The sequence below is a fragment of the Lacerta agilis genome, chromosome 2 (genome assembly GCF_009819535.1).
Source record: "Lacerta agilis isolate rLacAgi1 chromosome 2, rLacAgi1.pri, whole genome shotgun sequence".
NCBI classification, from domain to species: domain Eukaryota; kingdom Metazoa; phylum Chordata; class Lepidosauria; order Squamata; family Lacertidae; genus Lacerta; species Lacerta agilis.
The window spans coordinates 11,723,545-11,866,122 of record NC_046313.1 but is presented as its reverse complement, the minus strand read 5'-3'; the positions used below and the strand labels follow the sequence as shown (position 1 = coordinate 11,866,122).

The 142,578-nt window shown below is 44.0% G+C and overlaps 6 protein-coding genes across 10 annotated transcripts; 3 read left to right on the top strand and 3 right to left on the bottom strand.

Moving 5' to 3' along the window:
- Positions 1-24,406: 24,406 nt before the first annotated feature.
- Positions 24,407-53,367, bottom strand: SENP1 (SUMO specific peptidase 1). Its single transcript, XM_033138606.1, has 19 exons — positions 53,269-53,367; positions 52,480-52,529; positions 50,375-50,426; positions 49,059-49,189; positions 47,061-47,145; positions 44,763-44,922; positions 44,229-44,400; positions 43,286-43,389; positions 42,933-43,183; positions 42,522-42,576; positions 39,654-39,692; positions 38,204-38,288; positions 37,546-37,689; positions 37,037-37,168; positions 35,842-36,045; positions 33,681-33,760; positions 28,558-28,642; positions 26,813-26,908; positions 24,407-25,694 (listed from the first exon to the last, which is right to left on the bottom strand). Exons 3-19 carry the CDS (start codon positions 50,376-50,378, stop codon positions 25,632-25,634), a joined length of 1,890 nt encoding a protein of 629 aa, XP_032994497.1. The 5' UTR covers positions 50,379-50,426; positions 52,480-52,529; positions 53,269-53,367; the 3' UTR covers positions 24,407-25,631.
- A 245-nt stretch (positions 53,368-53,612) lies between these two features.
- On the top strand, positions 53,613-107,631 carry PFKM (phosphofructokinase, muscle). 2 transcript variants are annotated; one of them, XM_033138602.1, is made up of 23 exons: positions 53,613-53,631; positions 66,166-66,264; positions 77,288-77,361; positions 78,355-78,432; positions 81,590-81,779; positions 82,643-82,808; positions 84,244-84,288; positions 84,793-84,901; positions 86,329-86,424; positions 86,678-86,770; positions 87,690-87,815; positions 88,197-88,261; positions 88,513-88,576; positions 89,776-89,922; positions 90,044-90,114; positions 92,039-92,126; positions 92,514-92,666; positions 93,646-93,810; positions 94,717-94,778; positions 95,964-96,075; positions 96,995-97,094; positions 106,486-106,591; positions 106,924-107,631. In XM_033138602.1, the coding sequence occupies exons 2-23, from the start codon at positions 66,174-66,176 to the stop codon at positions 107,069-107,071; spliced, it is 2,349 nt and encodes a 782-aa protein (XP_032994493.1). In that variant the 5' UTR covers positions 53,613-53,631; positions 66,166-66,173; the 3' UTR covers positions 107,072-107,631. The 2 variants fall into 2 exon arrangements, with proteins under 2 accessions (XP_032994493.1, XP_032994492.1); XM_033138601.1 differs by lacking the exon at positions 53,613-53,631 and adding an exon at positions 55,636-55,775.
- Positions 107,632-111,196: 3,565 nt separating this feature from the next.
- ASB8 (ankyrin repeat and SOCS box containing 8) lies at positions 111,197-121,496 on the bottom strand. Of its 3 annotated transcripts, none has more exons than XM_033138605.1 (4): positions 121,400-121,496; positions 116,597-116,759; positions 114,143-114,247; positions 111,197-112,592 (listed from the first exon to the last, which is right to left on the bottom strand). In XM_033138605.1, exons 2-4 carry the CDS (start codon positions 116,711-116,713, stop codon positions 111,963-111,965), a joined length of 852 nt encoding a protein of 283 aa, XP_032994496.1. In that variant the 5' UTR covers positions 116,714-116,759; positions 121,400-121,496; the 3' UTR covers positions 111,197-111,962. The 3 variants fall into 3 exon arrangements, with proteins under 3 accessions (XP_032994496.1, XP_032994495.1, XP_032994494.1); XM_033138604.1 differs by lacking the exon at positions 121,400-121,496 and adding an exon at positions 121,268-121,290 and having other exon boundaries at positions 111,963-112,592; XM_033138603.1 differs by lacking the exon at positions 121,400-121,496 and adding an exon at positions 118,819-118,867 and having other exon boundaries at positions 111,963-112,592.
- A 2,149-nt stretch (positions 121,497-123,645) lies between these two features.
- On the top strand, positions 123,646-125,600 carry LOC117043026 (zinc finger protein 853-like). Its single transcript, XM_033142650.1, has 2 exons — positions 123,646-123,688; positions 124,708-125,600. Exons 1-2 carry the CDS (start codon positions 123,646-123,648, stop codon positions 125,391-125,393), a joined length of 729 nt encoding a protein of 242 aa, XP_032998541.1. The 3' UTR covers positions 125,394-125,600.
- A 2,723-nt stretch (positions 125,601-128,323) lies between these two features.
- LOC117040675 (zinc finger protein 436-like) lies at positions 128,324-134,698 on the top strand. Of its 2 annotated transcripts, XM_033138599.1 has the most exons (3): positions 128,324-128,564; positions 130,909-131,025; positions 133,496-134,698. In XM_033138599.1, exons 2-3 carry the CDS (start codon positions 130,950-130,952, stop codon positions 134,305-134,307), a joined length of 888 nt encoding a protein of 295 aa, XP_032994490.1. In that variant the 5' UTR covers positions 128,324-128,564; positions 130,909-130,949; the 3' UTR covers positions 134,308-134,698. The 2 variants fall into 2 exon arrangements, with proteins under 2 accessions (XP_032994490.1, XP_032994489.1); XM_033138598.1 differs by lacking the exon at positions 128,324-128,564 and having other exon boundaries at positions 130,571-131,025.
- Positions 134,699-136,943: 2,245 nt separating this feature from the next.
- Positions 136,944-142,551, bottom strand: PFDN5 (prefoldin subunit 5). Its single transcript, XM_033138600.1, has 6 exons — positions 142,400-142,551; positions 140,577-140,679; positions 140,153-140,184; positions 138,782-138,856; positions 137,144-137,249; positions 136,944-137,034 (listed from the first exon to the last, which is right to left on the bottom strand). The coding sequence occupies exons 1-6, from the start codon at positions 142,469-142,471 to the stop codon at positions 136,955-136,957; spliced, it is 468 nt and encodes a 155-aa protein (XP_032994491.1). The 5' UTR covers positions 142,472-142,551; the 3' UTR covers positions 136,944-136,954.
- Between the last annotated feature and the right edge of the window lie 27 nt (positions 142,552-142,578).

Sequence of the window (142,578 nt, the reverse complement as noted above, 5' to 3'; positions counted from 1 at the left end):
CCTATTGCATTATTAAACAGCGTTTCTGTGCACTGCTCTAGCTTCACCAGAAGTGGCTTAGTCATGCTCGCCACATGACCCGGAAAAACTGTCTGCGGAAGCAGACAAACACCGGCTCCCTTGGCCTGTAAAGCGAGATGAGCACCGCAACCTCAGAGTCATTCATGACTGGACTTAAATGTCAGGGGTCCCTTTACCTTTACCTTTTATTGCAACATTATTATTATTATTATTATTATTATTATTATTATTATTATTATACTTTTTTATATCCCACCCATCTGACTGGGTAGTTCCAGCCACTCTGGCTGGCTTCCAACACATATAAAAACATAATAAAACATTTTTAAAAAATTCTTTAAAACCTTCCCTATACAGGGCTCCCTTCAGATGCCTCTGGGGTCAGATAACTCCATACCCTCCAACATTTCTCTTATGAAAATAGGGACATCCTAAGGGAAAGTGGGACATTCTGAGATCAAATCAGAAACTGGGATGGTTTCTGTAAATCCCTGGAAAATAGGGACACTTGGAGGGTCTGCCTTCCAAAGCAATCCCCAAAACATTGTGTGAGTGGAGAGCTCTGTCTGGAGCCAAATGTCCAGTGCTGCTTGTTAAAATGTTCGCTTTAGACTATGAAGACAAGGGCTAAATATGTTTTGAAGGCATTTCAGGATGATTAGCCACAACCTAAGCTGTCTGCGATGCTGTGCTCTTTTTGTTCTGAAGGTGAGTGAACATTTGTAGCAGTATGTTTGTGCCAGAAGGAGCGGAGCCTGGGTCAATGAGCCAAATCTGAAAAAGAGCTCGGCTTTTCAATGCAGTTAGTGCAAAGTGTGAGAAAAGTGTGCTCCCCCATTATTCTGGACTACAACTTCTTTCAACCCTGACTGTCAGCCAGCTGGGGATGATGGGAAATGTAGTCCAAAGCTTCACTATTGAGGAAGGCTGGCCTCCACCTATTAAATGAGTACCAACAGAGCACATGGTCTTCAGCAGGTGAGTAATACCAGTGGAAATTCCTCATTTTACCTTCTTAAAGATCTTTGTTGTGGGAAAAGAAGGGCATGAAGAAATAAATTTATGTACAGTGTGTTCTCGAGAGGGGAAGAGAACCTAATATGGCTGCAACTGGGCCTTTGCTTATCGGTAGAGAAAGTACCAGCCATGTTGCATGGAGAACGTAAGCAGCAGAATGATGGAGAAGAGGGGGAGAAAAGAACAAAAATAAGAGTGGGTCCCACATTGAAAGTTAGGGTTAAGAGTGAGATCTGATCTGTATCTTTAAATTCTTAGATGTGCTGAGAATATTCTGTCCAGTTCTACTCATAAGGGAAGCGGTAGTACTTAGGTAAGATTACAGCAGGTAAAGTGTACTCATTAAGGCCACAGCTAAAATCACGGGTAAGCAAGAGGTTACAACGAAGAAGAGGAAGAGGAAGAGGAAGAAGACACAGCCTCATCAGGCAAGCTTCATCAGGACCATGGAAAGCTCCAAGTGAGTTCTACTGGCTCCACATCTTGGGCAATGGGAAAGATGTTGTCTCAGTGAGGAGTTGCAGCTCCAAGTTCTGTTCAGCAGTTAGCCCTGCCTTCCTAAAGGAGATGGTGGTGCATTTACCAGGTCCTTGTCCAGTTCTACAATATAATCTCTGGTTTTTGTGACACAGAGGCAGTAAAACAGGTCAGGTTCAGGAGTCATGACAGGGAGACAACTTAGTTGCAGTACCTTCCACCAATTTCTCCCCATGGACCTGTCTTGGGCAGCATATTTGCTTTCCTGCTCATTTTCAAGGGTGGAAGAAGGGAAGGGACACCACAGCCATGGAAATAATTTGAGAGACAAGCCACGTCTCTCTCGTTTCCCTCTTGCTGCATGGAAGGACACACAGGCACATAAGGCCAGGGCTTTGGGCTGTGATGTGACAGCCCTAAAAATTGTGATGAGGTCCTGGAAATGTTTAAGCCCACTGAGCTGGAGGATATGCTTTATGACAAACCCAAGCTGCAAGGAAAGAGAGATGCAGACATGCTAAATTTATTTAGTAAATCAACCCTCTCCCAAAACCCAACCTAATGGAAAGAAAGATGGAAGACCTCAAAAGTCTGATCTTCATAGCTCCCGAGTTTCTTTGAGTTGGCCATGCTATGTATTCTGGATTGAGCCTTCGTTCTGCGCCTCAAAGTACCTTTCTGTCCAGTTCCTATTGGTACTGGAAAGGACTTTGTTTAATAGATCAGCTTGTGTTTGTGGAGTCATTTGCAGATGGAAATATAGGAAAATCCTCATCTTTATTATTTTATTTAACCGTAGAAGCAAAACAAACATTTAAAAGTCTTGCATTCTGATAAATAAATTATGATGAAGCAAAGAAGCACATTTTGCCCCAGAAACAACGTGGTGGCTTGCTGCTGTTGCTTTTAATTCTCAAATTTATTAAACATTAATGTGGCATACAAAGTTTTCTTACATTTGCAAAAATGACAACAGTATGCTGTACAGATGAAGAGGTAATTAACAATAAGCAAAGGTAAGTAACACACACACACACACTAGAGTTTCACTAAGCATGTTCATATCCATGTATTCTTGTATAAAAAGATTGTGTGAATAGTCATTTCCTTTATGTTCTGTTTCAGGAGGAGATCAGTTCTCTACAAGTGGAGAAATGTATTTGACACATCTAGTTTTTGTCCATGCATTTTAATACATTCATAAATGGATTCCAAATGGCAAAGAAAAAGTACATTGGCTTCGCTTTCCCCTTGGCTAAATTTGCAGTAAATATCCATTTTTTTCTGCAATAATGTTGTTCCAAAATCTGTGGAGCCACACATCCAAAGTAACTGTACCTGACAGTGTCAAACTTTTTTTCTGTCTCCGGCCTTGCTACTAGTTACACGAATGATTTGTTTTTGAAATCTTCATTCTTCCACCTCCTATATATTTAGAAGTGCCAACTGAGTGATATGGTTTGCTTTGAAATCGCAGTGATCTCCTTAAAAATCATGGTCCAATGTGATGCAATGGCCTGACATTCCCAACACCTATGTATATATGAGCTCCATAGCCCATATTGTTGTTGTTCAGTCGTTCAGTCGTGTCCGACTCTTCGTGACCCCATGGACCAGAGCACGCCAGGCACGCCTATCCCTTACTGCTTCCCGCAGTTTGGCCAAACTCATGTTAGTAGCTTCGAGAACACTGTCCAACCATCTCATCCTCTGTCGTCCCCTTCTCCTTGTGCCCTCCATCTTTCCCAACATCAGGGTCTTTTCTAGGGAGTCTTCTCTTCTCATGAGGTGGCCAAAGTACTGGAGCCTCAACTTCAGGATCTGTCCTTCCAGTGAGCACTCAGGGCTGACTTCCTTCAGAATGGATAGGTTTGATCTTCTTGCAGTCCATGGGACTCTCAAGAGTCTCCTCCAGCACCATAATTCAAAAGCATCAATTCTTCGACGATCAGCCTTCTTTATGTTCCAGCTCTCACTTCCGTACATTACTACTGGGAAAACCATAGCTTTAACTATACGGACCTTTGTCGGCAAGGTGATGTCTTTGCTTTTTAAGATGCTGTCTAGGTTTGTCATTGCTTTTCTCCCAAGAAGCAGGCGTCTTCTAATTTTGTGACTGCTATCACCATCTGCAGTGCTATCACCATCTGCAGTCATCATGGAACCCAAGAAAGTGAAATCTCTCACTGCCTCCATTTCTCCCCCTTCTATTTGCCAGGAGGTGATGGGACCAGTGGCCATGATCTTAGTTTTTTTGATGTTGAGCTTCAGACCTAATTTTGCACTCTCCTCTTTCACCCTCATTAAAAGGTTCTTCAATTCCTCCTCACTTTCTGCCATTAAGGTTGTATAGCCCATATAGAACAGTTATAACACTCAGAACTGAACTAGGTGGCATGCATGGAGTTAGATACCAGCAATGGATCCTTCTTAAGGAACATTCTCTGGCCATTTTCTCTGGCCATTTTACAGGTTTTATTCCACAAGTTAGTCCAGGCATCATCTTGTACAACTTGTCCAATATCATGTTCCCAGAGTCCTTTTAACGAATAAAAGAATTTGCTGTTTTGTCAGTTGGAAAGGAATATATCCTGGAAGCCAAACCTTAAGTAGTATTCTCAAATTCTACTGTAAGATATTCAGATCTGGTAAGGGATATTGCATTCTTTCTCTTAGCTTGTATAATTGTAAAATGACGAACCTGGTAAAAACTAAAGCTCAAATATAAATCAATGGCAACCAAAAGGCCCCCAGACCTACTATGAAAAGAGGCAAGGTAAAATGTTAAAATATATTTTGAGTGAAGGTTTCAGAATGGAGTTTGCACATACCTGAGCAATGACTACCACTGCTGAAGTGCTTGATTCCATGGGCTTTGAGAGCTAAAAGTAAGCTAAGAATTGGGGATATTGTGACCCTCTCAATGTTGTTCAACTCCCATCTTCCCATATCATTGACTATGCTAGCCCAGCATCCTTGACTTAAGAGGATCCCAACTCCAGTAGATTAATGCCACTGGTGGTTACACAAGGACACACCAGCCTGTGCCACGTCCCAAACGTAAGAAGAAAAACGGGGCATCTTTGGCTGCAAGGAACCCTGGTGCCCCACACAGACCCATTCAAAGAACAGCAATTATTGCTTATTTCCTCTCCTGATTGGTTTGGAAGATCATACCATGGAAAGCATAAACATGAAGTTTGTTTTTCAAGCCAGAGTATATTTTCTTTCGAATGCCCTGGTTATTTTGACTGAAAATAACAGAAGGTGTGAAATGTCTTCTTTTGGCACCAAGGAAGTCTCACCTGGCTCCCTTCAATGTCGCAGTCTGAAGTGTGGAGACAATGTCCAAGGTTCCATTGCTTGTGGGTGGGGTGATTTGCCTCCTCCATCCTCTGTCCCAGCGAGTGTTAACAATTTACCGCCCACTTGGCTTCCTAAGCTATAATTCACAAGCTCGCCGAGTCCTGCCCCTGCAGAGAATACTGCTTTTGTGACCTTTGAGGACAGGTGGGTTTGTGGGTTGTTAACTTAGCTATATATTCCAAAATAGACTATTGAGAAAAGCAACCTCCTCTGGGCATGAGGGTGTGGGTGGCATAAATATATTTCACTGCAGAAAATAAGTTTCTGATAGTTCTGAATGTTATTTATTTACTGCTTTATTCTTGTTGGTGATAATGGATTCTTTCTGGCAGTAGCATTTGGTGCCTTAAACATCTAGTACAGGGGTCAGCAAACTTTTTCAGCAGGGAGCCGGTCCACTGTACCTCAGACCTAGTGGGGGGCCGGACTATATTTTTTGGGGGGGAAATGAACAGATTCTTATGCCCCACAAATAACCCAGAGATGCATTTAAAATAAAAGGACACATTCTACTCATGTAAAAACATACTGATTCCCAGATCGTCCGCAGGCCAGATTTAGAAGGTGATTGGGCCGGATCCGGCCCCCAGGCCTTAGTATGCCTACCCATGATCTAGTAATGCCAGCAAAGACATTCCTCTATCTTCTCCATTCATGAGCCCCGCAGTAAATGACATTTTGATTGTCGTGTATGAAGGCCACTCAAAAAAAGCAGCCCTGCAGGATCTGACCAAAGGCCTATTTAGTCCAATATTCCAAACCCTCCAACATTTCTCCAGTGAAAATAGGGGTGTCCTGTTCAATAACAATTTTATTATTTATACTCCACCTATCTGACTGGGTTGCTCCAGCCACTCTGGGTGGCTTCCAAAATATATAAAAACATAATAAAACATTTTTTAAAAAACCTTCCCCATATAGGACTGCCTTTAGATGTCTTCTAAAGGTTGTATAGTTACTTATCTCCATATGCTCCAATATTTCTCTGATGAAAATAGGGGTGTCCTTAGGAAAAGCGGGACGTTCCAGGATCAAATCAGAAACTGGGACAGCTTCTGTAAATCTGGGACTGTCCAGGAAAATAGGGACACTTGGAGGGTCTGGTATTCTGTTTCCACAGTGGACAATAGGGCTGCCATATGTCCAAACATTACCGGGCTTTCAACGGCGGAATTGACATCCGGGGCGAAAGGCGATGCTTTGTCCTGGATCTCAGGCAAGTCAATTAAAAATTTGGGGGGGTTTTTTGGCGTAAAAAAGCTCAACAACTTTTGGGGTATCCTGGTTGTTACTTTTTGAAATATGGCAACCCTAACCTCTTCTGCTCATGTTCCTCAGCAGCTGGCATTCATTCAGAGGCATGCTGTCTCCAATACTGGAGGTACTGTATAGCCATTACAACTTGGAGCCATTAGAAGCCTCATCTGCCATGATTTGCTCTAATTCCCTTTCAAAGCCATCCAAGTTGGTGGCCATCACTACTACGTCTTGTGATGGTGAAACCCATCGTTCAACTTATGTGATGTTTGATGAAGTGCCTACAGATTATTGACACAATTGCCATAAATATTGATGCGGCAGTTAATGCAGATCACATGTGAAAATGTAAAAGTCCTTACATTTTCATATGGCAGATTTGTACATAACTGCGGTAACGCAGACAATAAATATTAACAGAAAAAAATATATTGATGCTGCAAGTCCAAAGTCCGGCTTTCTAAGAAACCATTCCTATACCAAAACCTTTCCTCATATGTGGGAATATACCTTGCAGGTGCGCTCGCACCTGTGGTTATTTATGTTTATTTGTGATTATTTGTGCTTAATTTTACTGTGTCCTTCCGCCTTGGAAGGAAAGGTAGCAGTAGGATCCGGCAGGCGATTCACTGCTGGGATCCCTCCACGGGGAATTAGTGGCTCCAAACTTTGAATTAGGCAACGGTCAGTTAATCTTCTTCCCGCCCAATTTAGGGCAGCAACAGAATTGTAATTGGTTGTTGTATTGATTATGACGTTGGTTATTCACTCAATAAATAGCTGCCGCTCCCTGTTTGTGGTGTGGAGAATGCGCAGAGAAGCCCAGTGAGAAGAACGTTGCATGACAAGCCTAGGCAAAACGAAAGCGAAACCATCCACACAGGGCAGCTAAAGCCATTTTCCATCAGACTGCAGTCTCAGTTGTTTTATTTTCACTTTTACTTAAAAGTCTTTTGTTTGGCCATTTAGTTTTGGCCGCCTTTTAGCTTTATTTTCCTCTTCGGAACCTTTTTGGACCAGACAGACGCTTGCAACCATTCACGAGGCAGAATCTTCATGGACTCACAAACTCAACCCTCAGATTGCAGCCAGCGGATTCCTTTTTTCACGGCGCGGTGGGAGCAGGCTCCAGGATTACCGGCCGTCCCGTCCGCAGGCTACCCCAACAACCAGTGCCCCATGTACGGCTACACAAGAGGCGTCGGTTGCAACAATCCCCACACTCATATGCTAACCAGCATTCAGAACATGGTATATTGGAATCAAAAGAACAACTTGAATGTTGCGGAAAGTTGGGAAGGTTAATTTTAAATGGTAGGAAATGCATAAAATGTTCAAGTTGACCTTCATTTTACCCCCAAATCTTAGTGGCCCTTCCTGCATCCTGCATTCCTTCCACACCCTTCCTTCCTAAATGAGCAACCAATGTTGACCCTTGTGACCCTGGCTTCACCCGTTCCAGCTTCCTAGTGCAGCAGAGGCACTGTGTCAGTTTCACAGGCAAAGATCTATAAAGGTTTAGCTAAGTCCCGTGTTTGGGCTCTTCAGCTGGAGTTAGCTGGGAAAGCTAACCTAAAGCCCACATAAGAAATCTTCCAGGAAGGAATAAGGAAATACAGCTGATTTTAAACTGATCTAGGCTTCCAAGAGGGACACGGGTGGCACTGTAGATTAAACCACAGAGCCTAGGGTTTGCCGACCAGAAGGTCGGTGGTTCGAATTCCCACGACGGAGTGAGCTCCTGTTGCTTGGTCCCTGCTCCTGCCAACCTAGCAGTTCAAAATCACAAAGTGCAAGTAGATAAATAGGTACCGCTCCAGTGGGAAGGTAAACGGCGTTTCTGTGTGCTGCTCTGCTTTCACCAGAAGTGGCTTGGTCATGCTGGCTACATGACCCGGAAGCTGTACGCCGGCTGCCTCGGCCAGTAAAGCGAGATGAGCGCTGCAACCCCAGAGTCGTCTGCGACTGGACCTAATGTCAGGGGTCCCTTTAACCTTTACCTTTAAGGTGCATGTGCATAGGATCATAACTGGGTCATGTTCATTAACTTCAGTGAGTCTACTTTGCATGCCACCTGTAAATTAGCAGATGCAAAACTGTGTGCACATGTGTGTCCTCTCTTGTCCTTTTTTGTGATGTGGAAGTGGCGACCCTACAAACCTACCTTCTACATTTCACCTTGGTGGGAACCCTGTCTCCCTCTTCTTTCTTTAGGGTTTTATTACAGTATACGGTTTTATGTTTTATTTCTATAAACGGCTTTGAGATACATTTTTAATGACAAAACAGTATGTAAATATTTTTACAAAGAAACAGTAAATAAAGTAACCACCAATACATCCATTTCAGTTTAAACATAAAAGTCTATATGTTGCTTTGGAAAGCGTGGATTAAGAAAAATTTGCCTGTAAATGCAAACTAAATTGAATCTCTCATCCCACCCCTAACCTCGCCCCCAGGCTATCTGGCTGGTCTCAACCAGGCCCTACGCAAGGCTGTCTACCACCCACCCACCACCCCCTGGTACAGAGGAAGTCTAGAAACCCCGTCTTAAAAACCAAGAGACAATGCAGCTTCTGCACGTGCAAAACATTTCTGGGTCTAAGAATTCAAGGGGGAGGGGAGCCTGTGGTTACCTACGTGCGGTTTCCTCCATTCATACTTTATTTAGCATCATGGGATGGATTTGGGTCTCGTGTGTGCCAATGTTATGCTGCCCTAGCTCAGTTTCTGTCCGTTTGCACTGGTGCGCGCTAGTGACAGCAGAATCGAGTAGTGTGTAATGGTGTCAAAGGCAAAGCCAGGAGACAAGGAAGCCTGTGTCTGGGAGGAAATATAAATAGAAAGCATTTTGTTCTGCTTTCTGCCGGGGGGATGAGGCAAAGCCACCTCGGAGGTTAAATAAATGATTGGGGCATGTAACAGAGAATCTATTCATGCCTATGCGTTAACGCCTGTTTGTAAAGGGTGTAATGTCATTAATGGGGAGTTTGGTGAGTGGGCCTTGGCCTAGGGAAAGCTGTCATCAAGTTACCTATTGCAGCCCATCTTCAGGTAGGTTTGCATGTGCAAAACTGGACTTATTTCTATGTGGAAGCACCTGAATCTCCACTGCCCACATCCAAAAGCGGTGTTGCTTGTACTGGTGTATCTTTAATAGATATGGGCAACCCTTGTCCATTTCAGTTTCTCATGTTTACAGTCTTAAATTCAGTTCTCCACATTTTGAAACATTTTGCTTTTTTTTTAAAGTCCTCATAAATGTGAATTTCTCCTATTGTACAGCCTTTTTTGGCAATTTTACCTAACATCCGTATTTTTGCAAAGCAGTTTTCCTCAATTTAATATGTTTTGCCTGTTGTTTTCACCAGTACATGCATTTTCCCCAAGACTAATACTATTAGGAAGGTCACCTGGTGAGCATTCAAGCTACTGTCATTCTAATTTCTGGCTGATACTACATCATTGAAAATTTGGAGGTTTGCATAGGAGACAGTTAACAGGTCCATAAAGGCTGCCAAAAGTTGGTCAAACCTACTAGCCAGGTCTAATCAGGTACTATAATAATATAATAATAATAATTTATTATTTGTACCCTGCCCATCTGGCTGGGTCTCCCCAGCCACTCTGGGCGGCTTCCATCAAATATTAAAATATCACAGTTTAAAAACTTCCCTAAACAGGGCTGCCTTCAGGTATTTTCTGAATGTCAGGTGGTTGTTTATTCCCTTGACCTCTGATGGGAGGGCGTTCCACAGGGCGGGCGCCACTACCGAGAAGGCCCTCTGCCTGGTTCCCTGTAGTTTTGCTTCTCACAGTGAGGGAACCGACAGAAGGCCCTCGGCGCTGGATCTCAGTGTCCAGGCTGAACGATGGGGGTGGAGACACTCCTTCAGGTATACAGGACCGAGGCCGTTTAGGGCTTTAAAGGTCAGCACCAACACTTTGAATTGTGCTCGGAAACGTACTGGGAGCCAATGTAGATCTCTCAGGACCAGTGTTATGTGGTCCCGGCAGCCACTCCCAGTCACCAGTCTAGCTGCCGCGTTCTGAATTAATTGCAGTTTCCGGGTCACCTTCAAAGGTAGCCCCACATAGAGCACATTGCAGTAGTTTCCAGTACTAAACCAGTGTTTCCCAAACTTGGGTCTCCAGCTGTTTTTGGACTACAACTCACATCATCCCTAGCTAGCAGGACCAGTGATGATGGGAATTGTAGTCTGAAAACAGCTGGAATCCCAAGTCTGGGAAACATTGTACTAACCTTCCTTTTGTTACAGATATTGCTGTCTGACTGCTTAGAATAGCAGGAGAGGAGGTGGAACTTGCTTATGTGTTCTGAATGGGTAGAAGGCAGGTTTGTCAAGATCACTGAGATCTGTGTGTGCTAAGAAAACAACAGAAGGTGCAGGTTTGGGAGGAAGAGGCCGAGAAGGCCGAGCTGAGTTTTGTGGTACATAAGTGAAAGGCAGGTGCTTTGGCATGGCAGTTTATTGCCAAGTCAGTGGTATTCATGCATGCACAGTTTATGCATTGTTCAGATCACATTGTCCTCATTGAAAAATTTCCCATTTAATCTGGGTTTACTGCTGAAAATCTGTTATGGAAGAAGAAGAAGAAGAAGAAGAAGAAGAAGAAGAAGAAGAAGAAGAAGAAGAAGAAGAAGAAGAAAGTAGGAAGGAACGGTAAATCCGGATTAAACGAGATAGAGGGAATATTAGGTGGCCTTTTCATGAGGACAGCATTGTGTGAAACTTGCAACAGCACTGAATCCACAATGAATTTCCACATAGAAGTTTGCCTTTCTCCGGAGAGCTGCTGTAGCAGCAGTGGACTTGCTTTTTGGCAGGGTGTTACATCTGTGCTGTGCCAGAAAGACCCTTTTGTGGTTGCCTAACAACCACAGGCTAAGATGCCTCCTCCTCTCAGTGTGAGAGGAGATTTGAAGATTTGATATTTATAGTGGGCTGCTAGATAAAACTGAGACAAAGGAGCACCCACACATCTGACCCACAACAGAATTCCTTGTGCCCCTCCTCTCCTTCACCCCACAAACAAGCAGGTGTCATTGTGGTACCTTAATGGTAGGAGGGGGACGTCAACAACTCCACCGCCCATTGTCTGTCACCAGCTCTTGACTTCTTGGGAGCCCCTAGAACCAAAGGAAAATATGTAGGATCTGTAGCGCGAGGCCTGTGAAAGGCTTCCTATAATCCCTGCCTTAGCTGCCCAGAGGAAGATAAACAGCCCAAACATAGGCCAGTGAATTACTGTTAATATTATGGAGACCATAAATAGCCAGGTGAAGAGAGAAAGCCACTGGCTGTACCACAGAGTGGTAGGAAGCTCAAACAGAATAATATTTAAAGAAGCAGCCCCACCTCATTAACGAAGGATGAAGGCCAGTATGGCTGGCACTGCAGTTTAGTCAGGCAGGCAAACAGCTGGGGTGTGCGATGCTGGGAAATCAGCTTAGCTTGGCATGAGGACGAGGGCATGCAGTGCTGCCAACTTAACTGGCTAGTGGGCACAGAAGAGCCCATTAGATGCAAAGCTGGCATTGATAGGCAGGATTCAAAGCAGAGGCTCACTTCACTCTTCCACTCAGAAAGATACATATATATTTGTCTTGATCGGAACCCAAAACAATAGGTAAACACCTTCCTTTCAAACCAGGAAAAGGTCTTTTAATATTGCCTCCAGGTTTCCTTTCCCCTATCAGAGAGGGATGGGATCATGATCTCTAGGCAAAGGTGATGGTGTTGCAAGGGAGGCAAGACTAGAGGAATCTGTTGGTTTTGGTTTCTCTCCATTTTTAATTTTCCTGATCAAAACCACAACTCTCCACATTTTCATATCAGCTTGCAATTAAAGGGGGGGCACTTTATCCCAGCATATGCATTTTTGTAAACATCATTTTGCTGGGAGCTGCATTGTAAAATTCAGCACCGTGCAAATTTTGAGCATGTTTCAGTTCGCATCTTTTTTTCAGAAAGTACAGATTATGTACGGTTTGTCTTTAAATGTGAACTGAATCCTAAATTCTCCCGAGTCCATAGCCAGTGCATACTGCCTCTGTCTTGAATGATGTTGTCACTGCCTGTATTCTGGCAGATGGAAGGCAGGCTGCATAGGCTTACCCCACTCTGATGGGCACTGACTGAGCATCTAACATGTACATGCAATTTTTCAAGTCATCCCTCAGCCTCTCTCACTGGGCACAGTTTGGAAACGGCAGTTCCGTAATCAGGAAGCACAACAAGGGAAAGGAACTGCACTAAGACCAACTTTTGTTAAGCGTCATGATGCTTCAGGGAGAGAGTACCTAAAATAAAAGCAAAAAAAGGGGGAAGGGGTAAAAATGTGAAGAAGCAGAGATTGGCTCCTGTATTCATTCTCTGGGCTGTATACTGTATATCCTCAGCATCTACAACTGCACAGCTTTACCATGGAATGGAATTTCAGATAAAGGGATAAGTATTTGAGAGGGGGAAGCTCAAAAGGGGAATGCCTGTCCTCTGCTCATAAAAAAGTGATTTGGATTATACCCATGCCCTGTGCTCCCTATTACACCCTCCCTTCTCTCTCCCCCCCCCCCAAGCTAAAAAAGCTCTACTTTCAGGGAGGGATGGGCCTTCTTCCAGAGAGAGAGGAGACTCTTTTTTGTACTAACAAAATAAAAAATTATTTCCAGTAGCACCTCAGAGACCAACTAAGTTTGTTCTTGGTATGAGCTTTCGTGTGCATGCACAAAGTACACCTCTGTATGGTTACTAGGTACTATATTTACTGTACATATTCATTAAGTTTGGGGCATTATTTTTAAGCCCCCTGAGTATCAGCTAATAACAGAAACAACTGAAGCCTTTGAACTTGTAATTCATCATGCCACATAGTAAAAATGAAAAATGTATGTGCATAACTGACAGAATCAATTATGAAAATGTCATATTTTTCTTTGGGGCTCCTTTGTAAGATATTGGAATGGTCAATGTACCGGTAAGTCACACTGAGCTGCACTTGTACTTTGTAACACATATCTACCTATTTTGGCAAGTTCCTGGGTTTTTTAATAAGTCCACAAAGGCTAAAATATCTTGTCTGTACTGTGAACTTCTACATTTCACGTTTCAAATTATTAGCAACAAATATTTTAAACCACAACTGTTATTTCATTCTGTTAATAATCTGTCTGACCAACTTGAAATCTCTTTCTTTCTTCAGTTGCCACCTACAAGATGGGCTCTTACTTTGCTCCAACACTAAGCAAGCAAGCCAGTTCGCCCCTTTCCTATGCTTTTAGATTCCAACCCCTTTGAGAGAAAAAGAGGGGAGTGAAATTCCCAGAGGGAATGTATTTACAATGGAAAAGGTCCAAATAGCTGGCGACTGGAATGTCGTCGTTCCCCACCCCCTCCCCAACCCACAGTGTCCTGATAGACTTCCTTGTGAGCCTGGTGACCTCACACAAAGCTGGCCTTCTATTTTTGCACAGCAGGCTAAGGAATGCTGGGGAGGGGGGGGGATGCAAACTAGCCAGAGCTGTGAGAGGCCATTCTGAGCCAGTTTATGCTCACACAGGGTCCTGTGGCTTCAATGGTGACTGGGCTTACTGGAAATTAGTGGGGTTGGATGAGACAACAAGATTCCACCCTGAACCAGAGAGAAGGTGGCTGGCTGGTGGCAAGGGGAGGAAGGAGAGAAGGGAAGGAGAGCAGGATGTGTACTTTGGCATCCTGGGAATCTGGAATACATTTTGCTGCATCAAGTAGCATAAGGTCTTCTAAACCAGTGTTTTTCAACCACTGTTCCGCGGCACACTAGTGTGCCGCGAGGTGTGCCGTGGGAAAAATTGAAAAATTCGAATATCAGCTTTGTGTTCAGCCAAACAGACCCAGGTTGCGCACTGAATAAAGTATTTTATAATTTTTCATATTTCTGTTTACTTACTATTTCATAATAAAGTAATTATAAAATACTTTCTTTGTGTTTATTTGATTCCTATTCAAGAGAATTACTTTATATATAGTCAATATAGGCACAGAGTTAAATTTTTTAACATTTTCTAATGGTGGTGTGCCTCGTGATTTTTTTCATGAAACAAGTGTGCCTTTGCCCAAAAAAGGTTGAAAAACACTGTTCTAAACCAAGGCAGGGAATTGGATATTTCAGTAGCTTTCTCTAAAGTAGATGCCCAGGAGGGGGTTGCTCATTGGATGGTAATTTGCTACAGGATTTCCTAGAGCTGGTCCCATCCACATGGGGATTTCTTCAGAAGTGTGATTAGTGATTGCGTTGTAGAATTCATGGCATTTGACAAAACCAGGTCTGACTGGCAGATATCCCACGGTGGCTAGTTGTACAAATCTCTGGTTTTACTTGCCTTGTTTTCATTAGGTAAAGAAACAGGATAATAAAATGATGGTAATCCTTCCAATTCAAGGTGGTGCTGAAGGGTTTTTTATGCTCATATTTTCTTTAGATTTTTTTTAAAGAAGAGAAAGATGAGGAAGCAAAACAAGCTATACAATAAAAATCAGCAGCCTTTCCTAACCTGGTGCCCTTCCAATGTTGCTGGAATGCAACGCCCATAATTGGTCCCGTCCCCCCCTCAAAAAAGAACAACCCCTGAACTTGTAAGATAGTTTTAGTATATACAGAAAAACAAAAAGAGGGAGGAGAAAAGAATCCCTACTCCTTTAAAAATTCACACGCCACTTAATCCATCAAACACAATATTTTACATCCCATCTGAATTATAAAAAAAAATTAATTCCATATCAAAGATAATAGAAAGGGGTTAGTTAAAAAAAACAAATAAACAAATAAAAATACATTAAAACTATGGTTACAAATTAATATATTGGAAGATAATCAGACCCAAAAGGCAAAAGGGCATTTGAGGTCGACTGGTACAACCAAAAGGAGTAAAATAGTAAGGGCCAGCATGTTTATGGGTGACAGGAGACGGGCTGGTGTGGGGGACTCCCTGGTCCTGAATGGGGTAACTGTGCCCCTAAAGGACCAGGTGCACAGCCTGGGAGTCATTTTGGACTTAACAGTTGTGCATGGAGGCACAGGTCAATTCTGTGTCCAGGGCGGCTGTCTACCAGTTCCATTTGGTACACCGACTGAGACCCTACCTGCCTGTGCACTTGCCAGAGTGGTACATGAGCTGGTTATCTCCCACTTGGACTACTGCAATGCGCTCTATGTGGATAATCCCTAGTTTGCCTAATGGGTAACCCAGCACTGTGATAGCCTGCAGATCTAAATCTGAGACAGCTGATTCACACATGCAAGACATCACTTGCATTTCAGCGATATAGGGCATGTATATCTGAAACAGCTGAAACTCTAGCAGAGGTTATCAGTTCAGGTGTAAGAAAAGTCCAAAGCAATTTACCCTCCAAATGCTGTTTTCTTTTAACTTGTGCTTTGCACATTATCACAACAAATATTTGCTGCAGGTTTTACGTTGATTGTCCCCGATTTCTTTTCTGCTTGCAAACTTCAACACAGTCCAGGGAACATTTGACTCTGATTATTCCTAATTATTTTCCTCTTGGCATTCTTCTTACATTTCATAACATTCTAATCTCATCTGAAGTCGTCTTCCCAAGCAGCTGGGCACCAAAGCATATGCTGTTGCCAAAGTCCCTCGAAATCAGTAAGACTGCCCAGAAGAGCTTAATGGGAATTTATTCCAAAAGCCCTCTTCACAAATCTGATGCATTCTGGTCCTAATTAATGATTGTGGTAACTATAGTAGTTCCTTAAAGATCTGAACATGTTGAACTCCCACCACCACCACCCAAAAAATCTGCTGAAACAGGAATGTATCCTTCTTCTCTATCGCAGAGAAGAAACAAGTTAAAAATTGAAATAATGATGTTTTAGTAGTGCACATTCCAGAAATGCAGCCATATTAAGTGTCAGCAGTTCATTTTAATAATAAGTGGTGCTTGGGCTCCAGCTTGCCTGGAAGGCCTATTCCCACATCTGCATGCTATGGTTAGTCAACAATAATGGAAAAGCACTCTGAACATGTTCAGGTGACCTAAATCTAAGTCCTGCATTGAAAATGCTGACAAATCAGAGGAGTAGGGAGTTAAAGAGATCATATTTCATTAGATACTTTGCAAGATTTATTGACATTTCAATATTCATTATATAATAAACCTGTCGTATATACTGTATTATCCTTTGACTTCTGAATACCTGAGCTTCACATCTTGTCTAATTTCCTTCAGATACAAATTTTGTAGCTGATAAAGGCAGCCATCCAAAAATAAGTAAATATACATAGGATTGCACCATTCATATATGGCAGTTCTACTTGGGTCATTCAGATTATACTCTTTGCTTGTTAACACACAACACTTTATCACTCGGTTTAAGATAGTGAAGTAGAACAAAATAGGTTTTCAGAGGTTGGAAATTGTTTCCCAGATTGCTCCTGGTTCGTTTTCTAGGTGCCTACCTAGGTGCTCAGTAGAATTAGTGGGTAGTGACAGCTTTTATTTTTGGCTGTTAAGCGTCAGTGCTAAAACTGGAGAGTCTAATCCATTTAAGGTTATGCCTAGGCTGTGCCTGAAGTAGGGATTGCCTGCCTGTATCGTTTCTGCAAGTGTTCATTCATAAATCCATTCCCTTTCATCCATGCAGTCTTGCAAGAAAGAAAGGGTGGTATTAAACCAATTTTTACTCAGAGTAGACCCATTGAAATTCATGGCCCTAACTTAGTCATGTTAATTAATTTCAGTGGGGCTACCCTGTGTAAAACCTATATGGATACCACCCTATACTACCAGAAACTGAATAAGATTCTTGTAGAACAGGATTTACTCCAACTCTTATCAGCCCCAGCAAGGACTGGTGGGAGTTGGAGTCCAATAATATCTGGACAGCCCAGGGCCTCCATACACACTGCCCAGGCTTGGGTCCCAGAGAGGTCACTTTGGTGCTGCTAATGCAGCAAAAACAATGTGAGAGGCAGCAGTTGTGAGTTACCAGTCTCTGCAGCCACAGCAGGCGCTGTGACTTCACCCCTAGAAGCACACTCCATTGTCTCTCAAGACAGATGGATGCCGAAAAATAACAGGTTCTCCAGCCCTGCTGTACAGAGAAAACAAACAGACTCGCATTCCGTAATGGTAGGGGTATTCCTAGGGCAAGTTAGCTAAAATGGGGCTGTCTCTTTGGTAGACCACAGAAAAGAAATATGGAATCCTGACCCTGTAGCAGCTTTAAAGCTCCAAACTGCAAACCCAGGCTATTTTAACAAGCCCATTTCAGACTGGCTGACCTCCTGCTTGGACAACTGGAGCATCCAGACTCTGCGGTAGAGCCTGGATTCCTGCAACGTATCATTCATAAGACTGCAACACCGGGCAGGAAAGGAATGGTTCTTTACTAATCTAATGTTGGACGCACAATTTAAGCAATTTAAGCAGACCCAGTGAAGTCAATGGAAATGACTTAGGTCCATCAATTTCAATGGATCTACTGCGAGAGGCAGTGAAGGATAGGCGTGCCTGGCGTACTCTGGTCCATGGGGTCACGAAGAGTCGGACACGACTGAACGACTGAACAACAACAACTTTGAGTTGGAGTAGTATTGGATACAACCCACGGCAGACCTCCAAGTGTCCCTATTTTCCAGGGACAGTCCTGGATTTACAGAAAGCATCCCAGTTTCTGATTTGATCCTGGAATGCCCCACTTTTCCTTAGCACATAGTTTTTTTCCATCTGAGAAATGTTGAAGGGTAGGGAAGTTTTTAATGTTCGATGTTTTATTGTGTTTTTAATATTCTGTTGGGAGCTGTCGAGAGTGGCTGGGGTATAAATAATAAATATATTATTATTATCATTTTAGGATGTCCCTATTTTCATGGGACAAATGTTGGAGGGTATGGAGTTTTGTGTCATGTTTCATTATGTTTTTATATACGTTGGAAGCTGCCCAGAGTAGCAACCCAGTTAGATGGGTGGGGAATAATAATAATAGTCTAGGACGTCCCTATTTTCATGGGAGAAATGTTGGAGGGTATGCCACTGCCCTCATTTTTATTGTGTCCAGGTAAATATATGGTTGGTAATATTCACTCTCTGTAGGCGGGGTTAGTCGCCCAGGCCAATTCAAATTCCCTGGTTTTCTGCATGGGGACTTGATTGAGAAAGAAGCCGTTCACAATTTATGAAGCTGGCCTTTTGGTGGCCTGCTGGGATACATTACAAACCTGAGCAGACGCCGAGATGCAAGGAGGCACTGTGTGCATGCACGCGTCTCCGTCCCTCTTTAGCTTGCAGTGAAGTAGGGCACGGAGCCATTTCTTTGGGGGAAAACTGAGGCATTCTGTCCCAGGAACTGAATGACCTCTTGATCCTTTTGCAAGGGCATGGGCTTAGCGAGGACAGCTCTCCGGGCAGGCCTGCATTCCTGGCATTCCCAGCGCCAAACCGACGACGCATTCCTGTCCCAAGTAGGCCGGCCTGTGTGCTTCTGCCTCCGTGTCCCTCAAAGTCGGTGGTGCGAGGTTGCTAAGGAACGGGCCTTCCCCTCAGACAAAGGGCCCACTGTCTGGTGTGCTTCTGAAAGCACAAGCAAATGAAAGGCCCAAAGGTTCAACGAGGGAGAAGGAATTGGGGGACCGCGTATCCCCTTTCACATCTTCCGACTTCGTTAACATCTTCACTGGGAGGTGGCCAGAGATGCGGGAAATCTGCATCTTATTTCCCACAGATTCAAAGAAGGGCAAACCTAAATGTGCGCCCTTTATTTTCAACTCTGCTTTTTTAAAGCACATAACCTGCAAATGCTATATATTATGTGGCTTACGATTTCTCTTCTATGGCTTCATCTTGTAAAGCTCAGATGGCATATCGGTTAGGAAGGTTTGCTCTAACAAGAATGTAACAGATAACAAGCAACAACAACAAAAACCCTCCTATTTCTGATTATTCCCTCGAAGAACTAGGCCCAGAGCCACCTAGTGACTGAAGTATCGAATGACAGCCAGCAGTGTCCGTCTGTAAAATGGACAATACAGTATTGGTAACAATAGGCTTGCCATGCGTCAGGAAAGTTCCTGACATGTAATGGTTTTCCGGTTGTAAAAATGGCGTCACAGAATCGGCAAAATGACAAGGAAAACCAATATGTATGGCAATGCAATGGGGAAAGCAGTGGAAAAAGCCCCTAAAGCTGGGTTTGTTCGGCTTGTCCCCCCCCCCCAAAAAAGTTCAACAATTTGGGGGATCTTCCTAAAAAAAATAATTAGGAAGGAAGTTGACTGTTTTTTGTTTTTGTGTGTGTGTGTGTGTGTGTATATATATATATATATATAGAGAGAGAGAGAGAGAGAGAGAGAGAGAGAGAGAGAGAGAGAGAGTTTTATTACATTTTGTGTTTTACAATTTAAAATACTCATTTAAACATCCTTAACATGTCAATGACTTCCCTTCTTCTCTTTCCATGGTTCATTTTGCATATCATAAATCCCTGCATATTTTACAAAAACTAAACCATTCAGTATTCCATTATTGCATCCATCAAAACAGTTGAATTTATCTTAACGTTGCCAACGTTTTCAAGTGTACACAATTTCCCCCCATACAGTATATTCAATAAACATTTTCCAGGCTTCCCTAAATGTATGTTCTTCTTGTTCTCTTATTACTGTATATATGTTAAGTCTGCAAACTGCGCATATTCTGTCAGCTTAAGTTGCCATTCTTCTTTAGTTGGGGGACCTCAACTCGTTTGCCAGGAATTTTACTGTTTGAAATATGGCAACACTAGGTAACAACAACCTAGGGTAACAACAACAACAGTACAGTGGTACCTCAGGTTAAGTACGCTTCAGGTTAAGTACGCTTCAGGTTAAGTACGCTTCAGGTTAAGTATGCTTCAGGTTAAGAACTCCGCTTAAGAACAGAAATCGTGCTCTGGCGACGCAGTGGCAGCAGGAGGTCCCATTAGCTAAAGTGGTGCTTCAGGTTAAGTACGCTTCAGGTTAAGAACGGACCTCCGGAACAAATTAAGTACTTAACCCGAGGTACCACTGTAGTAATAATAACAATCAATGCTATTTTTCTAGAAGAAGAGGTGCCGGAACTCACCATGAACGCCTCCCTCTTTCTCTTAGAACGGCAATGGCACACATCCGATAGGTTCCAGAACCAAGTTCTGGTGAGTTCCCTCTGAAAAAAGCCGTGATGATGATGATGATGATGATGATGATGATAATAATAATAATAATAATAATAGGAAAAGAAGACCTTGTTCTGAGACCTTGAATGGTCTCTGTCAATCAGAAGTAGACAATGCTGGTGTTGTAGATGCACCTAACTTGGCGTACCTTCATGTGACTTAGGTGTGCCAGAACTCTGTACAGAGCAACAGTTGTTTTGCTTGTCAAGCTATGAATAAAACCAGAACGTCCAGTGTTGCATCCTACAGCTGGCCATAACTTTAGGAGCTCTTCATACAGGTACCATATTCATAGAGTTGCCAGGAAAGAGACCTTGGCGGTGGCATTTGGCTAACCTTGTATTTGAGCATACCCTGTCAAGGTCAATATTGAATCCACTTGGAGACTGGTGGCAATGCTGGACCCTGCTTTAGGAAGGTGGAAGTACCAGAAGACAGTCAGTCAGTCCCTTTCCTTCTATGGACACTTTGTCTGTGGGCAGTGAAGGAAATACAAATTTTGCAGAATTTGAATTATTTTTTATATAAAGCAGCCCAATGACAGGAAGTGAAGCAAGGTGGGATTAAGCATAATGCTAAATTCTCTAGAGAGAATGAACTGGAATTTGTTTACTGAATATTGCAAAGAGACAAGTTATTCAAACGTTCAATATTATTTTGTATTGCTTTGAACTTAAGAAATACATATATAAAGCCTGTTACGAAAACCAGGATATGAATCTAGATTCAGGTAGGTAGCCATGTTGGTCTGATGTAGTTAAAAAAAAAAAGCAGCACCTTAGAGACCAAGTTTGATCTAGGTATAAGCTTTCGTGTGCATTAGTTGGTCTCTTTAGTCGGTCTCTAAGGTGCTACTAAGGTGCTATTTTTTTATTTCAACAGGATATGAATGTGTGTGTGTTTCAGAAGTGAATCATTTATATATTTATATATTTTAATGATTAAAAAAAGAAATGTAGAGTTATACGGTGGTACCTCGACTTACGAGCGACTCAACTTCTGCATTTTTCGACTTCCGGATGACCTCCGGAAACGAAAAAATGGCCGCCGCTTCCGAAATTTTTGACTTCCGAAGTGAAAGCAGCGGCACGATACCTCGACTTACGAAGGTTTTAATGCGCTTTTATCGAGGTATGATTTTTTTTCCGTTCCAAGATGGTGGCTTCGACTTGCGAAGATTTCCACTTATGAGCGCGCCTTCGGAACGGATTAACTTCGTAAGTCGAGGTACCACTGTATGTGAAAGGAAGAAAAAATCCAAATGTGAGTTGTCGAGACAGATCAGCACTTGTTCCAGACGCAAATCCCCTGTGAATCAGCAAGCAGGCAAAATAAAGTTTTGGGTGGCCTATGTCATGATCACTGCAGAGAGTCCAAAGTACGCATCTTTTGAATATGGGATAAATAGTTCCCATTTTCTTTGAGAAAGAGTTGGAAGTAGTGGCAAGGAATCAATGGAATATTGTCAGCTCGAGGTACACTTACAGAAGTTGCTTGTTCATGTGTGTGCAGAGATTAAAGATGCTAATGAATAGTTGCTTGGAAAGGGTTAGGTAAAGCCTTGCCCATGTCTAGGAAGAGAATGTTGCAGGGAGGAGAGAGTCAACATGACCTGAAAATCCCTAGCCAGTGGCATGCAGGAAAATATATTAAAAGTGCGAGAACAAAATAAATTCAGTGTCTCCTCTTCACACCCTGCAATACAGCTTCAAGCCTCCTTAAAGTCCCACTATTGCACTGTTCTGTAATAATGTTAATAGTCTACCTACCAAAGCTTTCCCCCACCTAAAATCAACTGGCTTCTAGAAAAACTCTGTATTTATCTTAGATGGCTTGCAGTCAGGGATGGCCAAATCTGACAATGTTGGTTTCTCTGTTTGTCAATTTTCCAATCCTAAATTTGATCAGCCCTATTTCTGCATATGTTTATTAATTAATATATCCATTTTGGGGCAAACGTTACCTAGTGAATGGATTTTTGCATGCAATTTTCACATAATAGAATGCATTTTTATATGTTGTTTTCAGCAATGTACACATTTGCGTGTGCACGTTTCACTAATATAAAGATTTTTGTAAGCGTTCTTTGGCTGGAGAACAGCACCATCTGAAACTTGAAAGGCAGTTTCACATAAAATGTATTATTAATAGGGGAGAGCAAAGGAAAAAGCAAGCTGGCAATTGAATAGGCTTGTTTTTTGGTCTCTTCATTGCTCAGCCTTGTGTTTAAATGCAAGATGACACACGGGGCCACCACTGGAAAGGCTTCCCTGAGCCAAGTTGTTTCTTTTCCGAAATGTGCTGCAGTTGTTTGTGTCCTGGTTTCATTCTGTTGAATATTACCAGTGATATGGAGCAGGGGTGGGGAAACACCTTGCTGAATAAATTTAAGCCAGTTGTAATGCATGTTACAAGGGACACGGGTGGCGCTGTGGGTTAAACCACAGAGCCTAGGGCTTGCTGATCAGAAGGTCGGCAGTTCAAATCCCTGCGATGGGGTGAGCTCCCGTTGCTTGGTCCCAGCTCCTGCCCATCGAAAGCACATAAAAGTGCAAGTAAATAAATAGGTACCGCTCTGGCGGAAAGGTAAACGGCGTTTCAGTGCGCTGCTCTGGTTTGCCAGAAGCAGCTTAGTCATGCTGGCCACATGACCCGGGAGCTGTACATCGGCACCCTCGGCCAATAACGTGAGATGAGCGCTGCAACCCCAAAGTCGGACACGACTGGACCTAATGGTCAGGGGTCCCTTTACCTTTACAATGCATGTTACAGAGGAAGGGACAGGAAAGTATTTGGCAAGGGTCCATTTCTGATAACATGTAGATCCCCATAATAGAAATAGGGCAGGGAAATGATGCAGTAGGCCAGACTTTGGATAATTTTTATTTCAACAGCTGGGTTTATTTAAGAATAACACATTACAAAAAAATAATAATACAGAATTTCAGATCACTTTGGGGGAAAAACATAGAAAAGGGGTCACCAAAGAGCCTGGTATAAAAAAACACAGAGGAAAAAAGGTACAAACCTGTCTAGGAAGAGCACGACTTAAGGAAGTGCAATGAAATTTGTACAAAACTATTGTTTACAGGTACAGAATATATAAAATGTTCCCTATCTGATGGCAAAAATACAAGAGGACATTACTATATTCTTTAGAATAAAAAATGGTACATCAAGAGGTATGTGTGGCATGTGAACTTAGTAAGTAGTCCTACATAATTTGCCCCTTAATTCCAAACTTTGACCCTACAGCTGTTTTGGACTACAACTCCTATCATCCCTAGCTAACAGGACCAGTGGTCAGGGATGATGGGAATTGTAGTCCCAAAACAGCTGGAGGGCTGAGTTTGGCCTCCACTGAATAAGTGGAGCTTATAGTGGGCCTCCACTGAATAAGTGGAGCTTATAGTGGGCCTCCACTGAATAAGTGGAGCTTATAGTGGGCCTCCACTGAAACAAATGGCTGCAGAGTAGTTACACACAGTGGACTGTGATATTGGCCAGTGGCATTGGAGAAGATCTTTCAGTGAACCAGAGAGTTTAGAGTCCCGCTCATACTGAACTAGAAGTTACATCAATCAGCGAAACTCAAAGTGCTTTGGGCTCTGTAAAAGGTCTCTCTGCCTGCTGCTAAATTTCAAGCTGCAGCTGGCAGTGCCACTTACATTTGTTTCAGAGAGAAACTAAACAGATTCTATATATTCTCCTGCATTAGCACATAAAAGCAGGATTTAAAGAGGAAGAATCTCAGTGGAAGAGGTCCTCCACTTGCCATCATTAATGGCTATCTGGAACAGAAGCAGAAAGTGGAGGGCAAGAGGGGGGGAAAGGTAAGGATTTCAATTCAGCTGTAGGAGTTTTAAACAGAAACATAAAAGAGCTTAAAACCCAGACACTTATTTGTTCACTGCTGCACCATTGAGAAAGGTTTATAAATATATATATGGTATCAAAACAGCTTACCAATTATTATAAAAAAGCTTTAAACGTCATATTATAGCTAAATTCTACAAAGGGTTTGACGATCAATAACTGTTCCATCCTCTTGTCAGATAAGCATTCCATTCAGCATGTAGCTGCTTAGTTGGCTTGCAAATCCTATTCTGTATCAAGAATGCAATGTAACAGTCCTTCCTAATGTCAGGATTTCCTTAGATTCGGATAATAGCTCAATGGGGAGAGATGCTGGCTTTTATAGGGTCTGATTCCAGGCATTTGGGCCCAAGGCCCCAGAAGTGTGTCACAACCCAGAGCTCTACCCTTTCTCTCTGCATCAGATTCCATCCACACAGCCTGACTGTGAGAGGTCATAGAGGAGGCACCTAAAATGAAGGCTCTCAGTGCAGGATGCCTCTGCCAACACATGACTCATCTTTCCAACAGGTGGGCAGCTGCCTCTGGATTTTGAGTTAGAAGAGAATTCACTAGAAGAAATAGATTTTAAATGCTAGGAAGATCCTCTGCTCGAGCATCAAAGAAAAGGCATTGTTTATCTTTCATTTACCATCTCATCCTATAGAACTGAAGAGAAGGTCACAGTCATGATGGAAAATGTAGCAAGCTGCTTCTCATGTGCTGGTGTCTATCAGAGCTTCCATTCTCAGGCAATTTTATTTCCACCTAATAACCGGAGAACTAAGGGCAATGCAACACGTCATGACTGCTGTGGGGATAGCCATGTTCTCTTCTGCAACTTACAGAAACAAACACACACATATATACAATCAGGTTTCCCCAGACACATATGTACATGCATGTTGTACTTCCACATGACTTTATTTGCTGCAGAAGACCACCTGCAGTAATTGTAACATGTAGCACTGCCCTTACTGAATGCCATGAAAGCCATTTTTCTAAATGTCTTGGTAAATGCAATACAATAGTACAAATGCCCCCACACAGTTGAAGCCTGGAAGGTTTCAAGTTGTTTGCAGAAGCTGGCCATTTCGAAAGGACTGAGACTGTAAAAAGAGGAAAATTCACTGAAGGTGAAAGTCAGTACTCCTCAGCATCTCCAAATGTCACTTGTAAAAAAAAACAGGGTTCCAAGATAGAAAAAGGCAAGTGTGCTTCTGAAATAGTTCCATGGCACACTGCTCTGCGAAATAGAATTCATTAATTTTTTTATTAAAAAAAGAAAGAAAACCAAACAGAATGTATTGTACACAGTCTTTAAGCTTCAGCAGGAAACCCATGCAGCCCACTTCGGAAATGGCCAAGAAGGGCAATAGCCTGGTTTGCAGTCTCTGAAGGGTCCTGCATTTTGCATGAAATCACAGCAGCTTGCGATGGAGGATCTCCCAGACCATCCGTTTTCGGAAGTAAGGCATATGTTGCTTTAACAAAAGAAACACAACAGCATCAACACTTGCTTAAAATGACAACAAGGTAATCCTTCGATATACACTGGCAGACTGCAGCCCTCATACTGAGACAGCTATATTCCAGTGATCTGTTTTTAAACACAAAACCAAGGCTAGTACCACCAGATCTTGAAATCCATTAAAAAGTTACTTTTCAAGTTTGATCTGGTTATCCTAACCCCACATCCACAATTTTGCTTGTCCCTGAGCAGATATAGGTGACACTTCTTTCAATTGCTACAAGCACTAATTCTGCAGCACAGACCTGGCCTGCTGTTGGCAGAATGAGAATTTTGACCCCCAACATAGGCAATAGATGAAGATAATTCTAACACAGTGCCATCATGCAACAGGTTCTTGTGCTGTACTTTTTAAACATGCTGGTGGTAAGGTAAAAAAAAAAAACCTGAAAAGTCACCATAAAAGTAGCTGTGGACCTTTAATATAGGTTATAGTCCTGGAATTACCATAGGACAGGGGTCAGCAAACTTTTTCAGCAAGGGGCCAGTCCAATGTCCCTCAGACCTTGTGGGGGGGCTGACTATATTTTGGAAAAAAATATATGAACAAATTCCTATGCCCCACAAATAACCCAGAGATGCATTTTAAATAAAAGGACACATTCTACTCATGTAAAAACACCCTGATTCCTGGACTGTCTGTGGGCCGGATTTAGAAGGCGATTGGGCCACATCTGGCCCCCGGGCCTTAGTTTGGGGACCCCTGCCATAGGGCATAACTTGCTTATCCATATCATAAGGCTCTGTATCCAAATTTAAGGATCTTGCTACAGGGAGCAAAACAGCTGCCCACATGCAGCTCCCTCTCTTGCGGCACAATTATTACAACAATCCAGCTATACGTTCAGAATGTTATTGAAAACCACAATTTTACAATTCGACTTGCATGACATAAGCAAATATATGGAAAATTATCTACTTGGATGTTCCTTCTTCTGGCCACTGAGCTTCGGTTTTCTTGGTTAAAAATTGGTTTGCTTTGGGCACAATTAAAAATAGAAGAGAGCACTGTGATAATATAAGCTAGCATTCTACCAATACAGTGCCCACTAGCCAGGATAGCCAACTTACCTGAGTGAAATTGATGGGTTTGTCTTTGGTAATGCAGTCAGCATATTTACAGGCAAACATCCCACAGTCACTTCCATTCATCTGTTGAGGGATCTCCTTTAAAAGACAAACAAACCCAGCCCTCTCTATTTAGAAGACAAAAACCTTATGTTAGCTTTACCAAATAATTATGATATAAACTGCACAAAGTAATGAAAGGTTCAATAAACCCGAAGAACCCCACCATGCATGAGCAAGTCTTCAGAATTAATGGGAACAAATGAGTCAGTATTTCAGCCAAGATGAAGGCAAAGATAGCAAGACTGGAATACTTCCATCCTGACAAACAAGGAAAAGGATAGGAACAGAAATATGTTACAGGCTCTGCCCATGTAGAGAGATCTTTGGATGCCTGTAGTCACTCTTAGTTCCAACAGCTTATACAGGTACGTATGATCAGAGGCACCCATTCCTGCTCCCTTCTCACCCCATGCTCAGGACAATGAGAGAACTGCTGCAACTTGGTCCTCACTTTTTCTGGCAAAGAAGTCACTCCATACTGTTTCCCTTCCCTGTTCTCCATCACTGGCTGATTTCCCCTGCTTTTTCACCTGAAGGCTAGAGCAGTGAGGTCGGGAAGGGAAATTTTCAGGAGCCTTAGTCTTATCTGTTAGAAGTGAGGTGCTATTGAGGAGCGGGGGGATGGACGGACGGGGACTGATGGCCACTTTTTGTCCCAAGCGCAGAGGAAAGAGAGCTGGACATGACCTCTCTTGTGGTTGCTGCCTGTAATAGTTAGTAGTTGGAAAAGCTGCTGGAACCAGAGACTCTGTGCACATAGATACAGGGGTCAGCAAACTTTTTCAGCAGGGGGCCGGTCCACTGTCCCTCAGACCTTGTGGGGGGTCCGGAATATACTTTTTTGGGGGGGGAGAATGAATTTCTATGCCTCACAAATAACCCAGATGCACTTTAAATAAAAGCACACATTCTACTCATGTAAAAACACCAGGCAGGCCCCACAAATGACCCAGAGATGCATTTTAAATAAAAGGACACATTCTGCTCATGATAAAACACGCAGATTCCCAGACCGTCCGCAGGCCAGATTGAGAAGGCGATTGGGCCGCATCCGGCCCACGGGCCTTAGGTTGCCTACCCCTGACATAGAACCTCCGATCACAGACGATTGTGTGAGGCACATCACACCTTTCTATCTATGAAACAAATAACACTATCTCATTTTCTCACAGTACACATTATTTTCTTTGACACAGGCATGGCTAACCTTTTATGGCCCAAGGGCTAGAATTCAAGGCTGGCTAAGCCTGAGGTACACATGCCACTCACATGGACACCACCATACTGCATACAGCTAGCTAGCTTGCTTTCGCTTTTGCTTCTCTTCCCCCCACCCTCTCTCTCACACACACAGGCTCTACCCAAACTCATACATAGACCACACACTCTTATATCTCCCTGTGTGTATTATATGCACTCATCACTTAACTGCAGTGCTAGGATCAGGCAATTTCTTCATCCCAGCACTGGGCTGAATAAAGAAGCACTTCAGCCCAGTGCTGCAGTGGACAGAAAAGGGGCCCAATTTTGCCAACGGCTTGGCAAGCTGCATCACCAGGCCAACTCTGATCTAACAGTTACACTCAAAAACCTTAAGAGCCAGGCACACCATTAGTTTAGGAAAGTGGATATAGGATAAGAGCATTTCAGACACTCATGGGGTCAGCTATGTAGGATCCAAATACCTGGCTCCGTTTACTCTGCTGCACCCAGCCATTGGTATCAAATTCCTTCCGCTTTTTGTCCAAGCTTTCCTGCTTTAGGTACTGCCTGCAGAAGATTGAAAAGAAGGAACACTTTTAGCAAGTACACAACCAGCAAAAAAAAGGGATAAAAACCCAATTAAGTAATTAATTCGGGGGGGGGGGATGACTTTTAATTTCAGAATTGCTTCTCCTAGTCCAATTCTGGACTTTAATTCACCAACAAACTAATTCATCACAAGGCACACCTACAGCAGAAGACCAAAGGCACAGAAAACGTCAAGAATCTGAATAAAGGGTGAATGACGGGACAGCGCTACTTTTCTGGATAGAAAGGCACCTGAAAAATGAACTCTGCATTGCACTTATCGCTGTACCCAAGTATTTTATTTTATTTCTAATCCTAAGCAATATTTGCACTAATGGTCCCTATATGAGTGGATCACAAAACTCATTGAAACTCTTGGCAAAGAAAATGTGGCAAGGAGCTCCCAGAGATGTATGCAGACATGAGAAGGACTTGCAGACAACCATTAAGCAATGTTATGCAACCAGTCCACAGTATGTGCAAACATACTAAGTATTTTATTACTATGAGAAAAGGATGGACAGCTTACCATCAGTTTCAGCTAAACTTATGTGGTAGTTTACAACAGTAACAAGGTCTGGTTACATCTTATAGCTGAACTAAGTATTATCTACTTTCAGGTGCCTCTATAGAGTTTCAAACCTTCCCCTTTGAGATAAGAGAAGCTACTAGGGTCTAGCATTTAACATGAGGTCAAGCAGCCCCAGTAGGATAAATACCACAACAGAGCAGGTCCACATTCCCCCAATGTTAAAAAGAATAAGCTTTCCAATAGCTTGCTATTGGCTACGGCAGTTTTCTGGAACCCTATTCCAGCATGGTGTAGTGGTTAAGAGTGGTGGACTCGTAATCTGGTGAACCGGGTTTGCGTCTCCGCTCCTCCACATGCAGCTGCTGGGTGACCTTGGGCTAGTCACACTTCTTTGACGTCTCTCAGCCCCACTCACCTCACAAAGTGTTTGTTGTGGGGGAGGAAGGGAAAAGAGAATGTTAGCCGCTTTGAGACTCCTTCGGGTAGTGATAAAGCGGGATATCAAATCCAAACTCTTCTTTTCCTACCACTTCCCCTAAATCTCATAAAGAGGATAGTCCAACGAAATGACAATGTTCTGGTTATTGAAATAAGTCAGAAATGGCCTAATAATAGCATTAGTTCTATGTATCTGAAGCCCAAGGCAGTTGTTTTGAGATACTGATATGCAGGTTCACTGCCCTCCTGACAGTCAATTTCAACTGCTGCTCATTCTTCCTGTTAATATATTGTACCTTGTTTCGAAAGCAGAGTTCCCATCACTTTGGGTGGGTTTCCCCCCCACTCCTTATGCATTCCCCTGTTGGATGAAAGACCTGGCTGCAGCCATAACACCCTCCCCACTGCTTCTTATTCCAGATGTATGCAACTGTCACCCTGGTGTATAAAAACAAACTCAGCTGCTTACACACAATACATAATACACAATAATTTCCTCCTGTCTTATTGGCTCTTCCCTTCTACACAGCCTGATCTCTCACTCATAGTATCTTTTGAAGTGCTCATATTCTCATGGTTCTTTGCTCAAGAACCATGCAACTAGTCCTGGGTACCCAACAAGACTGGGGGCTTTTTCTTGAGCTGCAACCCCCATGTTGTATGGCAAGCCACTTTTGAAACAGAGGAGAGTCTCAAAAGCAGTCTGTGATATGGCATAGGAGTCTGTGGCCAAAAGCAAAAAAAAATTTCCTCTGGATTCCCACAAATTGTATTGGTTGCCCTACGGTAATTTGGGGGATCCCCTTTTATATTTCTAAATAGGCATGAAAGAGACAACTCTTTAGGTATAACAGGAGTATAAGCAATAACATTATTTGGAAATAAAACTGAATACACTTAAATTAAGACTTTGTATTACTTGGTATCGACTTGATATTCTGAAAAAAGGTAAACTTCCCTGTAAGAAATTTCTCAAGACAGAAAAGCACATAAATATATCATATAGGGGTGGGTGCTTTGGGAACCTAGCCAAAGGATTATATAGTTTTATAAATAATAATTATATAAATTTATAAACTATACAGGATTATATAGTTTCAACAACCTCTTAACTAAGAAGTTGGGATTCCCTCAAGGAATATTTTCCGGACAGCATACAAATATTTTGAAGATGACAAGGACATCAGCCATATGCCAAAGCACTACAGATGGTCTCTGCAAGAGATGTACCTATATCTTGTATACACATCCCTCTGCATCTTCCTTTGTATATTAGGAGAGAAACTTAAAAAGGACTCACACACCTGATTCATATTTCACTTCTTGTGCATGTCTGATCTCATTCTGAGCAAACATGGGCTAATCGTTTCTGCTTCGCTTTTACAAAACAAAGCATACCTCATTTCGATTCTCTACATCAGTAGAAGGCACGGGTGGCATAACTAATTAAGGGCGGAAATTGTATTTACATATGAAGCGGCATGATATCGAATCACACCATTAGTCCATCTATCCTCATATTGTCCACTCTGATCGGCAGCAGTTCTCTGGGGTGTCTTAGGCAGAAAAACATCTATCCTAGCCTAGCTACCTTAAATAATTGAGACTCCTTAAATAATTATGATTAATTCTGTTCCGATTCTTCTGCTGCCTAGGATCAGTCCCTCTGTATAAATCTGGATCATTTTCTCAGTATAACCAGATTTTGAAAAATGGGATATATACATTTTTTTAAGCTGCAGGAGATTTATGGCATCCCATAAATCTCTCCCTTTTCTAAAAAGGGGCAAGCAAATCATTCAAAACTCACCAAAAATCAGGAAGCTCTAAAGATTGAAAGCATGAAAGGGTCACTAACCATGAATAGGACCTCGGTCCCCTCTTCCCGGTGTGATCCTCCCACTGCATTCAACCAATTAAAGCCTCCTGAAAGGAAATAGAAAGGGAAAAGCAATTACAGGAAGGGCGACAATCAGCTGGAAGCCGAGTCCCTGTCCCATTGCCCTACCTGTGCCGCTAGTCATCATCTGGTCAAATTTGCAGGGCTCCTGCTCTAACCGTGCTGCCGTGTCACCAAATCCGGGATCTAATTTGGCTTTCCCATATAATCAAGGGAACCCTCTGGGCTTTTATATCACTCTTCACAGTTAGCAGATTTCCTTTGGAGAAGGTCTGCCAACATGAATGGACTCAGGTGGCAAAAGAGCCACAACATCCACTTACAGACACTGTCTGCCTGTTTAAAATCTTATCCAATTTTTGGGGTGGGGTGGGGTGGGGTGGAGAGCAGGTTGAGGAATAGGATTTTCTCAACAGCTGCTCGGAGGCTCTTGGATGAGCACCCAGTGCGGGTTTTACAGTCAAAATCACAAATGAATGATTGCCAGACAGGCACATGAGGGGCTGGACTGTATGGGGTCACAGATTTAATCCTCAATCCATCTACATTACCCATAATACCAACCTAAAGAACCTGCTTACTGTTTGGAGAACACTTGTTTACTTGATAAGCTTTTGGAATTTAAATCATGGTTTTAACTTATTTTTAAGCTGGGGTTGTTTTTTTCTTTTTGTCTAAATGTTGTGCAACAATGCAGACGAATCCAAGGAGCTTTAAATGACTCCATTTGTATTAGCTACTGTAGTCAAATACAGTATTTTCAAGGGTGGCTCCTCCACTTTTGGAATGCTCTCCCCAGGGCGGCTCCATCAGGACTTTGGCTTTTAATTATCAATGGCCTTTCTGCATGGATGGCATGCTTTAATCTATTTTTTTTTTAAAAAAAGATTTTTTTAAAAATATTTGTTTTCTTTTATGCCGGTTTTAATGTATGTGTTTGCTTGCTTTTTTGCTTAAAATATTTTAAGTTGCTTTGAGTTGCTGTGGCCAAAAACCAACTAATAAATTTAAATAAATGAATAAAGTGCTGCTCAGGGAACCAATCTTAACACCATCCCCCAATTTCATTGTTTTTATTTACGTCACCTGAAAGAGGACATGAATGGCTAAAACTTACCTTTATGTCATTTTCTAAGTTGCCTACTACTTCAACTGGCATTCTATATGAAGCTTCGTATTGTTCTATTTATGAACCTGGTTAGATTGTTTTATTATAAATTTGAACCATTTTAGCACACTGTGTATGTTGCGAGTGTTAAGATGCATTTTGCTGTGTATATATTTCTTTTCCCTTTTATTGTGATGAGTGCTGCTAACAAAACTTAACCAACAAAATTACCCCAATGCTCCTAAGACTGGTGCCAGTGTATCATATGCCGGTTCCATGTTAAAGGCAGGAACGCTGTTCATAAATGGTAGAGTATTTTAGATAGAGGGATACTGAAAAGTGTACAAGTTTGCACTGGTATCTAAAAATTCACAAAGCAAATTTTAAATATTTTCTAAGTTTTATCATTCTGAATTGCCTGCTTCATATTCCTGAATCAGCAGTAAAATATTTGATGGACAATTAAGATTGAAAAGGCTCTCCAGGTCATTGCCACTTCAAAGCTACAAGGCAATGCATTCTTAGAATTGATTAATTCCCCCCCCCTGATTTGTTTTAGGGAAAACTTCATACTCTTGCAACTGTTGAAAATATCGCAGTCTCTGATGCATATGTCCTTTTATTCTATATTCTTACAGTCTTCCTGGCATTTTTTTCCAGATGGAAAGAGCCATCAAATACTGGGTTACCTGAAGAACATTATGCTCAGAGATCCAATTTCCAAGGCCTCTGTATTCTTGTTTGGTTTTCTATAGTCCGTTATTGTAACTGGCATTTTACTTCAAATTTGTAAGTTGCCTTAAGCACTTTTTAGTGAAAGGCTAGGGTAGAAACATTTTAAATAAATCAATTTCTTATAAGAACCCAGAGGCTATAGTTAAACAGCAAGTCTGTGAATGTTTCTATCCCTTTTGATTTAGTCATTTATTTATGTAATCGCAGCAATAAAGATTGTTTTTTATCCACCCGAAGGTCATGCATCCTCTCTTCACCTTGGCTGGGAAAACCTGAATATATTTAAATATATTGGGACACTCACAACAATATCTTGCAAGCTTCAGTGTTGGTTCCTCCCATTGAATCGTAGTAGGTGATGCTTTTTTTCCTGAAGTCAATAACCTAAATAAGACAGAACATCTCATTAGACCACTGACACACTCACAACTCAAAACTTTCTAGAAAGCATTCAGAAAACATCCAGCCTTGCTTTCTAAGATGAAGCCCTTCACCAAAGTAATACAGGTGAAACTCGAAAAATTTGAATATCGCGGAAAGGTACATTTCTTTCAGTAATTTAACTTAAAAGGTGAAACTAATATACGAGATAGACTCATGGCATGCAAAGCGAGATATGTCAAGCCTTTATTTGTTATAATTGTGATGATTATGGCGTACAGCTGATGAGAACCCCAAATTCACAATTTCAACTTTGGGGTTTTCATCAGCTGTACGCCATAATCATCACAATTATAACAAACAAAGGCCTGACATATCTCACTTTGCAGGTCATGAGTCTATCTCATATATTAAACTCCAGTAGCTAATGAAAACAATTGCTTACATAAATGGACTTTTCCATGATATTCTAATTTTCCGAGTTTCACCTGTATAGACTTCTCTTTAGTTTAGGAATAGGGCTGGGTGATAAATGGGTTTCAATATTGCGATATATCACCAGCTAAACGTCGCAATATATCAATATATCACAATATCCAAAATAAGGAAGGAATTACACAGAAGCAAACAGGACACTGTCCTGGCAACTGCTACTACTTAAGGGTCTAAAACTGATAAATCATGATATTATCAATCACCTCATGGTAACCTTCAGCAGCAGGCAAGCCAAAATGCACCCCAACAGTACTTTTGGTTTTGGGCTTGGCTACTAAAGTACTTGACAATCCAAAGTACAGTGATGAGACATGGTGATTACAAATAATCTGGGACTGCCAGCAGGACTGCTAGGAGGCAGAAGTAGCAGTGGCAGGAACAGCCTGCCATGACTGTGGTACGTGTTGGCAATAGCGGCCACAATCCGCAAGGCCTGGAGATGGCGGCACAATCAGTGGTGGTCTGTGAGTCCTCGTGGCGGCAATGGGAGGGGGCAGGAGTAGCAGCAAGGCCTGACGGCAGTGGAACAAAAACTGGCAGCCTGAGAGGCCTCATGGCGCTTTCCTCCATTTTCTCAATGGAATTTGCCAACCGCCCATTGCGCCTCAGTTGTCAAATGTTTCGGAAGTCGAACAGTCTTCTGGAACGGATTATGTTTGACAACTGAGGTAATAATAATAATAATAATAATAATAATAATAATATTTATACCCCACCCATCTGGCTGGGTTTCCCCAGCCACTCTGGGCGGCTTCCAACAAAATATTAAAATACAGTAGTCCATCAAACATTAAAAGCTTCCCTAAAGGAGGGCTGCCTTCAGATGTCTTCTAAAAGTCTGGTAGTTGTTGTTCTCTTTGACATCTGGTGGGAGGGCATTTCACAGGGCGGGTGCCACTACCAAGAAAGCCTTCTGCCTGGTTGCCTGTAACTTGGCTTCTCACAATGAGGTTACCGCCAGAAGGCCCTCAGCGCTGGACCTCAGTGTCCGGGTAGAACGATGGGGGTAGAGATGCTCCTTCAGGTATACAGGACCGAGGCCATTTAGGGCTTTAAAGATCAGCACCAACACTTTGAATTGTGCTTGGAAACGTACTGGGAGCCAGTGTAGGTCTTTCAAGACCGGTGTTGTGGTCTTGGCGGATGCTCCCAGTCACCAGTCTAGCTGCCACATTCTGGATTAGTTGTACCACTGTATTGCCAGCTCAAATATTATGAAACGATTATCATGATGTGAACTTCAGACCGGTTTTGGACGATATATCACCCATCCCTATTTAGGAGTTAATATCTTGCTCAGCCACACAAAGATATGGCTACATTTGTGTAGCTGAACAAAACTGATGATATCCGCACAAACATGATAGTCCTGCGGCAGTTTTCACCGTATCCATAAGTCTGTAGTTACAGGTGGGTAGCCTGTAGATCTGTAGATCTTTATAGCCACTGAGCTTAACTATGAAAATGTTAGCTCACAAGTACGTTACAAAAGAGGAGCCATTGTGAAGCTGTTCAGAGCACATTCCAGAGAAGCAGAAGCGAGAACGATAAATAAACAAAACACCCCCAAACCAGTGAAATATACTCACTGCTAGGCACCAGTGGACACCAAGGTGAATAGGAACCAGCAGGATGTCAACAGAAAATACGTCCACTTTTTTAGTCCAACGCTTCACAGCTTGGTACCCAGCAGTTTTTAACTTGGTGAAGAAAAATGTGTTGAATGCATGAACCGTTGGAAAGCCCCTCTGTTTACTTCTTTCCATTAGCATATTCATGTAGAAGTTAATTATCTGAGAGGGAGAGTAATACATGTTAGGAAATGACAGAATTTTTCAAAATAGCATTTTTGCATTCAAGAGGGGGAAAAAATCTTCATTAAGTAAATGGTGAAAAGATAGCAAGCTATGAACCCTGCAGATATCTGGGTTTTTTTTTTTCCTTTTAGGGGGAGTCTTCATTAGGTTAAGGATGGCAAGTACTTCAAAACCCTTTCAATCCTCTGAAATACTATGCCTATATAGTAGCCTGCACAGTGTATTTCATTTTGCAAGGTTAAGTTACATAGGGTTTCTAAACCTATTATTTGCTGCTGAAGGTGCAAAATGGAGGAGGTGGGAGGGATTTGCAAGTGGGAGGGGGGAATGATGAGCAGGAGTCCTTCCCCTGCACCCTTTTCTTTCTTTGTGCCCTCCTTTCCCATTTGCCCAGGTTCTCAGAGGAAAGAGGGGTCATGGGAGGTGACAGCAACTGGGTGTCTAGTAAAGGACAAATATGTAATCCATGTGCACGAGGCTGCGCCAGGCAGTACCCTGTGAGGCTGCTGACCTCAAAATGCTGCAAGGCTGATTGATTTCTCTTTTTCAAAAAAAACAACCTGACTCATTTTATGAATGCAGATTGTGGCCTTCTACACCATGGTCTAACTCATGTTTCAAGACCAGGATATTATGAGCCATGATCTTGATGTGCGTTGGAGCTGTCATTCCAAGACCAACTGATCTGCCAAAAATGGATAATTATGAGGACTGATAATTATACTGTCTTCAAGTTCCAAGGCAGTTTGCCTGTGAATTACCAAATGGGAAGGATAGAAGGCGGCTATTTTGCCCTCATGTCCTCTTTGCTGGCTGCGTGCAGGCTTCCAGTTGGCTACTTTATGAAACAATGATGCTGAACTAGATAGTGATTTGGTCTGATCTAGAAAGGCTCTTCTTGGTTTATTTGGAGATTTTAAACAAGTACCAAACAACTGCAGCGCACACAAAGTGAAGATCAGGTTACCTCATCATTGAGCCAATTGAGATGGTTAAGCGTCTGAATATCTTTCCTAGTTATTGTCAACCGGAAGGCTTCGCTCAGCACCTCATCCTGGTTCCCGCTTCGTAGTACACTCTTTATTTCCCTCTCCATTTCCTAGAGAAAACAGGAAGTAGTTTTGGCTTTTCCAGCTGAAAAGCTTTGCCTGCGATAACTAGTTAAATTTGTCTCATTGCATAGAAAGGGCTCTAGAATGAACAGAGCCTGGAATCATGGTCTTAATAGCTGAACAGTGCTAGGTTTGTGGATGGCCCCGCTAGGAGGAGGAGCCTGCACAAACAATTCTCCAAAAACCATTGTACATAAACCAGCATGTCATGTGGGCAGGCTAGGCTAGAACACTTCTAATAATAATAATAATAATAATAATAATAGTACAACTGAGGAGGAGCTTTATCATATCATCACAGCTGTTTCTGTAGATTATTTTCAACACCGGTCAACCTTTTAAAAATTAATATTAAAAAGTTTACCTCTGTAATTTCAGGGAACTCTTCCTCCCCATCAGTGGTCTTTTTTTCTTCTGGCACAATCGTGACAGGAATCTCCTTCTCGAGAGGTACTCGCAAATGTAAGTTGACTGAATCAGGTACCGAAAACTCCTGTTTCTGCAGCCTCTGAAAGACACATCCCTAAGATAGCAACATCTCACTTCAACTTGAGTGTCTATCTTATATTTGCACGTATGATTCAGCCATGCAATTTTAATTTAGAATCCCACTTCACCAGTGGAAAATATAATGGAGAAAAACTCTGTTTGACTTTAATAGGGTTTTGAACATGTCTTGGTCCATAACTTGCTTATCAATTTGCAATTCAAAGCAAGACAGGCAGATCATAAAAGTTGGGTGGGGGAGAAATATCCATCTTTACTTATAGCCTTTTAGGTATTTCACCAATTATTATCACTAGCAACAACAGGCATGTAACTGGAGAAACCAGGCAGCCTTCCCAACTGTGATACGCATTTTAGAAAAAACTTAATCCATTTATGGGCAGGCGCCAAGTTTTGTTTTTTATTGTTCTTTGTAATATTTGGTACGAAGAGCATTTGTAAGTCTGATGGAACATTCAATAAACCAAGATTGTTTATTAAAAAAAACACACACAAAATGCATTTGAACATCTTACCTGCTTCTGCAACTGCAATGCCAAAGCTTTTTGCTCTTCTATCTGTCGCCATCTCTCGCGGGCTCGGGAATCATATACGCTGGTTCTAGAAACATTTTTGTATGCAGCAGATTGAGAATTCAGCATCAGCAGCCATGGACGTATGCATCATTGCCACTTTCAAATGTAATCAATCTGACCATTTGTTTAGGCTCCTGATCCATTTTTATGGCAGGGCCACTTTGCGGTGAAGGATGGAGAGGGCTGGGTCAGACTGACTCCATCTGCCAAACTGGGATGCCAGTAAGTCCTGTTGGCACAGCCACACCAGCCCCTTCATGCACCTTTGCATGAAGAGAGAACTGATCTTTGTTTACCAAGGAGAAAAAATTGGCCCTGGGTATCATTATTGCTAGCATCTGGTTTAAATGTAAAAAGCCATCTTTACCCCTTATGAAGATCTATCTTATGTACATTTAAACTATGCAACCAGATTACACAGAAGGCCCCTTGCCTTCTACTTACCTATGTAGAAACCATTCACAAGTGTCACAAAGGCCGCAGAGAGCTGCCTAGTCTTACTGAAGGGCTTTATTCTCTCTTTGAGGACAGCTTTGGTAAATCACAGATTACCAAGATGAAAGGGTAGAATGTGAAATGAAAATTCTTCATGTCACAAGTGAAATTAGGTTACTACTCCCAACATCAACAGCATTTACCCCCAGGGAATATGATTTTTTAAAAAACAAAAAACAAAAATTATGCTTTATGTATGTTTAATTTTAGTTTGCATTCAGTTTTGTTGTTTCTCTTTGCTTTTGGTTCACATGTTCCACTGTGTATGTTCTTGTATTAATTAAATAAAAATATTTTAAAATATTACAACTGAACCTTGGAATTTACATTCTACCAGACTTTCCCCAAAACTAAATTTCCTTGCAACTAGCAACGGTCAATTAATCAATGCACCCTGGCATCCAGACCTGCAGGCTATTCTTGGGGTAGTCCTGGCTACTCCCCAGAGCTATGCTGATGTTTAGAAGGGGGTTAGAAAAGCAGCTTCTCTCTTGCATTCAACAATAATAAAACCATATCCAAACTGACTGACAAGAAGCATGGGGGAGAAAGCTATTAGGTAAGTATTTCATTAGCAAAAGATGGGGGGGGGGTCCAAAATTTTGACAACTGTTTCCTATAGGAGTTCAGGGGTATCCACCTGGCAATCTCCACATGTTTTTTGACAGCAGCTTCCATCAGCCCCAGCCAGCATGACTAATGGTCAGGGCTGATAAGAGTCGTAGTTCAACAACGTTTGATTGTCCTTGCTACAGATCATGGCTGCTTTGACCCATGTTGGGAAGGCAGCAACAACAGCCTGGAAGCTGTGTGCTTAAAAACTCTTGGATATTGGATATGGTGACTATATGAAAGAAACACAATCGTTAATATTTAAAAAAACGAAATGACTTACAATTCTTTGATCCACAATTCAGCCTCAAAGAAAGGTGTGCTGAAAGAAAAAGAATACAAGAAACTGAGAATGCTTATTCTGTGGGGAAATAGCCGAGAAGAATAGAGGGGCTATTTGTTACAAAAGTGGCAGGTGCCCTGTCTTCTTTATCCAGAAGTCCTGCGTTTTGATATCAAGTTTATATAGCTTGAAATAAATTTTACTACTTTTTTACATATAAAAAGTTAGTTTTAGAGCATTGTGTGACATATGTACATGCCCCAAATAGTAGAAAGTACATATATTCTCATGCGTCCATTTCTAAGAGGTGGCAAGAGTGAATATTTTTGTTTCCCTGTCCTTAATCCTAAACCCAATACCGTAGTTTCAATGTGCCAGTCTACTGACAGCGCTCTATTCAAGTAAGTTTTGTGTTTAGGGTCTACAGGAGAATCTAGGCATCTTGGATTCCATGGTGCCTCTTTGGAAAGGAATCTATATTACAGCTTTGTTCTTAACTGTGACACAGGTGTAGACACATATGTTTTTCATACATGTACCTCTCCTACAAACAAAATAAAAATGTGCTCCTATTGCTCAAGGAAGGGAGCAGTCACGCAGGGTTGGCAGGTCATGAACATGTGGGCACCATGTCAAGTCCTGCTCCTACAAGGTCATTTGCATCCCTTATTCTGATTGATGAGTTAGTGGGCAGAAGACATGGGCCACACAGTACTCTACAATAAACTTTTTCAAAAAAAATATTTTTTTTTACATAAAATTTATATAAAAAAGCGGGTCTTCAGGATAAAAGGGGGCAAGACTTCCATTAATTTTAATCTGACAAATAGTAGTGCCCGTTCTTCTGAGGTGGTTATTTTAGCTGAAATTCCACTGAACAGTAGTGCCATCCTTGGAAGAAAAGTGACAAAGAAGATTGGTGGTTGCTCAGTCCAGCTGCACAGCCTACAATCAAATGAAGAGAAATTTCAACTTAAAGGGACACTGGGGAGCCCCGAGGGGTGAGAAGGTTGGAAAGGGCCATGAGGCTTGCCTAATAAAGTGCAGACAGAGATGCAGTGCTGGGGATCTCTCACAAGATGGCACTGCAAACAGGCTACAGGAGAAGCCGGAAGCAGCGATGACAGAAAGATCTCTCCCTCTCATGAACACACTCACTCTCGTACTCTGTGAGAGTAACAGTCTACATGTTCACCCATGAATTCGCTGGCCATTAACATACCGGTACATTTGGCACATACTGCTACCTACATAGCGTATTATATTGAATTTCTTTCTTTCTTTCTTTCTTTTAATTAACACTTTATTGTTTAAAAAAACATTCACACAGTTCACACAATTCACACATCCAACAAATATTTCTACAAAATTACAAAAATTTCAAAACAATACAAAACAAGACAACACAAAAAATCAACATAGTTTCCAAAATTTAAATCATACTTGTTGTCAAACAAAAGGACTTCCAATTAACATCGCTGTATATGTTAATTTTTGCCCAAATTTCTCGCACAGTTATAAGCTTTTTATTCCCTTCTTTTTATCTCTTAACTTACTCTGATTTAGTATCTTATTTGGTTCAGTCTAATTCTGCTAATAGAAACTTTCCTATACCATTATTCTCCATATACTTCTTAAACAGTTTCCATTCTTTATGGACTTTTTGTTTTGATTGTTCTCTTACCCTTCCAGTAGCTTTTGCTAGCTGTAGATATTCCATCATTAGATTTTGCCAGTCTGTAATATTAGGCAGTATCTTATTTTTCCAGTTCCTGGCTATTAAAACTCTGGCTGCCGTTATCCCATACAATAGTAACATTCTTTTTGATTCTTTCAATTCATTTGGCACAATGCTTAATAAAAATATTTCTGGCTTTTTCTTAAAAGTACATTTTAACAATTTCTTCAATTCATCATATATATTATTCCAAAATGTGCCAACCTCTGTACAGTGCCACCACATATGCATATATTGAATTTCTGTGCTCTGCTTTTGTATTGTTTTATGAGGTGTTTTACTACTACAGTATTGTCCATGCCTTTAGATACTTCTTTGATACAAAGTGGTAGCATTTAAAACATTATATATACAGTATCTGCATCTATAAATACCCTGATCCCTGCAATTTCCTGCCTCCTCACTTTCACAGCCTGGAAGCAGAAACGAAATGTGACTGTGAAGTTACAGATTGAAAAGCAAACTAACAACAACAAAAAACCTTATGAAAATCATAGTTGCAGATCAGAAAAAGTGGTCAAGATGCTTTGCTGGATTGAAACCCAAAATTTCTGACCAAAGAGGGCCACGATCTAGCTGTGGTCTGATCAGAATCTTCACTTAGTAGCCAAGCTACTACTACAAGCTGTCATCTGAGCAATGTCTAACCTATCTAATAACAGAGTTAAAACCCACTGGCAAAATAAATTTAGATAAGACAAAACACATAGAAAGTTAAACCAACAGGCCCAAATCCAGAAGAGACAAAAGTAATGCTACAGTCCCACTGGGCAATAAATGTTTTGAGTGGAATTCAACCTCACCCTATGATGAACTTTCCTTCTGTACAAGCATTTTAGCTTGCCAGGCAAAACATCCTCCGTCTTCACCACCATTGCCTTTCATGGGTTCGCCCGGACCCCCCCCCCCCAAGTCAAGGGAGTGCAGGAGGGAGAGAGGGAGACCCTGCTGTGCAAGTGGAAGTCCTTGCACAGGGCTTCCACTAACGCAGCTTGCTAAGGTGAATGTAACTAACTTGTCCTATCAATTTCAATGGGACTTGAACACAACTTTCTCTGTTAGAACCTTTATCCTTCTATTTTGCATCAAGGGGAGCTCTCAGCTGTGGTCCCCACAAGGAAGACACTTACCTTGGTGCTGGAGATTTGAAGTCTTGGCCATTGAGCATTACGACAGAGTCAGATCCTAAATGAAGAACAAGCAATATTAATCTTTATGAATGCACTTCTTTAAAACAAAACCATACCATCCAGATCCTCCCATTTTGTTTTGTGGGTTCCAGTTTAGCTATCAGTTTATTATGCGGCTGTAGATTATTATTATTATTATTATTATTATTATTAGCCTTAAATTGCATCCTGAGTGCAGGCCATCTGAATGCGGAAATTACTTCCACGTAAACGAGATTGGGAATGAATTGCAAGGAAACATATAGGCCATCTTACAAATATGTTGCAACAGTCTGTTAATGATCTTCAGAAAGTAAAAACTAAGAAGGGCTGAGCAGGGGGACGAGTTTAATTCTCATCTATTGTTTTCACCTTCAGCATGCACATCCAATGCCGACACACTATTTTGCCGAGCTGGTGTACTGGCGTCCTTGGGCTCAAAGGTAACACGTGAAGGGAAATTATGGACTGGATGTGGCAGTGGTTTATGAGAATGTTGCTCCTGAGTCCTGAGAACACCAGGTGATTGGTTGCCTGTGGTGGGGCAATAAGCTTCAAAAGGTTTCCTACTACGATTTTCAGCTTCTTTCACAAGGTTTTTATTGGAACCTGCGCATCTGGGTCTGAAAACAAACAAACAAACAAACAAGAAAGATCAGGGCTTCCACCAACAAACTGAAAACATGAGGTAGATAATGAGCTAGCAGCATATTTCAGAGACTCACAGGTTGAGAGACAACAACGAAGAGGACTTTGAGACTGAGCATTTCTTCCCTGTAACCATCTGAATCAGTTGCCTGTAAATCTCTTTTTCTTCCTCTCGAACTGTCTGTGGAGAAATAACCACACATATTTCAACCAGCCAAATAGCTCAACCCTGGCTCTGCAGAGACATGCAACAACCTGTAGTATAGAAAGAGTCCACATATTTATCTACCTGACACCAAAAGTTTTCACTTTAAAAAAAAAAACCAACAAAAAAAACCTAATGGTTTAAGCCTCTGTGACAAAGGCATACATCATGAGAGGCAAAATTCTTTTTATGTATTATTTAATACACTGCTTAATTCCAAAATTCACAAACCCCAATACGCAAGATGAAACCAAAGATCAGGGTCAGATGCTCTAAAGATTTCAAATAAAAGGGTCGTAGAGAAGAATAAAATGCCTCCTCCCAGCAATGCAAAACTGTGAACAACAAAACATAATAGTGTATGATTTGGCTTATTTGTTTGGACACACCCACTAATTGGTCTAAGGGCACGTCTTCGCATCTGTGGATTTATCTTTCTTCCTTACTCATGTTCTCTTCCCCTCTTTCCTTTATCCATCTATCCCTTCCTTTCCAAGGACTCCTCTCCCAAGTACTTTCCTTAATCTACTGAACCCCTGATTTTTCTGCTCCTCTTAGCCTAGGCACTTATCTCCCCCACAACCCAAGATCAGAGAGCTCAGTCAAACCTAGTCAGAGACGTGCGCATGTCTAGCAAACCCTTCTGTGGTAATAGGGAAATTAAGCCAAACACTATGAGAGATGTCACCCCCAGCACAAAACAATGGGGGGGGGGGATAAATCTGTAAAAAGGTTGTAAAACCCATGAGAAATCAAAGCATAAGGCTCCTCACACACAGGACACTTTATTCTCTCTCCTTTTTCCTTTCACCTACCTCTTCTGCGGTGCTGATGGATCTCCTTTGGGATTTCTTGGGACTTAGTAAGCTCCGACGACATGGAGCACTCCATGATGGACTAGTAACAGACTTAATTGGAAAGGATTTTTCAAATGCAGAAATATGGCAATGGTGATTTGATTTCCCTGCAAATGAATTTGCTGTCGCGCTGGAGAAAAAGTTCAAGGTATTAGATTAGTAAGCCAGTACTATAAAGCTATTCAGATTTTTGTTTTCCATGCTTCATAAACCCAAAGCCGAAAGCCAGAGCAACCCTATTATTGCTTCCTCATTAAAAGGTAGTGCTGCTTTCCTCTTGAAGAGCATAACTTCAGGATCACTGTGACAATCCATCTTCTTCCAGCAGATGGGGAATATTCTAGAGCAGGCTTTCATTATCATTAAGAACCCCCCACCCCAGTTTTCTGCTTACAATACAAAAATCAAAATATATAAACTCCATACACTACCCTCCCAACACACTGCTAAATTTTATGAATACAGAACAAAATCTAGTGAAACCTAATGTACCTTTGACTTTTGCGTGCATCAAAATATACGCTGCGGTTTGCTCTAGGCTTCTGTAAAACAGGACCCAGAGCAGAATCACAATTCCTCCACTGCCCATTAGCACTTGTTCCAAATGGGCTTTGCACTCCTGCTGCTTGATACCTCTCAGGGGATGGAGGCCCTGTGAGAAAGAAGCATTGAACAATAAATGAAAAACAAACTGATTCACTCCCAAGTTATCCATTACAAACAACCTAATTGTATCAAGCATGACAGGGCTTCAGAGGAGTTCCGTGGATGTACAGTGGTACCTCGGGTTAAGAACTTAATTCATTCTGGAGGTCTGTTCTTAACCTGAAACTGTTCTTAACCTGAACCTTATTCAGTTAGAAATGTGGGGGAAATTGTGGAACCATCATATAAAATTTACAGCATGCACGATCTTGAAGGAAAACATTATGAAAATGATGTACCGTTGGTATTTGACGCCGGTGAGGTTAGCAAAAATGTATAGAAAAAGCAATAAGAAGTGCTGGAAATGTGATTTGAAGGATGGAGATTTTTATCACATGTGGTGGGTATGTGATAAGGTAAAAATATTTTGGGAAGCAATATACAATGAACTGAAAAAAATACTTCAATATACATTCCCGAAAAAACCGGAAGCCTTTTTGCTTGGACTGGTAGGGGAAGAGATCAAAGACTTTTTCTTTATGCCACCACAGCGGCGAGAATCTTGCTAGTACAGAAATGGAAATCGACGGATCTACCAACGGTTGAAGATTGGAGAAGGAGATTATTAGAGTATTCAGAACTAGCGAGACTAACTGGGAGATTAAGAAACCAAAGAGATCAGCAGTTCCAATCAGAATGGAGTAAATTTCTGGAATATTTAAAAGACTGTAAAAATCTGTAATAATAATAATAATTTAATAATAATTTATTATTTGTACCCCGCCCATCTGGCTGGGTCTCCGCATCTGTACACTTACAGGTGTGGTGAAATACTTGCCAAGTAACAAAAAGAATAATTATAGAATGTGGCAGTAGTATGATGGTAATAGATATATGGAAATTAAGGGAAAGCGGAAGAATGATGAAAAGTTAGAAAACTAAAGTAGAAAAGGAGGGAAGTGAAATAAAATGTATCATGTTTGAAGTGTGTTATGCATACCATGGGCTGCAAAAAGATCAAACTTATCCATCCTTAAAGAAATCAGCCCTGAGTGCTCACTGGAAGGGCAGATCCTGAAGTTGAGGCTCCAGTACTTTGGTCACCTCATGAGAAGAGAAGACTCCCTAGAAAAGACCCTGATGTTGGGAAATATGGAGGGCACAAGGAGAAGGGGACGACAGAGGATGAGATGGTTGGACAGTGTTCTTGAAGCGACTAGCATGAGTTTGGCCAAACTGCGGGAGGCAGTAAAAGACAGGCGTGTCTGGCGTGCTCTGGTACATGGGGTCACAAAGAGTCGGACATGACTAAACGACTGAACAACAACAATGCGTACACGTAAAGTACAGCAACATGCATGTACTCGGTAACTGTTAAGTCTTTTATCGCTGGTAACATCAACCTTTATCATGGAGCCCAAGTTCAGTCTGCGTTCCAAAATGAACATGGCCTCTGGACCACAGTCTGCTCTGGATAAGACTGGGCCCCAAGAATACAGAACAGGGTCCTATAATTCAACATGCTTACTGCAAGACACTATTTGTTGGGAGCCACCCAGAGTTTTTAATTATTAAAGGGGAGGTGTTAGCCAAATTAATGAAGGATAAGCTTTAAGTAGCTGCTCGTTATGAGGGCTGTGTATCAAAGGCTGTATGAGTATCAGTTACTGTAGAACATCCGGGGGGGGGGGGGAGAGCTGCTGTGCTAATGTCTGGCTTGTAGGTTACCTTTGGGCATATAGTTGGCCACTGTGAACCAGATTCAATGAAACAGAAAACCCCCAGTATAGCACGTGGAGGGAGGTTTTCCGTCTGGCAGGCAGAAATGCTTGCACTGACAGAGCAATCAACTTAGCATAATGCTGAATTCCACCCTAAGAATACAGGATGGTGGGTTAGATGGGCCAGTAGGACACTTTATGTTCTTAAGGAATATTTCAAAAGTTTCAATAGAAATAAGGCACCCATTTTACTTTGGTCAAATGCATTCCTCTATACAGTAGAAGTTTAGACTCAACCATAAACTATAGCAAGGCAGCATGCATAACTTCACCAAAGGAAATTTCACGTCAGTGTTACAATCAGCGCATGTTTTAAAAGCTTTAAATTGGTTTCTCAAGTGAACCCAAGTCAGCCTCACCTTACCTGAATAGTAGCCGAAACTGCAGGAAGTATTTCCAGTCGGACAAGTAAAAGGCCTCTCCAGATGATCAAACTTGTTTGATGAAAACTGCACAAGAGAGGCCATAAAATCAGAATATATTCAAAGGAAGGATCACATCTGGGGAAAGTGTGTGTGTGTGTGTGTGTGTGTTTTTTCATGCATAATCGAAGCACTGTGCAACTGTTATTATCATTAGCTACAACATTATAAGTGAAACTAGACCTGAAATACATGGAGAACCTCTAGAATTTTGCAGCTTGAAAATATCCTAAAGAAAGATTACGCAAATACAATGCTGCATTCAAAGTTTGGAAACGCTGCAGAACTAATCACATACCTATGGCCAACTAATAATAATGCCTTTTGCTTGTCTTCAGCCGTCCAACATTGAAGCTTGGGGGGATTATGCAGTAGTGACACATTATAAACCTCAACATCTTTCTCTATGTGACTACTTCTTCTTTCTTTTTGACAAATTAAAAATCTTAAGTCAGATTTAAAATGTGCACCCCACCACTGAGACCATTCCATCCAACCTCCCAAAATTTCAACATCTCTTGCGATGGTTTGACCTCTTTCTGTTTTAACAGTACAAATTCTACACCAGGGGTCCCCAAACTAAGGCCCGGGGGCTGGATGTGGCCCAATCACCTTCTAAATGCAGCCCGCGGCGGTCCGGGAATCAGGGTGTTTTTACATGAGTAGAATGTGTCCTTTTATTTAAAATGCATCTCTGGGTTATTTGTGGGGCACAGGAATTCGTTCATATATTTTTTCAAAATATAGTCCGGCCCCCCACAAGGTCTGAGGGACAGTGGACCGGCCCTCTGCTGAAAAAGTTTGCTGACCCCTGTTCTACACCCTCCATATCTCCTCAAAATCATTTCTCCTGCATATTGCCTGTCTTACCTTAATGGCACATGCTAATTTGTAATTAACAGCTATATCCATCTCTTTATACCATTCTTCAATTTTATATTCTGCTTGCCCCTTCCACTTCCTAGATACAATAATTCATGCAGCTGTCAATAAATTTGTGATCAAGTCCTTCATAGCCTGTGAACCTTCCACCCTATCGTAAATTGAAAATAATGCTACCTCTGGAATTTTGGTCAGCTTTAACCCAGTGATTTCTGTTATCTCCTTAAAAACCTCTACATGACTTCTGCCCTCCCAACCCTCTTAGTAATTATGCGGCTGTCTAGTTCTAATTGACAGTAGGAAATTTTACTTTATTTTATAGTATGAAATAATAAACCCAGTATTCCTGAATACAAATTCATCTTTACACACTCACGGTGAACTGCCCTGAGATCTATGAATGAAAGGTGGCATACAAATTATAATAATAATAACAACAACAACAAACTTGCAGGAGATAAATATCTGAGGCTCCGTTAGAACAGCTGGATATATCCCCAACTTCATTCTACAGTGGTGCCCCGCTAGACGAATGCCTCGCAAGACAAAAAACTCGCTAGGCGAAGGCATTCGTCTAGCGGGAGGCTGCCCCACAAGACGAAAAAGTCTATGGGGCTGCCTCTTTTTTTTTTTTTTGTCTAGCGAAAACACGGCTCTCATTGCCGCTTCGCTAGACGAAAAACCCGCTAGACGAAAATTTTCGCAGAACGAATTATTTCCGTCTAGCGGGGCACCACTGTATTTAGTATATATTGAAATCAACCAAGCTAATGGCAAAGCAATCCTAAAAGGGGCCAGCTATCCAAACACCACATTCTGCCAGTGGTATCTTACTGCCCACTTGAGTGGGGATTGGGCTTTCACTACAACACCACCCCCATTCCAGCAGCCAGTAGATTGCAACACTTCCAACCAACCAATCAACATTGAGAAGTTGAGGTTGCAGCCAAGTGTTATAAGTCAAAGACCAAAAATGAGCCTCATTACTTTTGTAGTAAAAATACAGTAAAAAAATAATAATAATACAGCTAAGAAATAAAAGGAGCTCATTCTCAAACCTTGTTGCCAGACAATGGAAGCTGATCTCCTGAGAGAGCGTTCTGCTGTAGAGGAAGAGTCTTGAACACAGAAGTGTGATTAGCTAACCCATAGTCTCCAGCCTCCATCTTCATACAATCGGCAGTTTCATCTGAAAGGGAAAAGCTCCTTAGTGTATGATTATCAGGAGGAAAGAAAGTGTACACGATCCAATAGAGGTTTTCACTTCTAGAAGCTCCTGTTAAGCAAACAGGAATTTCCAGGTGGCGCAGCTGGGACTTCTGCAGGAGAAATTTCCTGTGGAGTACATAACAGTGAAATAACAAATGCCAAAGAAGCAAATACAAACCCCAAGAAAGGAAAACACCAGAAAGAGACCATCCATGCATGAACTTTATTCACACTTGTAACAAGCTTCATACAGAAATCAAGGTAACTTGGCAAACACCTTGAGCAATCATATATACAACAACAGGGATTGTCAACCTGGTGTCCACAAATTAGGCATTAACTGGTGCCCCAGACACTTAGGCAGGACTCATAGCTGGCTTCCTAATGTAAGCATAACGTTGTCAGGGATGGCTACCTAATTTTATGGTATGCCACACTCCCAAGGGCACCTATTTTGTGACTGGTGCCACCCAGTACTCTCTCAAAATTCATGGTGTGTCCACTGGTCCAAAAAGGTTAGCAACACCTGCACTACAAACTGTAGCTTTCACATCTCAAAAAGGTACAATTTACATTCTTCACAAAGCTAAATTTAAGAGACAGTAGGTAGCATTTAAATACATTCAGATGATAAGCAGCAGCCCCTCGAGCTACATAAAAACAGCCCCTCTCTTTCTCTCGCACAACCTTGCAACAGCTAAAATCTAATAATCTCTTTGCCAAATGGAGAAAAATGAGTGATCTTCTCCAACTTGTCAGAAACCTCTCACTACAACTGCACCTGCTTATTTACTATTATAGATGGCCAGCATGTTTGCAGGGAACCAAAAATGCACACAGGACACAGAGCAAGCACATAGGATGTAGAGCAACCCCCTAAGAAGCAAGGTGATATTAATCATGCCGCAGCAAGGTTTAGGAAGCTGCTGGTTACAAAACTAGAGTGATACAGATCCTAAAGCTCAAGCAGGAGCATAAACTGGGTAAAATCCTAATGTGTAATTCCTGCATATCACCATAGGATTTCTCCAGACTGGGCTGTTAGGTAGGTCTGAAAGTGTCTGAAAAGACATGGAGATTCTATTGAGGAGTTCCATTTGATGTAGGTTTTATAATGTTAAAGGGTGCAAGACAAAATGGGCTGGTATAACATGCACAGACTCACCCATTCCTGAACTGCTCACATAACTGACTCATATGATGTAAGTTTCAAGTGCCTGAAAAGAGCAAGATGTATAACATATTAAGGATTTAGACCAAACCCCATGGAATGTTTGTCTAGTACAAATACCCAATTTCTTGAGTATAAAAGTTGGAAAAAGAGTTGTGAAGTCTAGAACAAAGCATTGTAATCACACATTGTATGGAAAAAAATATACATACTTTTAAGAGTGAACGAGAAAAAAGTTTTTAAATATTGCTGCTTCTGCTCTTCAGAAATCAAGAATACAATGTTTTAGCTCTTTTATTACCATGTCTACTCAGAAGTAAGTCCTATTGATTTCAATTGGGTTTATTCTTAAGTAAATGGGATTAAAAATGCAGTTTTAATCTAATTGAACAAGGGTGCAATCGTATTAGTGTCATGTTCATGCATAGTGATGTTAAATTCTCGAGAATAATCTTTTGGAGAATATTCTCGAGAATATTCTCCAAAAGATTATTCTCAAGAATATAACATCACTATTCATGCATATCACCAACTTGCAAATGTTCATAGCTGCGTGTTACAGTTCAGAACCCTTCTCCTCTGACCATTCTGACAAGTCAAAGGCCACAGACTCTTTGATGTACAATTGAAATCTGTGGTGGAGCTTCATGCTCCGGCACCGGGGTGGGGGTGGCGGAGAGCAGGCAGGGGCGGGGCTGGTGTGCGTCCTGGGGGCATGGCGGGCCGCCCACAGGGGTGTGGTACCCAGCACAGGCAGGGGGGGCAGCTGCAATGGCACCCCACCGGAATCGCACTGCCGGGGGCGGTGTGTTCCCTCTGCACTCCTCTTCCTCCGCCAGTGATTGAAATACAGCTTTATACTCACATCATTAAGAAACTAAATATTCCACACTATCCTTTTCCACTAACTAAAAGTTGGTAGTGGAACTAGTTTTTCAGGGTGTGGTCACCCAACTAATTGTCCTGTATTACCATGATTTTGCAATTAAATGAACTACTAAACTGCACTGGAGACAATGTTTCAAAACAAGGATACATTATATCAGAGCTTTCCAAACTGTGTGTCATGACACGTTAGTGTGTCGGCTGCAGTGTGTCCCACAAATGCTCCCCAAACTTCTCCTGGGGCTGGAAAGGGGTTAATTTAACCACCAGTTTGCTAGTAAAACTGAATTACTGTGTCACGAAATGATGCATGTGTAAAAAGTGTGTCACCAACATGAAAAGTTTGGAAAGGTTTGCATTATATATATGATTGGGTGTTTTATCTTCTAACCTCTGACTTCCCCCTCCTGTTCTCACTAGGCCATTTTTGCCACTCTTTAGCTAAGAGAATTCTTGCAGTTTCGATAACAGAAATCTAAGTTGAATGTTTTCTTTGAGTCTGTCAATTCCAGTCAAAACAACACAGCCACCAAAGACGGCAAAGGTGGAAATACTGTGTGCAGAGTGAAGACACAGCAGATTGCTTTTCCTACACTATCATACAGAATTCATTTTTATGTAAATCACCAAAGGAATTTTGAGGATTATGCAGTACATAAATCCTGCTAAATAAATAAAACGCAGTTAGGTTTCCACAATAGATTCAAGGGACATAGCAGTGGTGACTATAAAGTCAAACTTTGTGATGTTCTATTATGCTTTTGTTATTTATTGTTTGTAAGCCGCTTTGTTACTCATGTGAGTGAAAGGTGTCATAGACATATAATAAATAAAATCAAATGAAGTACAAAGCGAGCCGGGTGGTGATGAGCTGCACTCATAAGCTCTCCCTTCCCAACCACCCCACACGAAAAAGCTTCAGCAGATCTCCTTTACTTTTAGCAGTTGACTTGAAGTGGAAATTCAATTCAACGGCTCATCATGGCACAATCCAGCAGGTGGGGAGGGAGGGGATGGTACCTGTCAAAATCCTTACTTCAGCTGTTAAGCGCATACAACAATTCTTCACAGGGGTGGGTTACCTTTTGTCAAGCCATGCAGGATATATCACCATGATGCATTCAATTTAAATACTGCCTTCCATGCAGGCTTCACAGTACAAAAAAACGCAAATGTACGTAACTGTAATACAGAACATAGCCTTCTCTTCATACCTTGATCCTGCCCAGCGGCCCCTGTGGTCTTCCTCCTTTCCAAGAGATTCCTAAAGCAAGAGATTTCAGTAAGTCAGTTCAGCTCTCCTCTGAGGGATAAGGGAGAAGTTCTATTCAGAGGTCCTTCTGGGTAGTGGCACCTGCCCTGTGGAACGCCCTCCCATCAGATGTCAAGGAAATAAACAACAACCTGAGTTTTAGAAGACATCTGAAGGCAGCCCTGTTTAGGTAAGTTTTATAATTTTTGATGTTTTGAATGTTCCTTCATGTTTTTAATATTATGTTGGGAGCCGCCAAAGCGGCTGGGTAAACCCAGTCAGATGGGCAGGGTATAAATAATGAATTATTATTATTTAAACTGCATTTAAGCGGCTTGCACTTAATTGGGAGCAAGGCCCTTTTGGGCAAGAGTTGGCCTTTACTTCCAAACAGGCGCACTTTTCGCAGCAGCAACAACAGCCACCACCACAAGAGCGTCAGCCAGCAGCGAACTCCCTCCCCCTCCCCCTTCAAGCCCCGTCCGAGGCGAGGTTTGAACAGGGCACTTTCCCGCCCGCGCGCTTCTTTGGCCAGCCACGCTTCCCTCTCTCCAAGCTTGCCGGGTTCAAAACAAAGCGAGGAGAAAAGGGGGGGGGGGGTCCGTGAGGGAAGCGGATTGGGCCTTAAGAGGTCTCGGACGGCGGGGGAGAGAAAAGGTGAGGGACCCCAACTGGGGGGGGGGGATAGTAGGGCAGTTGCCATAACTACCAAGCCCAGACTTTTCCACCACCACCACCCCAACCAGTTTACCGGAAGCGAAGTCAGCGGCCGAGACGGAGGGAACTGAGGCGAAAGGCTCTTTGTTTCCGCCGCCGCCGCCGCCGCCACCCGCTTTCAAGCGCTCCGGGACTCTTTCTCTCTTTCTTTTTTCTTTTCTCCCCGGCCGGATTCGAAGAGGCGGGAACACGTCAAGGCAACCGGAAGCGGAAATACCTCTCCCGGTTTGCTCCGTCTCCCCGCCCTTTTCTCGCCCCTCCCACTTCCGGGGGAAGAAGAAGAAGACGACGACGACTCTGCTGCTGCGGAGGAGGCGGAGAGAACGTTGGCTCAGAAGGGGGCGGGGGGGGGGAAGGAACATACCCACGCGCGCGCAGAGTCTTCGGAAGGGAATTGGTAGGAGGAAGGAGGAGGAGGGTTGCGCGTGCGCACGCGCTGCGTGGTGGGGGGTGGGGTGGGAAATTGCCGGTAGTTTGGTAAAGGAGGTTGCATGCATATGCGTGCAGGGTGGGTGGGTGGGTGCATATGTACTGTATATATTTGGAAGAACGTATGTAAGCAGGAATGCGCGTATATGTATATATTTGCAAGTATGTGTGTTTGGAGTTGCAAGTATGTAAGCATGCAAGAGTGTGTATGTATGTATATATTTGCAAGTATGTATGCATATGCGTGAGCCTAGCCAAGGGGTGGGCAATAAAAATCAATACAAAACTGAGATTCTGCCTCTAACAAAAGCCTGCCCCCCCAAAAAAAAATCCTGGTATGCATATGCAACTGTGCATGTGCCTTTGTATATATTTTCATGTTTGTATGCCTATATATTTGCAAGTGTGTGTGTGTACTTGCAAGTATGCATGTGTGCGTCTGTATTGTATCAATGGCCTTCTGATGGTAGCTTGTGGTTCTGCTCCAGAATAACAGTGGGTTGTGTTTTTTTTTAAAGGGGGGAGCATCTGAATAGATGTGTGCTGGATGTTGGGTGAGGCAGGGGCAGGGTTGTCTTCCAAGGGCTGGTGGGTTTCTCATCATAGTTGAAAACTGGTACTCACAACTTTCTGTGTAGAATAGATTTTTGCAAGTAAGACACGAAGGAAAGCAGCATAATGGTACCCTGTTGCATCTTTTACTCAGGCTCACAGACTTTGAGCATGGAGGCTGCAGCTTGCCGTAGTTGCCAGAACTGATTTGGAACATCGGGTTATTGGTACATCGCATTCAGTGTTGTGTACCATAAGGGTGTGAAACTTGTTGCCCTCTCGATGTTGTCGGACTCCAAATCCCATCAGCCCCAGCTGATGGGGATGGCGGGTGTTGTAGTCCAGCAACATTGGCAGGGCCAGCAGTTCTCCACCCTTGGTCTATACTACCTGGCAGCAGCCCTCCTGAATTCTAGAATTTTCCCCAGCGTTGCATTTTGCTTGCAAAGCATGTGTTCTACCACAGAATTATGCCCGTTTCCCCAAGGATTATCTTCCCTATTGAAAGTCCTGCCCTTTGGAAATTGTCTAATCCTTATTTTGAAAGTCATCAAAGTTTGCAATCCTGCTCAAGGTACCTAGGAGTAAGCTCTATTATTCAACATGCTTTTCAGTGTCTAAGATTGATCTACATACCTGTGGCCATTGCTGCCTCTGTTGGGCAGAAAGTAATGATACAGTATGTTTATTTTTTAAAAATGCTGAGTGAGCCATTGAAAACAGGGTGTGAATTTGTCAGAGCATTTATTATGGCATGTGTGTGTTCAGTAGGAGGAGGGTGATTAGAGAAGGGGAGAAAACTTCTCAGTGAAGCTTTCCTTGTATGTGGTTTGAGGAGAACGAGGCTGCTGTCCCAGAGTTTCACAATTTTTCATATACAGTAAAGCACTGCCAGCAAGGAAGATATTCTCCATGATACGCATGCATTCAAACTTCTCCTTGACATGTCATCAATATCATATAGCTAGTTGGGTATTGTCCTTTGGGGATTCTTCATGGGGGTGGGGGCAGGGTTTTCCATAATCAATACCAAGTTCTGCTGTATTGCTGAGGTTAGATCTATACTGCAGGTTAATTTTATTTCTCCTTGGTGCAAGTTTTGGCTCACAGTGCTTATAGATCTTGAACTCATATTTTTATCCCCTATATAAATTCATTACAGTATGTTGGGGAGTCTGTTAATTCTATTATGTGCAGCCACAGCAACATGTAAAATACATTCCTAATGTAAAATAAGTAATCTTGAAAGGGTGAATCCGAACCTGTCTCTTTAAAGTAGCTTACAGTTGCAAGACAACATGACTGGGACATTTTCAATGAAAGGTCATGACTTTAATATCTACCAATAAGGGTGAGGAACGGCAGAGGCAGCTGTCTAGAGGCCTAACACAGCATCTATAAATATCACACAGGAAAGCACGCATGTTCTGGTTATGTGGGCTCCCCTGGACCTCTCTGTAGTAGGGTCCAGTCTTTTCATTTCAGTGTCACTTACCTTTGCAGCTGTTATCTTCTTCTTTACTTTCTACTCATTCTCTGAAGAAAAAGAAGAGCAAACAGGTTAGTGTAGATTCATGTTCTAGATTTTTTTTTAATTGCCTCATAAAACATCTTAGGAGTTTAGAATACCACAAATAGAATCTTACCGCTCGGTCGAAGAGCCAAGGCTGGTTCAAATCTCTGTTTAAAGGTAAAGGGATCCCTAACCGTTAGGTCCAGTTGCGAACGACTCTGGGGTTGCGGCACTCATCTCGCTTTACTGGCCGAGGGAGCCGGCGTACAGCTTCCGGGTCATGTGGCCAGCATGACTAAGCTGCTTCTGGAGAACCAGAGCAGCACACAGAAATACTGTTTACCTTCCCGCCAGAGCGGTACCTATTTATCTACTTGTACTTTGAAGTGCTTTCAAACTTCTAGATTGGCAGGAGCTGGGACCGAGCAACGGGCGCTCACCCCGTTGCAAGGATTTGAACCACCGACCTGATGGTCAAGCCCTAGGCTCTGTGTCCCTTTCAAATCTCTGTTTAGCCAAGAAGAATACTGTGTGGCCTGGTGCCTTTTGTTTTTGCCTATATCTACTTCACACTTCAGGAAGAGCTTGATAGAAGTTTATATATGTGTATCCTAGGCTAGTGCACGAAGAAATCTTAAAAATAAAAGGTCACGGCCACTAGTAGGATTATGAGCTTTCCAGAGTAGATAAAAAGCGTCACAGTCTGCCCATTAGTTGATGCTTGAGATTGTAGCTTGCTTTGTAAAACTCTGCAGGAGAACGCTGCCCTGGCAAGTTTTATGAATGTAAGATGAGAAGGTAAGGTATTGTAGTAGTGCAAGCAGTTACCTCTTGGTTTCCTTTACAATTCCCCTACTCTGCTTGTTTTTAAAATTCACAGATGGATCTCTTCTGCTGTGTCTTAGCAAATGCCTTGGTAGCAGTATGAGCTAATTCAAGCAGGGATACAAACGCCAGGCTTGTGGGTAGAACCAATCCTTCTAACACACACACACACACACGGCAAAGAGATAGCAGGCAGACATCAGTTGACAATTTATTCACTACGCAAAAAAAAAGAGGAAAAAATTCAAAGCTTGCATGTGGTTTCCTCTTGTTCTTTGGACCAAGATTGTCAGCTCATCAGTCTTCCTAGAATAGTTCCAACAACTCTGCCTCCCAAGGTGAAACCATGATCCTTCCCCAGTCTTCACTGGAGAATGCAAAGGAGTTAGATCCAATTTTAAGTGAAACTTAATGTTGAAGTAGGCTGTGCAAGAGTTGCTCAAAGGGGAATACGCCCCGTAGTTCTCATTCAGAGGTTGACCTCTCCAGGGCTTCTGAGTTAGCTGTTTAAGTTGTGATTCAGTAGCAACTGACCCATTCTCTGTTTCCAGGGTGGGGAGAGTTTTTCATCCCAAAGATGACTACTTTCCTCGTGGGCAACTTTTAGGGGTCCACATGCCAGCAAAGGCAAAAACAGGAAGCACAACGAATGTAAATTTCACGTTTGTACATAAGGCCAGTTTCAACACATCATCCCCCAACCAGGCCAGCAAGAAGCATCATAATTTAAGGAAAACTTTGCAGCCCGGAAAAAAATGTTCAAGGAGGGTGCAAAGTATGGCTAGGCTAGGCCTCTGCAGAGTCCCAAGGGCTACATTCCCCACTCCTGCTCTACTTTTACTCCAGTGTCATTGGACCTTCTTCATTCCCATTGCCATTGATGAGATTCCATGGACTGGATCAGACCACTGTTCCGTCTAGCCCAGCGTTGTAACAGTGGTTCTGATTGGCACTTCCAGGGGACCTCCCAAGGTCTGAATTTGGAATTCTTAATACATTTTATATATATATATATAAAATCACTGATCAACATCTCCTTACCAAGCTAGAAAAAACTTACCGGTAACCGCCGGGGTAGAAGACCTGTCGCCTTCCTGACTTTGTTGAACTCTCAATTCCCATCAACCCCAACCAACATGATCAATGGTCAGGGCTGATGGGAGTTGTGGTCCAGCAACACCTGAAGGGCGAAAGGTTGCCCACTCCTGCACTCTCCACGGATGACCCAAGATGCCAAGAAACCAGCCATTCTACATAAATGCATGCCCTTTGTTTTAAGGATTAGGAGGTATGAACAGGTGAGTTGTGATCGGCAGGTGGTGCCTGCTATGGAAGAGAGGTTTTTTCCATGCTTGTCACCCAACTAGAGTTTCCCAAACTTGGGTCTCCCCTTGTTTTTGGACTACAACTCCCATCATGCCCCGCTAGCAGGACCCAGTGGTCAGGGGTGATGGAAATTGTGGTCCAAAAACAGGTGGAGACCCAAGTTTGGAAAAGGCTGCACTAAATGAAATTTCAAAGTCGCTATACATTTGGTTTGGGCATGCTTTGCCATACACTAAGCAAGAGATTCTCCTTGCTTTAGAGTCGACTAACCACACAACGTGTTCATGAGAATAAGTGTTACTGAACAGAAATGCTAGATGGCACAGGGCACAGGGTATTACAGCTAGCGGACACTCTATCTGTGGTTGCACTCTGCCTGTTGCCAACTTTACATTAATTGAGTCAGCCTCCAGAGCTTTAGAGAGATGATCTACAAAGCCGCAGACTTATGCCAGGCGCTCTTGTAATCCCAGGAAGGAATTGATAAGATGATATTGAATTAAGAAAACGCTAGAGGAGGAAGCTAGCAGCTATGGCAAGATGAACTGTATTTCCTGTTTGGAGAAGCCTTTAAAAGTCCACAAAACAGTAACATCTCTCCCACCCCACCCCCCCAAAAAAGCCCCTACAGATGCCTATTTACATTAATAATAATGTGTGATACATTGAAGTTTGGAGTGAGAGGGAAGAAACAAACTCTCCAATTTAAAAGTTCCTTTGCTTAGTCGATTACAGGGGAATCTTAACTTGCCGCAGGCGGCCAGGTGAATGTCGATTTATAAACCTGCTTCAAAAGTTCTGTCAACAAGGACAACCCCTTGATTACAGCCGAAACAACTTTCCCTGCAGTCACTTTGCATTTAACTGTAATAGAACCCTGTATAAATAATGTGGACTTCTTTTTAAAGTGCTGATTTATTTACAAGATTTATATTACACCCCTCTCACTCATGCTTTCAGGGACAGTCCCATCTCATATGTGTTGCATCCTGTGGTGTCCATCAATACTTGGACAATACTTTGGTATCTGAAGAAGTGTGCATGCACACGAAAGCTCATACCAATATCAAACTTAGTTGGTCTCTAAGGTGCTACTGGAAGGATTTCGTTTGTTTGATTCAACTACGGCAGACCAACACTTAGAACAGATTTTGCTAGTGCAAAAGGACTTCCCCTTCCTCTCCTCCAGCCCCCCCCCCCATATTCTCCAAAGAGTTGGGGAGACCCCCTGGAACAGATTTCAGGGGGCTGCAAGAAGGAAGGAAGGATAATTCCAATTTGCGCAATATTTGATACCATCCTCTGAGTTTAAGAAGATGCCATGCTACCCATCTTTTTGCTGAAAAATCCAATTAAAATTAAAATTAAAATTAAAAAATGTTTAATACCAGAGGGGCACCGTTTTTCTCTCCACCCACCTGTATTTAAAATTGGAGTCACACTTTATCCTTATGCTGAAGTAGGTATATAGTGGTACCTTGCTAGTCGAACGGCTTGGCTCCCGAACGTTACAAACCTGGAAGTGAGTGTTCTGGCTTGCAAACGTTTTTCGGAAGCCAAACGTTCAACACGGCTCCTGCAGCTTCCGATTGCATGCTGGAAGCTCCTGCAGCCAATCGGAAGCTGCACCTTGGTTTTTGAACCATTTCGGGAGTCAAACGGACTCCTGGAACAGATAAAATTCGAGAACCAAGGTACCACTGTATCCATTACAGTGTAAGAATAAAAACAATAGGTCCCCAGAGCAATAGGAAATTGTCTTCATTGCAAGTGCATTCAGCTAATATCACTTAGTATCTCACACTCAGTAAGGCTCGGGGTTTGGAATGAGCTTTTCTGGGCAATGCTGCTTCTTAGAATTCCTTTGCACTTGGGAGCTGTAGCACTGGCTGTATTGAGAAATCCCAGTCCAAATTTACTTCCTCCCTTAAGGTGATGGTATTCTCCATACATTGACAGAGTGAAAGGCTGATCAATGTGCCAAGGGGTTTCTCTGTTTTGACCAATAATGTTTTGAGTGCAATTCAAACTCACTTGTGAATGCATTAGTGCACCTTGCAACGCAATTTCAGAAACACAAGCCTAGATATTCATCCTTGGGTTCAATGAAGCTGCTAGTCCTACAACAGGAAATCCGAAAGCTCGATTTGCACTGCATCCAGAAGGTGGCAGCAAGGTTTCTTCTTCATTTTAATTTGTGACCAGAGGGGTTTCAACTGAATGGGCACCATTGCCCTCTTGTATTTATAATTTGGTTTCTCCAAATATATATCTAGATTGTCAGAATTTCCTAGACCATAATGCAAGGTGGCAGCGTTAGGGGTTAGAAGCAGGTCAATTGAGCTTTTTGCCAGCAAACACAAAATTAAATATTGGAATACTACCAATTGGAGCAGTAGAAGAGAGGCAGAAGTCATTGTGATTTTAAATTGCCCCCGCTGCCGTTCAAGACTACCCCCAGAAACATCATACAAATGTCACAGAAGGGGTGTAACCCAGGACCACCTCCCAAATACATCATAGCTACATCACAGAAAAAGGCGGTCCACAGCAGAAATCTGAGAGCGTTGTTTTTCTCCTGCCTGCCAGTTTATATAATAATGTCTTATTGAATTGCCTTTCCTGGGTAGCCTGGCCATTCCTTTGAGATGGTAATGATTTTAATTCCTGAGACAATGGGAAGGCCTTCTCACCCCCTCCTTCCTTGCAGAGAAACAGTTTGTCAGTTTGGGAGTCAGAAATGGTGTCAGGAGTCAAAATGGTGTCAGGACTGTCTGCCTCAGGAGTGTGGCCTATACACTCATGTGCGCGTTTGCTTGGTACACTTATGAACAATTATATATATATATATATATATATATATATATATATATAACCTTAAAATTATTACAACAAGAGTAATTCAGGTTAAATTCCAAATGCAAACCAATAAGTTTCTTCTAGGTAACAGTGTAAGTGTGAAAACAGCCAACCTTCATAATTTTGAAACTTGGGAACCTTAATTTCCCCATAATGATAAGGTAGGAAAAGAGTGGCACAAGTTAAGTGCAAATGTTCTTTCATCTCACAATTCATTTATGTTTGATTTGTTAGAAACAAATCACCATAATTAGAATTTATTGCATCCCCTTCACCCTAAGGTCCCAGGGCAGGTGACAACAATTCTTCTGAACATCAGCAAATGGTTTATTGGAGAGAATCTCCCCAAACCCTGTACAGTCGTACCTGGGTTAACAAATGGCTTAGTTTCCGAACGTTTCGACTCCCGAACAATCAAAAACTGGAAGTGAGTTTTCCGGTTTTCGAGCAGTTTTCAGAAGCCGAACGTCTGGCGTGGCTTCCGATTGGCTTCAGGAGCTTCCTGCAGCCAATTGGAAGCTGCACTTTGGTTTCCAAACATTTTGGAAGTCGAACAGACTTCTGGAACGGTTTCTGTTTGACTTCAAAGATACAACTGTATTAGTTTGCTCTATTTGCAAACAGCAGCAGAGAAGAGAGCGTTGGTGTTGCCTTACTTTCACAAAATAAGAAGAGGCAGGGGAGTTGTTATTGGAGAGTTAGTGTAGGAGTAGGGGCAGAGAACTCTGCAAAATGAAGAAGAAAAATCCCTATATTAATGCCAGTTTCTTTTTAGCCTCAGCTCTTGTGACAGACATTGCCTTTATCATTTACGCTGCAACCATGCGAGCTAGATATTTTGAGCCATGCAATTTAGGAGCTTACCAGATGCACTAGAGGCCAAATTCTGCCTTATGGTAAGCTTGTGTCCTACATAATAAAAATGTAGAGTGCAAGTGAGCCCGCTCTTGCTCAGTGTCTTTACACTTAGGATAGATTTGGCTCAGTGGTAGCAAGGGCGGGGCAATGGGGGCGGGGCGCCCTGGGTTCCAGGGGAGGGGGGGTGACACTTGGCAGCCTCCTCCCACCACTCCCCGCCGCCCGTGCTGCTCCATGGACGGACGGGGCAGCCCCACAAGCCACCATTCGCCTGGCGGCTCCCCCAGTCGCCATGGGAGCAGCAGCCCGGGGCAGGATGCATCCGAGTTGGTGCCGCTGCTCCCGCAGCGACCGAGTGAGCCGCCAAGTGAGCAGTGGGCAGCAGGGATGGGGGAGCCCCACGCCCCGCTGCCCACTTGTTGTGACGCCCCACCCCCCCGGGGGGTGCCTCTGCGCCACCGCCCCGGGCAGCGCGGAGGCTTCCTCCGCCACTGATTTGGCTTTCTAAGTGAGATGTTTTCATCCGGATCAATGACTCCCAAGCTGTGTTGCAGAGCATACTAGCTAACCTGGTGTGTTCAGAATGAGCATTGCGTGTGGAAGCCTTTGGCCCAGTCTCTTGTCAAACAACGAGTCATCAGCCTAGTGGTTGCGACCTGGAAAGCAAGGCGTGTTGGTTTCCTAGCAATGTCACTGTGAACCTTCCATGCCAGGTGCCCCTAAGTGGGAAAGGTAACAACTGCAATCATGGAGTAGTCATCTTAAGACACAGCATTTTATTTGGGATGTGCTAGGTAATAAAACTCAAATAGGACTGAGGCACGCAGTTGCTACATGCTGTCTGCATTCCCCTTTTTCTGTTAAAGTAAATACATTTAAGCAATGCATCCTGGGAGATACAGATGGGCACTATCTCTGCCACACTGTGAGCGTGGGGAGGAATTGTACCAGGAAAGTACAAAATACCAGTTCCACTACAAGGTAAGCTCTGCTGCTAGGAGGCTTCGCTTAACATTTGTTTTTTAAGATGTGCGGAGGCAAATTTGCAAAGCCACTGAAAGCTCAGCTGTACCATCCATCTGCAGACATTTCTTTTTCATTAATTTATATCCCACCTTTCCATATAGCTTCCATTCCCCGAACATGCAGAAGAAGATGTTTTCCAGAAAGTTAAAATACCTCCAAAATATGCCCATCTTTATATTGCTATAAAAATCAAGAATCTCTGAGCTCCCTGTTTTGGGGTTAAAAAGGTAAAGGTACCCCTGACCGTTAGGTCCAGTTGTGTCTAACTCTGGTGTTGCGGCATTCATCTTGCTTTATTGGCCGAGGGAGCCGGAGTACACCTTCCGGGTCATGTGGCCAGCATGACTAAGCCGCTTCTGGCAAACCAGAGCAGCGCACGGAAACGCTGTTTACCTTCCCACCAGAGCGGTACCTATTTATCTACTTGCACTTTGACATGCTTCCGAACTGCTAGGTGGGCAGGAGCTGGGACCGAGTGAGCAACAGGAGCTCACCCCATCACGGGGATTCAAACCGCTGACCTTCTGATTGGCAAGCCCTAGGCTCAGTGATTTAGACCACAGCCCCACCCGCGTCCCTTGTTCTTGGGTTAGTTATATTTGAATGGTGGAGGTGCATGTTGTCAGATTGCATGAGTACATATTTCTACATAAACACAAGGAAGATTTTGATTTGGGTTGGTTTCTTAATTCTTAGTATTTTCTAATTTTAAAAATCAAGATGAAACAAAGCCTCTGATTCAGGTCCGACCCTGTCATTAGGCAGAGTGAAGCAATCACTTCAGGTGGCTGATGTGAAGGCCAGGGGCAGAGAGAGTTTAGGCAAAGAGTTGTTGGGAGGTTGGATATGTCTGTGCCACACAGATTGCCCTTCAACAAGCCCTCAATTTGTGGTGGCTAGGGGACACTGCCAGTGATTGTGTAAGATTCAACTCATTCTGACTTGGAATGAAGGAGGGTCCCATCCTGTCCTTCGCCTCAAACTGCAAAATGTCTGAAATTACAATTCTATAAGTCACAAATAAACAGTGCTGGTTTTTTAAGTATTTCCAACCAAATCATTTAACTTAGCTTTTGAAATATTCATTTAAATAAATAGCTTTGTAATTAGTTGGCTCCTTTGCAATCTGTGCATTCATTCCTGCAAAGTTGCTTATCTGGTGCCCAGATCCAAAGAGCTTGCAAATTCTACAAAGAAGTTAAGTACAGGGAATGAGAAGGAATAATGCTTCATCGTATGATTTCATAATAACCTGCTTATTGATCCCAAAGTAATGGAGGGCATCTATTTGTGAACATGACAGAAATCCTTTTCCAATGCCAGTGCTCTGTAAACAAGTTTGACCTAGATGCACATTCATTTCCCTGCATGGTATATCTGTATTTCAACTTTGGAAAAGACATAGGATGATATTCAACCAAATTTCACTCAGATCCATTGAAGTGAATGGGTCCCTCAGTCATGTTCATTCATTTCAGTGAGTGTACTCATAAGTAAAACTTAATTGAATACCACCCATAATTTCAAACACACACACACGGAACAATTTTTATTTAATCTTTTGGTGAAACTTGATTGTAAGGTTGTTGTACTTGGATTTCCAAAGCACTTCATTCTGCTGATTACTGAGCAGTTACAGACCCTCCTAGTGTCCCTATTTTCCAGGGACAGTCCCGATTTTTCAGAAGCCATCCTGGTTTCTGATTTGATCGCAGAATGCCCTGCTTTTCCTTAGGATGTCCCTATTTTCATCAGAGAAATATTGGCGAATATGATGCTACAGTGCAATCCTATACAGGCCTACATAAATCCAATTGATTCAATGGGGCTTACTCCCAGGTAAATGTTTTGAGGATTGACACCTGGAAGTTGTAGTCAACTAACTCTTATTCATAGTAGACCCATTGAAATCAATGGACTTAAGTTAGTCCTGGCCGTTAATGTCATTGGGTCTGCTCCAAGTCAAAGTTAAGTAGACTACAACTCTGAGCCTCTTTTTAAAATCTTACCTATATTCTCTCCTGACTTTGAAGCCACCAAAAGCCCTCAACACAGCAGTTGGTACCCGAAGCCTGACATTTCCGCTGTCCATTGGTACTCATGAGAGAGCCAGTGTGGTGTAGTGGTTAAGAGCGGCAGACTCGTAATCTGGGGAACCGGGTTCGCGTCCCCGCTCCTCCACATGCAGCTGCTGGGTGACCTTGAGCTAGTCACACTTCTTTGAAGTCTCTCAGCCCCACTCACCTCACAGAGTGTTTGTTGTGGGGGAGGAAGGGAAAGGAGAATGTCGGAATACGTTTCACGGATCCGCCATGGATTCATATTTAATTGGTTATTTTATGAGTTTTTCAAGGTCTACTTTTGGTATAATTGCGCGCAAAAGTGAAAGTGAAAGCATGAATGAATAGTGTGGTTCACTTATGAGATTAATCCGCCTTTATTTTGTAGATCCGGTCATGTTCAAAATTGTTAATGAGCGTTAAACTTGCTTCCCGCCTTTTTGGAGGGCAGCAACAGTGATTTTATTGGTTAAAGTACTAATGATGATGTCACGTTTGTTCCCTAATAAAAGGCAGAGGCACCCCGCTTAGGCACGTTCTTTTTGGTTAGCCGCACGTTCTTTTACTTTAAGTTCAGGGTTTAGTTTAAGGGTATTGGGAGCGGGCTGGACGGGTTGGATGGGTTTTTCTTTAGTTAGAGTTAGATCGCGGAAGATTATTCGGTTTTAGTTTTAGTTAGGTTTTCTTTTAGGTTAGCCTAGGGTTAGGCCCGCGGAAGACATTTCGGTTTTAGTTTATTTAGTTAGCCTCGCGGAAGATTGGGCGCGCAGGGTCTTTAAGCTTAGGAGAACTTAGCTTAGGGGACGAGCCTACGCGGGTTCTGCCGAAGCCACTAAAGATACAACCGGTGTCTGTCTTCCTTTGGGGTTAACGGGGGGAGTAAAGTAAAATTTTTAATTTTCTGTAAATTGGTCCGTCTGTTCAGAGTCAGGGTACATATTTTATTTCACGAGGCAACTTTTCTTTAAAGAAGGCAATTAGGAACTCACACACCACTAGAGTCTTCAATTGGCTTACTCATCATCCTTCAGACTGTGAGGCTTGGCCGGCGACCGTGCTCAAAAGCACGCGGAACGCTGGCCGCTTTCCCCGCAACTGGTACCTCGTGCATAACCAGTCCAAGGCCGTGCACGAGGAGCTCCAGCACCCATACCCCGACAGGAGAATGTTAGCCGCTTTGAGACTCCTTCGGGTAGTGAAAAGCGGGATATCAAATCCAAACTCTTCTTCTTCTTCATGACAGCTGGCCATGTGCCCTTTAGGATTAGGTGTGGCTGACACTGCTTCAAAGATCATTTACAGGCTGACATTTCCACTTGTCATTTATTGGAGAGTAGGCGGGGTGTCAACTTTGAAAGGCAACGGCAGAGGGCTACAAGGAGCACTCTGGACCCAGCTGTGGCCCCTGTGGCAGGACAAGGAGGCACCAAAGACCCAGGGCATTTCCCTTATCTTTAAGAAACTCTTCTTGTTGACTTTCCAGCCCGGAGAATGTCGCAAACAGCGGTAAAACATGAGCACGCCGACACGATGGGGATTGGCAAGGCCATCGCCGTGTTGACATCTGGAGGAGATGCCCAGGGTAAGTGGACTGGTTGCTGTTCTGTGTGTGTGTGTGTGTGTTGTAGTGTTGGCGGTCTCCCTTTGTGGTCTGAGGAGCTAATGGCAAAAAAAGCCAATAGGCAGAAATCGCCATGAAAGGGCTTTTTTCATGTCTGGGAACTTTTTAGCATCCAGATTTCCCCTAAACTTGGTGAGATGACTCAAGTGGAACTGGTCTCGGTTGCCAAACATAACAGGTAAAATGTCTTTCCTCCATCCTGCGCTGCTTTGTGAGTTTCCAGAAGCATCTAGCTGGCCATTGTTGGAAGCCGAATGCTGGGCTGGATGGACTTTTGGTTTTCATCCAGTAAGGAGCTGTTTTTTTTCATTCTTTTCTATTCTGTCTCCCCTACTTTGACTTTCCCCTCCCACACTGCCTGCAGCCTTTCCCCTCAGTAGTTCTCTGCCTTCTTGCTGAATGCTTTTTTCTCTTTGATATTATTTATATTGCTTTTTGGCTCATCAACCGCAGTTTGCCCACCTACCACCCCCCCCCCTCTTGCAAGCATTTCCTTAGCAAATTGAGCACTCACATAATCTCCCCTCAGGTGTCATGAACCATCATTTCTCTGCTGTTCCTCCTACACCAGGGGTCTGCAACCTTTAAGACACAAAGAGCCACTTGGACCCGTTTCCAAAGGAAAAAAAAAAACCTGGGAGCCGCAAAACCATTGCGACATTTAAAACAAATATAACGCTGCATATATTGTTTCTTACCTTAATGCAATAATAATAAATAACGTATAGGAGCCAATGCAAAGTATAATTAGTAAAAACAACAAGAATAAGTTCTTACTTTTTTGCATTGACTCAGGGGCGTACCCAGGATCAAAACGGGGGGGGGGGCAAGCCATGGTCCTTCAGGTTGTGACATTTCAGCACGGAAAGGCGAATGAAACCAAAATTTTAGGGAAATTATATATAATTATAGCAGTGCTTTATTACAGTAGTTATTACAATTATTTGCTTGGTTTTAAATTTTTTTTATTCTAGTTACATGTCTTATACCAGGGGTGGCCAACTCCCAAGAAACTGTGATCTACTTTCAGCAGTGATGTACCCCCGTTTTTGGGGGTTCAGCTCAAAGTTGTTTTGGGGGGGTGTGGTGGGTGGGAGAGAGGGCTTCCCCCTCTAAGATAGGTTGGCAAGCGAACTAAGAAAGAAAGAAAAAGGGGGGTGGGAATGGAAAAGTGGGGTGGAAAAATATAAATTGGGGGTGTGGTGGGTGGGAGAGAGGGCTTCCCCCTCTAAGATAGGTTGGCAAGCGAACTAAGAAAGAAAGAAAAAGGGGGGTGGGAATGGAAAAGTGGGGTGGAAAAATATAAATTGGGGGTGGGGTGGGTGGGAGAGAGGGCTTCCCCCTCTAAGATAGGTTGGCAAGCGAACTAAGAAAGAAAGAAAAAGGGGGGTGGGAATGGAAAAGTGGGGTGGAAAAATATAAATTGGGGGTGGGGTGGGTGGGAGAGAGGGCTTCCCCCTCTAAGATAGGTTGGCAAGCGAATTAATAAAGAAAGAAAAAGGGGGGTGGGAATGGAAAAGTGGGGTGGAAAAATATAAATTGGGGGTGGGGTGGGGTGAGGAGAATATCTATTAAAAATATGTAGTAGTTTAAAAAATAAAAATAAAGGGGGAAAATCTTTTTCTTCTTTTTCCTTTTTTTGAAAACAAAAACAAAAGGGGAAGAGAAAAGAAAAAGGGGGGATAGAGGGAGAAAAGGGTAATAATAAAAATTCAAATAGAGTGGCTGCAGCAGCTGTGGGGGGTGTTTGTTTATTTTTCGTTTGTTTGTTTGTTTTAAAAATGGGATTTCTCCCCTTGGATTAAAAAAGGAGGGGAGGAAAAAAAAGAGAGGGGGGGTGGGAGAGCAAGCCAAAAAGCAAAAAACAGTTTTTTTGGGGGGGGGAATCGCACCAGGCTCTGCAGCGCGCCGGCCTCGGGGCTCCGGGCCCCCGAGCCGCCCTTGGGGCCGTCGTTGAGCATGTACACCGCCCGCAGCGAGCGCTGGCGAAGCACCAGTTGGCGGAGGTTTCAGAAGCAGCCCGGACGTTTTCGCCCCGGGTCCCGCTGCCAAAGAGGCGCCCGGACGGCGAGGCGGAGCAGCACCATCCGGCGACCGACGCCGGGAAGGTCCCCCGCCCGCCCGCCTCTCCGGGGGCGGGGAAGGCGCAACGGAGCCAAGCCCCACAAGGACACCCCAGCCGCCCGCCGGGCCCGACACTCCAAGGAGGGAAGCGGGCAGGCGCGGCGGGTCAGGAGGACGGCGCGGCGGGCGCAGCTCAGGCGGGCCAGGAGCGCAGCGCAGTGCCCCCACCACTCCGCGCCACCTCCGCGCCCCAGGCAGCCGCCCCGGAGCCGAAGGAGGAGCGCCTGTTGCGCGCTCACAGTGGCGGTCCGCGGCGGGGACGGCCCCGCTCCGCTCCGCCAACTGCGCTGCCGCCGTCGCACCAGGCCCCGCCCCCGGGCCTCCCCCCGGCTGCCCCCTCCCTCCCTCTCTCTCTGCCCCCTGCAAACCGCCCCTCCATCGCGGGCAGGGCTGGCGCGTCTTCCCTCCGGCCGAGGAGTTTTCAGGCGCAGTGCCCCCACCACTCCGCGCCACCTCCGCGCCCCAGGCAGCCGCCCCGGAGCCGCGGCAGGGCCGCGAAAGAGCCGCATGCGGCTCCAGGGCCGCAGGTTCCCGACCCCCGTCCTACACTCTTACAAAGTCTGCAGTTCACTGCATCTCTTCCTGATCTAGATTTGCCTGTATCTATGTCTGTTGATTAATTTGGGGTGGGGCACTGTGGTGTGAACAAATGTAATGAAATGCTTAAAAAAAAATCCCCTCCAAAATATTTTTATTAGTTTTCAATACAGCAAAACACAGGTCCTTTTTTTCCAAACATGTTGACTTGTCAAGTTCTTAAGCAAACAATTCCTTATTTTCCTTATCCTGACCTTGAGAACACACACACAGCTCCGTTTTGTTTATCTGCACTCATATATCTTCTCTTGGTGTCCAAGTCCCGTCTTAGTTTCAAGACGGATTTTTTTTTTTTTTTTGAAACGCATACATGCTGTTGACGGCATTACAAGTGAACATATCACTTGGCAGAGTATTATAAATAGAAAAAAGGCCATTCCTGCCTCCAGGGACTTGCAGTTTCATTTAATATTGTATTTTTAAATTGTTGTACTCTTATGGTGAAGGGTGGGTAAGAAATGGAAATACTACTGCTACTAATATATAAGGGTATATTATTATTATTATTATTATTATTATTAATAATAATAATAATAATAAATTTCTATACCACCCTATACCCGAAGGTCTCAGGAACAGTTCACATAAAATATCAAATACAAATATCAAAACAAAACCAACAACCCAATAAAAAAACCCCAAAGAGCTAGCATTCTTTTAAAAAGGGTATAGGACAGTGGAGGCGAACCTATGGCATGTGTGCCAGGGTGGGCACACAGAGCCCTCTCTAGTGGCATGCACACCATCGGCCCATCCGAGTGGAGGGAGCGGCCGCCAAGGAAGAGCCACCCACCCCACCGCTGTCTTCCGCCAGCGCGGCTGCTCCTCCACCAGCCAGGCACTCCCGTGGTGGCTCTAGCCCCAGCTGCTGAGCTGAGTCAGGAAGCGCCACTGACCGCTGTGTGCTATCTTTACTGTGAGATGGCGAGCCAGAGAGCGGGGCCACGCTGTTCCTGGGAACCTGCCTGGTTCACAACCCGTCCTTCGGGGCACTGCAAAGATGTGGCTCCCATCCAGGTTCTGGGGCCCCGCTAGAGCGCAGCCCGGCGCATGGCCTGAGATGCAGCTCACCGCCACAGCAAAACAGCGGAGCCTATACAGGGTCCGGGGCCTCTGCCCAGGAAGCAGGACACCTCAAAAGCCCAGCCAGCCTGTGCGGCAGAACTTTGGGTGCTCCTACGAGAAGTCTCCCCCAAAAATCCTTCCCCAAAGCAACAACTCTGGGGAACACCCCCCCTAAAAAAGCTCAGTATATTTAGGCAACCCACCCCACTCACCCCGAAAAAGCTCCACAACTCTGGGTGTAACTTTGTGTTGGCACTTTGTGATAAGTAAGGGTGTTTTGGGTTGCGGTTTGGGCACTCGGTCTCTAAAAGGTTTGCCAACACTGGTATAGGATGTAGATCAAGTCAGGCAAAGGCGTGGTTGAAAAGGAACATTTTTGCCTGGTGCCTAAAGGTGTATAGTGAAGGCACCAGGTGAACTTCCCTGGGGAGAGCATTCCACAGACGGGGAGCCACTGCAGAGAAGGCCCGTTCTCATGTTGCCACCCTCCAGACTTCTCTTGGAGGAGGCACATGAAGAAGGGCCTCAGAAGATGATCTCAGGGTCCGGGTAGGTTCATGTGGCAAGAGGCATTCCTTGAGGTATTGTGGTCCTGAACCATTTAAGGCTTCATAGGTCAAAACCAGCACTTTGAATTGGGCCCGGAAACTAATCGGTAGCCAGTGTAGTTGGACCAGGATTGGTGTAATATGCTCAAACTGTCTTGCTCTGGTGAGCAGCCTGGCCGCTGAATTCTGCACCAGCTGAAGTTTCCAAGCTGTCTTCTATATATATATCTGGGTAAAAGGCGGTATATAAATAATAATAATAATAATAATAGTAGTAGTAGTAATAATAATAATAATAATAATAATAATAATAATAATAATGTCATACCTCATGTTGCGTTCCGCTCTTACGGACTTTCAGCTTACGAACGCGGCAAACCCAGAAGTGTTTACTTCCCGGTTCGTCGCACGTGCAGAAGCGCTCAGCCGTGCCACACACATGCACAGAAGAGGCGCTCTAGTTGTGGACTTTTCGGGGAGCGAACGGCACCCCGAAACGGATTAAGTCCGCAACTAGAGGTACCATTCTAATGAAAATAATAACGTGAGAATGGGGGAGCTAACAGGGGAGGAAAGGGAAATAAATGAAAGGCTTGCAAGGAAAAAATACTTTGGGTGGGGTTCACTTGAAGAACCCGGTCAGTGGACAGGTACACAAGGATTTTGGGGCCCCCTATGTGCTCCCTGAAACTGACTCTCCTGACCCCAACCCCAGAACAGTGCATGGAGGGGTGTTGTTCCATCTGGCAAGCTAGAATACTGGTACGGGCAAAGGATTTGTTGGAGGAGCACCATGTTGAATTCCACCCACTGTTACTAAATCACTCAGTGTGACCCAGGCTTGGACTTGCTCTCATACTATTTTGTGATGTGGTGTTGCTATTCTGCTGTGACTTTGTTGTGGTGGTGGAAGAGCTACTACTAATATGCAAGAGGCGGCAGGGTGTGTGTGTTCACATCAGATTAACTGCTGCTGTTGATCTGATGTGATAACCTGGGAGGCTTTTTGAAAAATGCCTGGTCACAATAACATGGCCTGGCAACATGACTTCACAAGGGCTATGCTACATCACAAACCCACTGCCCATACATGCAGCAGTTAAGCATGTATGGTTGTGGACATGGGGTGCAATATGGAGAAGAAACCTAATCCTTGGCTGGTTTACTGGAAATCCCATCTATGGACGTACGTACCTGTATTACAACTTTACTGGTGTTGATTCTACACAGTTGTGCTGTTTTATGAAGGGCTGCTGCAGTCTAGACAGATGCCAAACAATAACTGCTGATGTAACCCAGAGGCACAGCTTAACATCTAACAGATTAAACCATGGGCACATCTAGCTTCAAATGATAGGTGACAAAATGACTAGTTTAGTGCTGGCATCTGAGACAGATGCTCGCATTTGCCCTGTAGATAGGCCATACTTTGTTAATGGACACAAAAAAGCTTTGAGAAGTCGTAGTCTCATAGTGGTAAGAAATGGTGGCTAATGTGGTGCCTTCCAGATGTTGCTGGACTACAACTCCCATCATCCCTGACCATTGGCCATGCTGGTTGGGGCTGATGTGAGTCAACAGCATGTGAAGGGGCACCCTTAAGGCAGGGGTCGGCAAGGCATACCAGGCATGGGCCAGATCACTCCCACGGAGATCCTCCATGGGCTGGGCTGACACAGCGTGATGCTGGAAATCGCGTCTGTGCATTTCCGCAGCGCCGGAAGTCACTTCTGCGCATGCCCAAACGCTGAAAATTGATTGCGCCTGCACAGATGTGATTTCTAGCATCCGGGCATACGCAGAACCAATTTCCAGAGCTGTGGAAGAGAGTCCCTGCGTCGCGCTGACCCGGTTTAGCACAGCGAACGGGGATTCGCTGAGTGGGCAGCTCAGTTTGGGGGCGGCTTGGGGGCCGGTTAAACAGCCTCCGTGAGCTGCTTCCGGCCCATGGGCCTTAGGTTGCCGACCCCTGCCTTAAGGCATATGTGGGAGCAGAGCCCAACAAGGCTGCAAGAGCTATGTGAAAGAGGTGATTGCTTTAACGAAGGCCAAAGGGATGTATTTAATGGAAGGATGTTTCTGGCTCACTCCTGCATCCATCCTCAGGCTGCACAGCTGACGCAGTAGCATTATGAAGCCTTTCTATCTTCTTGGACTCATTTCTCATAACCCATCAGCCCCAGCCAGCATGGAGTCCAACAATATCTGGAGGGCCATAGATTATATACCTGGAGGGCAGCACTAGAGCCAAAAATGGATGGGTCCATTTCCACTCACCATTTCCACATAGGGGGAACCCAGTGCTGCATGAAATCAGGTCAATGGTTGCCTGCAAATTACCCCCTGCTGCACAGTGCAGGGCCCTTCCCTTTTGTCCTTCAGATGATGGGGAGCCTAGGGGTACGAGATTTCTGACTCAATAAATGCTTGGTGTGTTGTCTCCTAGGGTGAATTCGGATTAAAAGAATTGGCAGGGTTGGCAAGGCAGATGCAATGGCATAATAGAAATGAAAAAGCTAACAGACTAATACGAGAATGTTACATTAAGACCGATCTTAAAAATCTACTATGGATAAGTAAAAAAGGAGGAGAGGACATTTTGCAGAGGGGCATCCTACGTTTAGAAATCTTGGACCAATATAAAGCAGTGTTTATTATCCAAGGCCTCCCTATTGGCTTCTCTATTAGAAGGCGAATGGTTCACTTTTTGAAAAGGCAATTTGGAAATTTTCAGATATAGAAAGAATGTAAGATGGAAACCTATTAAGACTGGAAGAGTGTGCAAACCATTGAACAAGTAGAAGCTAACTTTAAGACAAAACCATCTTGATATCAGCATTTGGAAACAGGTTGTTTTTCGATAGGCTGATGAGAAGTCAAGAGATTTGGAGAGTCAAGACTGAGTCTGAAACAGCTTTAGAGACTAACAAACAAGGGCATTTCTCAAAATAGTTATCTAAATCACAGGAAAATAGCACATAACTACAGGATGAAATGAAATAAAGATAGGAGCAGAGAAATTCCAAGGGATGTATGGCAATTTCTGTTCCAAAAGGGTCAGAAAGGACTTGATTTATTAGATATTTTTCAGCTGTGCTGGCAAGCAGGCAATTACACCACAGCAACAATAATCTATATTGAAAGAGAATTGAGTGTAACAGATACAGGGCAAAATCATTTGTTGCCGTTAAGGATTTAACCCAAGTGGAGAAAGAGGAAATAGTTTTAGATCAATATTGATATACGTTTATTATAGATAAATGTTTATAGGTATGTGTGTTTTTGAATGTGACCGAGTGGGTAATGAGGTTTATGTACTTGTGTATAGGTTAAACCACAGAGCCTAGGGCTTGCTGATCAGAAGGTCAGCGGTTCGAATCCCCGCGATGGGGTGAGCTCCCGTTGCTCAGTCCCAGCACCTGCCCACCTAGCAGTTTGAAAGCACGTCAGAAGTGCAAGCAGATAAATAGGTCCCGCTCCGGCGGGAAGGGAAATGACATTTCCGTGCGCTGCTCTGGTTTGCCAGATGCAGCTTTGTCATGCTGGCCACATGACCCGGAAGCTGTACGCCGGCTCCCTCGGCCAGTAACACAAGATGAGCGCCTCAACCCCAGAGTCAGACATGACTGGACCTAACGGTCAGGGGTCCCTTCAGGGGCGTGGCAAGGGGGGTGGGGGCGGCCCACCCCGGGTTCCAGGGGAGGGGGGTGACACTTTGGACGCCCCCCCGCCCCGCCCCGCGGGCCCCGAACGAGGGCATGCTGCCTTTCCCCCCCTCCCAGTGGTTTTTTTCGGCAGGGGGGGTGGGCCAGTGAGGAGGGGGCGTCACGCTTGTTGCTGGCATGGTGCCCCCTCCTCGCTGGCCCACCCCCACACAGAAAAAAAGCCGCGGAAAGGGGGAATTTCCCCCTTTCAGCAGCATCCACGTGCGTCGTGACGTCACGACAACGTCACGACGCACGCGTTGTGCCCCCCCCCGGGGGGTGCCTCTGCACCGCCACTGCCCCGGGCAGCGCAGAGCCTTGCTACGCCCCAGGGTCCCTTTACTACTACTACTACTACGAATAATAATAATACTAATAATTTGAAGAAAGGTTTAAAAGCATTGGGGGTTTGGCATCCACCTCAGCCTTCTTGTAGCCCAAGTTTTCCTCAGCTGCATCCATGATCATAGCTTGTCTGTGAAGCAGTCACATGACTTAGAGAGGATTGGGGGGGCAGGTATGCAGTGGCATTGAATTACAGTCCCTCTCATGCTGTGGTATATTTTGGAGCCAGCAAGCACAGTGGCCTGGCAGAGGGGGTACCTCAAGAACTTGTTTTAAATGTCAGCGGGTCAAAAATAAAATGTGCAAATCATATGAGGATAGGATCATGGGAGACTTGTGAGTCTGGGTCAACAATACTGACCTGAGGCAGTAAGAAACGACACGTACACCATGGAGGCTGAAAAGGTCAGATGATGCCATAATAAAGGCTCCACATCACACATTTACCACATTCATTTATAAACAAACAAACAAATGCATTTCTAGACCACCCTCTCGCAAAAATCAGGGCAGCATACACAAGCATGAAAACATTTAAAAGCAACAGGAAGCAATCATTAAAATGACTGTCTACTCAAGGGTAGGGTTGCCAGGTCTGCTTCCAAAAAATAGCGGACAAGCGGGGGGGGGGGGGAGGGGTTAAATTAAAGTATATATATATTTTTACAAACATTTTAACACGTATTAAAATACCATTTAATCATAAAGCTTTTGAATTAAAAAAAAATGACCACTATTTTGTGGGAAAAAATAGTGAACATAATGTGAAAAAAGTGGACTGTCCACTCAAATAGTGGACACCTGGCAACCCTACTGAAGGGAGATTTTAAGCAACTGCATAGGCCTGTCAGCATTAAAAAAAGACTTCAGGAGATGACCAGTACCTCTATGTGGACAGCACAGATATATGAGGAAACACAACAATTGTACATCAATGGAGCTTCAGTGTTGTAGGCTGGTTACAAATTGAATATCACAGCAGCATCAAGGCCAGGCAAATAAGGCAGAGCTCTATAGAAATAGAGGCACCCCTATCTAGGGATGTTAGAAGGCGTCAATTTCTGTTCCAATCTGTGTTCTTTGCAAGCAGCACTGTTTCCATTCCACTTCAGTTTAGTTTTCAACAAAGACCACATTATTCTCACTGTCTGCTGTAGTGGGATTTTACATGCTTAATTACACACTTAATTACATGGTCATTACATTATTCCGAAACATTACTTGTAATGTAAAGGAAAAAAATTCAAATTGGGGGGAAGTAATCAATTACTTGTTTTTCGTTTACAAACGACAACAGTGAATAGTGATTATATTCGCTAGATTGATTTCCATTTCAGACATGGGACAAATAAATGAACACCATCAATTTCCGCTCCCAGTTCTGGTTAAATTCTCCAATGTCCTTACTCCCATCTTCCCTCATCCACATGGTGCTTCTGTGCTGCAAATGGCAGCTTCCAAATTTTATTTTATTTGTTTAATGAAAATGTTTTTAATCTGCCCTTCATCAACACCAAATTGAAGTACAGAATTCAGAATAAGTACACTATAACCAACCAAGTCATATAATTTTATTTATTTATTTATTTATTTATTTATGTCCCGCCTATCTGGCTGAGTTTCCCCTGCCATCGAATACTAAAAACACAATACAGCATTAAATATTAAAAACTTCCCTAAAAAGCTTATTCCCTAAAAATAAGCAGCAATGTGCTCTAAAATATACCATCAAACAAATAAAATAGCTGAAAACAACAGAGCACCTTAGAACAATCGTTAACAAAACTTACAATGTCTGGGCATATAAATAAGTATTAATTTGGTGCCAAACCTAGAGCAATGTGGGTGCTTGTGAGGAGATCAGAGCTGTGAGTCACTAGTCTTTTCTGTTTCCTTCATATTCTGAATTAAGCCCCCACGGGGTCTTGTTAATCTTTCCACAGCTTCTCCTGTGATTCAGTAAGAACTAGATATAGTGGCGCTGTGGTCTAAACCACTGAGCCTAGGGCTTGCCGATCGGAAGGTCGGTGGTTCGAATCCCCGTGACAGGGTGAGCTCCCGCTGCTCAGTCCCAGCTCCTGCCCACCTAGCAGTTCGAAAGCACGTCAAAGTGCAAGTAGATAAATAGGTACCACTCCAGTGGGAAGGTAAATGGTGTTTCCGTGCGCTGCTCTGGTTCGCCAGAAGCAGCTTAGTCATGCTGGCCACATGACCCGGAAGGTGTACGACGGCTCCCTCGGCCAATAAAGCAAGATGAGCGCCGCAACCCCAGAGTCGTCCGCGACTGGACCTCATGGTCAGGGGTCCCTTTACCTTTACCTTTAAGGTGCTACTGGACAATTTTTTATTTATTTCGACTGCGTCAGACCAACACAGCTACCTACCTGAATATGTAATGTATTGTTGTTTATACAATACATTAGCAAAGTGTAGTGCCGTCAAAAATGGTGTTGAACTACAACTCCCATCAGCCACTGCCAGGCATGACAAGAGCTGTGGTCCAGGAACACCTGAAGGGCACATTGTCTACCTCTCCAATGCTGTCATCCAGATTGCTTGTGGATGACATTGTGACCTCCCTTCTCCCTTCTCTCTGAACAGGCATGAATGCTGCTGTCCGGGCAGTGGTCAGAGTGGGAATATACACTGGGGCCAAAGTCTACTTTGTTCATGAGGTAGGTTCATGAGGTAGCCTTTCTTTACTTGAGTAGGAATTGTATCTAAGCCGTAGTCGACTCATGGAGCAGAATGAGGTGTGAAATCCTGAGATAGCAATCCGTTCAAGCTTCCCACCTGTACTAGGTTTCCACTTACTCATAGTGAGCTTTTTCTGCTGCAGAGTATTCACAAATACGATGCTTCATCTTCATACCCAAATGGTATAGTCCATTCTTCCACCTCATTTCCACCTCATTCTACTGCAAATGGGTTTATTATTTTGTTAACTCTGCTGTTGATTGCTGCTGCTAGACCAAACAGGACTATTAGAGTCGCCATAGGTTGCATAGCAATGGTAATGCCAGACCAGCTACCCTAGTGCCCCACAGACCCTATGCAAGGATTGCCCTTGGTTGAGGTGCTTCCTGTTCAATGTTGCTACAGTGGCTAAAGGAGCTGGAAATATCCTGAGGCTGAACAATGCACCAGCCTGGCAGTGTACTTGAACTGCATCTTGTCTGTTATGTACTGAGTTGAATAGGATCCAAAATGCAGCAGTCTGATTGGTCCTAGAACAATAGGATTCAGAATGCAGCAGTCTGATTGGTCCTAGAACAATAGGATCCAGAATGCAGCAGTCTGATTGGTCCGCAGGAGCCACCCAATCCAGCTCCAGGTAGAAGTGAATCCGCAACCTGATTGGCATACAGGACAGGAGTATCCTGGAATTAGCCCATCACATGGGGCCCATTGTGTAAATAATGTATATCAAGCAGACGTTTGGGGGAAACTTCCATTCCTCGCTACTATGAGCTGAATAAAGAGCATGAAATCCACACTTGACTCCGAGTATATTTCATTGTCGTTAACATTCCTTCTTCAGTATAGTTTGCTGTAGCAGCAGCTCACAGCTATAGTGTCTCTATCTTCTTGAGTTAACCAGCTCTAGAGGAGATGGAGGCTCAAAAAGGTTTCTCTTTTTAAATAATCTCTTCTGACTTTTGTTTCAGGGCTACCAAGGGCTTGTGGACGGCGGTGACAATATTAAGGAAGCAACATGGGAAAGTGTGTCTATGATGCTGCAACTGGTAAGTCAGCCCCTTGGATTTTGTCCCTCAGGGTATGAGAGGCTTCAGAGCTGTCCTCCTTAACCTAGGTGTCACCAGTGTGCTAAGATTTCAGGGTTTTATTATACTACAGAACCACCTGGTGCTCCCCTGATGCTTTCAACCATTTATTTATTTCACAAAATGTATATACTGCTTTGCTAAAAAAAAGGGGGGGGGGGAAGCAAAGCCGAAAATCCTGCAAGTGGATTTCAGAAAAAGAATAAAACAATGAAACTATCAGTAGAAAAAGAACAGTTAAAAACAGTTATTTAAAACATCCCTACCCCAAAAAATAAAATTAAAATCAATGTTAAGCTAAAGACCAGATTAAAACACATGTCAACATTCTACATATCTGGGTAGACTTGCCTAAACCAAAAAGTTTATAGCAAGTGCCAAAAAGAATGAATGAGACCATAGTGTGGGTGCTGCCACACTAAGTGATCAATTGCTCACTAATGAAGAAATAGTATTATGTGGTAATGATAACTCCCTTCATCTCTGACTATTGACTATGCTGGCTGAAGTTGGTGGGAAATGTAGTTCAAAACACCTGGAGGGCACTAGGTTGGGGAAAGCTGCTATAGAATTAGGGCATGGTTTGCATTTCATTGGGTTGGATCCAGACTTGTGCTCAGCCAAGTTCTACTTGCATTGGTGAAAGTGGGCAGGGTGGTGGGCTGTTTTTTTTAATTATTCCTTCTTTGCCTCTGCAGTCCCCTGTGCCTCCATCAAATCTGCCCCAGAGTTGTTGTTTTTCTTTTTTGTTTTTTTCCCAAAGTTGTTTTTTGACGGGGCATAAGATTTACTTTATTTTATTTCTGGACACTATACATGACATAATCCCCAGTGGGGTTTTAATTTGAACCTTGTAAAAATATCTTAAACCTCTGGAAATATCGAAGTGGTCAGTCCAGTGTTATTTTTTATTTTATTTTAAAGGTTATTCTTTTCCCCTTTGAGAAGTTCCTTTGCTCCTTCTCCAGTTTGAGGAAAGTCACTGGCTAGTTGAGTGAGGGGCTCCTGTCACGAGGGAAATTATTGTAACATCTTGACCTTTTCGCCAGTTGGGGTCACTGGCAAAGTCGTCCACCTTAAGTGTAATGATATCGCCATAGCTGGGGTCACAATGAATGCCTGAGACCCAAAATAACTCGAAACCCGAGCTGACCTTTGCTTGCAGCCATACTTGCATGAGTCGGGGCTTTTTTGGATTTCATAAACAAGAATTGCAGAGGATTCTGGTCTGGCCACAACTCTCTCTAGGCATCCAGGCTGTAGAGATAGAGGATCACATGCAGCAAACATGTATTATCTCTCCCAGTGTATCTCTTTTTTTGTAGAAAAAGAAGTGCCAGAACTCACCATGAACAACTCCCCTTGTTCTCTTACAATGGCAATGGTGCCCACCTGAGAGGTGCCAGAACTGAGTTCTGGTTGAAAAAATGCCCTGATCTCTCCTCACAAACAGTTAATTGGGTGAAATTCTCAACCACTGCTTACAAAACGCTTCAACCTGTTGCAGCTAATGGATTTTGGTGATGGTGGAGACGCCTTGATCTTTGTAGTGAGGAGAATTTATTTGGTGGGCAGAGAGAGCAGGGAGGTGTAGCGTTTTGGAGCCCTCTCTCTGCTGAATCAGATCAGGCCGGCCATTTTCCTCAAAAGAATGAACCTGAGAATTATAGGTCGTAGCTTTTCCGGGCATTGCCTCTTTTTGGAGTACCTTGGGAACTGTAGTTGAGTGGGACTTGGGATCTGTTTACCACAATAAATAAGCTCCAGGGCAAGCCCAACCATGAGGCAAAGTGAAGCGGCCACCTCAAATGTCAGATGGGGTGTCAGGGAGAGAGTAATGGAGCCAGGCCTATGTTTCCTAAGTTATCCTGTTTCCCTGATAGTGTTGGATGCTATGCTGTTGTTAACCAGTTACCCTCTCTCAACCTAACCTACCTGACAGGTTTGTTGTGAGGATAAAATGGGAGAAGGGGGAGAATGATGTTCGCTGCCTTGACATCCTTGGCAGGAGAGAGAGGGTGAACTTTTGCTTGCTCTTCTGGAAAGATGTCCAGCAGTGCTCCATGTGAATCAACTTATTTTTAATATATATATTTATATATTAAAGTTATACAAGATTCTGCAAAATACAGTGTTATCAAATAGGATCTGACGGCAATATGCATAGTCCATGTAGAATTGTAGAGAGTTGGAAGGAACCCCCAGGGTCATCTAGTCCAACCCCCTGCCATGCAGGAATCTCAGCTAAAGCATCCATGACAGATGGCCATCCAACCTCTGCTTAAAAACCTCCAAGGAAGGAGAGTCAACAGCCTCCCAAAGGAGGTTCCACTGTCAAACAGCTCTCACTGTTGGAAACTACTTCCTGATGTTTAATCAGAAACCCCTTTCTTTAAATTTGGTGCCATTGGTTCGAGTCCTACCCTCCATACCAGGAGAAAACAAGTTTGTTCTCTCTTCCAGGTTGACAGCCCTTGAGATATTTGAAAATGGCTATCATATCAATAATAGTTCACTGTTGAACAGACATAAAATAAATCCAAAATAAATAAACCACAGGTATGTGAATGTGTGGAAGGTAGCGACTAAAACTTCCGAGTATTTATACTCGTTATTCCCAACGCAGGGCACACGCCCCACAGGGTGGCAATTTGATTTTGACGAGGGCAATTTGAGAATGAGTTACACCAAGTTAATGGCTCATTCTTCCACATGAATAGGAGTTCACTTTTTGAATAATAAGAATTATATGTCACAGGATTTTAGAGATGCTTAGGTGGGGCATGGCCAAAAAAAAGGTTGGGAAACACTGATTTATACCATAGGGACAATGTTTAAACAAGGCAAGGTTGCAAAACATGGACCCTTTTCTACCAATAGAAAGTAATTAAAGTATTCAAAAGTATTTGTTCGTGGGCTGAGGGGGATCCCCCCCTCATCTGAAGCAGCTTTCTTGTCATGGTACCTATGACCCAAATTATTATTTTCTCCCTTGATTTTTCTTCTTCCAGATTTGCTTGAGGGACTCCTTCTCTTGATCACAGCAGCACCTAAGTTAGGTGGCCATAGTGTTGTCTTCCAGCTCTCACACTCTCACCTGGTTTGTCCCCTCGCCTAGGGTGGCACCGTCATCGGGAGTGCCAGGTGCATGGACTTCCGTGCCCGCGAAGGACGCCTGAAGGCTGCTCGCAACCTGGTGAAGAGAGGAATCACAAACTTGTGTGTGATCGGGGGAGACGGCAGCTTGACTGGAGCGGATACCTTCCGAGCGGAGTGGACCAGTTTGCTGCAGGAGCTAGTTAAGACAGGTATTGCCGAGGAGGGCACTTAAAAACTGAATGCCAAGTCCCCTGACCATTGGCTGTGCTGGTTGGGGCTGGCGAGAGTTGGAATCCAACAATATTTGGAGAACCTCAGCTTAGCCACCCTTGCTCTAAGGCCTGGCCTGCAGGATAGAGGGAGAATATGGAGAATGTTTGTTTGTTTGTTTGTTTTTTCAAAAATTTATTAATTTTTAACATAACACAAACAAAACACTACAGAACACTACATACAATAATAAACAATGTAACAAAATACAAAAGAAAAACACTATCTATCCTTCTTTATAACATTGTAAATTCACTTCCTCACATCCCCTCCGTCTGCTTTCCTTGTAAATCATCTTTAGTAATTTCTTTACCTTTTTCTATCCTCATATTAATACTCCAATCCTCTTACCTTATTTAATAACCTTAACATTACTTCATCTATTCTACATCTTCTCTATCTTCAATATCTGCAGCCTTGTTTTATATACTAATTTTAGCATATTTTTTCAAATATGCTTTAAATTTTTTCCAATCTTTCTCCACCGCGTCGTCCCTCTGGTCTCAGAGTTTCCCGGTCAGTTCAGCAAGCTCCATATAGTCCATTACTTTCATCTGCCATTCTTCAATTGTTGGTATGTCCTCTGTCTCCCAGTTTTTAGCTAGTAAAATTCTTGCTGCTGTTGTGGCATACATAAAGACTGTTCTGTCCTCTCTTGGGATTTCATGATTTAAAATACCCAGAATATGGAGAACGTTTGGTTTCTTTTTGCTAGATTTTAGGCTAAGAGTGAACTTTCAGGGATGGTGTAATTATATCATATGCTGATATTTCACTGGTTCTTTGCCTAATACCCTTTCAGGTGGCATCACGGCAGATGAAGCCAGCAAGTCTAGCCACCTAAACATTGTCGGCATGGTTGGCTCCATTGATAACGACTTTTGTGGCACTGACATGACCATTGGCACGGACTCCGCTCTCCACAGGATAATGGAAATAGTGGATGCTATCACCACCACTGCTCAGAGGTGAGGCTTGTGGGCATTGTGCAGGCCCCTTTGATTTCTACAGTTCCTGAATGGCACCATGAGAATCTCTTTCTGCAGCTTAAAAAAAAAGAGAAGGAAACAAAGTCCTAGCCCTTAAGACTAGGCTTGAAAGTGGATATAGACGGCAGTTGCAGAGCAATCTCAGAAGCGCTTTGCCCTTCCTCATGCAGGAGCATATAAAATGGGAAAGAATATATTTGCAAATACAGGCAGAATTTGGCTCAATTTGCCTACTCTGTTGTATATTTTTTTTAAAATATATATATATCTTAAATAAATAAGAGTAGGTTTTGTGTGTGTGTGTGTGTGTGAGAGAGAGAGAGAGAGAGAGAGAACAATATAAGGATCTTCAAGGTAAAACTTGTGCACAGTGGTGTAGCATAGGGGGGAATCTGTGGCCCCAATCATATTTTTGCAACCAGCCACCCCCACAACAGGCTTCCCCCTTATCAGAGCCTGGCTCCGGTGCACAAGGGAGCTGCAGAAACAGTTTCCTTGCACGACAACCCAACACAGTCAGCCGTAGCTCCACTCACAGGTCAAGCCTAACCCGGGGATGGAGAAAGGAGAGTTGGCGGCAAATGTTGGCTGGGTGGTGCCATGCAAGGATGCTGACAAGGCAGCTTACCTTTGTTTGGCTACAGCTCCACTCCAGGGTCACACCTGACCCTGGGCGCAGAAGGCTCTCTCTGTGCCCCACCCAGTGCCGGATTTACATGTAAACTAAACAAGCTATAGCTTGGGGCCCCCAAAAAAATTTAAAGGCAAAAAAACCTGGATGTACATTTCCAAAATATAAGATAAAAAAACAAATGAAATAAAACCTACATACAGCAACAGTGTTTTGTGTTGTGTAGGCTCCTATTTGTTATGTGCAAATTGCTTTAGATACCTATTAGGTCCATAAATTACCATATAGCATATATTCAACACAAAAAATGGCGGCAGTTTGTTGTTGACAAAGGACAGCTGGACATATAAAGGGCCCCTTACCTTCAGTAGCTTAGGGACACATCAAACCTAAATCCGGCCCTGGCCCCACCCCCTTGTGCCCAAACCGAGTGGCAGTAGCATATGTTCTGCCACGGCTTGTGCATGTTTTAATGAGGTATTTTGAGGGCCTTCTTGGTAACAGTTGAAGTGACCTGGAACTCTTTTTTTTCTGAGAAGAGCCTGTGCGATCCCTTGTCTTTCTAATTATGTGAGAATCTGTGTGGATAGTAGTACAAAAGAAAAAAGAGGGGGGAAAGTAAACATTCACAGTAAGAAAGCTGGTGCCAACATGTGGAATGATCAAGCTGAAGCTATCCCTAATTTTTCCGTACATACAAAACTCAAATCTTTTCTGGAATGTTTTAAAACATTTCTTTTTACAAAATACTCACAATGCTTTATTATTTGTTTTGCCTTGCAGTCACCAGAGGACATTTGTGCTGGAGGTCATGGGTCGTCACTGCGGGTAGGAATTTCTGTTCTTATTTCTCTCAAATGTCACATTTTAAAAATGCATTTTGACCGTTGTTTTTGAGAACGGCAGCACAAAAATCATTGAGGTGAATGATCTGAAGCAGGCACAGGCAACCTTTGGCCCTCCAGATGTTGTGGCCTACAACTCCCATGATCCCTAGCTAACAGGACCGGTGGTCAGGGATGATGGGAATTGTAGTCCAAAAGATCTGGAGGGCCGAAGTTTGCCTATTTCTGATCTGAAGGATAATTATATTCTGATCTACACACTAGCCCAGGAAGTGTGGATCCAGTTGGTACTGGAATTCAGAAAGATCAAATATCTCCAGTCTGGGTTTCCCCAGAGAGAGGATGATAAGAATCAGTCTCCAGTCAGACCTAAGTAACCTTTAGGGAAGCTCCTTCCCTGCTTAGATTTTTCAAGCACTATTGCTAGGTTAAAGTCTTGCACCAAATCAGTAATGGCTAATTGTTCGTCTTTTATCTTTTCCTCTAGTTACCTAGCCCTTGTAACAGCCTTGGCGAGTGGTGCAGACTGGGTTTTCATTCCAGAATCTCCACCAGAGGACGACTGGGAAGATCACTTGTGCAGGAGGCTAACTGAGGTAACCAAAATATACAAGCAACCAAGTCAGAGGGTTAAAGATTTATTCTATTCTTAAAAGAAAAAAGAAAGGGAAAATAGAGGAATTTCGTTGTTTCCCGCAAGGGGACAATGACAATAAAGATCTCTTCTCCTTCTTCTTCTTCTTCTTCTTCTTCTTCTTCTTCTTCTTCTTCTTCTTCTTCTTCTTCTTTATATCCCGCCCATGTGGCTGGGTTTCCCCAGCCACTCTAGGCGGCTTCCAACAGAATATTAAAATGCAATAGTCTATTGTAAGGTCCTCGGTTAGTTGCTCATGAGTAAGCAGGCAAAACTCCAAGTTTCCTTTAATAGTTTTATTGTGCAAATTATGTACAGTGCAGAGCTAATAAGTTCATGTCTGTATTTTATTGGTGTTAGCCGCCCTGAGCCCGGTTTGGCGGGGAAGGGCGGGGTATAAATAAAAATTTATTATTATTATTATTATTAATTTTTTAAAAAAGATAGGACACTGCCCCACCAACCTCAAACTGCCTTAACCTTCCTGCCCTCTTAGAACCAGTATGGGGTGGCTCACCTACTGTTTGCCTTTCTGCCTTACCAATCCTAGCAGGCACCAGCTATCACTGAACTAGTGTATTATTTGCATTCATTGGTTAGCTCAACACATATCCTTAGAGCGGCTTTTGTTACAAGGGACTTTTGTGTGTGCACTTAACACATGACACACATGCTTGGGGGGGGATCTTTTGTGCAGCTCAACCATGCGCCACCCTGAGAATGCATGTAAGGGAGATCAAAATCCAAAAATTCACAGTGGGGTGGAAAAGGGAATTCAGTTACACACTAAACAATGTGGTTCAGCATATAAATCAGGCATAGGCAACTGTTGGCCCTCCAGATGTTTTGGGACTACAACTCCCATGATCCCTAGCTAACAGGACCAGTGGTCAGGGATGCTGGGAATTGTAGTCCAAAACATCTGGAGGGCCGAAGGTTGCCTATGCCTGATATAAATAATAAACACTTCCAAAATGGCAGCAATACTGGCTGGAGAATGTTTAAATCAGTTTAAGTATTTGGAGTCAGTGAAAGAAATCTGCACCAAAACAATGGGACACCCTCACGTATCCCAAGTCACCTCAAGGGCCTGGTGAGCTGGAGAAGCTAGACAAACCTAGGGTAGCCTGAGTTTCACAGTCAAGCCCTCTCTAGGCTGCACAAAACCATCTCCAGCCTTGATTAAGGAATTGGGGGAATATGGCAGCAGCAACTGAACAGAGAAGAGTACCACGATTGATGGCACTGAAAGCTGTTGAGAGGTCCAAGGGAATCACCAAGGTTGGGTTCCTGGCAGCCTTTCTTGACTGACCAAGGCAGTTTCTGTCTCCAAACCAGGCCTGGAACACGGTTTGAAGTGGATCTCTCTCTCTCTTTTCTTTTCCACAGACAAGAACCCGAGGCTCAAGGCTGAACATCATTATTGTGGCTGAAGGAGCAATTGATAAGCACGGCAAGCCGATCACCTCAGAAGACATTAAAAGTGTGGGTGATGCAATCCTGTTTCTGCTCGAAGCGTCTGTGTCAATGTCCTTTGCCCTAACATTGAGATTGAGCTGAAATACTCGCTGGGAGGCAGAATGCCTGGTTTATTGTCCTGCACAGTTAAAAAAGGCGGGTTTGTACAATCAAACGACTCAAAGAGTAACAAAACCCTGGTTCTCCCTCTGTTGTCCAGTGAACATTCTTAACTTTGAAGGGATAGTGTCATTTTTTTGCACCTCTCTTCTCTCTGCAGCTGGTTGTGAAACGTCTGGGCTATGACACAAGAGTCACCATCCTTGGACATGTGCAGCGTGGTGGTACCCCCTCTGCCTTTGATCGCATTCTGGTAAAAAGCAATACAGTTTTGTTTCTGATGCTTCATATAGACGACATGCCTGTAAACAATACAGTGGTACCTCGAGGGGTTACAAACACCTTGGGTTACAAACACTTCGGGTTACAGACTCTGCTAACCTGGAAGTAGTACCTTGGGTTAAGAACTTTTCCCCAGGACGAGAACAGAAATTGCACGGCGGCGGCGTGGAGGCAGCAGCAGGAAGCCTCATTAGCTAAAGTGGTACCTCTGGTTAAGAACGGTTTCAGGTTAAGAACGGACCTCTGGAACGAATTAAGTTCATAACCAGAGGTGCCACTGTATTGCATATTGGAGTGAGAGGCAGGAGGAGACATTTCTAAAGGTGTAGTCCAGGTGTGGGGAACCAGATGTTGCTGAACCACAATCCCCATAATCCCTGGCCATTGGCCCTGCTTGCTGGGGCTGATGGGAGTTGCAGTTCAGCAATGCCTGGTGTCCCCAAGGTTCCCCACACTTGATGCAGTCCCGCTGTCTCTAGCTTGTTAACTTCTCTGGAATTAATTGCTTGCAGGTGGGGAATGTTACACTTCTGTAGAAGAGCAAAGGGTCTTGTGACAGACTAGCTGAGGTATGAGCTTTCTTGGACTAGAGCCCATTTTGTCACATTGTAAACTGTGAAGACAAAAGGCCACAAAATGCAGCCTGTCGCATTTTTAGGCAAAGTTTGACTACACACAATAAGAACACGCGGTGACCATTCACACAACAGGAGGTGATAAGCAATAACATAATTACGAATACTTATCACTCCCCCTAATAGTGAACTCAGGTGGCAAGTGTTGAATGGATTGGAGCCAAAATTAGGGAAGTATTGACATGCTCAGGTGTTTTCAGAAATACAAAAAAAAAGACCCTTTAAAATATCATTTTTCTGTTCTCCATCTTGCAGGGAAGCAGGATGGGTGTGGAAGCTGTCATGGCACTGCTGGAGGGAACTCCTGATACACCAGCATGTGTTGTCAGCCTCTCTGGTAACCAAGCTGTCCGTCTTCCTCTCATGGAGTGCGTCCAAGTAGTAAGTATTGTTTGCTGGCATGTGCGCTTATGGGGGCGGGACAAGAAAATGCACCTCTTTATCCCAGCCTTTGACAGTTAAGGTATTTTGTTTTGCTGGACCCCCACCACATTTGCTGAATGTATATTGTTCTGTTCCATTTGAAATAGTTGTTTTCATAACGGTATATTATATTGTTGTTACCTCCCCTGGGACTTTATGGGCAGGTAAGAAATCAAAGACTTATAATTTGGCATAAAATTTGGGCTGTTTGATTGCATTATAATTTGGAATGTATTTAATGTGGATTTAATTGGATTGTTAAAATGGAAAATTTAATAAATATCATCATGAAAAAAATGAAAAAAAATATTATTTGTCACTATCGTCTTCCTTCAACAGACTAAAGATGTCACAACAGCGATGAATGAGGGGCGGTTTGATGAAGCTCTTAAACTTAGGGGAAGGTAAGTTGGAGCTACAATGTGAACAAGGCCTTCCGGGGCCTCTGCGCAATTTATTTTTTATTCTTAGGAAGGGGACGTGGCCGTAGCTCTGTGACAGAGCATCTGGTTTGCATGCAGAAGGTCCTGGATTCAGTCCTTCGCATCTCCAGGAAGGGCTGGGAAGGATTTCCTGCCATTCCCAGTCAGTGTAGACAGTCTTGAACTAGCCCAGGCTGCTTCCTTTGCTCCTAATAATTTGATTTACTCTGCAGGAGTTTCCAAAACAACTGGAATGTTTACAAGATTTTGGCCCATGTTCGCCCACCCTCTGCAAAGGTAAGGGGGGGGGGAAGGGGCATACAGTGGGAGAGAAGACATAGCTCAGTGGTATGTTTTGTATGTACAAGTCCCATGTTCGATCCCTGGCATTTCTAAATAAAAGGATTCAGGTAGCAGGCGATGGGAGAGGCCCTTCTCTGTCTGAGACCATGAAGACCTGACCTTCTATGAGGCAACTTCCTTTGTTTCTGTATAGCAGGTCCGCATATGCTGTTGAGAACTGCTTAGACAGGCCGTTGTAACATGAGCTATCTTTCTGTATTTATTTATTGATGTTTTTCTGCTGATTTTATTCTCACGTGATGTACTCTGCCTGAAAGACCTACATTGGCTCCCAGTACGCTTCTGATCGCAATTCAAAGTGTTGGTGCTGACCTTTAAAGCCCTAAACGGCTTCGGCCTAGTATACCTGAAGGAGCGTCTCCACCCCCATCGTTCAGTCTGGACACTGAGGTCCAGCTCCAAGGGCCTTCTGGCGGTTCCCTCCCTGCGAGAAGTGAGGTTACAGGGAACCAGGCAGAGGGCCTTCTCGGTGGTGGCACCCGCCCTGTGGAACGCCCTCCTATCAGATGTCAAGAAAATAAATAACTATCTGACTTTTAGAAGACATCTGAAGGCAGATCTGTTTAGGGAAGTTTTTAATGTTTGCTTCTGTTTTTAATATTCTGTTGGAAGCTGCCCAGAGTAGCTGGGGAAACCCAGTCAGGTGGGCGGGGTATAAATAATAAATTATTATATTATAATTATTGGAGTACACACACACGCACATGCACACACACAAATATACAGTGGAACCCCAGGTTACGCACGTGATCCGTTCCGGGTCGCCGTGCATAATGCGGGCGGGCGTATCCCGAACGCATGAAAAAACCCCAAAAAACCGGAAGTAGTGCGATTTGAGTACTTCTGCGCATCCGGGGGTCGCGCGCGCTCCGAAAACGATTCTCTGGGTTGCGGGCGTTCTTAACTCGAACGTCCGCAACCCGGAGTCTGCATAACCCGGGGTTCCACTGTAATTAGAATTTTTATAAATAAATAAACCATCCTTGTAATGGGAGCAAAGCTGCTCTATGAATGCATTTCTGTCCATTTGACTGGCTCCTTCAGTGGAACCCAGAATCCCCCAACAGGGTGTGCTTTGAAGTACACCCAAAGCCCCTTGTGACTTTATACCCAATCCTTTTCTTTCTCTGCAGAGCGGCTACAACCTGGCAGTGATGAATGTAGGTGCCCCAGCCGCTGGCATGAATGCAGCCGTGAGGTCTACTGTTAGAATTGGATTGATCCATGGCCATCGGATGCTGGCTGTGCACGACGGGTTTGAAGGCCTAGCCGAAGGAAAGGTATTAGTTTTGTTTAACTGAGGGATTAATACTCTCTTCTAAGAGAGTTCCACAATTGCCAGTGGCGCAGGAAAGAGCTGCTTGAGCTAAAGAAACCCTTTCGCCCATCCTTCCTCTCCAGATTGAAGAAATTGGATGGGGAGGAGTCGGCGGCTGGACTGGGAGAGGTGGATCGAGTCTTGGAACCAAAAGGTATTATGATGGGGTAGGGAGAGGTGTCTGTGGACGGGTGTACTCTGTGTTTAAAATAAACACAGCTGCTAAGAAAAAATAAAATGATAAAAAAATAAAAAATAAACACAGCTGGCATACATAGCTGAGGAAAACTTTTTCCTGTTATAAAATTGGAAACTCACATGTCCCTCATAGCTTTAAGCAGGGGTGGTTAACTTGTGGCCCTCCTGATACAGTGGTGCCCCGCTAGACGAAAATAATTCGTTCTGCGAAAATTTTCGTCTAGCGGGTTTTTCGTCTTGCGGAGCGGCAATGACAGCCGCGCTCCGCAAAACGAAAAAGAAAAAAAAAAGACAAAATTTTTTCGTCTTGCGAGGCAGCCCCATAGACTTTTTCATCTAGTGGGGCAGCCTTCTGCTAGACGAATGCCTTCGTCTAGTGAGTTTTTCGTCTAGCGAGGCATTCGTCTAGTGGGGCACCACTGTATTCCTGGATTCCAACTCCCAGTCAGTATGGTCACTGGTTAAGGATGATGGGTGTTGTAGTCCATCAAAAAAACAAAAACAAACGTGGAGGGCAACAGGTTAGTCACCCCTGCCTAATTTTTTTTACTTTTAGAGTGTGGAAGAGCCACTGGAGACAATTCTCCATATTTCTACAGGAGACACTGTACTCCTGGTTGGAAGAAGACAAGCTCAAAGCATTGATTTGTGTAAGAATGTATCCAGCAGCCTTAGGAGACTGCTGCATTTGTATATGGGTTGTGTGACTGGATGCTCCAATGATGCTGGATGCAGAGGCAAAACAGAATTACCTCTCTCAGCAGAGGCTGATTGGAAAGAGCAGTGACTCATGCAGAGGTGCATCAGGCAGCCTCCCATGAAGCTGGGAAGTTCTTCTGTGACTGCATCAGGAATATTTGAAAGCTCATATCATATCCTTTGCTGAAGCACAGCAGAATTGCCCGTCCCCCTGTCTGAAAACTGAAAGTTACTGGGGATAATGGGACACTGGAACTTTCTATGAGTGAAATCAAAAGGTACCATCACCTGCCTCCCAAGACTTACTGAATCAGAGCAATTCCTGATTTCTCGGGAGTGTTTTTCTAGCTGGCTTGGCCGGTGCTCCTGTCAAGGCCCTTGTCTAGCCATGGAAAGGTGAGATAAGTTTGGCTGTTGACAAGATCCCTCCTACGTGACCTCTTCATCTATAGGGAGTCTGAAAGGCTTCTTGATTCTTTTGAGGGGCTCCTTGCAATGAAGCTGACCAGATGATGGCTGGGGCAGAGGTGGCACAGGTGACAGAACAATAGTTTGCCATCGTGTCTACCATGTGGTAGTGACAGTGGTGGTGAAGAAAGCTTATTTCTCTGCTTCCGTTGCATCCTCAGCCAACCACTCAGCAAAGCATTTTCCAAGTGGGCTAAATCTAACCCAGTCTGAAAGCTGCAGTTGAGGCAGAACTCCGTTCCTGACTGCCTGTTAGCCACTAGGCCCAACCAAATGTGTTGGCACCTTTGTCCAAAGCCATATACAACTTAGGGCCCAAGTAATGTAAGGTGTGCCTTCGCTGGTACTTGCTGGCCTATGCTTTAAGATTGGCTGGGGTAGTCCTGTCAGTGGTAGTGGTGGTGGCGACAAGAGGCAGGGCCTCCTCAGCAGCAGCCCCTCATCTGTGGAACTCCCTGCATTTGCTTTTCCTTCACATCAACAGCATTGAGGCACAAATGCATTTATTCAGCCAGGCATTTGGAATCTTAACTGAACTGGGACCCGTTAGTCAAAGTTGAATTAGCCACTGTATTATGTTTTAGTTGTTGGCGTGGATTTCGTTATTTTAATTACTGCTTTATAATACCTGCATTTTTTGCTTGATGTTAACCATCGGAATGAATAAGCGATTAAACAAAAACGGAGTGCTGATTCTTCTTCTTCAATGACAGGACTCTACCTAAGAAGTACTTTGAGCAAATCAGCACCAACATCACCAATTTTAACATCCATGGGCTGATCATCATTGGTGGCTTTGAGGTAGGTCTCTGGGACGCCTTAGGCTCTTTAGAGCACAAGATCTATAACAGAAGTAAAGCACTGTTGATAGGATTAACAGACTGGTGAATGAGTATGTACCGGTAAGTTTTCACATTCCACAGAACTTTCCTATAGGCATAATATGGCAGCCATTGACAGTGGACTGGAAGAGGCACTCTCCGTCCAACATCCAAATCCTAAGATAGAACAGGATTGGCTCTGATGATAGGATGGAGAACTGCCCAGATGTTGCTGGACTCCCAACTCCCATTGGCCACAGGTAGCATGGTCATTGGCCAGGGATGATGGGAGATACAGTCCAACAACATCTGGAGGGCCACAGTTTCATCTTAATAATGGAGGCCTTCTTCTTTTCCCTTTCTGTAGGCTTTCACTGGAAGCCTGGAGTTGATTGAAGGCCGAGCCAAGTTTGAAGAGCTCTGTATCCCGCTCTGTGTTATTCCTGCCACCGTCTCCAACAACGTTCCTGGCTCTGACTTCAGTATTGGTGCGGACACAGCCCTCAACACCATCACATCAGTAAGGCATTCATTGGCATCCAAGCTCAATGAATTTCAATACCTGCAGGGCCAGTCTTGCCACAGGGTGGGGTGTGGCAGCTGTCTAACATAGTGTTTTGTGGTGCAACAGCATAGGAAGCTGCCTTATAACTGAGTCAGACCATTGGTCCATCTAGTTTACTGCTGTCAAAACTGGCTGGCAGTGGCTCTCCAGGAGTAGAAATACACTGCAAATTTGGAGGATTTTCATAGGCTGCTGGGATCAACTTTTCGTGATGCAGAATTTGGTTGTTATTCCTTAGGCATCTCCGATTAAAAGATATGCCCGCCTGATAAAACCCTGGATAGGTGCTGCCAGCCAGAATAGACAGTCCAATGGTCAAATTTGGTATTTGGCAGTGTCTTGTCTTCAGAAGCAATGGGGAGGGGCCGTAGCTCATTGGCAGAGTGTGTGCTTTGTTTGCCAAAGGTTCTAGGTTGGTCCCTGCATTGTTCAGCTCAGAGGATCTTGTGTGATGGGGAAGACCCCTTCTATGCCACGAAATCTTGGGAGGGCAGCTGTCAGTCGAGAGAATACAGTACAGTCATACCTCGGGTTGCGCTCGCTGCAGGTTGCGCGTTTTCGGGATACGGACGCGCCGAACCAGAACGGGTTACTTCTGGGTTTCGGCACTCGCGCATGTGCAGAAGCGCTAAATCACACTTCGCGCATGCGCAGAAGCGCAGAATTGCGTCACGCACGTGAGCAGATGCAGCGGTGCGGGTTGCAAATGCTGCAGGTTGCAAACATGCCTCCTGCACGGATCACGTTCGCAACCCGAGCATCCACTGTATGTCTGACTCAGTCCGAGACAGTTGCTGTACATTTATATGGCTGTATCTTCTTTTAACTTGCAAACATAAGAGATGCCAAAAAGTTTTACAGAGAACTTGCCCCATTCTGTCTTTCTGAACAGGATGCCATTTGTTTTAACACATTATTTGTTTAATTCCACTAGACTTGTGACCGTATCAAACAGTCTGCAGCTGGCACCAAGAGGCGGGTGTTCATCATTGAGACCATGGGAGGATATTGTGGCTACCTGGCTACCATGGCGGGACTGGCTGCTGGAGCAGATGCAGCCTATATTTATGAGGAGCCTTTCACCATACATGACTTGGAAGTGAGAACCGTTTGCAGAGGCCAGAGGGGGTTGTTTCCTTTTTGAAAACTCCTGGGAGAGCAGCATAGTCTAGATTGAGTTCCTCTCTCCACTCTTAGCAGCCTCCGCTGTAAATATCTGACTAGTCATTCCAAAACTGTGCACTGGGGCAACACCAGTATGCTGTGAGAAGACTGCTTGTGTGCCATGAGAATAAATGAGAGGAGTGTTCCTGCATGAGCGTTCCTGCCTTCACTGGAGGCAGGTAATTCTGTCTAGTCTGTGCTTTGGATGTGACTGGGGTGTTCAATCACTCCCAAGAGAAGAGCATAGCAGCATTACCTCTTACAATCACTTCCAATTCACTCATTAACAGAATTGCCTGCCTACAGAAAAGGCTGCCTGTTGCATCTCTGCATGAGTCACTTCTGTAGGCCTGCTCCGAAGGCAATGATTCATGTATAAACATAGGGGCTAATCTTCTTTGAGAATGGGCAATTCCTGCTCTTGCATACTCTAAAAGCCAATGTTTTCAGAGGTGTACCTATAGTTCTCATTCAGGAGGAAAGTGAGCCTCAAGCATCTCACAGTGTAACATTTTGCAACTGTACGTGCAGATGACAACCGTGTGAAGTCACTAATGTAAATAGTTTTGGGCCTGCAGTTTGACTTTATTAAAGTGGGTTAATCTTATTCCTTTCATATTCACAATCCAAAACATGATATCACAGGCTTTCGTGCAAAGTTTGCATATCCCACCTTCACACAGGAAAGTCTTTCCAGGAATACTCCTTTATAGAAAATAAGTCTTGACTGTATGATGATGAGGACTGGAACTTGCAGCAAAAGCTATGATAGCTGGGAGATGTGCTCACGTGTAATTTCGGAGACAGAAACTGAAACCATGATTCTCTCTTTGGTAAACAGATGAATGTGGATCATCTGACTGAGAAAATGAAGACCACAGTGAAGAGAGGTCTCATATTGAGGTATCTTATTATAAGGTTACCAGACGTCCCCATTTCCTGGGGACAGTCCCTGGATTTACAAATCAGTTCCCATACAAAATCCACTGAAGTTGAAAAGTGGATTCATTGAAAAAAATCTGGTAACCTTATCTTACTAGGCTTAACCATCAAACAGGTGGGGACTGGATGCTCAGAAGTGATTTCCATTAGCTAAAAAGAGTGAAGATGGGCAATACTATTGTTGGAGTGGTGGAAGCAGTTTTCTTCATCTTTTAAGCTTTAGCCATATATGTTTATAACTTTCTATTCTGAGCTGGGTTCTAAAACAACATTGGTTCTGCAGCTTTTCAGCATGGTGCATTTTGAAAGGGGAACATTTAGATAAGGAAACAATTTGTTCCAGAGTTTCCAGTATGTTTTCCAGGCACTTGTTGCAAAAAAGAAGACTGATTTGGGGGAGGAAGTGCATTTGTTGCTACAAGTCAGTTTTAACTGCACAATCTGAATGTGCCAATATGTGATTTAATCCCACCCCAAAATAGCAACAATCTGGAAGTTTGCGGTTGAGTAAATAGGGCTCATTTTGTTTTATCCTCACAACTTAACCTTTGAAGTACGTTATGCTGAGAGAAATTTGCCCAAGAGTGGTGTGTAACTTCATGGCAAAGTAGGGGAATTTGTACCTGGGTCTCCCATCACTGCCAGGACCACAATGACTTTCTCTTATATTAGAAGAGAAAGCAGGCTATGGTCAGAATAAAATTATGGTGGGCAGAAGCAGTTTATTATGGAGCAATAATGCATTTCCAGTATAAACGGGCCGCAGAACAAGGGAAATATTTAGTCAGTTACGTTGTAGGGCCCACTAGCCAATCAGACAAAAGTAGGCAAGGCAATGGATGTGAATCCTGGCTCTGCATTCATACAAAATACAGAAAATTCTCTCCCCCCCCCCACAGCCTCCCACCACCCAGTCAGCCTAGCAAGAGGCATTATCACAGTACAATGACACATTCCAGCCAGGCAAAAGTAGTTGAGAAGAGCAGGGTGGGTGGATGACTTACAGAGAGTCCTGAAGTTCCCCACCTGAGGCTTTCCCCCCCTCTCTTAGCACTGTGTTCTACCATTCCATCTCGTTTCTTTTAAAGCTAGTTCTTAATCAGTGTAGACTTGTCTTCCTGCCTCATCCATGCTCTCTTTTTATAGGAATGAAAAGTGCAATGAGAACTATACCACCGAGTTCATATACAGCTTGTATTCTGAGGAAGGGAAAGGCATCTTTGACACCAGGAAGAACGTCTTGGGACACATGCAGCAGGTATGTCCGGAGCCTGGCTATACTGCTATAGCTGCTCAAGCAAATAATACAGTGGTACCTTGGGTTACAAACACTTCGGGTTACAGACTCCGCTAACCCGGAAGTAGTACCTCAGGTTAAGAACTTTACCTCAGGATGAGAATAGAAATTGCGTGGTGGCGGCAGCAGGAGGCCCCATTAGCTAAAGTGGTACCTCAGGTTAAGAACGGTTTCAGGTTAAGAATGGACCTCCGGAAGGAATTAAGTTCGTAACCAGAGGTACCACTTTACTGCTATTAGTTCCATGAATGCAGAGAAGTTGAACTCGGGCTGAAGACAGAAATAGCCCCAAAGGACTGGTCCCATCTAGAGGCCTCCAGTTGACCCACACTGTCTTATGTTTTGTTCAAAGGGAAAGCACACAGACACAGAATTCTGTCTCCCAGGTGCTCTTAAAAGGCCTCCCTACCAGCATTAGAGGTGGGGAAATGCAACTTTTTTTTTTTTACTCTTCATGGAAAGATGGCCACCTGTCGTGGATGCTTTAGCTGCATTGCAAGGGGTTGGACTAGATGACCCTTGGGCTCCTTCCAACTCTATGATTCTATAATAAAAGGGAGAGTTTCCAGGACCTCTCTCCAGGATTGGGGCAGTGGGAAATGCTGTCTCTTACCCTTTACCTGTGAAGAGCAGACAGAGGGCTTTATGTCCTGATCACAGTATGGAGAGATTTTACCACCCAATTTCAAGTGCTGAGCACTGGGCTGCTGAGATTGGAAGATAAAGCTGGAGTGGTTGGTGGGTCACTTCCCCTGCCAGGCTGTACAAGGCCCATAGCCACTCCCGCTGCAATCGATCTTCCATTTGGGGGCTTTTAAGCAATTCCTGCAACTATGATTCTCAATGACAATCAAGCTGACTTTCCCTTTACCCATCACAGGGCGGCTCACCAACTCCGTTTGACAGAAACTTTGGAACGAAAATGGGTGCTAAAGCAGTGGCATGGATGTCTGGCAAGATTAAAGAGTGTTCCAGGCATGGTATGTGGATGCTTTTGACTGGGTAGCGTGTTACACCAGGGGGTTAGCTACGGCTGCTGGAGAATGAGGGATAGGAAAAAGAGAGAACAGAATCCAGATGTTTCTCCCTGTTGCATCGTGCCATTAATGAATTTGGAAGGAGGCATCGCCCTCTAAAACTGCATAGGCTACTTGTGCTATCAAAACCAGCTCAGTATTGTCCACGGGTCACTGATAGGTTGTGCTCTCTAGGGTTTTAGATGGATCTTGCCAATGGGGATTGTTGTGCCTTCGGCACATATTAACTTGTATATTATTGCTATTGTACGTTTATTGATGCAGCTCCACCTACTGGCCAGAAAGAATGTTGCAATGGATGGCAGTTGCTGGCAAAGGTGTATGAGGGGAGGGAGATTCCATTTGGTGAGAGAGCCTGAGGGATTTCTGTTACATGTTTTCCACCGATGGTATCGCATCGTTGTTTTATCTGATCTTTGTCTTTAAAATAAAGTATCACCAGACAGTGTAGTGGGGACAGAACAGTAAAACAACAGCTTTCCAGCAAGTGGATAGGAGATTCAGACTACACAGAGGCCTGCTATTCTGTCAACGCGGCACCTACTTACGGCAACACAGCAGTCTGTACACAGTCAGACATCTCCATAAGCAACATGTCTCAGAGTCGGGCGTCTTTGTACAAGACAAAGTCTCAAGTCTCTGGTTCTTCTAAATCCTCAACTGTAAGTAACGCACTCGCTATTATTGCCCGTGCCAAAGCTGAAGCCGCTAAAACACGTGCGGCCTTTGCCGAACAAGAAATAGAGATGAAAAAAGAGAAGGCTAGGTTAGAATCTGAAAGAGTGTAACATGAAGCATCCCTGGAAATGCAGAAGGCCATTCTAGAAGCAAGCTTAGAAAAGCTCACTATAGAGAGAGAAGCAGCCGCCGCCATAGCCGAAGCAGACGCTTTAGAAACGGCTGTATATCCTGACGGTGCGCGCAACAGTGTACTCAACCCAGACCCAGGGCTCCAAGATCCTCTACAACGCACTTCGGAGTATGTCTGCCATCATTCTAAACCAAGCAGCTGTGTTCCTTCGGAACAGCCCATAGAAGAAGAAACCAAAACGACAGCCCAAGATCTTTACACAATGCCGCTGCAAGCCAGTGACAAGCTTAGTCCTACGAGCAATCCTGCAAACCCAACCTTCATGCCTGAGCAGTACAACAGAGGTAGAATAAAATCAGAGCCACCGGAAAGGTATGACTACACTACACCCTTTCACCATAGTGACGCTCACCACACTAATCAAACCACGATAGACTTTGCCAAGTCCCTTGCTAAATGTGAACTAGTCACAAAAGGACTTGAAAAATTTAACGACCACCCTGAAAGTTACAGAGCCTGATGTGCTTCCTTTCGAAATGCTATCGAAGGCCTAGACTTATCATACAGTGAAGAGATGGATCTCTTAGTCAAATGGCTTGGCAAGGAGTCTGCTGAACATGCCAAACGAATTAGAACAATAAATATTAATTACCCAGGCATCGGTCTTAAAATGATCTGGGATAGACTTGAAGAGTGTTACGGTTCAACAGAAGCTATAGAGAGCGCACTATTTAAAAGACTTGATAGCTTTCCTAAGATACCTGCTAAAGCTTACCAGAAACTCAGAGAATTGAGTGATTTATTAATGGAACTTCAAGTAGCTAAATCTGAAGGAGACTTGCCTGGGCTTGCATTTCTTGACACAGCCAGAGGTGTCAACCCCATTGTACAAAAGTTACCTTACAACCTGCAAGAGCAATGGATTGCACATGGTTCTAAATTCAAGAGAAAACACAACGTTCCGTACCCTCCTTTTTCTGATGAGAAATGATCCCAGTTTTGATTTTTCTCTGTCATGTGTTGTTCCCTACGGACTTAGCAAGCCCCCAATAACAGTGCACAAAACTATCGTGAACCCTCCAGACTCTCCTTTCAGGCCTGCCAACTCTCCTCTCACAGAGGCAAGAATTAAGGATCCTGGTAAACAGTGTCCCCTACACCACAAGCCTCATCCACTACAGAATTGTAGAACCTTTAGAGAGAAGCCTTTAAGAAGAACACAAGGCTTTCCTGAAGCAGAACAGTATTTGTTACAAGTGCTGCTCAGCCTTTCACTTCGCTAAGGATTGTAAGGTCAGTGTGCAATGCCAAGAATGTGATAGTTCAGATCACAACACGGCTCTACACCCTGGCCCATGGTCCTTACAACACACAGACAGCTTCAGTGAGCATGGCGGGGAGCAAAAACACACTACTACAACCACACCAGAGATCACCTCAAAATGCACTGAGGTCTGTAAAGGACCCATAACTGGCAAGTCCTGCTCCAAAATCTGTTTAGTCAGAGTCTACCCTGCAGGTAACAGAAATAAAGCCATCAAATTATATGCCATTCTAGATGACCAGAGTAACTAGTCTCTAGCCAGCCCAATCTTCTTTGATATGTTTGACATCAAAGGCCCCAGCTCTCCCTATTCCTTGAAAACGTGTGCAGGTATCATGGAGACGGCGGGGAGGAGAGCATCTTGCTACAAGATAGAATCCTTAGATGGACAAACTTCTTTAACTCTGCCAACCCTCATTGAATGCAATCAGATTCCTGATCAAAGATCCGAGATTCCTACACCGGATGCAGCAATTCATCATCCTCATTTGAAACACACAGCCCACCTGATACCAGCCTTAGATCCACAGGCTCAGATAATCTTACTCCTTGGGAGAGATATCTTATGAGTCCACAAAGCAAGAGCTCAGATCAATGGTCCCCACAATGCCCCTTATGCTCAGAAACTGGATTTAGGATGGGTAATTATAGGAGATGTTTGCCTTGGAAGCATGCACAAACCAAACTCTGTTAACAGCATGTTTACAAGCACACTAGAGAATGGACACCCTTCTCTTTTTCAGCCATGCCACAACCACCTCCTCATAAAAGAATTACCTCACAAAAACTATTTGCCCTGTCGTAAGCCTCTCTAACAAGGACTTCGATTGTGACAGCGGCACAGATCATCTAGGATGTACAGTCTTCCAAAGAACAAGAGACGACAATAAGGTGGCAATGTCTATAGAAGATAAAATGTTTTTACAGACAATGGAAAAGCAATTTGTTAAAGATGATACAAATAGCTGGGTAGCACCCCTTCCCTTTAAACCGCAGAGACCACGACTACCTAATAACAGAGAACTGGTGCTCAAACGCCTCTCTTCCCTCAGACATAATTTACAAAGGAAGCCAGAGATGAGAGACCATTTCTTCTCCTTCATGGAAAAGATATTTAAAAATCGTCATGCAGAAATAGCTCCCAGTCTCAAAAGCTCTGAAGAGTGTTGGTATCTGCCAATATTTGGAGTGTACTGCCCCAAGAAGCCAGGCCAGATTAGAGTAGTATTTGACTCCACGAAGGCGTCTCCCTAAACGACGTCCTTTTGACAGGTCCAGATCTCAACAATAAACTTTTAGGAGTACTCCTCCGCTTCAGGGAAGACTCCATTGCCTTCACGGCAGATAATCAACAGATGTTCCATTGCTTCTTTGTTAGAGAGGAAGACAGAAATTTCTTAGTTTAGAGACAATGACTCCTCTAAAGACATCATAGAATACCGCATGAAGGTGCACATCTTTGGTAACAGCCCTTCTCCCGCAGTTGCTATTTATGGACTTAGACGCTCAGCACGGGAGGGAGAGGCAGTCCACGGCACAGATGTTAGACAACTCGTAGAGAAGAATTTCTATGTAAATGACTGAAGAAGTGTGCATGCACACGAAAGCTCATACCAGGAACAAACTCAGTTGGTCTCTAAGGTGCTACTAGAAAGAATTTTTGATTATGTAAATGACTGTTTAAAATCTTTGCCTTCAACTGAGTCCGCTATCAGTCTCCTCAAAAGAGCACAACAGATGTTTGCCTGTTCAAACCTCAGACTCCACAAGATTGCTTCAAATAGTAAAACAGTAATGGAAGCTTTTCCTACCCAAGATCACTCTAATGATCTAAAAGATTTAGATTTAGGGATAGATCCTTTGCCTATTCAATGCAGTCTTGGTCTGCTTTGGGACCTGAAAACCGACGCTTTTACCTTCCATGTAAATGCAGAGGAAAAACCCTTTACTCGTAGAGGTGTCTTGTCTATGATAAATAGCCTTTATGATCCGTTAGGGTTTGCAGCGCCAGTTACAATTCAAGGTAAAGCCTTACTTAGAGATTTAACACGTGAGACATCTGACTGGGATGTTCTACTACCCCCCGAAAAGAGGAACTCCTGGGTGGAGTGGAAAAGTTCTCTAATAGCTTTGTCCGAACTCCAGGTTACACGCCCATATGCAACCATACCCTCCACAGAAGTACAAAGCCAAAAACTCTGTATATTCTCTGACGCCTCTATCAAAGCAATAGCTGCTGTTGCTTATCTAAAAACAGTAGACCGTGAGGCACAAGTGCCATGTAGGATTTGTTATGGGCAAAGCAAAACTTGCTCCACATCCTGAGCACACTATACCCAGGTTAGAACTGTGTGCTGCAGTATTAGCGGTTGAATTAGCCGAACTTATCACTTCAGAACTGAACATCAATCTTAAAGATACTGAATTCTATAATGACAGCAAGGTAGTGTTAGGATACATCTACAATGAGAGCAGGCGCTTTTATGTTTATGTCAACAACAGAATTCTACGGATTAGGAAATCCACTTGTCCAGCTCAATGGCATTATGTACCTGCTAAACACAATCCCACAGATCATGCTACAAGGGCTGTTGTAGCTAGTCATCTCAAAGACACTACATGGCTGATAGGTCCTGCTTTCTTATACAAAACAGAACCGACTGTTCCTCAGAATGACATATTTGAACTGGTTGACTCAGACCTTGACTCTGAAATCCGTCCTGAGGTTTCCACACTGCAGACAATGACTGCGGCCAGTCATCTTGAGTCTCATAGGTTTAGTAGATTCTCAACCTGGAAGTCACTCATTAGAGCGATTGCTAGCCTAACCCACATAGCTCATTCATGTAAACATGACACACATTCAGCAGACAGTAATTGTAAAGGCTGGCATCTGTGCCCCAACATCCGCACACCATCAGAGCATCAACAGGCACAAAACGTGATTATTCACATTGTGCAGCATGAAATCTATGCCAGAGAGATCAACTGTATCCTGAACAAGAAGGTTATTCCTAAGGACAGTACTCTTAGGAAACTTGACCCATTTCTCAATCAAAATGGCCTGTTGAGAGTAGGTGGTTGTCTCAAGGAGTCAAAATTAGAGCTAAATGAGAGAAACCCTCTAATTATACCTGGTCAGCATCACATCACTTCTCTGATTGTACTGCACTACCACCACCAAGTCAGGAACAAAGGACGTCTGCTTACAGAAGGAGCTTTACGTTCTGCTGGTTTTTGGATAGTGGGAGCTAAAAGACTTGTGAGTACTGTAATTTACAAATGTGTCACTTGTCGTAAACTTCGTGGCATGCTTCAAACACAAAAGATGGCCAATCTTCCAGCTGATATCAGCACAGGCCCTCCCTTTACCAATGTTGGTCTTGATGTCTTTGGGCCTTGGTCTGTTTTCACACGCCGCACTAGAGGAGGTAATGCAGACAGCAAGCGCTGGGCAGTCTTATTCACCTGCATGACTATTAGAGCTGTTCACATCGAAGTGATCAAGTCTATGGACACTTCTAGCTTTATTAATGCCTTAAGACGTTTTATTGCTATTAGAGGCCCTATAAAACACATCCGCTCTGACAGAGGCACTAATTTTGTTGGTGCCACCAAGGAACTGAGTATCCTTTCAAACATAAGACACAAAACAGATAGAAAGATACTTGAGCAGTCAAGCCTGCACATGGACCTTCAACCCACCGCATTCTTCTCACATGGGAGTAACTTGGAAAAGAATGATAGGAGTAGCTCGTAGAATCCTCGATTCTATCTTCCTACAAATAGGGACCACTAGGCTTACTCATGAGAGTCTGACAACCTTCCTGGCAGAAGTTTCGGCAATCATTAATGCTAGACCTTTAACCCCTGTTTCTAATGATCCAGAAGAACCCTTTTTGTTGACACCGGCAACTCTCCTCACTCAAAAAACTGGAGCAATCAGTGCACCTCCTTCCTGGGGAGTTCACCAAGAAAGACTTATATTTGCGCCAATGGAGACATGTCCAAAGTCTCGCAAACACCTTCTGGGATAGGTGGAAGAAACAGTACATCTCTACAACCAAGATCTAAATGGCAAACCACCAGGCCTAATCTAAAAGTTGGCGACGTTGTTCTTGTTAAAGACTGTCAATCCAAAAGGAATGAATGGCCATTAGCCCGTGTCACCAAAGTCCTTCCAAGTGAAGATGGAAGAGTCAGGAAGGTTGAAATTAAAGTGTGCAAAAACCAGGAAACAAAGTTATTTCTTAGACCAGTCTCTGAACTGATTCTACTGTTGTCATCTGAGGACTCAAATGGTGGTATCGGTTGATACCAGGCGGGGAGTGTTGTGCCTTCGGCACATATTAAGTTGTATATTATTGCTATTGTACGTTTATATTGATGCAGTTCCACCTACTGGCCAGAAAGAATGTTGCAACGGATGGCAGTTGCTGGCAGTTGCTGGCAGAGGTGTATGAGGGGAGGGAGGTTCCATTTGGTGAGAGAGCCTGAGGGATTTCTGTTACATGTTTTCCACCGATGGTATCGCGTCGTTGTTTTATCCTATCTTTGTCTTTTAAATAAAGTTAGATTGCTGAAATAGTCTCTTTTATAAAGGACAGAGGGGTTTACCTGCCTGTCAAGCTACATGTGTCACCAGACACTGTAGTGGGGACAGAAGAGGGATCAACTAGAGATTAAATTGGGGATATTTTTCATGTGAAGCAGGTGATCTACAGCCGTGCTTACAACTCATGTGACTATGAAGGAGCCTCTGTAACTATATTTTATAGAGTTGTGTGGAAGTTGCCCCGGGCCATTTGGCCCTTTTTAATAGCTCTCTTTTCCCTCCTTAGAAAAACCACTCAACACTTGCTTTTAAAGTTTAAAAATAACATGGCTTTGACTTGCTGTACTTGCTCTTGTCAGATTGAATGTTCCAGAGAGGTAGTTGATACTTACGTTACTGAAACAAGATTTACATGAATTCGTATCTGATTGATATTTACAGACTGGCTCTGAGGCAGGGCAGGCAGCAACTTAACACAACATACTTGCTGTTCTCACGGCTAAAGCTCCACATGCAGTGATAACTGAACAAAGGGGGGGGGCTGCCTCAGAATATATATTTATGACATCACAAGATTCCATGCTACAGCATTAACCCTTTGCATAGTATTTTGGATACAGCATCCCCACACCTTTGGCGCTGCCTGTTTTGGGGAATTGCCGATTCTGGTCTGAGCTACATTTTTTATGTTCACCTGATGCACTGTATTGTGTTTCATTACTGGTGGGTTTTTTGTGTTTGATTGATTTTGTAAGCCAATCTTGCAGACCCACTGGCTAAAACTGTATTTTAATGGATGATGGTATCAGTTACAGAATGGGCAGCAAGGGACAGAGTTCTGTGGCCTTCAGGCCCTGCTTGTGGACATTCCAGAGGCATTTGGCCGGCCACTGTTGGAACAAGGATGATGTTCTGGTAGGCAAGAAATGAGGGACCTGTAGCCCTGAAAATATTGTTTGACACCAACTCCCATCAGACCCAGACAGCATGGTCAATGGGCTGGGATGATGAAAGTTGGAGTCCAACAACATTTGCAGGAGACTGTACACGAAAATTCACTTCTCCACACGTAAAGAATTATGCCCAAACCTTGCTAAGCATTCTGCAGATTCAGCTATCCAGACTACTAGATTCCTTGTTTGTTTGTGCTTTGCTGGTTGGTGGTAGCCATTTTCACCATGGAAGCAAGGGTGGGAAGGGCAAATCAAGAGAGCGGGAGAGATCAGTTTTTTCTTTTGGCTGCAGCAGTTTCAGAAAGAAACCATGGTGAGATGGGACTGCATTAGAAATATTTCCATAGGAAATCATGGACTAATTATACATCCCTTGCCTAACTAAAAAGATTTCCATGGAATGCATTGTGTTCGCCAAGCAGGACCTGTGTGTATATATTTTACCAGTTAACGCTTTCTTCACATACACAAGAGTCCTTCCTGATAATTAACTAATTAATCCATATTTTCTAATTAATATTATGATAAGAGTAACTGGGAAGGGGGAATGGTACCTTCTAGGGCTGTATGTATTTGTTACCTAGTATTCATTTCTGATTAATTTGTTGGTTTATAGCAACAGAATGTACCGTATATGGAGACAATCCTGGACCGAGTTTATTATTGTATTTATTAAACCTTTAGATTCCCTTCAGCAACAGAGGTTCTCAGGGTGGTTTATGAATGCTATTTAAAGCGCAAGAAGTGGGTGATAGCCAACGTTAATCATACTCAGAGAAGACCTACTGCAATGAATGAACTTAAATAACTTAGGCTTACTGAGTTCAATTGATCTATTCTGAGCATGGTTTAGTTGGCTATCACCCATTGTGGCAGTGATAAAAATACAATCAAAATAAAACAGTAAACAATCATCAATATTTTTTACAAAACTAAAAACAATAAATTCAGCAGTGATAGCTAATAAATCACCCAGAACACTCTGGTTTTGCCCTTTATCCTTGCTATACTGCATATCTGCTCACACACATAGATTTTGACATAGTATGTTAAGATCTCACCTGACATGATTTTTACTATGTTCTTTAAAATTTGATAAATTCACATTTCTTCTTAATCTTCTCATCTCACACAGCTTAATCATTCCCAAATACCAGTATTAATAATCCTACATGCATCCTAATACTTGGGGAAATTTGGCAAATTCACTCTGAACTTTTCCCAGGGCTACATAATGCATTCAAAGCAAATTGTGGAGGAGGGGTGTGTGTCCCCCCATTTAAAACCAGTACAGATTTTTCCATTTTAATTTTATTGTTCATTGCTCACCACCCTAAGAACTTTTGTTGAAGAGTAGTCACGGATTATTATGATTAATGGAAGGATATGCATTTTAATTGTAGACAAATAGTTGAATTTAACTTGTAACTTACAATATAACTTATTGTGGACTTTTCTCCATCAATCTCTTTCACATGAACAGGCATAAATACACCCAGATATTAAATTCCAGATTTTCTTGGGAGTATTATTAATGCTGCTTTGCTTAACTTTTTATTTTATTAATGTTTAGTCTGCATTAAAAAATAAAACCTTTCCAGGGCAGCTTAGATTATTAAGCTATAAAAATGCAAGTCCTCATTTTTCAGACAATGAACTTGATGAGCATTTCCCACGATTTCTTTTTTCAGGTCGTATTTTTGCCAACAGCCCCGATTCAGCTTGCCTCCTGGGCATGCGCAGGCGGGCCCTTGTATTCCAGCCTGTCTCTGAACTCAAAGAGCAGACCGATTTTGAGTAAGTGTCTCCTCTGTCTTGTAAACTCAGGTCAGTAAGCGAGGCAGAATCTGCACCTGCAGTCAGGATAATCTGCAATCCACAATATATCTGTTAGAAGTCCAAGAACCTCACTAAAATAACAATGCATAAGTGGTTGCTAAAAACTCCCCAAGGCTGAGCCTTTTTGCAAAGTGAGCGATTGTGCCAGAGCCATGGAATCAATTGTGCTCCAGGGCTTTCCATAGGCTTCTGATGCTGGACTATGATGGGCCTTTGAACTGCTCCAACAAGGCTCTTCTGACGTTCTTAGGTGTGTCCTGAAACGCTCATGATCTCTCTCACTCCAACAGGCACCGCATCCCCAGAACACAGTGGTGGCTGAAGCTTCGTCCCATCTTGAAGATTCTTGCCAAATACAAGATTGAGTTGGATACCTCTGAGACAGCTCACTTAGAACATCTTACTCGCAAGAGAGTATCCGGAGAAGGCACCCTGTGAACAGCTAGCAGCTCTTCCTTTTAGTTATGATTCTTAAGGAGACCTCTAAAGCAAAGTATTTTTTTTTCCAGTCCCCTTCCCCAGTTTAGCATGCAGCTGTCTCATCTAGTGTTTTGTGTAATGACTGGGACTGCATGCCTGCCATGGAGGAGGTAACACCAAATGTCATCTAGTGCCATATCTGCAGTATGTGAATGATTGAGTTAAAGGGAAATGTATGTTACTATATTCTGCTCTTCCTTTTAGAATGCTCAAAACAGCTGACTTGGGGCTCCTGGTGGTCTTCTATTCAGGCACCAAGCAGGTCTACACTTTCTTCTGCTTTACTGGTGCTTATAAGGTTAGGTGGCCCTCTGTCTGGGAGTTTCAAACAGGAATGGTCATTTCAGCTTAAGTTCATCATGTTGAAATCTGGACTGGACTGAATATATTATTTTGCTACCAGGCCCTCTCCTTTGAACAGTGGCAGCTACCCCAGAACCCACAGTTGGGGTAAATTATAGCTTTGTGATTCAAGCTCTTCCAAATGCTGAAAATAAAATGGGAACTGTTTCACTAGAGGTTGCTGTTTGGAGCTGCCATTTTAACACCATCTTTTTTTCCTCCTCCTTCAGTAACATGCACATTGCAGGGGTGTGTGTGTGTGTGGACTGCAGGCACGGGAGATTTTAAAAGACCAAGCAGCCAACTGGCACCCAGCATTCAAAATGTGCCAGGCACATTTTGCACCTGGCTATCAGCCACTTGTGACCAGGTGAAGAAGCCCGGGTGCTAGGATGGCGCCTGAAGTCTCCATCATCTGGAGGTGCATGCCTAGGGATCCTTGACTGTTTTCACACACTAGCATCACATCATGCAGAATTCTACCAGTTATATTTTATCTGCACAGTCAGAATGAATTTCAGGAACTAAAAAGTCATCTTGAAAAATACAGTTTTTGAGCCACCTGGCCCAAAAATGGCATCTCTGGCGACTGCAACCCTGGTTTAAAAGGAGCCATTTGGTGCCTAGCTTCTCGCAGTTTCTAACACTGCTGGCACCTGTACTAAACTAGACTGCATGTAAACTCTTGCATTTGTCAAAATACACAACCTCTCTTCTTATCTGGGGCAATCTCCACCTCTGTGGATTTAAAACAGCCACTGTGAACATCGTTTGAAACCACCCTTATTAAGAAGTGCACAAAAATATGTAAAAGTGCAAAAACAGCTCTTAAGACACATGGAACAAATCTACATGCAGACACTGGGGGTTGTAGTGTTATACAGTATGCTTGTTCTCCAACCTGCTAATTGATGGCCCAGCTAGCTACAAACAGTAGTGCAACTGTACAACAGGAAGGCAGACTTCAGGCTTGTAGATTCTAGTTTGTTCCTGACTACAGTCCCAAAATCTACTACCCAGAAGCTGGTGCAAAATACAGCCAACACTTAAGGGAATTCAGTGGCAGAGCTGAACGGAACTTGCAGTTCCTCCACACAAAAATCCATTCCTGGTTATCTCGCTCCCTCCAGGCTTCCTGCACTTTAGCACACACACAGAGGGAAATAAAATGCACACATAATAAGGTAACAGTAACCCTATGAAATGGCAATGGTAGGAAATAATTACAAAAAGGTTTCCACCAGGCAATGTTTCCTACCAAGTTCCAAAAAGTAGAGGCAACAGCAGCAGGCAGTCCTCCGAGTCAGTGCCTTAACTGAAAAGGCCTTCTTGCAATTCATCTAGTGGGAGGACTTGGGAAAGGCCTCTTAAGTAAATTTTAGTAACTATGTCTTAAGTACCTCAGGCAGTTGTTGAATGAATGCTTCCTCTCTTTTCCCCTGCATCTAATCCTGGCCCTTTTTGCATGTGCACTCAGAATTATGTGCCTGTACATGAGGGAGTTTTGTCTTCCACATTGGACGGTGCTGTCTGCATGTATTCTCTTCCCTAGTAAAAAATGTAAAAACAATCACCTGAAAAACAGCAAATTACTTTGAAAATGCCAAGCTGGCCTCCTATTATATTTGCAGTTGGCGTCAATTTATTACTACCAATGAACTTACAAAGCTGACAATAAAACGCTGGGAAACGTTTCACTGCCGGTGGTGTTAAGACGCACAGTTAAAAAAAAATAGCAGTTAAAAAAAAATAAAACACTCCAGAACATGGTAGATCAGGAACTGTTTGTATACATTTCTCCCCAGCTACTTATCCAGGCTTCCTCAACCTCGGCCCTCTAGATGTTTTGAGACTACAATTCCCAGCATCCCTGACCACTGGTCCTGCTAGCTAGGGATCATGGGAATTGTAGGCCAAAAACATCTGGATGGCCGAGGTTTAGGAAGCCTGTACTTAACCTTACTGAAAAGGGAAGTTCTTGATGTTGTCATCCTCTTCCTTTGGCAAAATCCACTCCACATTAAACAGAATCCATGTTAGTTGATGTATTACGCCATACTGTGCACACTAGAATGACTTCTGGGTTGGTGGTGGTGCAGAAATCAGACAGCTATCTGCTGGAGAGATGGCAAGAGGAGACCAGCAGCATGACACTCTCACAATGAAAACGCACTGCAAAATAAATTACTTATACACCATTTTTAATTAGCAAACTTTTAATACTCCACACAAGTTATTTGCTCACCTAATGAACCTTCTTCCTCCATACTAGCAACCAAAGACTTGGGCAAAGGGAATTTTGAGCTCATGGCATTTGTTCCTTCCAATATGTGGCTTCTGACTGTCCAGCACGTACTCAGGTAAGCTTAACTCAATGGGGGAGAGGTGTTCCCAGAGTGGACGGCAACTGCATTGCCACAGTTACATACTGTTATAAGGAAGACATGATTTCGGTTGTTCTTAAAAGTATGGAGCAATGTTTCTGGACTGCCTGTGAATGGAAAGAACTACATCTCCATATAAGGTTATGGCTCTCCTTATATTAAACAGCCTTTTAACCGCCCGACTCATGGCAAAGGACACTGTTCATTTTACCAAGTGATTAGAGCAATCCCACACTGCCTTGAAAATTAACGGTACCCAGTTGGATACATTCACTGCTCAGAATTAGTTCACACTCCCTACCCAACCAACAGCGATATCCTGAGGGATGTAAGGGAATCCTAGAAGCATCTCCTATCCTCAGAAAATTTCATTTCATTTTTAAGCTTTGGCTGAAAGTAGAGGGAGCTGGGCCTTCAGGCAACAGTATCACTGGGCTATCCTTCCCCATGCTCTAAGGAAATTAGGTTATCCTTTTAGAGTGTAAATTGAAATACACCTCTAATTTTACAATCAGGGAAAACCCTGTGTGTCAGCTATCGGAGTTTAAGAACTGGACTGAGCAAACAAAAGCTGGTCCAAAACCTTGGGAGATTTGTGACAGCATGTGGGCTCAGATGTTGCTTCTGTCCTCTAATCAATTTGCTGTAAATAAATGCAGGATTCATAGCTGCAGGTAGTAATAAACTTTTACTGTTGTTTGGACACTAAAGGGACTTTGTGTTTGATGGAAACACCTTGAAACCTTTAGAAGTTTTTTTGAATGCAGCAGTGTTTTAAGTACTAAAATACCCGCTGCCCCGTGAACACACTGTTGCTAATTAAGGAAAACACAGTAAAGCACAGCTGAAATTGAGTAATGTGACAGCAAACCAGAAATTAACTGAATATGCTATAAACCTATGACCCTCCAGATGTTGGTGAACTACAATTCTCATCAGCCTCATCAAATTATAGTTCAATTGTAGCTCAGGGAATTGTAGTTCAATGAGGCTCAACACAGGGTGCTCAGCCCCACTTTCAAACTGCAAGGAGACTGAAGAATATGCTTACTAAGCTCTAAAGCCATAAATAAGATACACGAGCACACTATGTAGACGGCAACCAACTTCCTTATCATTCAGGGTACAAAGCTCATACATGTACTTGTACCTATTCTTGCTACTTGACTTTTTAAAGAAAAAACTCACTGTGATTTACTCTGACTGGCCTGCTTTCTGGGACTCAGCTGGGCCCTTCCCCGATAAAGGGTGGATCTAAACACGCAGGAGAACATGATTGAAAGGAAGATTATCATCTCAGTGTGTCGGTTTGAACCTGCACACTGCTTTTAAGTGCTTCTTTAATTTACATTATCACTTTACATTAGGACAGCAAATAAAGGACTGCTGAAGAACTTGTTGCCCTGAGGTGTTTGCTTTCTACTTGCAGGGGTTTGGTTCCTCAACCTGACTCCCAACCAAGGGCCATTCACAAATCATATTCTCCACCGGCAGTCTGAAGTGAGACAGTCCACTACCACCTTGGGATTTGTTGTGGAATTTCATTCTGCTGCACATGAAGATCTGGCCAAAGTATCAAAACATGATCCACTACTTTGGAGAGAATTCTCCCTCTCCTGCCAATTTGATGAGTGGATAGGAGAGACACAAAGGAGGCAGTGTAACAGAGAAGGGCTGCCTTTGTTCCAATCCATCAAGCCACTTTACCTTGCAGTAGAAAATGAAATGGCAAGACAGGCCTGCTGACTCAAGAGTGTAAAGCTAGAAGCAGGAAAGTCACCAATCATTTGGCTTTTGTGTCTTCCCCACCTCCTCCTCCTCCTCCTCCAGCCTGATACATAGCTCCACCTTCCCTTTGTGCAAAAGATTCTCAGGAGAAATCAGATCTAGGAATTCAGGGAAGAACTGCAGGAGGCGAAGAGCAGGGTTCTTTCTCAAGAACTAGACATTACACCTTCCAGCCTCTCTCAGTGAAGAAAAGAAGGAAAAAATGAGAAACTAAGGGAAACAACCAGCCAATGTCAGAACCAGTATCACACTGATCTGCAAAGCACCAGGAAAGGAGCTGCACAGTTAAGTCAACCAAAGTGAGCTATTAACAGAGCCTTGCAAGGCTTTAGCTGTCATTTAAGCAACACATACTCTTTCAGAGATTCTGGCAGAGGCAGCTCCTTCACTGCATCTGGCAGGAACTGCACTCCCAGGCTGCGGCGCACAGCATAGCGCGACAGCGTCTTTAAGGTGCCCGGGGCGGAGCACAGGGTGGTGAGCTTTTCGCAGAGTTGCTGATCCCGCGTGACTTCGCGTGGCATCGTGCCGTTCTTCCGCAACTCAAAGTGTCCTACGGCTCTGTGAAGGAGATCAAAGCAGGAGTCTTCCCTCTCGGTGCCGAGTCCTCTGACCAGCAGGGCAACCAACCTCGAAATCGGGGTCTGCCCCTTCATATTGACCACCCGGACCTCTGCCCCATATTCCAGAAGGATGCTCACACTCTCCAGGTTTCCCTTCATCGCTGCCCAGCTCAGCGGGGTGTCGTTGTTGTAATCCAGAGCATTGACAAAGGCGCCGCTTTCTAAGAGTGTTCGGACACATTCAGCATTGTTCTTGAAGGCGGCCCAATGAAGCGGCGTGTCCTTGTTACCATCCAGTGCATTGGGATTTGCCCCATATTCTAATAGGATCTCTACGCAAGTCTCGTCCTTTTCCGCTGCATAGTGAAGTGCTGTTCGGTTGTAGCCATCAAGGGCATTGACCTGAAAAGGCAGAGACAGGATTCTTCATGTGTTTGGAGTTTATTATTGGCAAGAGGAAAATGACCCCAAACTTGGCTAAGAAATATGGGTAGTGGAATCCTTCCTTTGCAATCCCCAACAGCCAAAACACTTGTCCCATGATCCTCACTCTCTAATACCGGACCCATTCAATGACAGTTTCCTCTGAAGCAGATCTCAAAAGAAAACTCTCAAGTATCATGCTGCTGCTCTGGCCCTTATTTTTTTTTTAGAAACAGCATGACCTCTGACAGGGGCAAACGAAAATGGAACGGCTATCTCCCATCTTGCTGTGTGTGTGAGATTCCAGGGGCCAATATTTATTTAAATAATTCAGTCACTGCAGTTTCTAAGCAGTGCACAACAGGGATTCAGGAGGGAAGCTATTTAACTAACCGCTGTCAAAGAAAGAATGCTGGAGGAGATGAAGGCTTGTTGTAATCCAGCACAGGCAAGTTTACTACGTTCTCCAGGCCTTGAGCTCCGTAAGAGGATGGCAACTTGTGTGATTTCACTAATTCCTTTCTTCCTGACAGCAGAAAGCAGAGGAAGTTGACTTTTGATAATTCCCCTCGTGCCCTTCAAATGTCTGCTCTGAAATGATGTAACACCAGAGAGAACAGTAAGGGGACAGGGGGTTGCTGCAGGAGGAAATGGAAGAAAATCTATTCCCTTCACTTTACCACCAGGATCCCTGAACTGGGATTTTTGTGTGGGGTTTTTTTTTTTACATTCAAGTGGTATATAAATTTTATGAATTAAATAAATAAAAGCCTTCTGTGGACAGAAGGAGCCCTTCTATTCATAGACAGCTGTTTGGATCCAAACCTAAAAGCCACTGAGATTTGATAATGTTATTTTTATAATCTCATTTTAGGAATTCTAAAACCCAGGATGATGATGATGATGAAGATAAAGATACATTTGGTCTCATGGCCTTCTCACTTTCCTACCTGTAAAAACTTTTGTCAAAATTAAAGGAAATGCTGAAACACACACACAAGAAAATGTGACTATTACTGAGGGACAGCAAAACAAAACAAAACAAAACAAAACCAGACTGCCCATAATTCAACAGATGATCAAACTGGCACAGGACTAAACTGGGCCGTGTCAATCAATCAGGCAAGTAATTTTTGAGTCAGAGAGCTAAACTCCAGACACCTTTTCAAAACAATGGTCAGGATCCCAACAACTGTGCAGGCCATTCAATATGCCCAAGAGGACTTGAGCCTATGATTCCCAAAATGGCACGTTTCCTTACCATTCGACCTCTACCCCCAGAAGGCAAACCGCTTTGAAAACACACAAAACCCTGTTTTTTCCTCTCCAAGCTCTTGCATCTAAAGGAGTATGTCTTAATCTAGTTGTGTGATATGTAATGCTGTGATCAGGATTTGTGTGTTTGTGGTCTATCACAAGGATAACATATAAGAACCCCTTTGAACATTCAGAAGTGCTCTACAAACCCCCTCACATCTGTCATATATGAGGAGGTTTGCTGGATCTGTTCTTAAATAGGCTCTTCTTACCTCAGCTCCTTTTTCCAAGAGCAGCTCAATGCAGTCGGCATCAGCAACCATGCAAGCACAGTGCAATGGCTTCAGGGTACCGTGCATACAGTTAACATCTGCTCCCTGGAATAACAAAGATCGGGAAAGCACAGTAAGAGAGGTTCTGCCAGCTTATTTATTTCTGATCTCAGTGGATCATAAATAACTTTTGCAATACACATTTGCCATATAATAGCAAGCGATACCACATTGGGGTACTTCATATTTATGGTGCGTCTCTGTGATTTAAGCCAAAAATCTAAACCCCAAATCCATATCAGTCTCTTCATATTTATTACTCTCACAGCTATTTATTTATTGCCATAGCATTCCAAAGGTGGCTAAAAAATGGGAGAGCACTTGCCTCCTGCAAGGCCTGCTCCATTTGCTTGAGGAAGCTAGGAAAGTAAAGAATGGCATCCTTTTTCCTCTTTAGACTCTTCTATGGAGAACACAGCCAACAAGACAAGGCGCTTAGGTTCATACTGTGGCCTGTTTCCATACAGCCGGTATTTTGGGGTCTCCTCACGTCATAAGGAACTGTACAAGTTGCTCATATTTAATGACGAAGAATTTATTGCTAGCAACACAGGTTGTACTCGGGGGAACTGAGTGACAATTGAACCTGAAGGGTTTTTCTTCTGTGTACTTCAGATATTGAGAAGCCATAGTCAAGTGATCAGCTGACCCCAGCCTTCAGCCGAAGCTTGCTTTCCCCCTTCTCTCCCGTAGAGAATTATGATATACAGGAAACAACCATTTTGCACAGGGATTTTGCTCCTGGCCCCCACACGCATAAGCCCGCTCCATCCCCATTCTGTCCTATTCCGGGTCCAAAAGGACCCGCATGTCGGTGGTCACACATCAACTGAACTTGCCTAAAATGGTCACCACCTTTATTTTCAAACACCTGCTTTAAAAAGCTAATCTCTTAACTTTGGCGTCTCCAAACAGGCCTCCCTCTTTCCCCCCCTCCTTTGTGTTTCTGTCTTACCATACTCTTAACAGATGCAGCCCCCAGCCTCCAGCTATTTTTATTTATGTACAACACTCTGTTACTGTATGCATTCTGGAAAGATTACTATCTTGTATTTTATTTAACAGCAGGGAGAGGAAGAACGAGGATAGCAAACAAAAATCAAGAACCATATCAGCTTCCATAGGCTCTTTGGCCAACAGGCTGACTTATAGTACATTTAATGGGCTCTGGCAGACTTAAGTACCTGGGAATTAATATAGCAAAGCAGTTGGCAGCATCAATCAAACCTAATGTGGAGCTCTGCGACTACAAGTGCTGAGAAATCAGAAACTGAAGTAGTCTTAGCACTGCCCTTTGGAGCTAAAGACTGACTACATATTCTTTTGAATACCAGAAATGTCACATTTAAACTGGCCTGAGGAACACTATTCAATACTATTTAACACTGAGACTAAAATTAACATCTATCCTCCTTTCTCCTTTATAGAACCAAAATCCACATGGGTCACTTCTTGACTCCCCCAGATTTGTGGGCAACAGGGAACAGCTATGTGGCCAGTAAAATTGTTTTAATGCTCTTCCAAACTTGCCTCTACTGGTGTACTTTTTAAAAAATTGCTTCACTGTAAGCTATCTGCTGTACAGACACTCTAAAAATATTCAGTAGTTTAGATTTACACTTAAGATGCAAGCAGGAACAGCCGACATAACCTCACCCATCTGAAAGGAGGATTCCTATCCCTACAGTTGTAGTCCAAAATACTGCCATGGCCACAATATACAGATGAGCTAAGATCTGGGGTATCTTGGTTGTATGACATAATGCATACTTCACAGAGCACAACTTCAGTTCAAGTGTTTATTACATGCTCATGTCAGTTCTCAACCACTGGTATCTGTGTGGTCAGTTACAGCACAGCACATTTGTTCTGGCCTGCTTGAGGAAAGCAGGGGGAAATAGAAATTAAAGGGAAATAAGGAGATCTTTCTCCTCTGATGGAGCAAAAGCAGCCCATGCTTGCCATTCCTAGAAAGTGCTGTTCTGCTCTAGGTTCACTAGGAACAGGAAGCAGGTTAATGCCACCCTATAGTGGCCTCAAGTGCATTCCTTTACTTTTATAAAAGTATAAAATGAATGGTTACCGTCCCATCCCATAGGGGAAACAAAGTGTTACACTAATGAAGTCATGTCTCTCTCCTGCACCCCAAAGGCAGTTGGCAGGAAGATGCACCATATGTTACCGTGGATGCAGAGGATTTTTCCCCACCTCTTAAACTCATTAACCCTGGTTTAAAAGTGTAAATGAAACAAACAGCAGTCCAAAGGAAATCCTGCCTAGAGCTGTAGCTGAGCCATATAACTGAACCAAGACATACAGGTTTTTTTTTGGGGGGGGGGGGATTCCACAACACAATTTCCAGAGCTAAAACGTCTCTGTAGTCTTCCAACATACCCTCCTGATAAGGTCTTCGACATTGTCATGCGGGAAGGATCGGATGGCTGCAATAGTCCGGATCAAGCGCTCCGACAAAGAATATTTACTCTGAATGCTCTGCATAATATACCACATACTGGAACTCAAGTTTCCTTGGGTTAATTCACATGCTCAATGTTGCCTGTGGTGGAGATAAAAGAGAAATGCAGAAGAAAGCTTTAAAAAGGAAGAAAGCGTATGAAAGTTCAAGGGAACAACACCTATTAATAATAAAAATTGTGAATAAGGAAAGACTTGGCTTCTTGTTACATTTCGCCCAGCACAAGATTACTGCAGCATCAAGTGATGGTTTGCATGCCAAGGGTGGGTGGTGCCAGAGGCAAGAAGTGGATGGGGCAACAGGTGTGACTAAGCTATGCAAAAGCCAGAGGTTTCCATACGCTCAGGTGCACATACCCCACAATTTACCTTCACCCAGGCATGCAAGAGGCATGATCACATCAAGGACATACTGCAGTTGGGCAAAAGCACCCAAGGGGGGGGGGTACAAAGTAGGGCTGGCAAAAGGCGTGGACTGGGAAGAGTCCCAAGGACCAGCCAGTCAGGCATTCAGCCTCTTCGCCTCCACTCATGGTGTATTTTGACCGATAGCTGCTCTATGTGGTCTCCTGGATAGGTTTTTGTTCTGCCCGCAATCATTTAACTGAAGACTCTGGTGAATGAATTTGGGATCACCTGCATACAAAGCATGGGCTCTAGTACTTTGCTACTGTCCCTTCCTAATCCAATGCCCTATGCATTTTGAGCTATGTTGATTTTTGAAAAGATAGCAGGGCAGAGCTAAGAAAGATCTCTGCTTTAGGCTTAAAGAGCCCCAGCCAGTCAAAGGGAGTAATGCTGGGTTAGAAAGGCCAATTATTTAACTGAAGTATATTAATACTTTGGCTAGAACAAACTGAGGCACATGCTGCAACAGTTCTTAAGACGGCCAGTCAGGCTCAATATAGCTTTAACAGATTAACACTGGGTTACTGTGTACAGTATAGCGAGTTTGCTTGGTATCGCTCTTCCTTTCATTTGCTAAGAAACAGGTCATCCAACCTTACTCGGAACTTCACTACAAACAGAAGGCTGAAAATCATTCTGTGATAAGTTACTGTGACAATGGGAAGAGAACAGGTGGGTACTTTTACTATAAAACAGAGGTCACAGTGAACCAATATGGTTTGGTTTGTATGGCAAACCACAAAATGGGTGGATCAGAAACCTAAGTGAGTAGGAGGTTCTGCACTGTAAAATTCAATATTGATAAGCTGCAGTATTTAGAACCTAAAAGTCAACAGAGACACTGTAGATTTTTTTTTTAAAGCAACAGGACCCTGACCACAGGGATAATAATCTAGAGATAAACAGAAGCAGAAGCAGTGGAGGAGTTTTTGTGTTTGTTTTTTTAATGGCCTCTTCTGAATTGTTCAGTGCACAGCTAATTAAAACAGTCAGGACTTGAGGCAAGTGAGGCATGCTTTCTAAAGGGAACTGGTTAGCCAAGTACAGTGGTACTTTGGTTGTCAAACTTACCGTAATCCATTCTCCCGGATCCGTTTGAAAACCAAGGTGCAGCTTCTAATTGGCTCCGGGAGCTTCCTGCACTCAATCGGAAGCCACAAAAACCAGGTCAGACATTTGGATCCCAAAGAATGTTCGAAAACCGGAACACTTACTTCCGGGTTTTCGGCATTCGGGAGCCAAAATGTATGAGTACCAAGGCATTCGAGAAACAACTGAGTGACAACAAGAGAGAGAGTGTGTGAAAAAGATAAGAAGATGGGGATTAACTAAGAATACAAGGGGAAACTAGCATCTAAAAGTGGGAAGGGGGCTGGTGGTAAGCTTATTATTGATGGATGTTCTCGGTTATTTTTGGCAGATTACTATAAACTGTTTTTCTCATGCAGGATGACTTTTGGGCAGTCACTTCACAACAGAAATCTGTGTGCAACCCATTCTAGGCCATAAGCATGCCAAACACTCAATATCTTGCCAACAGGGTTCATATACAATGCAACAATACTGGGAAAAAATAGCAGACATTCAAGGCACACAGTGGCAGCAGGCAGAAGAATTCCTTTTATATGGAGGAACCCTTGCATTATTTGCATGTTTGGAAGAACAAAAAGTGAAACCAAACTGCATGATGCAATCATATTTATTGTGCAAGTGTTACATCCTAGACTAGCCACCTTTTAAAATACATTGTGCCTCCTTTTTCATCATTCTTGTTCTTGTTTTAGAATGGTTTCAAATTTTAAAGAAAAAATACAAGGCCCTGCAAATTTTGCAACCAGAATAAAAATATTCAATTCAGCAAGTCATCCTGATTTCAATAATCTGCTCCAGTTTTGCAAGCTGTCAGTGTACAAGTAGCACCCAGGTACAAGTGGCACCCAAGGCTATGAAGTTACAGTACCTGTGATGCAAGCGTCATCTCACTAATTTGTTTTTATAAACAAAATGAAAAACTGGGTGGCACAAGGCACACTTTATTATTATTAGTTGCTTTTTAAAAATGAAAATGAAACTCAAAGCAACTTACAAAAATGAACATTAAAAACAAGGACTGAACAACCTAAAATAAACTATCTGTATGTATATCTATATACACAGGTCCCACCCCACTAAAGTGTAAGCTAAAAATTAAGATCCAAATGCATAACAGTGTTTCTGCCCAGCATGTGAGAACAAAGACGGCACAAGGCTTGCCTTCCTGGAGAGAACATTCCATAAAGGGGGAAGAATGGTTCATGTGAGGAGAGGCAGTCCCTGAAGTACTAAGGTCCAGAGCAGTATCAGGCTTCCTAGGTCACAACCAGCATTTTGAACCGAGCCCAGAAACTACTTACGCTGGTAAGCAACCTGGCCACCGAATTCTGCATAGCTGCAGTTTCTGAGCCATCTTTAAAGGCATATAACACATTAATCTAACCTAGACTAGAGACAGATCCTGCAGTCTCAGTGACACATAAAATACTGTCAGAACCATTCCTTCTTTTTTACTCAACTCAGATGGCCAAGAGAACTACAGAGGGTTGTAAATAAGATGAAAATCAACTAAGCAGACAAATGCACTCCCCATTTCGGGGAGAAAAGGGGAGCAAGAGAAACATGCAACTGTGGAACATTGCTGTGACTGACACTGCCTTCCAATTAGGAATGAGATGGAACAGATAAATAATAAACCACTAATTCCCAAAAGGTGTGCTGCAAGGGAATTGCTAGCAAGCCTCGAGAAACAAACAAGAAGCATTCATCAGCCTAGTTCTGCCAGCTCCCAGACAGCTCTATTGCCTGCCTATAACTCTTGAATATATTCTGAGTGAAAGCACTTTAGTCACAATGCATGATGCATCCCTTCCCTGTCACACATTACAAGCATGCCATGTATCACAGCTCCTACCAAGATGCACTTCTACTAAAACAGGAAACATGTATGCTTCACTATTGACCTGATGCAAGGGGTGCATTAGACACCATTTGAAATATTACTACATAAAACTTCTTCCAATAGCCTTAGTGTAAGCTGACTGAGGTGCCAGTTAGCTCTGTTGGTTAATTAGAAAACAATTCAAAAATAGCAGTAGGATTAATTAACACCTTTCAGTTAAGACCAACTGAAAAATCACAAAGTAATGAGCAAGAATTCAGTTTCCCAGAACTCTTCAGCAGCAAACTTAACATGCCACCTGAAGAATAGCTTTGAGGACCAGTGTGTCTCTGTGACACGTCTTATTTTATCCTATTCCAGATGTTAAATAGGTTACAAACGGCCGAATGTTTGTGTTCTCATCAAACACTTCTTTGTGACTACCACTGTGCCTTACACATATCCAATTATGCAAACTGCATAATTGTCAGTTTGCATTCTTGCATTTTGCTTCCCCCACGCTTCACTGCTTACACCCAAGCGCCTACGCCAGCTAACCTGGGCTAACACTTCACGCACCTGATGACATGGGCTCTAGACCACACAAACAAAGCATGTCATCATAAATGTTTAAGAGGCAACAAGACTCTCTTGTGGTTTTGAATTAAGAAGCACTGCCTCTGCGTTACCTTTTGCATTTCAATGCAAGCTGCGTAATCGCCACATACCTTCGCCTCACACGCAGACTCCCTATGTAACTTCACATATAAGGATATACATTTTCATGGGCGTAGCCGGGATATATGTTGGGGGGCGGGGGCAGGACCACCACCTGTCATCATCCTCTGTCTGGCTCTGTCTAGCAGATTTGGAATGAACTCTCACAACAACGGTTAATTTACATTACTTTCTTTTGACTGCAAGTGCTCAGAAAAACCTGTCCAAAATCTTTCTACAATTTTTAAATTAAGTATTTTTATTATTATTATTTGATGGGGGGGAGCTGCCCTCCTTGCCTACGCCCATGTACCCTTTGAATACCCCTCTTTCTCTACAGCCACCTAAATCTCTGTATGCACAACACAGGAAGCTTGGCGGGATTTCTGTTGTTGTTGTGGCAGACAGTGAGGCGTGTTTTGGGCATGGGAAGGAGTTGGGAAGGAGGCGAGCTGAAGCCCACAGAGGCCGCCCAGAGGTGGTGGTGCTGGGGGCTGTCGCACCGTCAAGCCCAACCCATGCGAGGGTCCCAGGGGTCGTCTCTCGCTCACCACCAGCCCCATAAGCGCCCCTCCCCGGCGGTGCCGCCTCCGCCGCCCGCGGAGGCCAGACAGAGCGGACCCCGCACCGCAGGGGGAGGCCTGCCCGGCCCCTGCCGCCGCCGCCGCCCCAGCCTCACTCACCGACCCGGCGTCGACCCCGGCCCGCGCGCCCTCCAGTAGCGCCCCCGGAAGCTCAAGCGCCGCTGACCCCGGTAACCTGGAAGCGGTCAAAAAAGAAGACGAAACCCCTCAGGCAGACGCTCTTTCCGCTCCGTCTCAGCGGGCCCCGCCCTCCTCACCATTCTCCTCCAATCATTGCCGAGGGTCTCAGGTTAAACCCCACCCTACTCCTTCCTCTACCTGTCAATCCTCTCGCAGCTCTCCGAAAAAGTACTCTTTCCCCGGCGAAGGGAGTTCCAGGGATACACCGCTTAGCAGCTTCTGTCAAAGGCTGGGTTCTTTCTTCCCTCCACGGGGGCTTTTTCTCGGCCTGGCTAAATTTTCGGCACGGGAGGGGAGGAGGAAGAGGCAAAGCAGCGTTTCAGGCCCCGTGCGCAATTTTGTTCGGCTCTACAGTACAAAGAGGTCTGCAAACGTGACGTGAAGGCTGGCAACATCTGGGAATTCCGTTTTTATTTTAATTCCTTTTTTAAAATTATATATATAAATCCAAAAATACATTCCAATACATAATAATTTTCTCTTTGGTTTTATTGACCTCGCCTCCCGTTTTCCATGGTGTCTTTAATTTCTCCCCCTTGCTGCACCCTGTCTTCTGTCTTCTCTCTCTCTCTCTCTCTCTCTCTCTCTCTCTCTCTCTCTCTCTCTCTCTCTCTCTCATAACCACGACACAATAATCTCTAAGCCTGTCTGTTGCTCATAGTTCAAATCCTGCTCGGAAATTCATCACACTCATGGGCATAGCGGGGGGGGGGGCAGCATCGAAAGTACTCAACTAACTGAGGTTCTGCCCACCCCAGCCAAAGCCTGTCCCCCTTTTGGGGTGGTATTTTTACCCGTGACTTCTCAAAAAATAATAATCCTAATTACGCCCATGATCTTACTATAATATTTCTTTAAATATTCCAAAAGGGGCTTCCATTTAAATATTCCAAAGGGGGCTTCCATTCTTCCACAAATCAATCATTAGGCTCTCTTATTTTTGCTGTTAAGCTTTGCCAACCCTCCATGGTCCATCCCTTTACTTATCCGTTCTTCTTTGGTGGGAACTTCTTCCTTCCAGCTTTGTGCATAAGGAATCCTAGCTGCTGTCGTTACATACATAAACAGCTTAATCGTATTTTTGGGGAATTCTGTTCCCACCGTCTGGGAATTCCATGCCTGGAGGTTTCGCTTAAAATGGCATCATAATTATCATCGCTTAATAGGGTTCATTGCAGTCTACAGGTGGTAAAGTTAGACTTGGAAGAATGTATCTTCATGCTTGGGTGGATAACTTAAGGGGAGGCATTGTGCAAATAAAACAAGGGCATCACTGAGGATGCCACTGGCTGAATCCGACCTCTGCTGTCTCTGAACAAAAGACAGCCCCCTCATCCCAGACACGCTCCTCCAGCCGGAGAGGAGCAAAGCCAGCTAGCCAGACGCTCAAAGGGGAAGGCAAGGATGAAAGGAGCAGCGAATGCAACCACACCTGTCGCCTCCTAGGGATTCTCAAGCAAAGCCAGGCGGGGGATCGGAGGTGGAGGCTGGGGCTGGATGGAGAATGGACTTTCTTTTTCCCAGAATCCACCTTAAATGTTGGTGGAGCTGAGCAAAATCTGGCTCTGGGTTTCTCAATCTCCACCCTATGGTGCCTGCAGTGAATTCTCATCTCTCGGTACATGCAGCAGCCAAAACCAAAATCTCTTCCGCGCCTAAAGCAGCGGTGAGTAGATGCAAGATGGGGAAGCGTGGAGGAGGACGATTTGCTTTAGCAGCAGCAACTAGGTCCGGACTCTGCCTGCCGGAAGGAAACTCTGTTTTTGAGCAGATGTGCTTTATTGGATAGATGGACTCTTGTCAGTAACAGGGTATGAGTGCCGCATTTGCAATCATTGTAACAAAACGCATTTCAGTTAACAGTATAAAAACAAAAAAATTCTGAAGCTGTTGCAGCAGCCCACTCCCAAATCTCATCGTTTCACTAAGCTCTGAATCAAGTCACACTCCTGGAGTGTCAAGACTGGGGGGGGGGGGGTTTGATGTTTTTCCTTTCATGTTGTGGGCGTGGGTGTTTAATTTCATCGCTGTACAATGAAGTGCAAAGCACCTAATTCCCTATCTCTGCAAGGTAGCTTTATTCTTACCATTTTACAGGTGCCAGGGGTGGGGGCTAACTGCTTTTGCTATGGTGGGTTCGACAAGCACCCAGATTGTAACTCAACATGCCCTTGTCCAGAGGGTATTTGGAGGGGGTCAAGCCGGCAGGTTAGTCTTTATTGAAAATAGAATCAAGGCTGAATTTGAAAATATTTTGAAATCGAGTTTTCATTTGTGTTTTTCTGCTTGTTGTGCAATCCCCTATTTTTTTATACACCCCTACCTCACATCACAATATCATAATTTGTGACAACCAGAACAATCAGTAACTGTCTTTGTTCCCTGGATAGACTTTTGTCCTGCTCTAACAGGAGGAACGCAACAGACAAATGGTGCTGGGTGTGGCTGAAAAGCCAGACCTGGGGTTGGACTCACACATAACTCTAGACTGAATATTATTAATAACACAAATCCTCCTGTTGGACTCTAGTACACCACTTTAGCACACATAGAATGTTTTCAAAGAGCTGCTGGTGGCAAGGAGAGTGCCAATTCAGTCTCACTTGACCACTCTGCATTTGGGACAGAGTTCCCTGTTCCTGGGTGTGTACACTAATAATAATAATAATAATAATAATAATAATAATAATAATAATAATATTTGTACCCTGCCCATCTGTCTGGGTTTCCTCAACCACTCTGGGCGGCTTCCAACAAAGATTAAAAGTACATTAAAATGTCACACATTAAAAACTTCCCTAAACAGGGCTGCCTTCAGAAATAATAATAATATTAATTTGCTGTTGCAGCAACAGTGTCAAATATTAATCCTGTGGTGTACCACCTCTTGAGTATTATGTAATGCTGAAACACCACTGCATGTCAAGTGCTGTATTGCAAATAGAATCGAGGTGCCCCAGTTTGGTATCTCTTAGAATTAGAAAACAATGCCTTTCACATTCAAAAGCTTCCAGAGTTAACACTAAATACATTACTTCTGGTAAATGAGTCACCATAGACATTAGAGGGCTATGGAAATTTGTGTCCTGGGCTTTTTAGACTCGTCTACCTATGTACTATCAGAAATCAAAGGGGAGCATTGGTTGTCAGGTGTGAATTATTCCCCCCCCCCCAGCTTTCCTACTCCACTTAGATATATTCTGCTGATAGTTGAATTCTCTTTCTAGGATACAAAATAATGGAGAGCAGAAAGAAGGAAGACAGCCTTACCCAGAAAGAACCCACAAGAACAGATCCCCGGGGGGCAGAGGAACACTCCCAGGGGAGAAATTCGGACAGTGGCAGTCAGGAAAGAGACTGCCAGAGCCATAGTGATCCAGGGAGGCAGCGGAGGAAAAACACAGCCTTTAGGGGGACGTTTGGTGTATCGTCCCAGTGCAAGGAAGGCATTGAAAGGCTGAAAGACCTCCTGGCCTTGCAAAGACCCCTTGCGAGGCTCACCATCTGCAATGAGTGTGGCAAGGGCTTCAGCCGCAGTTCGGACCTCGTCAGGCACCAGATCACTCACACAGGGGAGAAGCCCTACACCTGTGCTGACTGCGGCAAAGGCTTCAGCCAGAACTCCAACCTGCTGACCCACCAGAGGATACACACAGGAGAGAAGCCCTACCAATGCAGGGACTGCAGCAAGCGCTTCAGCGAGAGCTCTGCCCTCATCCAGCACCAGAGGACCCACACGGGAGAGAAGCCTTACGCGTGCCTGGAGTGCGGGAAGCGATTCAGCGTGAGCTCGAACCTCATCCGTCACCGGCGCACCCATACAGACGAGAGGCCTTATACCTGCGAGGAGTGCAGGGAGGGTTTCCGGCACAAGTCGCAGCTCAGGAGGCACCAGAAACTGCACGTAGCTTAGCATTTGGGGTGGGGGGTGACCTACAAAGCCAAACCCCATACTGTGTAAAAGAGCAGGCCGATATGTAAAACTGAAACAGGTTTTTGTAGGGAATGTTCTCGTGCACATTTTCTGAACTCGGATTTACCTGCAAAAAGAAAGTTAAAGTTGATCCTTCCAGTTTAATTTTCCCACCCGTTGCTCTCCTGCACAGGTTTTGGGATGCAATCCTATACACACCAAACTCAATGGAACTTAAGGTTTAAGAAGGCATGCAAGGAATTGCACTGTTGACGGGTTTAAGAAAAACTTGGGTTTCAGAAACACTTCACTACGGCCACCTTGAAGTTCATCAGCAATGCTGAAAAGTTAGGCTTTAAATATACTTCCAAGTCAGGTTTTGAAACCAAACTTTGAAAAATCACTCACATTCCAAGTTTTGGCTATAGTTTGGTTGTATATGGGCTCAAAAGCACGTGAGGCTTCTATATTTTGGGACTCAGTGGCCTGGTTCTCATGCTGCGCTAAGACAAGCCAAATGCATCCAGGATCCAAAAGAGATGGTAGCCTATTTGCTCCTTAAGGATAAATAAATTATAATTTTCATTTTACAACAAACAAAAGCAAAATCTATTAAAAAGCAACTTACTGCATGTGTCATATTTCGACTCCCCTCCCCCTCTTTCTGCGGTTCCTTATGTTTATAATATTTTTACTGCATTTCCAAATTAAGCCTATTTATTATTTATCCCATATATTCAATATATGTTTTATATCACTGCACATTTTAACATTAATCCTGATGTCTTAATCTGTTTACAATAGTCTTGTAAATATTCAATAAACGGTTTCCATTCTTTATTAAAAACTTTGTCATCTTGATTTCTTATTCTTCTGTTAAGTTTAGCCATTTCTGCATAATTCAGTAGTTTCTGTCGCTATTCCTCTTTAGTCGGGACATTTTCTTCTTTCCATCTTTGGGCAAATAGCATTCAAGCGGCCGTGGTCGCATATATAATTTTTGGGGGGTATTGTTTTAGGTAACTTCGCTCTACTTCTGGTTGCTCAGCTGTTGTGTTGAGCTGTGCTGCGGCTTGGCTTAGTGTGTCATCCAAACCTGAGCTCATGGTTTGGTTCTCTTCAGACAAACCAAGAGCTGTAGCCAAAGCTTGTCCTATGGTTTGTGGTTTGTTTGGGAGAACTAACCCACATGCCTGGGTTCAGACTACATACTAAGCTTAGTTTAGCTCATCCCAATGGCAGAACAACCAGGGAGCAACAAAGTGTCCGGGATCTCTTCCTTAGGAGCCCACATGCTTGTGCATTCATGCTGAGTCATGGTTTGGCTTAGTGTGATCTGCAAACCAAGTCCGTAGCACTTCCCTTGAAGCATTTCCACCCTTAAATTAGGTACATTTAAGACATACGGATTATGGCAGACGTCATGCTTCAAACACCAGCATTGGAAGCACACAGGAGCTAGAGTAAACAGCAGTGTGTACACAGCCTCTATCATCTTCATTAAATCCAGTGGACCTACTTGTGTAGAAAACTTAGTCAACTTCCACCCCTTGGCAGGTATATTAATAGGTGGTGTTTACTCTGGAGGAATTAATGCAGAGTACCACAACATCCCTCACACTGCTTCCACTGAAATTTACGAGACTTTCTTTGATATGATCCGGGATGCTTTGGTACGCACATTCTGTCAGTGGCACCCTTCAAGGTAAAGGTAAAAGGACCCCTGACCATTCGGTCCAGTTGCGGATGACTCTGGGGTTGCAGCGCTCATCTCGCTTTATTGGTTGAGGGAGCCGGCATACAACTTCCGGGTCATGTGGCCAGCATGACTAAACCGCTTCTGGCACAATGGAACACCTTGATGGAAACCAAAGCACACAGAAACGCCATTTACCTTCCCGCCGGAGCGGTACCTATTTATCTACTTGCACTTTGACATGCTTTTGAACTGCTAGGTTGGCAGGAGCAGGGACCGAGCAATGGGAGCTCACCCCGTCGCAGGGATTCGAACCGCCGACCTTCTGATCGGCAAGCCCTACATCCTGTCAGTGGCACCCTTACAATATTTTAAATCCTGGACTTACAGGGCCCCCCTCTTCAGACCACAAATGTGACACTATCTTTAGTTTATTCAGCGTATGGCAGGGTAAGCCAGTGTGGTGTAGTGGTTAAGAGCGGTAGACTCGTTATCTGGGGAACCGGGTTCGTGTCTCCACTCCTCCACATGCAGCTGCTGGGTGACCTTGGGCCAGTCACACTTCTCTGAAGTCTCTCAGCCCCACTCACCCCACAGAGTGTTTGTTGTGGGGGAGGAAGGGAAAGGAGAATGTTAGCCGCTTTGAGACTCCTTCGGGTAGTGAAAAGCGGGATATCAAATCCAAACTCTTCTTCTTCTTCTTCTAAGCCAGCCCTCCTTTGCTTAAGGGCCTTGGGCTTAAGTACCCCCAAACCCTACCCAATATATCTTGGCACCTGAGGCGAACCACAAAATGGCACACATGCCCCACCTCCCCGCTAGGGAATAAGAAGAACAAAAATGGAATAATAGAATTGTAGAGTTGGAAGGGATGCCAAGGGTCATCTAGTCCAACCCCCTGCAATGATGCAGGAATCTCAGCTGAATAATTATCCACATCAAGATCTTGCCACATGGGTGGGCCGGCCCTGGCCCTACTCTGAGGGTCTTCTGCAGGCACCTTCTGGGTGCCTCGCCAAAGAAAAGGGTGCCGTTTGGCAAACAGCTCTCAGCCAGCTGCTGACCTCCCCGTCCCTAACGGAGAAGAAACTCGCCCACCTACTTTTCTGACGGCATCTTTCACCCCTCAGGGTGCATATATAGACATTGCACTTTCCTTTTCAAGAAAGCGTGCTGATTTACTAGAACAAGACCCCCCCTCCTCCCCACCTCTTAACCATAGAGCTAGCAATACCTCCCTCTTCCTAGCGATCACCAGGAAATACAGCAGCGGAGAGGAGGTGGAATAGGGGATTAAATCAAACTGGGACCTTCCTGTTCCCAGCAGCCCCCTGAGCTGAGCCGAGAGTTGAGCTTTAGTGCAATCGCTGCTGTGGCTCAGCCTCCTTTCTCTTGCCTGTGGTGGGGGTGATGTTTGGAAAAAATAAAAATAAATCAGAACGGGTTACCTTGCTTCCTTCATCTTCCCAGGGCAAGTGAGTTTGAACCGAGGGATCTGCGGGGGTGGGAGATACCGGGAGGGGGAAATCATTGCATTTGCAAGCGGAATTGGCAAGATTTGCAAGCAGGGAAGGGGAGCATCGCTAGGCACGACCTCCCTTCCTCTGCAAACCGCATCCCGAGTGGGCAGCATTGCGCCCCCCTTTTTTTTTTACTTTGCAAAAGACTTTGCATGCTTATTATTGATCAGATTTCTTCCCTGCTTGCCACCCTTGGTGAGAGTTTCCTTGTTCTTCCCATTGCTCCCGTCTCCCTCCCTCCCTCCCTCTCTCTGTCGTTCTCACGTCGGTGCAATCTCGAAATGGTTCCCTCTCTCCGGGGATGTGGCATCACGGCTCAGATCTGCAGGATTTCGGGGTGCGGCTGGCCGCCGGCTGTCCCCCCCCCTCCACCACCTGCTTGCTCGCCCGCTGCCCCCAATGACATTGCTCGATCCCAAGATGGCCACCTCGGGCGGGAGAGAAACCTGTCATTTTCAAAGTTGCGACTCCGGGGATGCAGGGAGGCATCGCTGCGGGGCATCAAGTTAGGGGTTTCCGGGGCTGAGTAACGCGGCCCTAGGGATGAGTCTTTTATCTTCCTAAGCAGTGCAAAATCGGGGGTGTGGCTTTGGGGGCACTGGAAGGTGCTGTTCGCTGGTTTTTAACTTTAGAAGACACTATTTAAATCTCTTAAGTATTGTGGCTAACAGATTTATTGTGGCATGAGCATAACAGCCACGTGATTGGTCTTTGTATTTGTTTTCGTGTGTGCAAGCAGCTTACATGGCCGTTCCTCTGTAATATGTTGTTGTTATAATGATGGTTAGGCATTAGTGGCCTGATTTTCATTTTTATTGTTACTAGGTCCCCATGTGCAACAAGCTACAAACTTCTTCTTCCTATTCTTCTTCTCATCATTCTTTTGCCCTCATCCTCACTCCCCTGATGTTCTTCTGGTTGACTGGATTCGTATTGTGGGAGGCTTACAGTTGGCAACATTTTTTAGAAAAGGAATATGCTCGCCAGTAGTTTGATTATATGGCTGCAATCCCATGCAGTTTCTTGGCAGTGAATCCTGCCAAACGCAATTGGTCTTAATCAATTGATCCAGCGGCTAAAGTTGCCTACGGATAGAGCAATAACTCTGAAGCACATTTTGTTGGGAGGCTGCATGCATACGGGGCAGGAGCATAACTCAGCGGGAGAGCATATGCTCTTGTGTGCACAAGGTTCCTGCTTCAATCTGGGACAATTAAAAGAGAAGTGGGCGAGGGGGAAGAAGCAGGTGTTGGGGGGAGACCTCCTCTGTTTCAGAGCCTGGAGAGCTGCTGCCAGTCAGGGCAGGCAATACTGGGTGAAACTTAAAGAGGAGCGCTGCTGGATCAGCATAACAGGCTTCTGCCGCTTAGGGGATGAAGCCTTGACATCATAGCAGAGCACCTGTTTTGTGTGCATCTTGCAGGTAGGGTTGGGAGAGAAGTCTGCCTAAAACTTTGTAGAGCTGCTGCCAACCAGTGTAAACAGCATTGAGCTAGATGGGCTGATGAATGATGGGTGCAATTTATCTGGTATTTTATTTGAATGGTTCCTTTTGGTTCCTCCCTTGTTAAATAATAAAAGTGGAACAGCAATTAAGGTTTTAAGTTGTATACTGGTCTTCCCCTGTTATCTTTTCAGGAAATGCTGGGCTGGTAGCACTGAACCCTGTTTCGGGGCCCTGCGCTACAATTCCCATCTTCCCTGTTGGCTATATCGGCTTGGGCTGGTGGGAGTTGGAATCTAACATCTGTGGAGGGACACAGGTTCTCCATCCTTGGTCTACACCACTTTCAGAACAAAGTAGCTGATTGCCCATCTTGCGATATAGGAGGTGTTCTCATGTTCCCAGTGAAAGGATGAGATTCAAATCACTGGTAACTGGAGTGCTCTTGCTCTGTACTCTATGGTCAAGGCATAGCTTGATTTGGGAACACCCCTGGAATGTATTTTCAAGGTTGGGGCTCAAACTCTGAAATGTGTTGAGGCACTATAAAAAGAGTGTTGCTTAACGTGTGCAGAGTGCATTTTGGTCACCGCTGAGCAGGGTGGGATTTACAGGGCAGGGCTTTTAGATCAGAGTGTGCAATTTTGTGAAGCCTTGGCACTTTTCGCTGTAGAGGTTAAGTCTTCCCAAGTGGAGGTCATAAATTAGCACAACTAGATAGGCCTCGCTGTACCAGCATGGCTGTAGACAATTATGTTCCCTTTCACCCAGTAGTGCTTGTTTGTGAACATCTGTTACCAACTCCAGAAATGCTTGATATTTCCTCTGATTTCAACTCTCTCATTCCCCCCATAGCAGTAACATTCTGGCTTGGAGGGGGGAAAAAGCTCTTTGAGATGGAGTGTGAAGACCCAGGTCGTGTGGAGATCCACAACTCAGATGATGGTGGGATTGTACGGAGAGTCTACGTAGGTGAGATGCTTGGCCCAGTTGCACATTCTTGTGTGAATCCTATTATTGTTATTACAACATTTTTATGACGCCCTGGTCTAAACCACTGAGCCTAGGGTTTGCCGATCGGAAGGTCAGCGGTTCGAATCCCTGCAATGGAATGAGCTCCTGATGTTCGGTCCCAACTCCTGCCAACCTAGCAGTTCGAAAGAACGTCAAAGTGCAAGTAGATAAATAGGTATCGCTCTGGCAGGAAGGTAAACGGCGTTTCCGTGCGCTGCTCTGGTTTCGCCAGAAGCGGCTCAGTCATGCTGGCCACATGACCCGGAAAAACTTCTGCGGACAAACGTCGGCTCCCCTCGGCCAGTAAAGCGAGATGAGCGCCGCAACCCCAGAGTCATTCACGACTGGACTTAACTGTCAGGGGTCCTTTACCTTTTTCCTCCTCGAAGGAGCTCAGGGGAGCATACAAGGTTCTTCTTCCTCCTCCTCCTTTTATCTGCACAGCAACCCTGTGAGGTAGGTTAGGCAAATAGATTATAGAATCATAGGCTTGCAGAGCTGGAAGGGACCCCTTAGATCATCTAGTCCAACCCCCTGCAATACAGGAATCTCAGCCAAAGCATCCATGACAGGTGGCCATCCGACCTCTGCTTAAAAACCTCTAAGGAAGGAGAGTCCATAACCTCCCGTTCCACTGTCAAACATACTGTCATAAAGTTTTTCCATATGTTTAGTTGGAATCTCTTTTCTTGTAACTTGAAGCCAGTGGATCGAGTCCTACCCTCCAGAGCAGGAGAAAACAAGCTTGTTCCCTCTTCCATCTGACAGCTCTTGATTTATCTGAAGATGGCTATCATATCTCCTCTCAGTCTCCTCTTTTCCAGGCTAAACGTACCCAGCTCCTTCAACCATTCCTCATAAGGCTTGGTTTCCAAAGCCGTCCTGCAAGCTTCATAACCGAGTGCACATTTGAATCCAGGACTGGCCACTCCCCTAGTCAGAGACTCTAATTCAGTGGCGAACCTGTGGTCCTCCAGATGTTTTTGGACTCCAAGCCAGCAATGCCCAAAGGTCAAGGATGATGACAGAACTATAGTTCAGCAACATTTGGAGGGTCACAGTGTCCTCATTTCTGCTCCAATCACTTTCCAGGATTGCTGTTATGCATTCCAATTGAAAATGATTTAATGTTGCCCTAGTTTTTGTCAGCGATAGGGAACCTGTGGCCCTCCATATGTTACGGGACTACAACTCCCACCATCCCTTAAGAGAATTAAGTCATGTGTACCAGGTCTTGCAGTTTGATGATGTGGAATCTCTGTTGCTAATAACCGGAAATCGTGTCTGCGCAGACGCCGGAAATTGCAGGCACGCGTGAGTGGGCACACGCAATCCCACCCACGGAGGGATCTACAGTGGAGTGAACCAACCCAGGCAAGGTAAACCTTGCCAACCCCTGTACTAGATGGAGCAAGGGCGTAGCTTGGTACAAGACAGCTTCGTAGGATCCTACGTCTTGTATTTATAAATGGCACACATTTTGAGCACTTAAAAGGAACAGGAAGCTGCCTTGTCCATCAAACTCAGTACTGCCCACACTGCCTAGCGGTGGCTCTCTGGGATTTAAGTCAGGGTTTTCTCCCCGCTCTGCTTAGAGATGCTGAAGATTCAATCTGGGATCTTCTGTTTGCAAAGCAGATGCTCTACCGCTGATCTATGGCCCTTCTTATAACTGCAAATATGTTCTTAAAAGCCAGTGGGCAACACCTGTTAAAATTTCAACAACCAGAAGAGGCATCTCTGTTAAGATTTTTAGTGGTTGTTTGCAGATTTTCAGCGCCTACCATGTTTTCTTGCCTCGTGCCATGACTTAACAAACGGGAACCAATAAAGCAGTATTTGAGACGCCTCACCTCAGATATTGCATTATTACCTGCATCTTTCCCTCAGCAACAAATTATTGAAAATAGGTGAGCAGCCATTCAAATTTCAAATGCAGAGACTGTCATAAATATACATGCCTGATTTCATTTCTCAATGCTGAAGCGTGTAGCATCTTCCTCCAAAACTGGATGTGGAGATCAAGCTGGAAGTTGAACTTGAAATGTAGAATAGGGTCATGGGCAAACGCACTAGCTATCATTTTGGTGTTTTGCGTGCAAACAGGACGACCACGGGCAAGTTTAAACCAAACCAGCTTTTCTTGGCCACTTAGGGAAAACTAGTAGGAATGGTGCAATGAAACTATGCCAAATGGGAGAAATTAGACAAATTATCATAATAAATGAGGGTTGCACCATTAGCTTTTTCATAACACTTGGGTTATCTAGGAGCAGGTGTGTGGCTGTTTTTAAACTCAGCCCTGGTGGGTTCCCATTTTTGAAAGCCTCAGACTTAAAAGACCCATTCTTCTGACTTCTGGGGGTCAGCCTGTGGGTCTTGGTGCATTGCTCCTGAGGCTGATCTATGTGGCTCTTTCCCCCTACAGCTGACAAAGGTGAAGTTGATCTGGAGCAAGAGACCATCCAATCCAGCATTCAGCATGGACAGTCCAACTGGAAGGCAAACTCCCAGCAGGAAGGATCAGCAGTGGACCGGCAGGGGAGCCCGCTAGCCCCTGGCAGCTATGGCGAGGGCGAGGCGGGGGTAGCCGCTGCAGTGGTCTCCCGCTCCACCAAGCAGCGCCCCTTCATCTGCAACGAGTGCGGCAAGAGCTTCAGCCACTGGTCGAAGCTGCTGCGGCACCAGCGCACGCACACCGGCGAGCGGCCTAGCACCTGCACCGACTGCGGCAAGAGCTTCTCGCAGAACTCACACCTGGTGCAGCACCGGCGCACGCACACCGGTGAAAAGCCCTACGTCTGCCGGGACTGCGGCAAGAGCTTCAGCTGGAGCTCCAATCTCATCCAGCACCAGCGCATACACACGGGAGAGCGCCCTTACACGTGCGGGGACTGCGGGCGCAGCTTCACCCAAAGCAAGAACCTGGCCAAGCACCGGAGGACGCACACGGGTGCCCGGCCGTTCCGCTGCCCCGAGTGCGGTCGGGGCTTTGCGCACACGGCCGGCCTGGTCAAACACCAGCGCCTGCGCCACGACACGGACTCCCCCATCGGGCACCCTTGCCCGGAATGTGGGCAGCGCTTCCGGGCACCTTCCGAGGTGGAGCGCCACCGCGTGGCTCACCACGGCGTCGCCCCCTCAGAGCCCTTCATCTGCGTGGAGTGCGGAGAGTGTTTCACCAAGAGAACCACGCTCATCCGCCACAAGAGAGTGCACAAGCCCATCTTTGTGCGTTGAGGTTTTTCGTCCCCCATGTGTGGGATGGGAATTCCAAATGTCTGTGCCCAGGCTTGCAGCCTGAAGACTACAGGTTGGGGTCAGAGGTGACTCTGGGCTGCAACCTGGGTGTCGCTTGACCAGGTCAAGGGCCCTGATGGGGCCAACATGCAAAATCCACTGGGTGTTGACGAGGAGGAGGAGGAGATGGAGGGAAGAAGAAGAGAAGACTGGGCTCAGAGCTTGGACTTCAGGCCTTTGTCAGGAGTGAGACTGGTTGGAGCCCAGATGTCGAACTGCCTGTGGGGCAGAATGAAAGTGGAGCACAACTAACTCACCTGCTGAGAATCTACAGGCCCTGGACCCTCCTCCTGTACATACAATATGTGTGTGGGGGGGGGATTCTTTAGTTAGAAGCCATAATAGAAAACCTTCAAGGGGAGGGAGGGGGAAGAGATCCAGTCAGCAAGTCTCCCTGAGACTTGAATGGAAGAAAGTATTCCGACGAGGAAGCATCTCGCAGCAGAACTGAGTTGCCTCAGGGAAGGAGCATGGACAATTGGGGCAGGGGAAATTGGACAGCGGTTGAGGAGGGGACAGGGAGATTGAACAAAACCTTGTGAAATAAAAGTTTCGTCTATCTCCCGATCTCAAAGTGCCAAACTCATTCTTTCTTTCAGAAGTTTGCGATCGAACACGGGCAGTTGGAGAGACAAAGGTAGGGAATGTGGCAGAATGGGAAGATGGGACCAAATTCTGAACAGGAGATGAATAGCGCTGATAAAAAGGCCACTCACTGGGAGATGGTGGTGGCTGATGGGCTGTACAGAAGAAGAAGAAAAGGAGACACTATGGACTAGAAGACGTTTAAGCCCAACAACCCAACAAGAGAACATAGCAAGTCTTTTTTTGCAGTGCAGGGTACAAACTGGCATCTGGGGCAGAACGTAGTTCATTTTAAAGCTGTTCCTTGTGTTTACGGCTATGGATGCTAGTTATGCAAAAGACAGTTTTCATAGATAGGTCTTGATCTTCCCAGCCTCCTCATGTTCCTCTCCTGATAAATACTTTTTGCATACCCACATTTCTCCACCTATCACTATATTACTACAAGCATACTTTATCAACTACAGTCAAGCAAAAACTACAGAGGGTAGACCTCTACAATAGTAGAAACAGTATTATCTGGCCTATAAGTGAGTCCGTCAGATGTTGAGGGTTCCTGCAGGGGAGGAAAGTTGTTGGTTTCCCCCTATAAAATGAAACATCCTTGCTTTCTGGTTTCCTGAGAAAATTTACAAATAGTCCTCCATCACACAGGGAGACAACTGAATGAGAGGTATACAGATTCAGGCTGCTAACACAACTACGAAATGTCTCTATATGGAGGACATAGTACTAAGCATGCTTTAGGATTGCAGGCTGAAAGTGTTAGGGCTTATTGAATTCTATGGCTGCATTTGGATATAGCTCTTCCATGCAGAGACAGGGAAGCTGTAGCATTCCAGATGGTGTTGGGACTCCCAGTTATCATCACTGACCACTGGCCATGCTGGCGTAAGATGATGGGAGTTGAAAGTCCCAACTGGAGGCCCATAGGTTTAGCATTAACAGAATGAACTTCAGGAAGCCTGGATGTTCCTTGCCCTCTGGCTGAAGCAAGTAAGCTTCATAAACTTTGAGAGAAATTCAACACAGTGCTATGGCAGTCATTCAGACAGTGCAAGCATTTCAGGCTTCCAGATGGAACAATTGCCCCCCATGCTGTTCTGGGAGCTCTCCACCGAATCAATTTGGGCAAGAAAGAGGGAGCAAAGGCACTGGTGCTTGTGGGACTTGCTATATGAGTGTGTCCCAAGGGTCTTAAGTTAGTTTCTTTCAGCTTATCATCGTTACAATTAACTAGTTTGTCCGGGTTAAGATGACACGGATGGCTGTGGCTATTCTAAAGCAGAAACAAAAAGCTTCTGGACTCTTCCTCGATGTTGCAGCAGAGGATAGGGGAAAAGTATGCGACTCCAAAGCTTGCAGTGCCTTGTAATGCTAGGCAAACCAGCCCTATTGGATTTACTTTGGAATAAATATGCTTATGACCACACTAAGGTACCTAGTGAATGTACAATCCAATACTCAGCCCTGGAACGTAGACATATTCTCCCTCGATATCATTTCATACATATTATCTGATTAATGTTATTTGCCCAAGATCTAAAGAGATTAACAGCTGCTCACTTCTATTTCCCAGTTCCTTGCCTTCGCCTCCCATTTCTGAAGATCACACTAGCTGGTCCACACACACTGCATTTCCTCTCATCCAACCAGTTTATTTTGTACAATTCCATTTACAAGTGACAAAAATTTCCCCACCGGGCTTTAAAAATGAAAGGCCGTCTCATGTCACAATCAGCAATACATAACAACCACCCCAAGAATAAAATTAGCGAAAGCCCGTCGCCTTAAAAGGATGGGATCCTCAAAATGGTCATTGTTCCCAGAAAAGATTTTGTTATATCACAATCCCGTATTTATTAAAGCAACTAACGCAGGCCCCCCCCCCCTCCTCACCCTCAGCTGCACACCTGAATGGAGAGCTGCATCCTGGGGGAGCAAAATCGGGTTTACATCACAAAATGGTGAACTGCGAAGGCATGTGTGTGACCAGTGTTTGCTAGGCCTTTGTCGCGGCTGCCTGTGAGGTCCCCGCTGCTGTTAGTTGCTGAATCTTATGGCTCATCATCTCTATTACAGCTGCAAAAGAAGAAACAAACAAGAGTAAAGAACTTCACCCCTGCCACAGCTGCTCGGATCAAAATGGAGTCTCGCCAATTCCAGGGCTTTGCCTGCCATCAGGCCCCACCTTGCTTCATTGCGTGCTTCTCCTGGAGTGCCGGCTGGATTTTCTCCATCTGTTTCGTCAGGAAATCAATCTTCCTCTTGAAGAAATCTCTGGCATCGTTCACTGACTGCAACATCAAATGCACTTTGTGGATATCATCAAAATAGTTTTCTAAACAAAGGATGCTGAGCCAGACCCTTAAACTGCTTAAGGAGGCGTATTCAAACAATTCTGAATTCTCCAATCTGGTGCCCTTCCAAATGCTGTGGACTACAACTCCCATCAGCCCCCAGCCAGCAAAGGATGGTGGGAGCTGTAGTCCAACAACATACGGGAGGCCTGACTTAAACCCTTGCGTGCGCTGAATCTTTTATACTTGCACCTGTCATAGAGTCTATCTCTTTGGATATACGAAACCCCTGCTAAGAAATTTTACTAGCCTTACTGGAACTGTTTGGCCTTCTCTTTCAAATTTGTCAGACATAATGCCCAAAGAGGAACGTTTGTTCCTTTTCAGGTTAGGCATATTCCAGTAGCAAGTCTGTTCAAGGGCCATTTCATATTTGATGCTGGATGGCGTGGTTACTATCAAAAAACATGGATCTATCTTAGAATGATGAAAGGGCCCATGGCATCAGCTCCCCAGCAACAACACACAGTGAATCCATTCTATTAGACCAATCCACATTGGAATCCATTTACCAATCTTATAGAGACAGCCAGAAATAGCAATGGGCAGAATTGAGCATTTGCCGGGACCAAAGACTGTTGAGGAGCCCATTGTTGGTCCCCAATTCAATTTTTCTTACTAATTCCCATGAGGGAATGTGCTCTCCCAGGCACACTAGCAGCATAAATCTTTGATGCAATCTACAGGCACAGATATTACATATGAAATGAAAGGTTCCTCCTGAACAGAATCCTACTTTAATGAACTGAATAGAGACAAAGTTTTATGAGACATTGGAGGTAGGAGAGTGTGTTTGTGTATGAACGTAATAATGCTTAGCTTATTTTTTTAGTTATTTTGTTAATATTGTTTTATAGGTTATAAATACCTTACTGATTTGTTAATCATATATGACTTATGCTGTTATTGTGATGCTTAGCTTATTTTCTAGTTGCTGGTTTGTTAATATTGTAATTGTTTTGTTAATTATATGACTTATGCTGTGAGGTTCTATTATGTTATTTTTATTTATTGTTTGTAAGCCACTTTTGGGATTCATTTGAATGGAAAAGCAGCAGAGAAATGCAATCAATCAAATCAAAACAATCATATTTGTCAAGAAATCCCTTTCCCGATTCAAATCCCCCATTTATGAAGCCGGCTATGGTTATACAGTGGTATGGGAATGCAATTTGTACATTCTCAATGACACTGCCTCCCATTTCCATGATGGGAAATGTGACAAAGAGGGTGGGCTGATAAGCCTCCAGGGCCCCACAAAAACTCATCCATATTGAGAGCCCCAGAAACAGTCAGTTCAGGCAAAATACCAAAATCTGCCTTGAGAACGGTTCAACTCAACCCAACAGTTCAAGGCAGAAAGTACTGGAGCATTGGGCCATAGCAGGCCCCAACGTTTCACATGAACTCAAACCATGCAGCTGCTTTAATAAGAATTCTACGTGAATCTTCAAGAATGGATGTCTTACCTTTTCTACATAGTAACCTGTTCCTACATCTATCAAGACATTAGCAACATCGGAAAGCTTCCCAGGAACGTACATCTGTGAGAGAGGTTAAGGAAATGCAGAAGGAACAGGGAGGAACCATGTGACATGCAGGTAACCCACAACCTGTGTGTGGCTCTTCCATGTGGACCACACAGAAGCCCAAGCTACCATGTGCTAGATTGATGTCTTACCAATGGACTGGATGACAGCCAGTATATAGAAGCTCAATCCAGACAAGACTGGATATTTTACCTTGACTGGTCAACAGCAGCCCAGTGAGCTGTTTTAGCCTGAAGATGCAAATGATCTTTAAGTCTGAGATTGCAGCACCACATGATACGATGAGGTCACAGTTACAAGCTGACATCACTGACTCTCAAGTCTCCATTGTGACATATGTAAAATATCCAACATTATTAAAGGCATGAGTTGTCAAAACAATTGGGGATACAGTTCCCAAGGGGTGCCTTGTAGAGAGGGCCTTCTCCAACTGCAGCCGGCTTACTTAAACCATTTAATTTCGGTTTAAACAAGTGCGTACCGCTTACTCTAAAACCAATCATTTGTCCCAAAACAGTTGGGGAGGTAGGACAAAAATCAAGAACCATGGGGAATAGGAGTACCGCAGTGCTGAAGATAAAAAATCCAGGTGGCCAGCGCAAGATGTACCTGCTCAACTCAGCTGCTGAAAAACTCCCAAAGGCTAAAGCCTTTTACTCTGAACCATGAAATGGGCTCCAGAGAGAACTATGAGATGTTTCCACTCTTCTAATAAGGTATCTCCACAAATGTGGTCGCAGATGAGAGGATGGAAGGATTCTATGAGATACAGTGGTATACCTCGGGTTACGTACGCTTCAACGTTACATACTCCGCTAACCCAGAAATAACGCTTCAGGTTAAGAACTTTGCTTCAGGATAAGAACAGAAATCGTGCTCTGGAGGCGCAGCAGCAGCGGGAGGCCCCATTAGCTAAAGTGGTGCTTCAGGTTAAGAACAGTTTCAGGTTAAGAACGGACGTCCGGAATAATTTAAGTACATAACCAGAGGTACCACTGTATGTTGCTCCCTGAAAAGCTTTATGCCAGGGCTCGGGAGCCTGTGGCTCTCCATATATTGTTGGACTCTAACTCCTTTTAGGCCCATCCAACAAGGCCAATGATTAGGATGATGGCAGCTGTAGTTCAGCAACATCTGCAAACCACAGGTTCTCCATGCCTGTTCTAGAAACTTTGTCGCAGATTAATCCAACGGTCAAATTATAGGAATAGAATGGCTGCTTAAAGGAGAAAGGTTTTGTGTGGTAGGCTGTGCTGCTGCCATACAACCAACTCCTTGAGGAAAGGATACAGAGCTGGAAAGTGGGACCAGTAGTTCTTTACCTGATGAGACAAAAATACAGGACTTTTACATTACAGAGCATCTCCACAATAATGAATTGTCAAAGTCAGAATCAAGCTGTGCCATGTAATTTATTGGTTACTTTTGTAAAACATAAAAAACACATCTGAGTTGAAGGAACTACCATTGAGCTCCTTCATATCATCTGTCATACCATTTTCTAAGAAACCACAGTAAGGTATGTTTCACTCATATTCTAAGGAGTGGAACAAGGAAGATGTTTGACCTAAAGTTAACACAATCATTATACATTACTACTAACTTTTAGTATTTGTGTCAATGTTCTGCATTGTCATTGTTTTAACCCACTTTGAATTCCTCTTTTTCGGGGGCGAGTAAGCAGGATATAATTTTTTAAAATAAAGTCACTTGCCTTCATTGGTTTTATTCAAAACTGTCAGACAGTCCTTGGCTTCCACATATTTTGTCTGCACTACCTTAAGTTGTGCAATGGATGAAGAAAGGAACTCCACTTCCTATAGAAGGCATACAAAAATCAAGGCTCAGCATCAAATAACTTTGTTGCCACCAGGGGCCACTATTCTACTATAAGTACTACAAACGTTACTCTAGTAATGGTGGGATATTGCTTCAATGAAACACCAACTGCTCCCATCAAAAAGCCCTGTAAGCTTTGTAGGACACTCACAAAGTTCTGCAATCACTTGGAGGAGGGGAAAGACTACAAAGTGAGGGGGGTGATTCATCCCTCACTTCCCAATCTCTTAATAGGAGGATAACATCAAAATGTTGAAAGGATTACTGAAGTGCAGAAGACAATGAAGACTGAGGCTATCTGATCTTCCCATAGCATCACAAACCAGGTCAAGGAAGTGACAAAAAAAGAAACCATGTATGTACTACGCAAATATTTGCAAGGGATTGAATCTCCACAGGAAAGGGGTAAGTAGGTTACATGCCTTGACCAAAAAAAATCTAAAGTTCAGGGAGATCCAACATTACTCAAAGCCCTCTGCTTCAAAAGCAGCATGGTACTCCTGAGTAGGGGTAGCCAGATCCCCTGAGGCTCAGATCCTGGGAGCTAAGGGGCTGTGCTTCACAGGATGATGAGGCAGGAAACCCGGAGGTGCCCACTAAATGCTGCTCAAGGGAAGAAGAATTTAGCCTTCTCTTTCCACCCCTCCAACCCTTAATTCTGGCCCTTCTCCCTTCCAATGGAGACCTTGTAAAAAGGAGGCCGAGCTGTGTCCTTATCCACACTGACCAGGGAGCATGCCACCACTGAGTCCTTTCAAGTATCATAGAATTGTAGAGTTGAAACGAACTCAAAGGGTCATCTAGTCCAAACCCCCTGCAATGCAAGAATCTCAAATAAAGCATCTATGACAGATCAAAAACCTCCAAGGAAGGAGCACCCACAACCTCCCAAGAGAGTCCCTTCCACTATCGAACAACTCTTAACTGTCAGAAATTACTTCCTGATGTTTATCAGGAATTTCCTTTCTTGTAACTTGAATCCTTGCTTCAGGTTGTGGCCTCTGGAGCAAGCTCGCTCCATCCTCCATGTGACAGCCCTTGAGATATTTGAAGGTGGCTATCCTAACTCCTCTCAGTCTCTTCTTTTCCAGGCTAAACATACCCAACCCCCCATGACCATTCCTCATTTTGCTTGGTTTCCAGACCCTTGATCGTCTTGGTTTGCCCTCCTTTGCGCCCGCTCCAGTTTCTAAGCATTTTTTTTAAATTGTGGTGCCCGGCCGGAATTGGACACAGTTCTTCCAGGCGTGGTCTGACCCAAGGCAGAATAAGAGCAATCCGATGACTTCCCTTGATCCCCGGGGCACTATACTTCCGCTGATGCGGCCTAGAATAGCATTAGCTTTTTTTGCTGCTGCATCACACACGGTTGGCTTAAGTCGCCTTAAATCGGGTGTGGGGAACCTGGCGGTTGGGACTCCAACTCCCATCATCCCCAACAACTGGTCATGCTCGCTGGGGCTGATGGGAGTCGCAGTCCAGCAGAGCCTTGGAAGGCGGTTTTTTTAGGGGGGGAGGGGAAGCACAGGTTCCCCATCTCTGCCCTAAATCTCCGATTCATTTACTACCACTTGGCTACCTTAGGCGCGGCCGCCCAACCTCCCTCCCCCGCCTCAGGCTTGTTTGAGCGGGAAGCGGCCGGCCGTTCATTCCCCACCCCACCCTCTCACCCCCAGTCGCTAAGGCTCGTTCCCTCACCTGGTCCAGCTGGTTCTTCAGCACCTCCAACTGCGGCAGCGAAAGCTCCGTGATGTTCACCTGCTGCGCCATCTTGGGAGGCGAGGGGGAAAGGCGCCCCTCCGCACCAGGCGTCCTCTCCAGCCGGCGGAGTCTATGATCAGTCCGCCTATTGTGACTCGGCACCTACCGGAAGCTCC

Excerpts from the sequence above, each read along its gene's own strand:
- ASB8 (XM_033138605.1), bottom strand. The coding sequence starts at position 116,713 with ATGTGGTATATTATGCAGAGCATTCAGAGTAAATATTCTTTGTCGGAG. Across the intron at positions 114,248-116,596 it reads TCGAAGACCTTATCAGGAGG|GGAGCAGATGTTAACTGTAT; the intron begins GTATGTTGGAAG and ends TTGTTATTCCAG. Across the intron at positions 112,593-114,142 it reads TCTTGGAAAAAGGAGCTGAG|GTCAATGCCCTTGATGGCTA; the intron begins GTAAGAAGAGCC and ends CTGCCTTTTCAG.
- PFDN5 (XM_033138600.1), bottom strand. The coding sequence starts at position 142,471 with ATGGCGCAGCAGGTGAACATCACGGAGCTTTCGCTGCCGCAGTTGGAG. Across the intron at positions 140,680-142,399 it reads TGAAGAACCAGCTGGACCAG|GAAGTGGAGTTCCTTTCTTC; the intron begins GTGAGGGAACGA and ends TGCCTTCTATAG. Across the intron at positions 140,185-140,576 it reads TTTGAATAAAACCAATGAAG|GTAAAGAACTACTGGTCCCA; the intron begins GCAAGTGACTTT and ends TTGTCTCATCAG.
- SENP1 (XM_033138606.1), bottom strand. Across the intron at positions 28,643-33,680 it reads GAAGCTTGCAAGATATTGTT|GCAGTACCTAAAGCAGGAAA; the intron begins GTGAGTGTCCCA and ends AATCTTCTGCAG. Across the intron at positions 25,695-26,812 it reads AACCCATCAATTTCACTCAG|CAACATATGCCTTACTTCCG; the intron begins GTAAGTTGGCTA and ends CTTTTGTTAAAG.
- PFKM (XM_033138601.1), top strand. The coding sequence starts at position 55,649 with ATGTGGGCTCCCCTGGACCTCTCTGTAGTAGGGTCCAGTCTTTTCATT. Across the intron at positions 86,425-86,677 it reads CCTCAGAAGACATTAAAAGT|CTGGTTGTGAAACGTCTGGG; the intron begins GTGGGTGATGCA and ends TTCTCTCTGCAG. Across the intron at positions 92,667-93,645 it reads CCCTCAACACCATCACATCA|ACTTGTGACCGTATCAAACA; the intron begins GTAAGGCATTCA and ends TAATTCCACTAG.
- LOC117043026 (XM_033142650.1), top strand. The coding sequence starts at position 123,646 with ATGCCCTTGTCCAGAGGGTATTTGGAGGGGGTCAAGCCGGCAG. Across the intron at positions 123,689-124,707 it reads GGAGGGGGTCAAGCCGGCAG|GATACAAAATAATGGAGAGC; the intron begins GTTAGTCTTTAT and ends TTCTCTTTCTAG.
- LOC117040675 (XM_033138598.1), top strand. The coding sequence starts at position 130,791 with ATGGCTGTAGACAATTATGTTCCCTTTCACCCAGTAGTGCTTGTTTGT. Across the intron at positions 131,026-133,495 it reads TGTACGGAGAGTCTACGTAG|CTGACAAAGGTGAAGTTGAT; the intron begins GTGAGATGCTTG and ends TTCCCCCTACAG.